Source organism: Papaver somniferum, unplaced genomic scaffold (assembly GCF_003573695.1).
Source record: "Papaver somniferum cultivar HN1 unplaced genomic scaffold, ASM357369v1 unplaced-scaffold_117, whole genome shotgun sequence".
Lineage (NCBI taxonomy): Eukaryota > Viridiplantae > Streptophyta > Magnoliopsida > Ranunculales > Papaveraceae > Papaver > Papaver somniferum.
Genome location: NW_020620714.1, coordinates 11,630,935 through 11,775,113, shown reverse-complemented (window position 1 = coordinate 11,775,113; position 144,179 = coordinate 11,630,935). Strand labels below are relative to the sequence as shown.

General features: G+C 38.5%; 7 protein-coding genes, 2 long non-coding RNA genes, 1 other non-coding gene and 1 pseudogene across 11 annotated transcripts; 7 read left to right on the top strand and 4 right to left on the bottom strand.

Annotated features, from left to right (window-relative positions):
* The first annotated feature begins 36,276 nt into the window (after positions 1-36,276).
* LOC113330195 lies at positions 36,277-38,023 on the top strand. The gene is made up of 2 exons (XM_026577040.1): positions 36,277-36,489; positions 37,313-38,023. Exons 1-2 carry the CDS (start codon positions 36,482-36,484, stop codon positions 37,890-37,892), a joined length of 588 nt encoding a protein of 195 aa, XP_026432825.1. The 5' UTR covers positions 36,277-36,481; the 3' UTR covers positions 37,893-38,023.
* A 13,088-nt stretch (positions 38,024-51,111) lies between these two features.
* Positions 51,112-52,321, bottom strand: LOC113329520. The gene is made up of 4 exons (XR_003349924.1): positions 52,237-52,321; positions 51,889-51,924; positions 51,365-51,618; positions 51,112-51,220 (listed from the first exon to the last, which is right to left on the bottom strand). It is a non-coding gene; the product is annotated as an uncharacterized LOC113329520 (long non-coding RNA).
* A 5,917-nt stretch (positions 52,322-58,238) lies between these two features.
* On the bottom strand, positions 58,239-59,779 carry LOC113329871 (pectinesterase QRT1-like). The gene is made up of 3 exons (XM_026576694.1): positions 59,598-59,779; positions 58,791-58,980; positions 58,239-58,688 (listed from the first exon to the last, which is right to left on the bottom strand). The coding sequence occupies exons 1-3, from the start codon at positions 59,777-59,779 to the stop codon at positions 58,239-58,241; spliced, it is 822 nt and encodes a 273-aa protein (XP_026432479.1).
* A 557-nt stretch (positions 59,780-60,336) lies between these two features.
* LOC113330057 lies at positions 60,337-62,076 on the top strand. The gene is made up of 2 exons (XM_026576922.1): positions 60,337-60,543; positions 61,351-62,076. Exons 1-2 carry the CDS (start codon positions 60,533-60,535, stop codon positions 61,928-61,930), a joined length of 591 nt encoding a protein of 196 aa, XP_026432707.1. The 5' UTR covers positions 60,337-60,532; the 3' UTR covers positions 61,931-62,076.
* A 579-nt stretch (positions 62,077-62,655) lies between these two features.
* On the top strand, positions 62,656-66,266 carry LOC113329870 (putative disease resistance protein RGA1). Its single transcript, XM_026576693.1, has 3 exons — positions 62,656-62,961; positions 63,079-63,869; positions 64,112-66,266. Exons 1-3 carry the CDS (start codon positions 62,656-62,658, stop codon positions 66,240-66,242), a joined length of 3,228 nt encoding a protein of 1,075 aa, XP_026432478.1. The 3' UTR covers positions 66,243-66,266.
* Positions 66,267-66,373: 107 nt separating this feature from the next.
* LOC113329613 lies at positions 66,374-68,543 on the bottom strand (annotated as a pseudogene).
* Positions 68,544-78,586: 10,043 nt separating this feature from the next.
* LOC113330282 lies at positions 78,587-78,691 on the top strand. The gene has a single exon (XR_003350151.1). It is a non-coding gene; the product is annotated as a U6 spliceosomal RNA (small nuclear RNA).
* Positions 78,692-79,674: 983 nt separating this feature from the next.
* On the bottom strand, positions 79,675-83,088 carry LOC113329589. Of its 2 annotated transcripts, none has more exons than XR_003349948.1 (4): positions 82,959-83,088; positions 81,648-82,855; positions 80,057-81,554; positions 79,675-79,951 (listed from the first exon to the last, which is right to left on the bottom strand). It is a non-coding gene; the product is annotated as an uncharacterized LOC113329589 (long non-coding RNA). The 2 variants fall into 2 exon arrangements; XR_003349949.1 differs by having other exon boundaries at positions 79,675-80,743; positions 81,188-81,554.
* A 1,570-nt stretch (positions 83,089-84,658) lies between these two features.
* Positions 84,659-86,668, top strand: LOC113330188 (photosystem II D1 precursor processing protein PSB27-H2, chloroplastic-like). The gene is made up of 4 exons (XM_026577032.1): positions 84,659-84,699; positions 84,856-84,994; positions 85,230-85,657; positions 86,235-86,668. The coding sequence occupies exons 2-4, from the start codon at positions 84,922-84,924 to the stop codon at positions 86,400-86,402; spliced, it is 669 nt and encodes a 222-aa protein (XP_026432817.1). The 5' UTR covers positions 84,659-84,699; positions 84,856-84,921; the 3' UTR covers positions 86,403-86,668.
* A 28,672-nt stretch (positions 86,669-115,340) lies between these two features.
* Positions 115,341-115,823, top strand: LOC113329868. Its single transcript, XM_026576692.1, has one exon. It carries the CDS (start codon positions 115,341-115,343, stop codon positions 115,821-115,823), a length of 483 nt encoding a protein of 160 aa, XP_026432477.1.
* Positions 115,824-119,249: 3,426 nt separating this feature from the next.
* LOC113329867 (very-long-chain 3-oxoacyl-CoA reductase-like) lies at positions 119,250-130,247 on the top strand. Its single transcript, XM_026576691.1, has 5 exons — positions 119,250-119,502; positions 119,587-119,915; positions 120,120-120,213; positions 129,852-129,963; positions 130,073-130,247. The coding sequence occupies exons 1-5, from the start codon at positions 119,361-119,363 to the stop codon at positions 130,245-130,247; spliced, it is 852 nt and encodes a 283-aa protein (XP_026432476.1). The 5' UTR covers positions 119,250-119,360.
* Positions 130,248-144,179: the final 13,932 nt, after the last annotated feature.

Here is a 144,179-nt window from a genome sequence, read left to right as displayed (position 1 = left end):
GGCGGTTTTCTCTAGCCTCCCTGTAAGGATCGAACACAACATCTTTGGTATTCATCGCATCCAGAGCCAATCTCATATCTGTCAGTCGACGATTGTTACCGGGTTTCGGATGGCTATTGAACTGGTATCTCTTGGCTCTAGGCTCCTCGGGGTTTCCCTTTAACAATGTTGGGAAATTTTCATAAGCCCACACCTATACAAATGTGAAATGATACATATAAAAATCAGTAAATTTTGTTTCTAAGTTCATGATAAGGGTACATGTGAACAATATAAATAAGAACATAAGTTTAAAAACAAAATTACCTGGTGTAGAGTGAAATTCCCCACAAATTGGTTTGTAACCGCCTTAGAGGCCCTTCTCATCTTCGTCATCAAATGTGCCATTACCACGGTGCTTCAAGAATAGCTAAAGACCTCTTCCAACGGATCCAAGTATTGAAGGTAGTTTGCACTAACCCTGTTTCCACTAGTGTCAGGGAATACCCTAGTTCCCAAGATGAATAATAGGTACGCAGTGGATGTATAACGAATCTGTGCGGGGTTCCATCCATCCTCGTCTTTTCTTTGCGCCGTATTTTCAAATGCCTTCTTAAGCAGCGTCAGCTTGATGGTCTTTGTCCTACTATTCTTAGATACATAGAAGCTTTCCACAGAAGTTTTGTAGTCCCAACCCAACAGGTTGTTAGTAAGAGAGTGCAACTTCGACCATTCGAGGTCCGGGAAGTTATCTCCTTCTACAACTGATTTTCCTGTAACGCTCAAGCCTAGAATGTTCTGAGCATCATCAGGGATCAAGGTCATCTCGCAAAATGGGAAGTGCATGGTATATGTTTCATCATGATACCTTTCGAAGAAGCAATTGACTGTCACAATATCTGGATTCACATAATTTTGAACCAAATAATATAGATCAGAATCCTTTACTAATGTTTGGACCTCTTCACATTCCTTAGACACATCCCAATGAGACGCGGCTTGGTTTCGATAAACACACACTTCCTTCTTATGATCCTACAATTAAGAGATAATACGATCAAGATATTTTATATAAATACAAAACAATACATATGCACGAGATAGAAATTCTTACATAGGTTTGATAAATAGTACGAGCCCAAGAGTCATTGTAGCCAAATAGATTCCCCTGATCAAAAGAAGTTGCACCCCAAATTCTACCACAATCAAGGTCAGGTATCATGTCATCAATATGAGGAAGGTGTGAACCTTTAACTTTTACTTTGCCTGAGTCCTTTCCTTGTGTCGGTTGTTGACTTGGCCCACCTTGTTCCACTACTACTTGGCTTTGGGTTGCTAATTGACTTGGATCAATCTCATTATCTTCCTCATCACTTTCCTCTTCATCTTGATCATCTTCCTCCTCAACTGCTCCGGTAGGTTCACGGATTGCGAGTTTACTACGGTCACGACCACTCTCCCAAACTTCACCTCTTGTCGATGCCCCCAAACGCTTGTTGCGACCTTGTTTTTTCCCTCTAGGAGGCAGAGATTGAGGAGTACCAAGACCGTCCTTCCTTCTTTTCTTAATTCCATCATCTTTAGTTTTTCGTTTGTTAGCTTCCTTTGCTTTAGCCCTATTTCAAAAGAAGCACGAAATAAATATAAGACAACTAACTTTCATTTCTAATACCGACATAGATACACCACATAAAGGCATAGAATCATAACTACCGGAATACCTTAACAAAGTTTCTACCATGCCGTGACCAAAAAACGACATAGCAAATTCAAACCATTACATGCCGGGAACCATTACCGCCATTCCCAAATAATTGTCGTGGATGCCGGTAATTTCTAGGAAGTTCCTGGATACCAAAACACCTTTACCGGCACATACGTAAAATTGAAACACATGGCGTAACAAGGTACCGGCATGGAATCTTACCTAATACCTATGCCGGTACCCATTAGAAAATCCTAGGGTTCTTTCTTTATTAGAAGCTTAATACCGGCATGGTATTCAACCTAATTTTAACAGCATAACAGGGTTCCAGTGTGGCCTTCATCCTAAATCGAATGTCGTAACTAAGTTCCGGTGTGGTCTTTAACCTAAATCGAATGTCGTAACTAAGTTACGGTGTGGTATTCATCCTAAATCGAATGTTGTTGTACTGTTCCGGTGTGGTATTCATACTAAATTGAATGCCGGAAGCTACTGAAACTCAACTGTTTCAGTTAGGGTTTGCGATTTTGACCTAAACCCATAGCTACAAATCGATTGAAACACTAATTAAATAGTTCTAAATCACTTACCTTCTCACAGAAGCCATGTTTACGAGAGGTTGATCGTCCGAGTTCTCTTCTTCTTCCTCTTGCTCTTGAGCAATCAAAGCAATCCTCTTTTCTTGTTTTTGTTGAACAATCGATTTTGATTTCGATTGGGCATCTGATTTCTTTCGTGGAGGCATTCTTATGGGTTGGTTTTAATCGACGAAGAAATTTTTGATACAACGATTAATCGTAGAGTATATGAAGAACGATGAAGAAGAGGAGAAGAAGATGGAAGAATTTTTTTTTTTTTTCAAAACCTAACCCTAACATACGAGTATGCCGGCACACAAATGCGGGATAACTGATTTTCGTTTTTGATTTTAGTTTTAGATTTTTATTTTGTGGTAAGGGTATAACAGTCTTTTCATAAAGTTTTTTAATTAATCAAAGGGTGTTTTAGTATTTTTGCCCCAAAAAACACCCCTTAGCAGACACCTTTGGTTGGGGGAAGTAATTTATATTCCCCAATTAGTTTTAATATCCCCCAATCGCGCGTTCCAAAAAAACCTACTTTATGTGAAGTAATTTTTTTTTACTTTTAATTTCTGAGATTGGGTTCAGTTTCTGAAATATCAAAAACACTTGGGCTTCTAGTATCCAGATATCCATGTAAGCTCAATAATCTCAAGAAGAAATTCTTTTCGCTTTTGAATCGGGTTATAATCGTCATACAAGAATATAAACATAACTTTAAGTAGTTGGTTTTGCAATTTGCTCTGTCCTAAGGACTGCTATATCAAAGTATTTTCTAAGGACTGCCAAATAATGCTCACGAGTCAATGAAAAGATCATGCGAACATATTCATATACACTTTCTTAAGAAAATAGAGCAAGATAAGATCGAACCAAGCTCCTTGTTTCTTAATGTCAAAGAAGAACATATTTGGCATATATAATCCAGGCAGAAATTGGTTTTTTAACAAATATACAAGTGTTGATGGTGGTTTTTAGCTTAGGGTCAAAATCGTAAAACTGCACATCTGACATGACGTCACTATGACCATTAGCACATTAATTGAATCAATCAGCATGCCTCCAAACTAGGATTTTGGCGTTGGGACAAAGGTTACCATGCGTTGGTTGGTGACCTTGGAAGGCTGAAATTTGCATCTAAGATGGAAGGGTGGTCGTTGATTGTCGCACGCCTTCGTTTTGGAAGCCGTGAAGGGAAGGCCGACATGGCATGGCTTAGGCGCGACAAGGTGGATGGCGCGGTATGCCATTGGCACATGTGGCATGGTCGGCATGCCTAAGCGTGGTTTAGGCGCGGCCAAACTAGGATTTTGGCGTTGGGCCAAAGGTTACCATGCGTTGGTTGGTGACCTTGGACGGCTGAGATTTGCATCTAAGATGGAAGGGTGGTCGTTCATTGTCGCACGCCTTCGTTTTGGAAGCCGTGAAGGGAAGGTCGGCATGGAATGGCTTAGGCGCGACAAGGTGGATGGCGCGGTATGACATTGGCACATGTGGCATGGTCTGCATGCCTTGGCGTGGTTTAGGCGCGGCCAAACTAGGGTTTTGGTGTTGGGGCAAAGGTTACCATGCGTTGTTTGGCGACCTTGGACGGCTAAAATTTGCATCTAAGATGGAAGGGTGGCCGTTGATCATCGCATGCCTTCGTTTTGGTAACCGCATAGGGAAGGCGGGCATGGTATGGCGCAGCAAGGTCGTTGGCATGCCATTGGCACATGTGGTGCGGCTGGCATAGTTGGAATGCCTTGGCGCGGAGGTGCGGCTGGCATGGTTTGCATGCCTTGGCGCGGAGGTGCGGCTGTCATGGCATGCCTTGGCGCGGAGGTGTGGCTGTCATGGCATGCCATTAGCTCAGTGGTGCAGCTGGCATGGTTGGCATACCTTGTCGCGCCTAAGCCATGCCATGCCGACCTTCCCTTCACGACTTCCAAAACGAAGGCGTACGACAATCAACGACCACCCTTCCATCTTAGATGAAAATCTCAGCCGTCCAAGGTAACCAAGCAACGCATGGTAACCTTTGTCCCAACGCCAAAATCCTAGTTTGGCCGCGCCTAAACCACGCCTAGGCATGCCGACCATGCCACATGTGCCAATGGCATGCCGCGCCATCAACCTTGCCACGCCTAAGCCATGCCATGCCGGCCTTCCCTTCACGGCTGCCAAAACGAAGGCGTGCGAGAATTAACGACCACCTTTCCATCTTAGATGCAAATCTCAGCCGTCCAAGGTCACCAACCAGCACATGGTAATCTTTGGCCAACTCCAAAACCTTAGTTTTGGTCACGCCCAAACCGCGTCAAGGCATGCCGTCCATGCCACATATGCCAATGGGATGCAAGCCACCTTGTCGCGCCATACCATGCCGGCCTTCCCTTCACAGCTGCCAAAACGAAGGTGTGGAACAATCAACGGGCACCTTTCCATCTTAGATGCAAATCTCAGCCGTCCAAGGTCACCAACCAACGCATGGTAACCTTTGGTCCAACGCCATAACCCTAGTTTGGCCGCGCCTAAACCACGCTAGGGCATGCCGACCATGCCACATGTGCCAATGGCATGCCAGCCACCTTGTCGCGCCATACCATGCCGACCTTCCCTATGCGGATACCAAAACAAAGGCTTGTGAAGATCAACGACCATCCTTCCATCTAAGATGCATATCTTAGCCGTCCAAGGTTACCAGCTAACGCATGGAAACTTTTGGCCCGACGCCAAGCCCTAGTTTGGTCGCGCCCAAACAAAGACGAAACCCTAACTTTTGGCCGCGCCTAAACTGGGCCATATTAAAGCCGTACCAGCCATGCTTTCAATGCCACTGGCTACCAAACGAAAGGTTGCAATAATAAATGGCTACCTTATCTCTCAAGATGCAAAATCTCGACCGTCGAAGGTCACCACCGAGCCGACAAGTCTCCCAAGCTCAAGTTGCCGAACAACAACATGCTACATGTTTTCCACGAAAACACTCGAGACATCAACACGTGTCACAAACTGGGGGATGCTCATTGGTTATTGGTTTGGCGGTTTACAGCGTGCGGCGTACACTACGCCCGTTATAAGACAGTGTCATAAGGATGAGGCAGTTAGTAAATACAGGGAGTAATGGTGAAACACTTTCTTTTATGGAACATCAATTCCAGACATTACCGGTTACCACCTCCTCCCATTTACTCATCCGTTTTCCATTTCTTACGAGACCAGAGTACGTTTCACTTCGACTTGTATAAATAGTTCTTACCTATTTTCACCGAACAACAAGTTCAGGTCAGAAGGATACAACACTCAGAAAATATTTGCTAGATTTCCATCTGTTAGCTTCCCACTTTCTGATACAAGTCGTGAAACAACTACTCTTCCAGAATCACCTATTCTGGTCTCAACACTCTCTTCGCTTCCATCTCCAAAACTAACCCTTCTCCTTCACTTTGTGACCGAATCAAGTCTGGAACGGCCATTTCTTGGTTTAGGCCGGATTTGCACAGATTGATCTCTCGAATCTAAAGTACTCCCTTGCAGTACATTGTTTAGGGTTTAAACTCGTTTCTCACCCACACACCCGAAATTACTAAAATCAGCAGAAATCGTTTTCACCCTCAAACAATTGGTGACCACAGTGAGAGGTTGATCTTTCGGTCACGATGTCAATTTTCAATCCTCGATCTCATACCTCGACCCAGACGTCGGGACAGTAAAATCAAACGATCCGTTCAGGAATCTGGTAGGTTCGGAAACCTACAATAATAATACTGCAAGTGCACAATGTCTAACTAGTATATAATGGCAAATACAGGTCATTCCCACGAGGAGTGTGAAATACTCTACCAACTAATACCAAAACTAAATAATCAACAATATGATGTTTTTCAGAGTTTCAGAAATTCAGACAAAATGAAATAATAAATAACAAAGACATAACCAAGAATGCTAGAGTCGGTAACCAGGGTTATGTGATATTCACTACTACTTCCAATTAATTACTGAAATGAAACATAATTATGAATATATGTTTATCCTTTGTTCTATTGACATCACCTATTATAAGCATAGATCGCAAATATCGCTAGTATACTAAAAGCAAAGCGCATCAAAAAAATAAACCTAAGCATGCATGATAGACGCATTTATGTGTCTAATTTGTCCCAATTGTTTATATTGTTAGTGCTCGATTTTGTACTTATTTGGTTATTTTATGTCTTTGTAGGTGTTTTTGGAGAAATAAGCTTTTGCGGCGAAATTGGCTAAAAAGTGATTTTTGCGCTCGTGGGAGAAAATTACTATACGGACTCTCACTTTGGATAAGGGGTAACCTAATTACAAAGGGACACCGGTACTGGATAGGGGGAGGTCATCTTCAAAGTTTCAAAACTGGATTTTGGCGGGAGAAAAGGCAGCAGCGTCAACAGTTTTAGATCAAGGATTTGAGCGACCTAGGAGGCGATTCAATGGGCAAATTTGGTACCCACGGACTCTACAAGACATAAGGGACCTGTTAGAAGCGATTAGACCCATCTAATTGGGCTGGATAAGTCAGAAAATCCACACAAAGTCAAGACAGTGCACACGGTTTCTGTTTAGGGTTTGAGATTAGTTTGAGAGATTTATGGGATATCTTGCGTGGGATATACATCAAAACAGTTGGGTAAAAGTCCTAGAAGATATTTGAGACAAGAGAATAGCTAGAAACAGCCTGTAACGCAACAAGAAGAAGATTATTCTTCAAACAACCCGTAAAGAATAATGGAGATTTCCAAGGGGTTTGATCGATTTTCAAGGGGATTTAAAGCCTATAAATAGTTGGTTTTATGTCAGAGAAGGGGGATGAAGAGTTTGGGGTCGAGCCAGAGCCAGGAGGAGCGAAGAAGAAGGAAAAACAGCAATGTTCACCTGCTGCTGCTGCTGCCATTAAAAAGCTTCAAGAACACGAAGAACAGACTCTCCAGGGCAGACTTATTTTCAGCAGCTTCAACAGCATCAGCGAAGTGTCGCAGTTAGCTGCAGTTATATTCTATCGTTTCTGTTGGACGTGTTTTGTGAGTCTCAGAACCACTATTTTATAACTTTTGACTCTTTTAATCACACTTTGAACTTTGAATTAATATTTTGAGTGTGTGATTGATATGAATAGCTAAACCCCAATACTGGGATGATGGAGGAAGCCATATTTTACACATATAAAAATTATATTTAATTCTTTTATGACTTCTTGCATTTTTATTAAATGTTTTATGATTTTTTCTTAATTGATTGTCATTTCTTTTGATGGTTTATGCTTGGTCTTAGTACTTTTGATATGCCATTCTTTCGATTTACAGTTAATCTTCTAAAAATATACCTTGGCAAGAATTAGAGTCCCTATTTTTATGTGAGCTATAATTGTTTTGGAAATAAATATATTAATTATTTGAATGATTATGGTGGAATCCTGAGTCCTAGTGTCTCTTGATCCTGTGACAATTTTGTATATATTTTTGCTTTAAAAATCTTTTCAAGTCCGAGCATCGAATCCTTATTTACCGCAATCGAATTACTACAACAAAATGGAGCCGCCGACGCGGACTTGTATATAGATTTGTTTTTAGGTTTATTATTTTATTTTATTTTTTTACTATTATTTGTTCCTTTTTACGTTTCTTTTTGTGTCTTTGATTTACAGGTTCGAAGTGGAATACTAAGGACTTGGGAACAAAAAGCTTAAAGCTAAAAGCTAAAAGATAAAAGAGAAGAGAAAAAAGACATAATTCTTTTTAGGATTTAATTTTTTTTTTTATTATTATTTTTATTTCTTTTTTTGTATATAGTTTTTTTTATATTTTTTTAGAATTTGTAAATAGGCTTTATTTTTCATAATTTTTGTAATTTTTGGACTTTTTATTTGGACTTTATTCTGGACTTTTGGACATTATTTTTAAAAACCCTACGGAAGGGTTATAAATTAAAAAAAAAATTAAATACAAACTGTTTGCAGGGAAGGACGACGATTACTATATCGTCTCGGCCCCTCGGGTTCGCACACGGCATAGGAGTCGTGGCCCGAGTCGACTTCAACGGTTCATCCCCCGTCTGGTACGGGAGGTAAGTCCATCGAAACACTCGCGAATCTCCTGTAAGCGAGTTACTGTATTCCTTAAGGTGATTCATTGATTGAGGACGAATTTGGACTGTTTTTAATTTCCTAGTAAAGGGCAAGGCCTGGCCAAATCAAGATAAGGACTCGGATTTCATCACCGTTTCCTTCTTGCCCGCCTTAGGAAAACGAAACCAAACACGAACCTAAGCCTAAAATTTTGAATAGAACGAGACCAATAGGGTAACGAGCTTAATAGGAAACTCGGTCGAAAAATATTGGTTGCTCTTTAAGCACATTTCAAAGTTCATGATGGTTTCTGTGAGTTGAATGCGTGACTGCGCCGCCTTGTGATAGCGGTGAGGCCTTGGGTATCAAAGCTCCACTGAGCTTCCCTCGCCTCGATTCAACTTACATTAGCTCGGATTGATTCCAGAGGGGTGTGCTCAAATTGTAACGAATTCCTTTTCGAAGGAATAGAAGCTGGTCTAGAAAACAATCTAAGTGGAGCCATCATGCTTTTTGTTTGCTAGATTCTATAGGTTTGATTTGGTCGAGTCGGACTTGTTTGTGATTGCGTAGAATTCCCCTGCAATTAAGAATGTCGAACTGGTATGATAGAAGCCAATACAATGAATATCGACCTGAATTTGAATATGGACATCATCAGTATTATGACCATAGTGAGAATAGTGACTGGGGACGCCAACCTTTTCAAGGTTATGGTTCATACCATGGTGAGCCCAATTACTATCCGCACGTGCATCAGTCATACGAGCAAGAAGATTATAATACTAGTTCTTCGTCTTTAGAGGATACAATCAAACTTTTGAAAAGTAGTCCTTATTATGATCCTTCAGTTCCTATTCCTTCTCTAGAAGAGACTCTCAGGAATTTAGCTAAGTCATCACGTCAGTTAGCTGAATCGACGTATAAATTAGATGAGGTGAATAATGTAGTTATGGACGAAAGAACTGCAACAACAACTGCATCTGTAGAAGATATCCTCAATAGATTAACTCAAAACTTAGATCCTACTCTAAGGGAACTTTCTTTGGAAGAGACCCTTGAGAGGATAGCTGAGTCGACACGTAGACTTGAGTTAGAGACGAATGAAAGTATTGCTCGAAATAACTTGAATTGCCAATATAGTGTATCCAATAATACCCTTGAGAATGAAGATACTTTTTCACATAATCAAGATAACGAGGTTATAATTGGCAACACTACTTATTTAGATAAGGTTCAATCATCTTCGTACTATTATGATGATGAGGATAGTAGTGATGAAGAATCTGAAATATGTAGGCATAGTAATCAGGAATCTAGTAATCCAATTGAGCTTTATAGTGATTATATTATTTCTACTTCAAATCCAAATAATTTTTATGATTATTCACCTATTCAAAAGGACGAGGATTTGATTAGGGATACCACCGTTTTAGACGATGTAGTTTTTCTTTTTGATTACGAAGCAGATAGTGGTTTAGAGGAACGGGTTCATTTCGAAAATACTGTTTTAGAGTCTAGCGACTTAGAAACAATAGTCTTGGAAGAAGAAGATAGACCCGTAGAGATGAGTAAAGATGCACTACCTGATAATAACTTAGAAGAATGTCTTGAATATTTTAAGGACTCTGAAGATACGGAAATTCAAGAAATAATTAGAGGTCTATCTAGAGAAACTGAAAACTCTAAGTTTGGGGGTGATTATCACTTCCCTAGTGCCTTACCTTTAACTCTCAGAAAGTCCCCACACTTAGGACTTGACATCAATGCCTCAACCATTTTACAAGATTACTTTCATACTCGTTTTCCTGAACCTAGTGATGTCCATAAGGAAGTTCAGTTGTTAGAAACCCATCCTCTGGTTGATGAGGTTAGACCAGGCTATGATACTAAGATCGACTTTGTTTTCCCACCAAATATTTTTCAAACAATTGTGGGAACGTATAAATTTCAAATGTGTCAATTATTAAGTTCTGAGACTAAACCTAATTACTTTAGGATATTAGAATCGACACATTTTCTTAAGAATGACCACTACTCTCACTGTGGTCAATTATGTAAGTCAAACCTGATTGACTTAGAGGATCCTCAATTATTTAGGTTATATTTTGTGCTTCTAAGTTCTTATTTAAGTACTTACAGACTCTAGGACCTAATAATTCGGATCTCAATTTTGAGGAGTTGCAGCCTAAAGAAATATATTTAGACCCTTTTATAGAACCTGAACCTGAACCACAATTAGATATAGATATCTTAATCAGGAAACTAGGTAAGGGCATGCTAGTCTTGTACATTTTCTTGGTTCACTGCAGTTTCCTTTTGTCAGCTCTTTTTGGTGTTAAAGACCCACAGTTATTCCGGCTACTGTTATACGGTTCGAGTTGACTAATCCTTTTCTTAGTCTGGCTGAAGACTTTAAACTTAGCACTTCTTGGGAGGTAACCCAATCTCATGCAACCAGGTAATATCCTTCCGTAACTCTTTCATTTCAAATGGTAACAGTTTCTCCTTGTTCATGCTTTTAATTTCATCTTTAGAACATTGAGGACAATGTTAGGTTTAAGTTTGGGGGTATGGGAGAAACTTTTTAGTATGAATAAATAAACTCCAGAGCTTAGAAATTTATGCCTATTGAGGATTGCACTAACTAATCTAAGTGGATGGAAGCATTTTGATTGTAGGAGTTTGAGGAACCAATCTGATTAGATGGAAACATCTAAAGAGTCTATTCATAAAAGCACAGAGCTCAGGTGTTAGAAATAACATGATAGTTTCACCATATCTCGTTGAGTCCTTTTCACTTCTATTTTTATTTTATTTTGTTTTTAAACTATGTTTCTCTAAGTGATAGGTGGGGCCCACGATTCAAGTTGTTACCAATGCTAGGGTGAATTAGAGTGATTGAGATACCATGAAAAAAAAAAAAGTTGAAAAAGAAAAAGAGATGAAAAAAAAAAAAAAAGATGAAAAAAAAAATGGTAGTTACCAAAAAGTAAAAAAAAAAAAAAAAAAAAAAAAAAAAAAAAATTGAGACCAGACCATTTGACCAAAAGGAATAAATTCAATAAAGTCGACCACTGGTACCCTTGTATATGCCAGTTGTGTTGACCTACTAGAGTTAGGTTATCGACCACTGGTACCCTTGTATATGCCAGTGTGTTGATATTAGTCAGACTAGTATCTCAATCCATTAGGATAGGTTCATTTTGGCGGAGGCCTTCAGACAGATATGGGAAACGTCGTTCACTTAGTAAACATCAAAACCATCTATGTTTTCTATATCCATCTTCTTGATCTATCCATGTGATTAGTTTAGACTCCGAATATGATGTCCATAGTGCAACTATCTGAGTAGAGCTCTGTCACTTTATATGAATTTTAGTATGCTTGAGTGCAAACTCGTGTACACAATTGGAATTTCGCATCAGGGTACTTCTTCCTGTAGTCAATAAGTATGCCAACCAAGGAGATTCTTTAGTGCCTTCCAAGGTTCTGCGTAGATAGCTAAGCTCTGGAGTATTAAGGTTTTGTGGGTACACCTCTGGTAAACCCCCCGGAGACAACACTCCGCCACTAGGGCCACCTAGTGGTTTAACGGCTTACTGCACGTGCTAAGTGTAGTCATTTTATTTTAGATTAGATTTGCTCGAGGACTAGCAAATAATAAGTTTGGGGGTATTTGATAGACGCATTTATGTGTCTAATTTGTCCCAATTGTTTATATTGTTAGTGCTCGATTTTGTACTTATTTGGTTATTTTATGTCTTTGTAGGTGTTTTTGGAGAAATAAGCTTTTGCGGCGAAATTGGCTAAAAAGTGGTTTTTGCGCTCGTGGGAGAAAATTACTATACGGACTCTCACTTTGGATAAGGGGTAACCTAATTACAAAGGGACACCGGAACTGGATAGGGGGAGGTCATCTTCAAAGTTTCAAAACTGGATTTTGGCGGAAAAAAGGCAGCAGCGTCAACAGTTTTGGATCAAGGATTTGAGCGACCTAGGAGGCGATTCAATGGGCAAATTTGGTACCCACGGACTCTACAAGACATAAGGGACCTGTTAGAAGCGATTAGACCCATCTAATTGGGCTGGATAAGTCAGAAAATCCACACAAAGTCAAGACAGTGCACACGGTTTCTGTTTAGGGTTTGAGATTAGTTTGAGAGATTTATGGGATATCTTGCGTGGGATATACATCAAAACAGTTGGGTAAAAGTCCTAGAAGATATTTGAGACGAGAGAATAGCTAGAAACAGCCTGTAACGCAACAAGAAGAAGATTATTCTTCAAACAACCCGTAAAGAATAATGGAGATTTCCAAGGGGTTTGATCGATTTTCAAGGGGATTTAAAGCCTATAAATAGTTGGTTTTATGTCAGAGAAGGGGGATGAAGAGTTTGGGGTCGAGCCAGAGCCAGGAGGAGCGAAGAAGAAGGAAAAACAGCAATGTTCACCTGCTGCTGCTGCTGCCATTAAAAAGCTTCAAGAACACGAAGAACAGACTCTCCAGGGCAGACTTATTTTCAGCAGCGTCAACAGCATCAGCGAAGTGTCGCAGTTAGCTGCAGTTAATTCTATCGTTTCTGTTGGACGTGTTTTGTGAGTCTCAGAACCACTATTTTATAACTTTTGACTCTTTTAATCACACTTTGAACTTTGAATTAATATTTGAGTGTGTGATTGATATGAATAGCTAAACCCCAATACTGGGATGATGGAGGAAGCCATATTTTACACATATAAAAATTATATTTAATTCTTTTATGACTTCTTGCATTTTTATTAAATGTTTTATGATTTTTTCTTAATTGATTGTCATTTCTTTTGATGGTTTATGCTTGGTCTTAGTACTTTTGATATGCCATTCTTTCGATTTACAGTTAATCTTCTAAAAATCTACCTTGGCAAGAATTAGAGTCCCTATTTTTATGTGAGCTATAATTGTTTTGGAAATAAATATATTAATTATTTGAATGATTATGGTGGAATCCTGAGTCCTAGTGTCTCTTGATCCTGTGAAAATTTTGTATATATTTTTGCTTTAAAAATCTTTTCAAGTCCGAGCATCGAATCCTTATTTACCGCAATCGAATTACTACAACAATGCACTATCAAATTGTATTAGCGAGAAAATTATACGAAGCTAATTACTAGTTCACAAATATTACTCGGCTATTCTAAGCATAACCCATCAAAAAATTTAACCAAAGAATGGACTATCAAATAATGAGACAAGCATATTTGTAAAACTATCGATTAGGCATAAAGGTTCTTAAACCGGCAATGCAACAACTCGTTTTTCAATCTATCAATAAACAATATTCAAGAATTAATTTATTCAAATCATAACGGTCTATTGCTTCATACTTCAATTCAATCAAAAATGGCCTAATACCCATGTAGTTTCAATCATAAAAAAAATCGTAGTTACAAAATAATTAGCAAAATATGGGTTTCTCAAAAACTATAAATAAGTATACGTATAAAAAACACAAGCTAATCAAAAATGACAAATCCCAACGAAAACTTCAAACCTTAGTCTATAAAACGGCAGCGTAGCTGCGCCTCCAGCCAGCCTCCCCCTTCATTCTGTCTCCCTTGGTAACTAAATAGTGTTGCAAAGGAACTCTGCCAAGGCCCGGTCCACTACTATCACGACTTTCCAAATCCAAGTTATCCGATTCTTTCCAAAGTTTGCCACAGCACCAACCTTCTCTGTCTATTCAGTTTTCGGCACCCACCGGCTAAACCGTTCAGTCCGTACGTAGAACTGAGACCCAGAACAAGCCATTCTTATTAGGGAAAATTAGTCGCAGATCCAAAAAAAATAATATTTTCATTGTCAGACACACAATTAATTTTAGGTACCGTGACACTCATAATTATTATCGTGACACTCATCATTATATGAAATTATTAAAAATGTTTGCATGACGGGTTATGCATCAGGGGTATAATTGGCAACGCAACTTGGATATAACATATCTAAAAATCCGCGCCTTAGAATTTTACAAATTTTATATCGTTGGAAATATTTTTAAGAGAGCTACCAACAAGTACAAACAACAACATCAAATTTTTGTTTTTCACAAAAATATCGGAGGTGATCTTCATTTTTAGGCAAAATTTCGAAAACTGACTACATAACCATTATGCAGACACCAAAAACGATGCATAACACATTATGCAACCATTTTATCGACTGCATAACAAATTATGCATCTGCATAACAAAGTTATGCATCTATAACAAGTTATGTAGCCATTGTATTAGTGCGTACATAAAAAATAGATGCATGATGCATTTTTCACAAAAGACGCATAACCAATTATGCGATAATTTTCTCGACTACAAAACAAGTTATGCATCCATTGTTTTGGTTAATTTCAGTGCTTACAAAAAAAAAAGTTGATGCATGCAACCATATTTTTTTGATGCATATCAAGTTATGCATCAATTTTTTTATTTCAGTGCTTACAAAAAGGTAATTGCATAACGCTTTATGCATCCAATTTCACGACTGCATAACATGTTATGCAGGTATTATTGTTGGTGCATGACAAGTTATACATTCTTTATTTTTGTTGGTTTCAATAGTAATAAATATGTTGCTGCATAACGTGTTATGCAACCGTTTTCTGGACTGCATAACAGGTTATGCAACAACTTTTCTAGATGCATAACAGGTTATGCATCCATTTTCATAGCTGCATAACAGGTTATGCAACACTTTTCTGGACTTTCACTACAAAAACCTAAGAAATGAGCGATAAGGAAAGAGTCAAACCCAACATAAGAAGGCAAAGAAATGAAAATATCCATTGTATCAATAATATCCACCAACAATTTCACAAGTTCTGCACCAAATACATATCGGGATTTAATCCTTACCCACCGTTGTTCTTTAGGATATTACTATGTCTCTAGTAGTTTTGCAGGAAAAGATCTGATGTACTCAACAATTTTCATTTAACCCATCCTGTCTCGTTTTCTTCTTCAAATTGTAGAAACAACTTCAGCTGTTAACCGCAAGAAATTAACTGAATACATAAACAATCCATTTTCGTGCGTTGAACGCTCTAACACCTGAAAACTGAAAACAAAGCAGCATAATTCTACCACAGCTGTATCCTGTTCTATATGATGCTCAAATGAAATCAGCCGCTCGATAATAATATGAAAGAAATAACCCATTAAAATACGAAAAAAAAATTGTGAAGGGAGTGATTGTGAATGCCAATTATTTGCTCCTGAACTGTATGCTCTGTCTAGATGTGATAGCTAGGTAGACTTTCATCCAAACAAACTGCAAATAAACACCAATAGGTAGAATTTCATGGTTGAACACAAGCTTGGGAGTCAAAATTTTTAATGAAATCAAACAAGAGAAATGAATTAATCACAGCAATAGACACTGAACTACACGTACGTACGCTGAAAAAGACTAAAACATTTGCAAAGTTAACATGTTTTCATCTTTTATGGTTGGATTATATGGATTGTTCCTACGTATATCATCATTACCAACCAGGATATAGTTGCTGGTTAATAATCAAACGATTGCTTCCAGGCACAAATATACATAAATGATAAATGCACAAATTTTTCACCAAATATACAAAATTCACCCTGCTATAGTTTGAAGTTAGATCATAATAACCTGGTATAGACCTAAAAATTAAGAGGAAATTCGCACCAAATATCCGTTAACTTCACATGCCGAAAAAAGAAGCTTACGGGAATACGAAAATGACAAATTAAATTTGACATCAGTTTGAGTTTCAAAAAATTACCTTGGAAGTGGTAGCCAAGAAACACTGGAAGTTGAGGACCTTTTGAACTAACCATAAACCATTCCGTGCCAACAATCTGCACCTGCTATCAACATCACTCTCAGTCTAAAAATTCTTTTGCCTCACACTGCACATATTTTTCAGCTGCAGTCCATAACTAAAGTACAGTAAGTATTAATGTGACAGAGTAATCCATTCCAAAAAGTTAATTTTCTAAGTTATTGTTAAGAATCACATAAGTTCTTTCTACTCCTGAATTTTTTCTAACTGATATTTCATATTCAAATGTCAAGAAGTAAAAACCAACAGTAAAGAGATTCATATTTGAAAAATATTGGCATACTTCTGAGGTTCATTTCCTGAATGAAATTATTTATTGTGGACTCACCGAAATACTCTTTACTGTTTTCATTACTATCTCAAAATGTTGAGTCACTGCATCATGTAATTGAGGTAGCAAAACAACTTGGAAGAATGAATCATGAAAGCGCAAGAGAAAACAAAGATCATTACCTGAAATCAGAAGGGGGATATTGTTAGATTATCAAGTTAGGCATACAAATCGTTTCATACCACAAGAAAATACAATGATACAGTGGTGATCATCAATAACATCAGCGTTTGAAGTAAAAACGTGGCAAAAAACTTCGTTGCGACATTTTTACACACATAAAACCAAAATTAAACCTCTCACATCCATTTCTACTCCAATTAACAACAAACCCGTCGACAATTGATATATTTAAATCGATTTCACATAAAATATCAATCGTTTACGAAACCCTAAATTAGCTTACCCTTTTTTTTTCTTCCAGAGCTCAATCGACTTCAGCACCATCACCTTCTCCCTAGATTCATCAAGCTACTAAACTTCCTAGAGATTATTCACACAAAATCAAGCTCAATTCCTTTGAATTGAGGTCGACAGAGAGACGAGAAGAACAGTAGAAAATGAGAGAAAGAAAAAAGAAAGAGAAAAATAGACTGGAACATAATTTTATAAATTCTATTCTGGGTTTGTGAAAAAATTTCTCATAGAATATGGGTGCGCGCCTATGTTTTTCTGGGAGTGGGTTTCACGGTGGAAGAAATCTGTAAAATGGGTTTGGACGTAGTTTTCACTTCTTATTATCGGTTACTTACTCTTCTCACCAGGCTACAACACATAGCCCCCATCCGATACCACAGTAATCTTCTCGTTTCCATTTTCTCATTATCTCAGCTGATTCAAACCAACCTCGTACAGCTCATCATGTATTAACTCTGTAGAGAACTTGGTGCTGCCAATTTCTTTCTCCATCTCCGGCTACAGCAAGCCCTTTGCTTTCACATTCAATCCATCACACTATGACCCAACAGCGGAATACAAAACCCTTGAAATCCCACTGTTGCTTAGAAGAGTTTCCTGCAAATTCGAATTCTCCCATACTCCACTGTTGTTTTAGCAGGTGTAGAGACGATCCCATTCTTCTTTGCTCCATCGACTGCACAACTCAAATCAGTCTCCACCAGCACTTCTTCACTGCCAACTTCCTGAAAACTCACAACTGGACATGAAGTGACGCAAGCACCACCACCAACAATCTCCAGTACTCAGTCCAGCTCTCCTCGGGTCACAGCAACAACTCGATATTGACTGCTCCATTCTCACGACCACAGCCCCTTCTTGCTGTTGTTATCATCGGGCACTAGAAACATCACCACCACTGCTTGCAACTTCAGTTCGATGCCATCTCCATTCTCGTCTATGATGTCCCCCCAAATCCATTATCGTCACTGTCGTAGACCATCTTCATATCACTGACCAGCTTTGGCGATGGAATTCAAGCCACGAATCCAACCCAGAATCATCACCAACAACTGGTTCACCCAGAACTACCATTAAGTCCTTAGTACTCGAGCCAACACCGATTTCACCTTCCTTCCTTGAGTTCTCTCGATGGAGTTCCGGCCACAACTCGAGCTCAAAATCACAACAGACTGGTACCCCTTTGTTAGCAGCAACGTCGTCTTCAATTGATCCACCAACCAAAAACCTATCTGTATATTTCCATGAAATCTCCAGTTAATCTCGCACCAACGGATGTGAAAGACGACCAAAGAAAAGAAATATCAGCTGCTTGAATTCTTTTGTTTTGATACGAGAAAGGGGATGTGCTGTCCAGCTTGCCATGTAGTCCACTTATTTCTCAAATTAATGGACTAAGGTGCTTGGCAAACAAATGAGTTCTTAAGCCCACTATACTGACTTGTCCGTGAAATACTCATGCTGGTAATACCCAAAAGAAATGAAATGGAAGCCACGTTCAATTGAGTTCTTTCATTTGTTGCCGTGAGAAACAACACTGACCATTTTGTCGCAAACGACATTTTATGCTTCCTTTAGCCGTTTATCGTTTCATTGATTGGATTCGTTCATACTTTCTACAAAAGCACTAAAATAGTGTTGTTAGACAAAATATCGAGTCCTAACTAATATAAATAGGGATATAAAATATAACACCTACGTGTTTATCAGAATCGATGACTCAGTTACTAGGCGGCTCGATTACCAGTCATGACACGGCAAGGGACGACTGGGACTTCCGAGGGTTAGAGGAAAACGACCCGCTCAGGGATCGGAAACACGACAAGGAATGACTGGGGACTTTCCACAGTCACGACGATGTTTCCCACAAAACTCGGTCTTACATCCGGGAGATTCCTTTTTCACCAGAAGATCCAAAAACCGAGTAACTCTTGCCTAGACAAAATACGTGGTTTACTACTTCAGGTTTTCACGAGAATGATGAAACCAATAGCCATATTATGTTTCATCTCATGCTCTCTGTCGACAACCAGTGCTCACGATTCAGTGTCTTTCCTGGGATGTTTGCACCATTCGCAATCGTAACCAAAAAGCATCGTTATTCTAAAAACAATTCATTCCAAATAATAATCCAAAACCCTCAAGGTAACATTGTTCTGTCAAACCAAAAATCCAGGAAATCAAAGCCGTAAACTAGGCGTTTCATTTGCCTTCCAAAAAAAAAAAAAACCTAAAATAAAAAGTTTAGAAGACAGAAATGCGTTCAAGGAAATTTTTTCAACAATGGCTTGCTCTTCTTGGCAAAAGCCTCTTTCGTGCTTTGGAGAGCCTCCCTCTTCAACTTCAGCTTCCTGGAAAACTTTTCTCCTTCCGCTTCCTGCTTCTTCACCATATCCTCAGAAGGACCTTCGACTGTTTCGGCCAACAACTTTTCAACCTCAGAGAAACCTTCAATGAACCAACGAACATTGAACTCGAAGTTTACACACGTGTCACAATGGAACCTCCAGCTTGAGACTACATCCTCAGAAACAATATTAACAGTCACATTGCACATGTCATCAATCGAAGACAAATCTTTCTCCACACGCTTAACCAACGCAAATCGACTAGTAATTTTCTTAGTCGTGGCGATATGTCCATAGCTTTCCCATATCCTGGTGTATAGCGCCGCGTGTTTGGCTGGCACGCTAAATCCCCCGATCAACACATGATCCAGATGAGGAACCAGATATGGAGGGTTGAAAATGGCGTCCGCGACTGCATCAGCAACCGGCAAGGGATTCCTACCGACAATTGCACCTGCGGCCACTGGATTACTCTCCATTGTCTGAGTCACAACGACGTTTTCATCTCGATCAACATCCATTTCAAGGTCGCCCGGTGCGGCTGTCACTGTTGGAGACAAAGATGTATCTCCGCCAGTCTCCGTCTCAGCGCCATCTTCAGAAACGGCTTCCCCTTATGATATCACGGATTAGATATTTTCCAAAGAGAAAGGAAGAGAGGAAAGAAGAAAAAACATGCGGGAGACTCACTGATTCACTTTCAGACAAACTAGAGGAAGATTCAGCACTGCTGTCGGAAGAACTACTCTCGCCATCAATGGACTCTGAACTTTCATCCTTCTCGGGTTCCCCATCACCATGGGTAGGCTCAGCACCGCCACCCTCCGTCTCGAGAAACGATGTTTTCTGACTACTTGCAAGTTTGGTAATGGTGTTCACGCTGCTGAGACCCTAGGCAAGATACAAATACGGATACTCAGAAAAGAAACAAGGATATACACGATCCAATTAAAATCAAGAGGAAAAGCATGCGTACCCGTATATTAGACGAGCTGAAAGTCGGTAGGCTGTCGAATCTGACTGGGAACCGTCTGCACAGCTTTTAGACCTTCGCTCCTTCACTTGGGGATTATCTGCATTCGGGCTAACGGATTTTCGCTTGGTCGAAGAAGGATCCCTCAGCAGTGGGTGCTCTGCTAAAACTGCAGGAGAAGGCTTACCGCGACGGTTTTCTACCACATCATTCACGAATCCATGGATAGCGAGAAACTCATCCTTCCAAAATATGTTATATTTGGAGGTTGTTGATGGATTTCGTTCCGCGAGCGGAAAAGGGTGACTTTTACCCGACACAAGAACAGTTGGCAACGAGTCTTATAGAACAACCGGCTGACGAACGAGTGGGACCCCTTGGTCAAAACCCATATGCCGAGCCGCCCTATCTATATTGTAAGAAACTGCTTTGCAAGATCATCGAAAGAAAGACGGCACATGACCGGGCGTGCAGCTTCGCATGAACACCATCTCTCCAACACTCATATCCTCTTTATCAGAAGACAAAGATATGCTCGGAGCAGGAGTAAAGGTATTGATCTGAGTTATGGACGCATGCACCGGAGCCCATGGATGAAAATTGACCGTGTGCGAGTTTTCAAGGAATCCAACCAGGTTCGAACCAATCTTTGGGAGCCTATTCGACCAGCGCAGTATCCTAGAACCACCCCAAGACTCGGGAAGTACGTCCAATGGTTTTGAAGCATACCTTTCGAAGTGCTCCCACATCCACGCTTGGAGAAAGGCGGCATGAATGGAATCCACTTTCATGTAGCCATTTGAAGCGCACATGTCCGCGATCAGATGATCCAAGTGTGTGTACAGAGAACCAAGAAACAAGTCGCCAATAGGGAGAACGACACCTTTTGCCAATTTTATGCCAAACTTGATAAGTTCCAGTCTTATCTCCTTCTTACCAGAGCCGTCATCGAAAATATCTCTAGATAACCAAAGAGCCAAGAACGCTGCGACATGAAGTGTACTATTTTTCTGATTTGGCTCCAACTCATCATGAAACCATTGAGACAACCACCATCCATAGAAGCACCTCGTCTCGTTTTATTTCCGAACGAATCCTTTTGATTCCGCAACCAGAGCGGCGTGCATTTCTTATTCATCTGCAGACAACTTGATATCGAGGTTTCCTATTACGGGAATGTTCAGCAAGACGGCCACGATCCCAAAAGAGATAGTCATTTCACCCCACCTGCATATGGCCGTGTGAGTGTCCGGACACCATCTGGAAATAAAAGCAACCAAGCCTGGAATATCTTTCCTAATTTGAAGCACTGCGGAAGCCGCAACAGCATCAATAATCCGCGCCTTGGTCAAACTGGCTTTTACACATTCCTGGATCATCATGAATCGCATCTAGTTCTCAAGGGACGCAACGGACTCACACAGATTTTAAAGTCAATGGGAGAAGAAAAATACTCTTTCCTCTGAAGACAAAACCTTATTACACCTCCACGCTGAACTGACCGGGACTCTCCTTCACTTTCCATACCAGTCAGAAGAATCGACACATACTTGGGATGATTTTTCCTAATTGTGGTGGATGTTGTAAAGAACTCATCGTCTATGTTTGGCTTGGAATTGCCAACATCTTTCGGTACGGAAGAACTTTTCTCAAATGACATCCTAACGAAATACTCTCACGCTACTACAATGGAATAATACGAAGAGAAATTATTACGGAAAGTGCATGGAAATTATTACGGAAAGTGCATGGAAATTATTTTATCAGACACAAGACACTAGTGGAAAATGGGTTTTTTTCAACCCACATCCGCGACCCTGGTAAACGGTCAATCGACCTTGGACTGGTCAAGACCATCTAGGATATGGAAAAATAGGTTATGCGGTTAAAACATGTCGTATTATATTTACCATTTTACCCTTTATTCTCAACCGATTCAATGACGGATGAGCTTAGTTTTTTCAGTGGGACCTACTTTCTATGAGGTGTAGCCTTATCCTTATCATCGAACTAACCCAACTACTCAGCTCACCATTCCTCTTCCTCCTCTTCCTGCGCCTATCTTCTCCATCTTCTTCTCTCCACCGCACCGAAACTGAAAAGAAAAAAAACACAGAAGAAATCTCTTAAATCATTGCTCTTAATCCGAACCCTTTTTTCCATCATCCTCATCTCTCCACAAAATCAACGAGTTCTCTAATAAACCTTATTCTAAACATGTAACCACAAACTTAAGCAAAGAGGAATAAATCCATTCTTCATGAACCATTTCCTTCTTGTAATCTTTGCGGTTAAGGTTATTACCAACCGATCTTCTTTTATTTTGTTGAGAGAGTTTATTTTTATACAACTATTGTTCAGATTTGAATAAAATTAGGGTTTTGATTTGTTTTTTTTTTAGGAATTTAAATTGTGTTTGTAGAATTTTTAATTGATTTTTCTTTTTGTATTGGAAATCTTTGGGTTGGGTTATTCGTATTTCATTTTCTGATTTAATATTTTTCTAATTTGTTTTTTTAGGGATTTAAATTGTATTTGTAGAATTTTAATTGACTTTTCTTTTCATATTGGATATCTTTGGGTTGGGTTCTTCGTATTTCATTTTCATATGGATTATATGCAGAAGTAGGCCTGGTCTGGACCCTCACTTTCATTTCTAGGCCACTTTTTTATTTCTTGCAAAACTAGGCAAGTTAAACGGATTCCATCCACTTTAACCATCTCGGTCAATTTATCGCGTTGACTTGTCAATATCTCGCCAAAATATCATATAGGGAGATATCATACATGTGGTAAGATTACTGAAATGTCCTTCACACGTGTGTGTCAGTCACATGTTCGATCTCATTCATTCTTCTTCTTCTTATCTTCTTCTTCTTTGTTTTCTTCTCCTTCCGTTTTCTTTCTTCTGCTCAAATTAGTGAAGAGAGGATTTGGAATTAAATTAGGGTTTCACTGAAAAGATTTGTAGGAAGAAATTGATGATGGTTCTGAAATTGATTGAACATGGGAATTCGAGAAAAAGGGTTTGATAGAAATTGAGAAGCAAAGTAGATTAAGGTTCAGTTTGTGAAGAAAGTATTAATGGTGTTTGGATCTAATCTAAGGAGAATCAGAGACGGGTTTCTTCTATAATTGAGTATTAGATCGATGCGATTGAAGAGAGAAACCAACATGAACTGATGGAGATGCCATTGGTCGGAGATGTGATTTGCTGTTGTGCTCGAATTATCAAGAAGAAGAGGTTTTGAAGATGGGTACTGGTAGAGATTATGAGATGGTAATGGTGGTGAATTGAGCTAGGTTGAACGGTGAACAAGAGATGCAAACAGAAATAGAAGAAATGATTAAGCTGTGGTGATTCAGAGTTAGGGTTTCCATTGGTTTTGCTGCTGCTGGGTGAGAAATCGAAGTTTTGTAATGAAGCAATCAGCAGTTGTGTTGATGAATAGAGATGTATATGACTCATCTGGTGAATGGGTTTGAGCTCGATGGGAATTCAGGTGGGGTTCTTGTTGGATTAATTACAGCATCAGAAGAAGAAGATGGTGGTGCTAGTAATTCACAGTTCGTGATGGCCTGGATGGAGAGATGGGTGTTGTGTATAATTTCACAGAAGATTGAAACCGAAAATTGCAGGAATTAAGAAGATTGGGTTGCTCCTAGATTTGATTTTGGTTTGTGTGTGACTGAGTTCTGATGGTAATTGGTGCTGGTAGTTGCATTTGAGCAAGAACAACACAGGGTATGAGTTGCTGCTGTCGAGATATGCAGGGGTTGCACTGCAAGAATGGTTGCAGTCTCAGATGGTGCTGGTACTTAGAATTACAGGTGGTATTGGGCTATTGTTGGTGGTTGTAGCTCATGACAGTGAGGCATGAGGTGAGTAACAGAGCAAAATGTGCAATTGGTGTTGAATGAGCAGATGGGTTCTTGAGTTGGTAGGTGGTTTGCAGCGGAGTGATGCCGTGGTAAGATGAACTAACAAGAGCTGAGGGAAAGCTGTAATTGCAGGGTTGTAACTATATTTGAAGCTGCGGAAATGATGAGATTACAAGGCTGTAGAAGGTAGTGAAGGCTGTTGAAGGTAGTGAATTTGATGTGGTGATAGTTGGTTGAGGTGTTGCAGCTGGTAGAGATTGAAGATTGTATGTGTTTTCCATTCTAGGAGTTGCTTCTCATGAGCTTTGTTCGGGCGCAATACAAGGATGATATGTATCCCACTTTAATTGCCCAAGGTAAAGAAATACTAAAACTGTGTTGATACTTTTTTTTTTCAAAGTCCGTCTTCATGACCAGTCAACTAGTGAAAAACAACGATTATATTTTGTTGTAGTTGAAATTTTGTTGTTTAGACTGTATGGCTTATGCAAGAATAGCAATACTGTTTTAGAGGAGATTTCTAAGTAAATGAGATATAACATTTTAGACACTAAGTGTGAATTGTTGTAAATTCACATTAGACATTTGATGCCAAACTGACTAGAAAGGACACCTTTGTCTTGTGCTTGCTTAATTGGAATGTCTGGAGATCAGGCTGGTAGATTAATAAGATTTCGTTGGTGTCTTGGGCTTGCTAATGCTCGTCAGTGTTTGAGCGCATTTCTTTGTTTCATTGGGGACTGTTGATGGTTGGCTGTTGTTGAAGCTTAAAAGATGGTTGCAATGGAACTATGGGATTTGTATTTGGCAGAAAAGAGTGAAACTGGTGTTGATGAAGGAATATAGGCTTGCAGTGGCTTTGTTGCACAAGTATGGTTAGATTGCAGCTGTGGGCTGAGTTGTTGCCATGATTAGATGTATGTCTAGGATACAGGGCTGGTACAGAAGGTGTTTTTGTTGAAGCTGGTTTGCAGTGGAGATTATGTTATTGTTGAAGCTGGTTTGCAGGTGTTTTTGTGGCTGTGGCAGAGTGAAGTTGGCAATGGCTGTGAAAGAAGTACAGTTAAGAGCATGACAAGGAGTTGTTGCTGTTATAGTTGGCATCTTTGTGCGATTAACTGGTGGTAATTAGAGGGCTCTCAACTGTAGAATCAGGTGGAGAGCAGGAGCATTTGGTGGCAGATGAGCTGCAAATGGTTTATGGAAATCTAAAATGGCAGCTCAGCTTAGTTGAATTTCTGGTGCAAATCTGAAATTGGGTTTTACATGGATTGATTTTGAATTGAAGGAGATTGGGCCAACTAATGGAACTGTGAATGGTGATATGTACAAATTTTTCCCGTGACATGATTCCCACGTAATCAGTCCACATGGCATATCCGAGCCCACGTGAGCAATCCACATGGCATATCCGAGCCCACGTGTACAGTTTTCATGTTGATTTAACTGAGTTAAATAAATGATATAACATTAAATCAGTGATACAAAGGACTTTTAGGTCTTTTTAGTTACACCTAACGGTGCTAACTTTCCATCCATCACTTTTGGTCAAAACTTGCCTAGTCTAGCAATAAATAAAAAAGTGGCCTAGATTTGAAAAGCACCAAAAAAACAGGCCTATTTTTGTAAAAAGCCCTTTTCATATTTAGTATTTTTCTGAATCATTCTTGAGCCTCGTTGAGCTTATTTTTGAAAACATTGGAATTATGCTAATTTCTTTGTATTTAATTTCTGATTTAGTTTTCTCTTTGTATGTACTTACATCAGAGAAACACTAACTTGCTAATTTTCCCCAGTTTTGATGTTTGTAGATTATCAGTTAACCAAGCTTTTGGGATTTCAAATAAGTTTTAGGAAATTTACTTTTGATGGTTAGTTCTTACTAGCATGGATGATTTCGCAAAACCCATTAATTTCATAAGGGTTTGATTTATAGAGTTATTGAGAAATCTGTTTTGAACAAGATGTTATTTGAATGTTGTTCTTTTCTTGATGATGAGTCTATTAGACGGCCAGATGAATGACTGACTAATATAATCTGTTGTAGGCATCTAGTTTGAGTATTTGAAGGAAGTTACCATACCCATCACTTATTTACTATTAACTTATCTTATCTATTTTCTTTGAAAATACCTTTCTTTCTTCTTCTAATGTTGTTTTCTTTTTTGATTTTCAGAATTGGAGATGGAAGATCAGGACATCCTATATCATCTATATACTTTCTGTTAAGTTATACAACTCATTCTTAAAATTTTACTGAGTTCTATTTGAATTGTTAATGTTGTCATTTGTAGGTAAGAGACTTCAGTGTCATCCAAAAGGGATAAAGATATTGGATAATATGAATGCGTACAACTAATTTTACTTATTGCTTTGATTTTTTTTTTAAGGATCTGTTTATATGCTTGGAAGAATCTTAACTGATTGTTGTGGGGAGCTTTAGCTTACCGATACAGTCAAAAACCAATTATAATCTTCTTTTGTACAAAAACGTTAGTATTGCTGTGGGAAACTTTCTGTATCAGGATTGTATTCACCACATATTTGGTCTCAGTACAAATTTATGGATGGAAGTTTCTATGAGATTTCTTCATGGAGCCATCAGTGGTATATTTGATCAAGTTCAGGTGTGTGTTTGTGTTTTCGTTTCTTCTTTTTATTGTATTTGTGTTGTCTATTCTGTGTTTTTGAATGCGTAATTTAATGCTATGTAGGCTTATGCTACCGAATTTTACCGAAAAGAATGTCAAACATGGGCACTATGTAATTTTTTCCATAATTTCGTGTTATCTCGGCTTTTAACTGTTAAATTAGATGGTTTTATAATTTCGATATTTTGATAACAGTCTCAGCGCCAAACATGAGCTGCAAAGGGGATTTCATCAACTGCAATGTCTCTGTTCAAAGTATTTAGTCCATCTGATGGTTGGTGCCATGTAAGTACTTAATATAATGTTGTTCGTATTCCCAATTTGGTGCAAGAACTAGTTTATACTTGTTAGCCTTTTACTGAAGTTATTTTCTTGTGGCTCAAAGGTCTTGTAGCTGATTTATTACTACTTTCAAGACAAGCAGGGAGGTAATACTATTACCTTAACATCTCAAATTTGTCCTTATGTCAACTCTGCAAACATTTCTCTGTTCTCAGTTCAGCATTGTGATTAGTTTCATCTCAAATCTTGCAGATATGTCCAGTTGGAATCCCGCACTGTGCCCAGGGCTATGTTATACTTGACATAGTCGTGGTTTGCAGCAAGGACAGTGAGTGTTTATTTTTAAAACTCCTTTAGCTACTAATCAATCCTTATTGCACTATGTTGAATACTTTCTACTTGAAAGCAGTCATGCTTTGTAGAATACTTAAGTAATGTATTCATGCCTTGCAAAATACTTTCGTGGGTATGTTTGGTAAATATTTATCACTTGTGTATGAAAATCATTGGCCTTTTCTTGAGGTTGAGGATAAATTTGATGGAGATTTATTGTATTGAATGTGTTGTGGTTAGGTTTTCTAAATGCTTACAGAAAGGTTAGGCATTTGGACTATATTGCAGAAAGGTTAGGCATTTGGACAAAACGAAAAAAAATGGAATTTGAATTACGATGTATAAATTTGCTTCTTCTCTTTGTCTAACTGCAACATAACTATTGACCACTCCATGATAGTAGTGTTTCTCTGATTTTAGTAAGTTACCTTTAGATTTGTGCTTGGCTGCTTGCATTACTAGTAAAATGTTGTTACTTTTGCGTGCAAGATAACTTGATAGACACTTTCATATTAGCATGGTAGTACAACTTTGTGAAAATTTTCAGGAAAGATGTTGATGTAGATTCAGTTGCTCTTTCGATGGTCCACAATGTCTTTTTGTTACCGTTGATTGAATGGCACTACTATTTAAAATTAATCTTCTATTATTTAGAATTCCTGTTATCTCGGGTCCTGACAGATAATTTTTAATGATTCTATAAATTTGATTTATGATGTTGTGTGTTTTTGGAGTTCGACGTTGATCTAGTTGTTGTGTATTCAGGCGTAATTATGAAGGTGGTGACAGATCATCAAGATTTGGTGGTCCAATAGGTCGAGCACCAAGAGAGTTTGGAGGAGATGAGGGCGGTGCTCCAGCAGAGTGTCAACCACAATTTAAGGTTTAAACCTAGTCCGTTGGTTATCAATGAACTACTCATGGATTTATTTTCTCTAAATACAAGATGAATTGTTCATGTATAATCTTGTTTATCCATGATATGTAATGCCTAATTTTGTGCATTTGTTATGCAATAGCCTCTCAATGAATGATGAACAACCTACTGTGGGTACACACTGATGCATCCCAAAGAGTGAAATAAACCTCTCCATTTGAGGCAGTGGGTACCAACAATTCCTCATTTTGGTCCTATTTTTATCATAAGCTATCTTCGAGTGCATGTATTACAAACAGATTCATCTGTAATTTCTTAAGATGAATATTTTCTACTACATAGTATGTCAAAATTATTGCTTCTTATGACTGCAAAATTGTTGAAGGTGTGTTCAGCCATCATCTCAAGCAGTTTGTGATAGATGGAAACAAGGTTGTACTCGGTGTTCCTGAAACCAGAGTTGATGATCCAGAATTTTAGGAGAATGAATTTTGTGCAATTGATATGGTTTCCAGCACATGGGAAGGGAGTAAATCATTTTGCTGGTTAACTGCACTTGTATTGCAACTTATTGTTAGTTAGGACTTCGAGTTATATTGGTATGAACTCATGATTTATATCATCTTTTTTTGTAATTTGAACTTAATTAATCAATGAACAATAAATGGAAAATTATTTGAATTTATGAGTAAAAATTTGATTTGAGTTTGGTTTTCATTTGAGTTTCATTTGATTCTCATTTGAATTCTAATTTGAGGTTCATTTGATTCTCATTTGAGTTTCATTTGTGTTTGATTTCAGATTTAGTCAGGCCAGACAGCCAATCTGAATCTATTTTTTTTTATATTCAGATTTATATCTATGACTGATGGAAGTCAGTCATAAGATATTGACTGTTAACACCGGTCGTTGATATAATATTTTCAACAACCCGCAGGGACACGTCATAGATGAAAAAGACGCTCAAACATCGACCCTTTCCGAGACCGCCAAAGCTAGTCATTTAACTCGTATCTATGACTTGCTTTGGCGGTCGCGAAACTCCCATTTTCCACTCATGAGAGATTCATCCTGGACACAAACCAATTCGTTGCAAACTCATAATGCGCATGAGCAAAGAAATGGGGACTGACAGACCCTGCATCACCACCTCATGCCAAGGCCGTACCCTGCAGAAGGAAATGTGGGCCCGGACGAGGAGGCGCGCCCCACCATGGCAAAAATACACACGGACACACCAGGAAAAGGGAGGAAACCGTAGGAGCTAGGTTTTCACGGGAAGGGAATGACAATTACTAGATCATGCATGCCTACTTTGCAAAGTAATTCAGGTGGCCAACATTACTACGGTATTCACGTGTAAATGTTACTACAAGTTCACGCAAAGCATATATACGGCTAGGATTCATACCAACACAAAAGAAAAATATTCTTACAAGTTTATGAAAATGTACGCCTACAGCTAGAGTTTGCACTAACACAAGAAAACAAGAAAAACAAGTTAAAGAGGAAGTGCTGGAAGACATACCTGGGATTCGCTCGTCCGCTTTACTGTTACCACACATCCAGAATAAAAAAAATATATATATAAAGGTGTGAAATAAAAGGAGAAGCAGGCCCCCTTTTATAGGCGTGGTACTTGGGAGTTTGAATAAGGAAATGACTTCCTAGTTGAGTCAAGTAAGGAAAAAAGGCAACCGGGCCCGCGAAGACAAATCACCATGCCAAGCCGTCCGCGCATGCTTTGCCTCACCAAACCGCGCCATTGCCTTGGACCCACCATGCCAAGCCGTCCGCGCCATGACTTGCCGCGCCAACACAAACAATTCGCCAAGCCAGCGTCATGATGTTCCATAACCCAGCCAAGGTGATACATGGCCAGACTAAGCCGACGATCTTCATCTCACCACTTCACAGTCTACAACACAAATAGAATTTATGCAAGGACGGAAAACATGAGGATCGTGAACTCTCCTTACCTCTCGAAAAAGGTTAGTCAGACTATATTTTCACGACCTGTCGTTTTCGATTTTTGTCCTCGCCTGTCACCATCTTATGCTTACCTCGCAACGATGCTCCTGTTCCGAGCTAAGCAGGGAACTTAATGTTGATGGTGGTTTTTAGATTAGGGTCAAAATCGTAAAACAGCACGTCTAACATGACGTCAGTATGACCATTAGCACATTTATTGAATCAATCAGCATGCCTACGTAAGAATTACTGGGGTACCCTTTTTTTTTACATGGGTCATGTTCCACGGCAGAACCCTTAACACTGACTGACATCATCTATGTCAAACCCTAATTCTCATGCTACCGCGCCAAGGCATGCCAACCATGCCAGCCGCACCACTGTGCCAATGGCAGACCATCCCAGCCACGTCACCGCGCCAAGGCATGCCAACCATGCCAGCCACACCACTGTGCCAATGGCATACCATGCCATCCACATATCCGCGCCAAGGCATGCCAGCCATGCCAGCCGCACCTCCGCGCCAAGGCATGCCAACCATTCCAGCCGCACCTCCGCGCCAAGGCATGCAATCGTGCCAGCCGCACCTCCGCGCCAAGGCATGCCAACCATGCCAGCCGCACCACATGTGCCAATGGCATGCCAACCACCTTGCTGCGTCATACCATGCCGTCCTTCCTTATGCGGCTACCAAAACGAAGGCGTGCGATGATCAACGACCACCCTTCCATCTTAGATGCAAATCTTAGCCGTCCAAGGTCGCCAAACAACGCATGGTAACCTTTGGCCCAACGCCAAAACCCTAGTTTGGCCGCGCCTAAACCACGCCAAGGAATGCCGACCATGCCACATGTGCCAATGGCATGCCGTGCTATCCACCTTGTCGCGCCTAAGCCATGCCACGCCGGCCTTTCCTTCACGACTGCCAAAATAAAGGCGTGCGACAATCAACGACCACCTTTCCATCTTAGATACAAATCTCAGCCGTCCAAGACATGCCGACCATGCCACATGTTTTGCATTGTGGGCTTTCAGTTGGACAATCTGAAGCAATGACAACCATGTGCCAAGGCATGCCGACTATGCCACATGTTTTGCATTGTGGGCTTTCAGTTGGACAATCTGAAGCAATGACAACCATTTACCATAGATTTTATTGTATCATTTTGTAGCTTCATTTATTATAAAGATACCAGTATCGTCTGAATATTATTATCTTCAGTATACAAGAAATTTTGGGCTTCAACCTTGTGATTAGGGCGACTTCGTGGGCGCAATTCTTCTTCGTAATGATTGCAGGGGAAAAGCTTGGGGATATAATCTTAATGGTAACATCTTCTAACTATTTTTTCTAAATATATTGTTCTTGGTTAGTGGGTGTACTATTGAGCAAGACTGTAGGTGTGATTCATTTATAAGTGTACGATACATTTGCAAGTTGGGTATGTTCCAGTTACTTGCACAAGCCCTTACGCTAAGCCTGGATGACTAAAGGTTCAAATTATCTAGTTGTATCAGAATTGATGTTTGATAATATTAGAGCCAAAAAATATTCATTATTCAGGATTGGAGGCGTATGCAAGCCACTGAAGTGCCCGTTAATGGGAGCTTATAAATTTCGCTGTATTCCCTGTCAATTGTCTTTTTATTCATCTTTACAGTGTAGATAGTAGATAGATTAGGTATTACAGTACTTTGTTAAGTAGATCTTTTCTATCTTTCTCTTTCTTACCTTGGTGTTATAGTGGAATATTTGTATATATAAACAATTGTTTAAGTTAATATGAGTTTGATTTATGAAAATTTCCTACTATGTGGATTTATTTTCTACTGATAATTTATCTTCGGCTACGTGTTTATGATTGACGATAACAACACTCAGTCGCCGAATGAAGTCTATTCCGGCAAAACCAGATTAGGTCGCAAAAAAAAAAAGAATTTTTAAGCGGCAAGAATTTCTTGTCGCCGAAGAATATATATCGGTGATAATACAATTTTTTATCGGTGAATTTTATTTTTCAGCCACGACACACTATTTTGTCGCTGATAAACATTTGGCGACGAATACAAAATTGGCGTTGCTGTAACTTTTCAGCGACGCACTGTTTCCGACTACTGTGTGACAATGAATTTTCGTCGCCAAACGTAAATAGCGACGAAATGTGTATTTTTTGCGACATCCAGTTTAGTCGTTGATGGCCAATTTTCTTGTCCTAGAAAAGGATAATGCAGCCGAATTCATGAAAGCTTTGGATAATTTACTTGATGCTGATTGCATCATTATGGATGGGTATTTGAGAATAAGTCTAAAAGTTTCCGAGATGCCTGGTTTGCAGAAATTGTTTGTCAGTTTGAAAAGAGATGAGCGTCGTGTTGCCTTTGCACACAAACTTTTAGAAGAAATAAGTTAGGAAATAGTCAGAGATGTTAAGAGTTGGAAAACAGTAGAGAAAAAAACCATTTGTGTTTGCTAATTTCTTACTCGAGTTTGAATTTGGGTTGAATGTTGAATGATTGAATTAGTATTTGTTGAAGTGAATGAATCAGTATTGAAGTTATTTGTCCATTTCCTACAAAATATTTTCTTATTAGTTATACTATATTCCTTGCTGGTTATATTATTGCTTGTTGTTATGTTCAATATGTCAGTGTGTTGTAACATTTTTCTTTCATTTCGTTGCGGATTGGGAAGGCTGCAAGGAAGTGGGTTTTATGTAGAGAAGGGAAACACTTAAATACAGGAAAGTACTTATAGATATGTCTCCCATTCATCTGGTAGTGGTTTCTTATGTGGTTGTGTAATGCCATTATTTTTCAGAGGCTTACTACTTCATAATGCTTTCATCTACTTGTTGTTTTCAGAAAAGTGAAGACCTTGCTATCTCAATTAGTAGATTTATGTTTGTTAATGAAGCAACTTAAAATGGCTAAGCGGTGTGTACGCCCGAAGTACAAGAAGTCAATTTTAATGGGAAAGGCTTTCACCCAAGATCTGTTAGAAGCAAATCCGAGGAATATGTACAACCTATTGAGAATCAGTAAGGCTTATTTTACTCAATTATGCAATGAATTCCAAGCCAAAGGACTTTTAGGGGATATCAAGTATATAGAAGTAGAGGAGAAGATTGCAATGTTTTTATACACAATCGGGCACAATTGTAGGAATCATGTAATTTTATATCACTTTCAACATTCATGTGAAACAGTTAGGAAGTATTTTCATGAAATGCTGTCTGCTATGAAGATTTAGTCTGCTGAATTCTTAGTTCCTCCACCTAATGTATTTGATAAGCCAGCTATAACTAAAGGGATAAACGTCTTAAAGAAGGTGCTTTCAAAGGTGCCGTTAGTGCATTAGATGGCACTCTAATAAGTACGAGTATTCCTGTTGAGAAACATGTTTGCGCTATGTGATTGGGATATGTATTTTTTACATGTAGTGGTTTGATGGGAAGGCACTGCTCATGAATCGAGAGAATTGATCGAGGCAGTGCCTGATCCATCATTCAATTTTCCTATGCCTCCACCAAGTAATATCATTATTGAGTCTCATTTTTTTGCACTGGATTTATTTTCTATAGACAAATTTATTTAGACTCTTGTGGGTTTGTCAACTGCATTGCATTTTTATATATTTGATTGAGTTGTAGCTTAGAATTCTGGAGTATTGTAGACAAACTTTTTTAGATTCAGGATTTGGGTGAGAAACAAGTTATTCATTGAAATACAATACTGTATAAGAATAATGTTAATTAAACCAAACTGGGGTGATTTAGTTTTGTTCAAGAAATCAATGTGGCAGTGAGTTTCTTACACTTTCTGTGTAGTTATATTTATTAGCTCGGAACTGATTGCGCATATAAGGAAAATGTCATTGGTTAGATTCAGTTTCGACCTTTGTAGTTCAATGACCTTGCCTTTCGTTCTTCCATTTATTTCCATGTGATGTTATATTATGTTCTTCTTGGGATTGGTTGGGTAGGATGGGGACCTAATTCAGCTAGGGGATTCCCCGTTCAATGTATTTGACAAGGATTCTTGTTTAGTGCTTTGGTTATTTTGTTTCCTTGTCTTGGATTAGTATATCTGCAATTTCATTATATTGTGCTATCTAATAATATACTGTACTTGGAAGGATTTGAAACATGCATGGTGCCCATGAGTGTATCTGCTTTATGGATATTTTCTTGTTGAATTTTAGCATGACTTCATAATATATTTGTTGAACATTAACAGATAAATACTATCTATGTGATGCTGCGTACTCCCACACAAAGGGGTTTATGTGTCCATATCGCAACATAAGGTATTGGTTAGGTGAATACCGAAGATTATCTGCAGCAACAAAAGAAGAGAAGTTTAATCAATCCCATGCTCGACTGAGGAATGTAATCGAGAGAGCACTCGGGGTATTGAAAGTAAGATTTCTAGTCTTAAGTAAAATGCCTTCTTACTCATTTGAGACACAAAGATATGTCGTCATTGCTTGCATGTCAATACATAACTTTCTACACCGCAATGCATTGGGTGATTGGTTGTTTAAACAATATGAGAACGAGGCATTTGAGATGAATGAAATACATGTAGATGAGGAAGCAAAAACGGAAGAAAATGCACCTCATCTCTTTGGACGACAAGAGAAAATATATATGAACAATTTATGCGATGAGATAGCTAGTCTCCTTTAGATTTTATTGTTTCTTTTATGTTTTTAGGACTTCAATCTTTATATTTTATTGTTTTTTGATGCATACAATGTTTAATTGCATCAAAAGAAGGTTGCTGAGTACAATGGAACAACTTGTGATGTTTTTCTAGTAGTAAACGTTAATGGTTAAAAATGTGCAGAAGGGCATTTTCTGTCCAAAAAAGTTGAGTCAGCTGAGTCAGGTCTGACTCACAAAACAAATATATTTTTTTTGAGTCAGACCTTACTGAGTCAGATCCTGATGACTCAGGTGATTTCAGCCAGGTCTAGATGAATCAGATGAGTCAGCTGCAAACAAACAAGATGTAATTATGATAAGAATTTCTAAAACCTAGCCGTAATTGAAGAAGATTCCGTCTATCTTTTAGTATTTTCTCACGTTAGTGAGTTGTGATCGGTTCATTCACTTAAATAGTGAGGATTACAAATACGTTTATATCTAATGTGACAAATAATAAGAAGCTTGATTTTGAGATAACAGAAGAATTGAGTTACCTTTTGTATTTTTTTTCCTTTTTTTTTGGTTATATATTAGTAATTCCAGCGTGCCATCTCCTTAGCTTCTTCTGCAAAGGATTTCGAATAAAAAAAGAAAATTACGAACCGTAACTTAATTTATTTTATTTTTTTGCCGAATCATATAATTTTATTGAGAAAAAATGGGGAATTACAAAATTGTTTCAACAATAACCGCAGATTAATTACGGTTGATATAAAACCCAACCATGATGCATATTCAAAATTCAAATTTTCACTCGGGAAAATTTGTGGTTGGTCGTGGTATATTCGAAACCAATAGTAAACTAATTTACGTTTGGTTCTAACCAGACACATAAATAATATATTTGTTTTGGTCGGTTTGTAGTTCTTTGTTAGGCAACCGTAACACATTCAGAAATCTAAATTACAAAGAAGAAGTGATTTTGTTTCAGGTTTTTTATGTATTGATGATTTAAATAGAGAAATTGGGTCAATTGCCCAAATATTCTTAAAACATGGTTCTAATGGACGAGTAAAAATTAGTATGGGTGAAATGGACACCAAAAAAATAGCAAGAATGAATCTGGATTCATCCTGGCTAAAATTTAAAAAATAGTAAGGGTGAAACTGGATATCTTCTGATATAAATTAAAAATAAGAAAAAATATTTGAAAATGGGTAAGAATGTTTACTATACTCTAGTTGAAATCTGAAAGCAGCAGCAAATAGAGGACACGATAGACATATTCCAGCTAAAAAACACGTTACCCTGTGACATTAAAGAGGTGATTTAATAGTAATTTAGTACGACCGACCTGTTTCCACTACTCTATCTGCTACCCTCGTTAAAAGAATCTCCTTCTAGTTCTCCTACACCTTTTCCTAGACATATTCCCATTCCCCTCCCCAAATCCCCCCACAAACCCTAACAAGCAAACAAGCTAGTGATTCTGATTTAGCTCAGTTCAGCTCATACATTGAAGGTTTGGGATTCATACAACGTCAATCAAAGAAGAAACTTTGTAGATTCAGCAATGGGGGAGTAAGTGTTCATGTATCTCTTTACTTATTTCTCTTTTTTTTCCTTGCTAGATCTATGTCATTTATCATTCTCATCATTTTTAAGCTCTAGATGCAACGAAAATGGAACACGGAAGAAGAATAAGATGCTGTTGTTGTTGTTCTTACATAACTGATTTGGGATTTATGAAATTGTTAAATCGGTTAAGAACTGAGTCAACTCAATCTCAGAATATACCTGTGAATTTGCGGATTCTGATTTTTAAATTAATTTATTTGCTATATTTTAGGATTCATTTGGTAGAGCATACTAGATTGTGTTGATATGAAGTTCTGAATTCATCCAAATACCAAAGTTATCAGTTTCACTGAGTTAAATCGGTTTTGACTAGCTCTGACCTTGTCAGTAGACTCACTATGTTGTGTGGGGATTATATCCTATTACAGATTGCCTGGTTGGAATTCGTAAGGGTGAAATGAAATTACATACGGGATAAGTGATTTGCACACTCTGCAGATGAGGTGCATTGCATTACTCACAAATATTGTGGTTATTTGTAGACCCATTTGGTAACCTGGGTGAACCAGTTCGGTGAGCTAATTGGTTGGTTTAATTGGTTTGACCCTTTAGAAGTGAGACAACAGAGCTGGACTAGTAACAATTAAATTTGTTTGATATAGATTTTCAACCAAATTAATTAGTTTACTGACGTTGAACAAGAATTTGGAATCTACCAAGTTTATTTGGCAATTAGCATTGAATTTTTTGGGTTTTCGTCACTCAAGAGATAGAAGAACAATTTTTATCTCACTGTCTAAAGCTGTTTTATTGTTGTTATATGCAGTAATGAATATTATCCAAGAGACCATTACGCAGAGAGACAGCCAACAAGAACGACATCAGATTCAGCCTCATATTCAACAACTAGTGTTCATGTAACAGCATTAGATGGTTTAGTCAACGTAAATTCGCTATTCACAATTGCAGTTTTCGTAGGTTTGTCGTTAACAACACCAGGTCAACATAGTTTAGAGAACAAAGATATTTGTGACGCTGGTATTGATGTTGCTAAACGGCTCTTAGTTTACGAAGTTGTTTCGTTTAGCTTTTTTCTCTTTTCTAGCTTAATTGCTCAAGGATTAAAACTTGCTATTAATCTTCTTAATAGTAAAGATGTCGATGAAGGTTTACGTGCACACATTAACATTAAGGTCCTAAGGTTTGGAATGTTGGGGTCGGCGATCGGGTCAGTTATGGGATGTATTTTTCTGATGTTGTCGATGGTGAATGTTATTGAGATTAGATTAGGGTTATTGTCTTGTGGTAGTAAAGCTGCTGTTCGTGCTGTTGCAACCTTGACTACATTGGTATCATCTGCACTTGTTGTCTATATTACCACAGCTTTCTATGCTTTTACTCATTAGATCATAGTGTATTTGTATACAGTTTAATTTTATGAATCCCTGCATTTTCTGTAGTGTTTATATGTACATTTGATGGATTTAATTTTGTATTTTGTGATAAGTATAACAGCTATCTGGTAGATAATTTTGTATTTCCATCGGGATTTTGTGGGAACTGACGAAGATGGAGCCTACATCTTGCCCCAAACCACAATGTGGCTTGATATGGTTTGCATTAGTTTAGATGATTTAATCTCTAGTGCTTAGTCTGTGTATTATTCTTTTTAACATTAAAATTATAATCTGGTTTATCAGAGACTCTGAAACACTCTTTATCCGGAAAGCAGCACGGAGAGTGAGTTTTTTGATCCAGTGTCCATCACTTGTTGCTCTAATTTGGAAAAGTTAAAAATTTCAAATTGTAATCAATTCAAAGAGTTTATACCATAGAATTAGGCTGCTTTATTTCTTTGCTAACATCTAAACTTTTCAACTATAAAAAGAGACCTTGTGAGAAAGTAGAAACTTGCACCGGGAGATAGAACATTCTCTCTACCTTTCTTAAAAGCCAAGTCTTGGAGCAACAGAACCTGTATTCTACCTGGAAGACTCGAGTCGTTCTGACTTAGCATTGTAAGGACCATATCCTGATTCATCAAAGAACCTGTACGAAAGTAAGCTTGAACTGCTGAATGACCAAACGGATCGATTTGCCAACCGATTCTAGGAGTCTGATTAAACACTTGTTTGATAAATCGGTGTCCAATTGTTGTTTGGTCGATCATGTCAATGTAATGTGGTTCCGCCTCAACCTCATCGTGCATATATATTCCCCCATTTCTTTGATTACAAAACAAATACACAATCTACAATCAAAATCCAAAAATTGGTACAACAACAAATATGATGGCGTCGAATTCTCCATTGAATCGCTGAAAATTTGAAGATGATAGAGTAACAACTTTTTGAAGGAAGACAACAGAATAAATTCTTTTATTACTTTAACTAGGAATTACTGTATAGTAACTTTAAACAAAAAAAAAATACTCTAAAATTCTAGTAAATACTTGTCAAAAATATAAAATTTGTAATAACTGCGAATGAAAGATGTTCTCCATTCGAATGCATGCATCACGATTTATTTGTGCTCCTCATTTTTCTTCATCAGATGGTTGCATGACGATAAGTTTGTGCTCCTTATTCTACTTCATTAGATGGTTGTGTTTTCTTAGACACCCACCCGTCCCACTGATGTCACTCCAAAATCTTTCAGAGAAACTAGGCTGTTCATGTGTAGAATTCCTCTAAACGTATTAAAGAAAGGATGCCCCTTAATAATGACATTCAAAGATTTAGTTATTGGATCATAACATTTGAGAGAAGATAAACACCACATTAGAACTTCATTGTTCTTTGTGAGGGCCAAGGGTTTATAGAACGAATAATCTTGTTCCCATTCTATGCTAAAATCCTTGCACCAACTCCAATCATGGTAATAGTAATCTTGCTCTACCACGTCGTAACTATTGTTGCCACCCTGGTTTTTATTCTTCCTAAACGACCAAATGTCTATACAGTCATCGTCTGGATGATCTACAATACACAGATGCCCTCCCAACATTGTAAGACGAAATACTGTGTTCTCATGTCTCGGAAATTGGATACACGGTGGTGGTGGGAGCACTCGAAAACTTTCATCCGCCAGATCAAACCCTACAATCTTGTTGTTGAGATGGTCTTTCCAATAAAACGACCCATCTGCAAAAATACCCTCGTGAAACAATGAATCGGCAGGCGGGATTGCTTTTATATTCCTCCAACCACCACAATTGCTATGTTTGCGGAGAGTGTACACTTGGACCAGGGTCTTGCGGTCGTCGGTACAAGAATCTGGATTTCTATAGCCGAGATGTGCAGGATACATGATCCTTACAACTTTGTACTCGTTAGTTGAAGGAAGGTAACCGAATCCGCTCGCTACATCCCAAGATTTGTTTTCTTTTTTTTGAAGCATATCCCAAGATTTGTTGGTGGTGCTTATCCTTGGGAGAATTGTGTATTCACTTGTCAAAGGATTGCAGATGTAGACAGGATCGTAAAAACATCCTCCTGTAAGACGTCCTCCTTTATACGGTATTGCCAAGCAAACCAAACCATTGCAATAACCAACTAAGACCTCATGTTGTTCGCCGTACTCTTCTTTTATTGGAGGGAGGTTGATCTGAGTTATTCTTGTCCTGTAATTATAATCATCCTTTTCCTCTTCGTCTTCGTCTTCCTCCAGTTTGTTACTTTTAATAACGTCATAATTTGTATAGAAAAGGTGAATGAAAGGCTCTAGGGAACACGAGATGGAGAAAAAAACACCTAGATTAACTTTTGTATTAGAAAAAAGTTGTCGCCATGTTTTGCAAACTAGTTTGCAGTTTAGGACAGATTCATCAGGAACTCGAGAAAGAATTTTTGATTGAATATCTTCAGAACTACGAATCAAAGGATGGTGAAGAAGGAATCTGGTATTTAGATAATGGAGCCAACAATCACATGACTGGTAAGAGACACTACTTTTCTGAACTCAATGAGAAAATCAAAGGACAAGTGAAGTTTGGGGATGGATCTTCTGTATAAATTGAAGGGAAAGGATCAATTCTATTTCAGAGAAAGACCGGAGAACAGAAGCTTGTCACAAACATCTACTTCATCCCAAACTTACAAAGCAACATTCTAAGTTAAGGACAAGCTACATAAGTTGGATGTGATGTTAGAATGCAACAAGATTATCTAACAGTTCATGACCCAAGTGGAAGACTTTTAGTTAGAGTCTCACGCTCACAGAATAGACTCTACAAGATAATTCTCATGATTGGAAGGCCATTGTGTCTGAATATGAGACTGGAAGATCAGACATGGAACTGGCACGCAAGGTTAGGACACATAAGTTTCAGAACCTTAAAAACTATGTCTCAGAAAAAGATGGTTCGAGGGCTACCACAGATAAACGATGAATCAAGGATCTGTGAATCATGCTTAGTTGGGAAACAAACGCGTCAAGGTTTTCCAAAAGAAACAACATTCAGAGCCTCAAAACCATTAGAGCTTCTTTATGCTGCTTTATGTGGTCCTATTACACCATATACACCACAACAAAACGGAGTGGTGGAGAGGAGAAACAGGACTCTAATGGAGATGACAAGAAGTTCTTTAAAGGCTATGCAGGTACCTAATTATCTTTGGGGAGAAGCTGTACGACACTCCAAATACCTAATAAACAGGATACCTACGAAAGCTCTGAAAGACATGACTCCATATGAAAGTTTGCGAAAGAGAAAACCAAACATAGATCTTTTAAGAGTGTTTGGTTGCAAAGCATACGCAAAAGTTGATTCTGCAACTCTTAAGAAACTGGATGATCGATCTCAGACTCTTTTGCATCTAGGAATTGAGCCTGGATCCAAAGCTTACATATTATTCAATCCAACAACGAAAAGAGTAATAGTGAGTCGAGATGTGGTATTCGATGAAAAAGCAAACTGGAACTGGAAAGAAACTAATGATGGACCAAGTAGGGATCCAGGAATGTTTCACATGAGATGGGGTCAAGTAATTGATGAAGGCGAAGGACCCATAATCATCAATACCAATGGAAACAATGATGTTAATCAAGAAGAAGAAGAGAATAATGAAAACACTGAGAATAACGAAGAAGAAGAAGAAGAAGAAATCTATGAAATAACTCAACCCATTCCACTGCGAAAATCAACAAGACAGATACAAAATCCACAGTATCTGGAGGATTATGTTCTCCAAGCTGCAGAAGAATGTGAGATTATGCTACTTTCTGTTAATGATGAACCAAGGAATTTTCAGGAAGCAAAGGTCTCGACTAAATGAACACAAGCATGTAGAGAAGAAATTATTTCAATCAACAGAAACAAGACTTGGTTTCTAGTTGATAATCCAGGTGGGGTAAAAGTGATTGGTCTGAAGTGGATCTTCAAAATAAAACGGAATGTTGATGGTACTGTCAACAAATACAAAGCAAGACTTGTAGCTAAGGTATATGTTCAAGAATCAGGCATAAATTTTGATGAAGTTTTTGCACCAGTTGCTAGAATTGAAACAATACGCTTATTAATTGCAGAGGCAGCATCAAACTCATGGGAAATTCACCACTTAGACGTTAAGACAGCATTCTTACATGGTGAATTGCGAGAAGATGTGTATGTTGAACAACCAGAAGGTTTTGAAGTAAAAGGACAAGAGCATAAGGTTTATAAATTATCAAAAGATCTATATGGTCTAAGACAATCTCCTCGAGCCTGGAATACAAAGTTAGATCAAATCTTAAGAGAAATCAGATTTGTTAAGTTCTCTAAAGAAACATCAGTATACAGAAGAGAAGAAAAGGGAACGCTTCTTGTGATTGCAGTCTATGTAGATGATCTATTTTTGACTGGCAACTCCCTTAAGGTCATCAATGAGTTCAAGAGAGAAATGTCATCAAAGTTTGAGATGTCAGACCTCGGAAAAACTCACTTATTACCTTGGCATAGAAGTCCATCAAGGAGTAGATGGGATTCAGATTAAACAAGAAGCTTATGCAAGGAGAATTCTGAAAGAAGCAAGACTTGAAACTGGTAATCCAACTAAGATACCAATGGAGTTTGGACTTAAAGTTTCAAAGGCACAAGAAGAAGCAGAGATTGATTCAACGAGTTATAGAAGAAATGTTGGATGCCTAAGATACTTATTACACACAAGACCAGATTTGGTTTTCTCTATGGGAGTAGCAAGCCGTTATATGCAGAGTCCATGCAAGTCTCATGGTGATGTAATAAAGCAGATATTGAGATATCTAAGAGGAACAATCAGCTGTGGATTGAAGTATGGTCGAGGACGATCAAGAGGAATTGTTGGGTATAGTGACAGCAGTCATAATATTGACCAAGATGATGGAAAAAGTACAACTGGTCATATATTTTATCTAGGTGAAGCACCTATTACATGGTGTTCACAGAAGCAAGACACTGTAGCCCTCTCATCCTGTGAAGCTGAGTTTATGGCTGCAACAGAAGCAGCTAAACAATCAATATGGCTTCAAGAACTGTTGGGTGAAATCAAAGGAAGAGAACCTGAAAATTTTCTCATCAAGATTGATAATAAGTCTGCAATTGCACTAACTAAAAATCCAGTGTTTCATGGGAAGACGAAACACATTCACAAAAGGTATCATTTCATACGAGAATGTATCGAGAAGGAGATCATCAACGTTGAACACATACCAGGAATTGAGCAGAAAGCAGATATATTGACAAAGGCATTAGCTCGGATCAAGTTTGAAGAAATGAGACAATTGATTGGAGTACAAGATATGTCACGGGTAAGGTTGAAGCTTAACGGGGAGAATGTTGGTTAATCTTCAATATAGAAATCACTAACAAGTTGGTTAGGATAAGAATAGGAAATACATGAAATAAGGTAATATGACTAGGAAAAGGAATTCATAGTTCTATATATATATATGATCACCAAAGTTGTGGTTGATCATATGAGCAAGATTAGAGCTTGTGTTTAGTTTTGAGAGATTTTCTAAACATCAATAAAGAGAGTTGTCTTTATATAAGCTAAGTTTCATCTTGCAGTTGCCGTTAAGTCTTCCATCTTTCTTCCAAATAAGATTGAATTGGAAAAATAAAAGAAATCTCTCTGCTTGCTTTTGATTTGATAGACAGATAAGCTAGTCATAATTCTGATGACCTATTGATTCACCGTAACCCTATATGTTTAAGAAAGCTATGTAGTTACTTGAAAATAAAAACAAAAGGAATTAATATATGGTACGTAATGGTAATCTAAAGCTGTTAGGAATAATCTAATCATGCTAATATTTCACCGAATTGTTACACTTTCCTATCTTAACGTGCACTTATTATTATTTATTTATTTATTTTTGAACTAAAGAGTTTCAAATATCCTCAGTCAGGTTGAGGTTTGAGATAATACAATGGTGAAACTCTTTCTCGCCCATTAGTTACATTATTGAAAGATCACCGGTTAGTTACATTATTGCTTAAAGCAAATCTGCACATATTACTAGAGAACATGGTGGTTGAAACTCCTTCTCTCTTATCGAATGGTGTTCAACCTGTTTTATGTGCTTTTAAGGGGTGAAATTCTAAACCAAAACAAGGAATTTACTTAAAAACTTCTGAAATGATTTTTTGGTTGAAAAGCTGTGGATGAGCTTATTGATGTAATTTTACACTTATTTGCATGTTTTTACTTTTATTTTTCTGCTTTTTTTTTCTTTGGAAGTCTTGGCTTTATGACTGATGTCCCCATATTTCTATTGTTCCTTTTCTTTTATAAATATAAATATTTTGCTTAAAAGAATCCTTTTCTTTTATTAATAAAAAAGCATCTTGCACCGGATATTTTGCAAATTAAATTTAAGAAAAACTTCAGATGAAATGATTCGCAAAGACCTATTGTTTCTCTTCATTGAACCTTATACGCTTGAAACCTGGCAAATGCCGAACCATGGTTCAACACCCAGTTAAGCGTCCCTGCCTATAAAATAAATGTGTTCCCAAGTGGTTTACTGCAGCATAATGAATCAGCTACGTGTTTAAATATTGCAGTCAACTCTCCCTGCCAATAAGTTCCAATTTCCACAAAATTCCAATTAAAAAAAAATCAGCTATGTATTTAAATATTGGCCATATGTATCCCATCTCCTAAACATCATCTATTCATTCATGACCGGTCATTGAAATCCAAAAGTTCTCCAATTTCGAAGTTTGAATGAAAAATACATTCCCTTCTTCTTTTTTTGGCCCATGATCAGGTTATGAAGACCGAAGACTATTCATGTTATACGTGATTAACAAAAATGGAAGTAGATGAATATACCGTTAACGTTTCGTGGACGAATATTAGATCTAGTCCATGTTGATTTGTTATTTGAGAAATTAGTTTCTTCCTCTATTCCATTGATGCATTCTATTCGAATAACAACTCTACTCGCATGTATATGCCTGATTTTCTCTAGGTTCTTTTAATACTTCTGTTACTTTTACACCCTTATGTATCTCCCTTACATTGAGTTTCTATAGGCATTAATCCACTATGTGTGTATCCATGAAATTTTCAATCTGAAAGCATCAGCCTATCATTGCATGATAATTAAAAGATAATAGCCGCGGGTTTGTCGTAGGAAAGTTTTTAGTAACTCTTCACTTCATCTACCTGGAATATACAACTTTTTTCTGATTGTCTATATCTCTTGTTTGACATTTCTTCAACTACCATAGATATTTCCCCACTCGAATTTTGTTATAGATTTCGAATTATGCAAGTCGGGTGTTTTCTTTTCCCTGTAAAGTAGATATATTACAGCTCGTCTATTTTGTATGTAATTCGTGACCATAATATGCAGGTGATGTATAGAGAGAATATTGAGCGTGCCTACTGTAAACGAACCCGACCCACAAATTACTCCAGCTTCTTCTGCTTTTAACTTAAAACTGGACGCGTTAACTCCTTTCTCTTTTGTGTTTACCAAATCCTCCCTTGATCGCGTCTCACATTACAAACAGATCCAACACCACAAAAGATAATGCAATTCTCCTTCGTACATTTGTTTTGAGATTCCGTCTCTTGTGAACTTCTTTTCGATATTAGTGTTATTTATTACTTTCCCTATATTTCTTTTCCCTGTTGCTACTTTCCCTTTCTTGTGTTGTGGGTATTGCCGTGCTGGTCTTTGATCTTTGAGTCCCCAGGGCTCGTTTCAGGTTTTCCTTTCCTCTAGAAGGTACCCTGGTGCTGCTTGGGGAGGCATCGTCTCCTGTATTTCATTTTCAAAGTGAATTGACACGTATCTCCACGTGTAAAGGAAGGAGGGTATGGATGATAACTGCATCATGAGTCACGCCCTTCACCTTTATATACAGTTTTTCCCCCTAGTATGCTTACTAGTTTAATTTCATTCTCCTTCTTTTGGTCAATCGCATTGCCTGAATGGCCAAACTCTCTTCACGGATATGTGTTATCCTTGGCGCCCATTCCCATGTTGGTTTCGGCGAGGTTTAAACGTTGTGAACTGAAGCGCCTTCTGCTTGCGAAGTCTGAAATCGAGGTGCTTGAGAAACAAAGGGAGGAAAATAGAGATGACAAGCGTGAGGACTTCGGGCTTCAACATGAGGTATACCAGATCGGTTGACAAGCTGAACCATCGGGACCCGCGCCATTAGAGATCCAGCGAGCGATGAACGAAGCTACTAGTGCCCGTGACGCGGCTAATCAATTATTCGCAGATTCCGTGATGTTGATGGCTACCATAGATCGCTCCATTTCCGATTGCCATCTCTGGATTTCCGATCACATAGCCTTACCGCTTCTTATGCACACACTGACCTTAGCGGCTGCATCAACGCTCGTACCTCACCCCTATCTCGAGGACGAATTGGCGCGTTTATTAGTCTTAAAAAAAGAAGCATGTTTGTTGTGGACGCTTCGGTTAATTCGTTAGGATAAAGTTCGTAAAGAGTACGATGATCATGAGGACACTCTTTCGCTTGCTCGTGAAGCTAAGTCTGAGGGTAAAGTTATTCAGGACATCCATCATTTAGTGCATGAACCTGATCAGGATATTCTCTTGGATACTGCTCAGTGTGATGGCGGAAGCTTTGGATGCGCATATTGCTCGTTGTCGGGCATTAATGGACGATTAGGTTGCGTGTCCTTTTGTAGGGTTGTCTTTTTATTGACGCTTGGTTATCCTTTTATGTTTGTTCTGAATCAGTATGAATAGTTTTGAATCAGTATGAGTAGTTTTTGCTTTTTGAGTTGGAGTGTTGTTTTCTTCCCTCTTTCTTCTCTCTATCTCTCTTTTTGTGTGAGGAGATTATGCGTAGTCCCTCCCTCTTTTGTGAGGGGGTTACCACTGATAAAAGAGGGTTGACGCCCTAATAATACGCGCTTTCTCCCTCGTCTCTTTATCGAGAGAGTATTGATTGAGGCGAGCATTAGTAAAGCGCGCCTACTTCCCCCCTCTTTTGTAAGGATGTTGGGCGTTAGTAAAACGCGCCTACGTCCTTATCTTTTTTTTTTGAAAGGATGTTGGTGGGGTGGGTGTTAGTAAAACGTGCCTACCCCCCTATTTGGTGAACGAGTTTTGGGTGGGGTGGGTGTTAGTAAAACACGCCAACTCCCCCCTCTTTAGTGAGTGGGTTTTGGGTGGGGTGGGTGTTAGTAAAACGTGCCTACTCCCCCCTCTTTAGTTAATGAGTCTTGGGTGGGGGCGGGCATTAGTAATACGCGCCTACTCCCCCCTCTTTAGTGAATGGGTTTTGGGTGGGGTGGGTGTTAGTAAAACGCGCCTACTCCCCCCTCTTTAGTGAATGGGTTTTGGATGGGGTGGGTCTTAGTAAAACGCGCCTACTCCTCCCTCTTTAGTGAATGGGTCTTGGGTGGTGTGGGCCTTAGTAAAACGCGCCACCCCCCCCCCTTGTTTTTTTTGTTGAAAGGTCCAGTCTGTCAGTCAATCGGGCGCTTTTGGCTTCCTGAGACCTTTTGTGAATTTGTTAGTCGATCGGGCGCCTTTGGATGTCCGAGACCTGTTGTGAATTCGTCAGTAAATCAGGTGCCTTTGGATGCCGGATACCTTTTGTGAATTTGTCAGTCAATCAGGCGCCTTTGGATGCCTGAGACCTTTTGTGAATTTGTCAGCCAATCGGGTGCCTTTGGCTATCCGAGACCTTTTGGAATTCGTCAGTCAATCAGGCGCCTTTGGCTGCCTGAGACCTCTTGTGAATTTGTCAGTTAATCGGGCGTCTTTGTCTATCCGAGACCTTTTGTGAATTTGTCAGTCAATCGGGTGCTTTTGGCTTCCTGAGACCTTTTGTCAGTCAATCGGGCGCCTTTGGCTGCCTGAGACCTTTTGTGAATTCGTCAGTCAATCGGGCGCCTTTGGATGCCTGAGAACTTTTGTGAATTTGTCAGTCAATCAGGTTCCTTTGACTGTCTGAGACCTTTTCTGAATTTGTCAGTCAATCGGGTGCCCTTGGCTGCCCGAGACATTTTGTGAATTTGTCAGTCAATCAGGCGCCTTTGGCTTCCCTGAGACCTTTTGTAGATGCACCATTTTCACAAACTTACTTTTATTGATCTGGATGGATGTTTACATGATGTGACTTATGCATAAATTTTTTTCAGCCACTTGCAATTGATAGGCGTTTTGACTTTGGTTCCGTTCTTACGTCTGAGCTTGTAGTATCCGCTTTCTGCCACTTTCCTTATCATGAAGGGACCTTCCAAATTCGCATCGAACTTCCCAGCGCTGGCGTTTCTTTGGACATGAGGGGCGATTTTCAAGACCAACTCATCCACCTTGAATGTCCTTTCCTTTACGCTCTAGTTGCAGTAATTAGCTGCACGCTTTCTATAAGCTTCTGCGAATCTCTCTGCTCGTGTTCTCCTCTCTTCTAATGTATCTAAATGAGTGAAGAGACTTATTTCATCGGGTGTACTGTAGCTAGCCATTGCTATTCTTGGAGACGGGACCGCTATTTCTACAGGTAGTATTGCATCTTCTCCATAGACTAGTGAATAAGGTGATGCTCCTGTGGAGATGCGCTTTGAGATTCTATATGCCCAGAGTGCCAATGACAGCTGCTCGTGCCATTTTCTATGATGATCATGCATTGTTCTGCTAAGGATGCAGATGAGCGTTTTATTTGTTGCTTCCACTTGCCCATTCCCTTTGGGATAATAAGGAGTTGACGTGTGCATCCTTGTGTTGTATTGACAGAGCAATTCGATCACGTCCTTGTTTACAAACGACTTTGCATTATCTTCTCTAATTATCATGGGGCCGCCGAAACTGCATATGATGTACTCCTTGATAAACGCGGCTATTGTATCTCCTGCGTAATCTTTTAGGGGTATTGCTTCAACCCACTTGGACGCGTACTCCGTGGCTGTTATTATGTATTTGTGACGCTTTGAGGACATTGGGATGATCGGTCCTACGAGATCAAGTCCCCAACTATGGAATGGCCAGGGTGTTACGATGCTTCGTAGCAGGGTATGAGGTGCTTGGATCAGGTTTCCAAGAGTCTGGAAGTGTAAGCATTTGCGGACATGTTCCGCAGTATCACTCTCCATAGTTGGCCAGTAGAATCCTCCTTCGTATAGCTGTAGGAAAATTTTCCGTATTCCTTGATGTTCTGCATTGTGGGACCGGGTCATGACTTCTACCGCTTCTTGATTGACAGACACCGTAGTGCGGCGTTACCATAGCTTTTGCGATAAAGGACGCCTTCGTGTATGAAGAAACGCGCCGCTTTCCTTTGGACTTTAAGGTCCGCCTGTCTGTCTCTCAGTAATCTCCCGTGCTGGATGAAATCGAAGTAGGGTTGCCTCCAATCTATTTCTTCGATGGTGCAGACTTCCGCTGGTTGTGGTGGTGCTTGGAAATCGGCGCAGTTGTCTTGGACCGCTGATGATTGAGTCGAGATGCTTGGAAAGTACACGCCCTTCGTATGAAGTTTTCTGTAGAGGTGAACAACGCCAGTTTGTCCACACGTTTTCGCGTGCAGTTCCTGGAGAAACTTCTCAGCTTCCCTTTTATTCACACACCTCGCGAGAGATCCTCCGGCTTTCATGTAATACAAGGTTCCCTGGATCACGAAGAATTGTTTCAAGTCTTGGGTGGGTATCACTCGTCCCTCGTCCACCCGGGTCAGATCGTCGATATACACTCGTCTCCAATCATCTGCTTCTTCAAAGGACAAGTCTTCTTTCCAAGTGTTGGGTAACTCCTTTCTCTTTATTGTGACGGTTCGCTCTTCCTCGCCGTTCAATTGCACTTTGCTTTCCAGGTTCGCTAGAGCGTCTGCGCGCTTGTTTCCACCCCTGCCGGTATGATCCAGGGTCGACCCTGTTTGGTTCATCAATCTTTGGGCCTCTGCCCGGTAGGGCGCTAAATGCGGCTCTTTGACATGAAAGTCACCATTCACTTGGTTTGTCACGAGTCTTGAATCACCTTTGACTTCCACACTTCCCATATTGATCTCCTTAGCCATTCGCAGTCCCAAAATCAAAGTTTCATATTCCGCAACATTTTTACTGCATGGGAAGTCCAATTTAAACGAGTACGAAAGCAATTCTCCTTGCGGAGTTTCGAATACCACCCAGGCTCCCCCGACAGTACCATATGATGACCCGTCGAAAAACATGGTCCAAGGCTTGTCAATGTCGGCGGTCGCCACTTCTCCAGGTATATATTCTTGTACCGCGTCATCACCTTCTGCCGGGAACATCTCCATGAGATCAACTATTGCTTGTCCTCTCACCACATTCGGGCATTGATATTTGAGCTCGAATTCCGATAGCTGTAGCAGCTATCGGTCGGTCCTTCCTGTTAGGACAGGTTTTGAGGCTAGATAGGCTATAGGGTTCGCTGCCGCCACCACGATAGTCTCATGTGTCAAGAGGTAGGGCCTCAACTTCTGTTTTGCATACATGAACGCTAAACACGCATGCTCTATGCGCGGGTACCTTAATTTCGCGTCTCGTAGAACCGGCTAACGTAATAGATAGGTGACAGTTCGTCTCCTCCAATGTCTTGCGCGAGGACCGCGCCTATTGCCGAATTGGTGAAAGCCGTATAGAGGTAGAGTGGGATTCCTCGTATTGGGGGCTTAAGGATTCTTGGGCTAACAAGGCATTGCTTTAGCTTCTCAAACGCGACGCATTGTGCTTCCCCCACATGAAGGGTGTGTCTTTTTTCAGGAGAGGAAGGAACACGGTCATCATCCTTGCCAAACTGTGAAGGAAACGCCATATGTACGATATCCGCCCTATGAAAGCTTGTAGTTCTTTAGTACTAGATGGCGGTGCCATCGTTGTGACTAGAGATGGCAAACGGGCGGGCCGGGGCAGGCTTGTTACGGGTTACACGGGTTCGGGTTAATACGGGCCAAAACCCGCGGGTTGATATTCTTCACGGGTAGTCATTTCTTCAACCCGTGCCCGTAACGGGTAAAACTTGCGGGTTCACGGGTTACCCGGCTTGTTAGATTAAAAATCAAATCAAATTTTAATTAAGTTAATTTAGGACAAATTACAAAGATCAAACACAAGTATTACAATAAGCAAACACAAATCCTTCCAAATCCTTCCCTATAACACCTAACATACATCTAATCAGTCAATTTTCAGCTCAACCCATTGTTGCTTCAATCGCAGCAAGAATTCTATACATTTGAAGGTGAAGTTTTTCTCTTGCTGAGAATCATCCAAATCCAAATGATGGACACCAACTCTTCCCTCAGTTGAGCCAACTTATATACAAAATAAAAAAAAATTAGTTAGTCGGGAAACATAAAAGAATCAGTCACCAACCCCTTTTAGAATTAGTAGATAACTTTACAAGAAATGACACCATTTAGTTACAAAACTAGATAATAAAATTCAGAGTGCAATACCATTTTAGATGTTCAACCCCCGTGATGGCTAGAACTGAGTACTGCCAGTTAAAACATACTACAAAAATGTTGCAGAAGAATCTGTGCATTAGCTCCTTCAAATCACAAGGGATTTTGTTGAGACAATTTTTCAACCACCCTCCAAGCACGAACCTTGCCATTTTAGTCACCAACTCTTACTGCCATCAATAGCTCTCTATTTCTCTCCTTTTTCCAAACAAGAACAATCCCATTTAACCAAATCATCTTCCACTCTTTAAAGAAATAAAAACAGAGATGAAAATCAATTTCAATTAGAATATATACTTCAATTAGAATTATCATCAACAACTGCAATTACATCCACAGGACCATATATACTTCAATTAGAATTATCAACAAACAAAGGCATACCTCATTCAACAATACTACTAGTAATTCGATCACACCAGTAACTCATATTTTTGCAATTTGTCGTAGGTCATAATTAAGGCGGAAAAAATTAAATAAAAAAGGAATGCAAACGGGAAGGATGATCTACTGACCATTGAAAGTGTTGTGGATCCATCACCTTCTTTGGCCTGCAGAAGTATGTAAAGAATTTCAACTCAATCTCAATGCATAAGAAACTATTAATAAACCAAACAAATGAAGAATGCCAATTAACCATCTCATAAAATTGTGAGGAATTTTCTAGTTACGTCTTTTATTTATAATTCTTCGTAAACTAATGATGTCAATAAAGTTCATCAAACTCGTACCTTTTCAGCCTCTTCTCGTGCTTAGATGCTAAGATGATCAATAATCAAAGATTGCAGAATCGGTGGCTAATTTACTATGTTTTCAGAAAGAGAAATCAGATAAGCAAACATAATTTGGATTTGAGGGTTTACCGTCTTCCTTGAGGATAAACAAGAGCATCAATTTCTTTGTCTGGCCACCACCAATCCATATTGTCTTACATTTACTTCTGTTAATGGTCCGTCTAACCAATGAGTAAAACAGAAACTGTGCAATAATGCATAAAACAATCAATCAATCTAATGATTTACTAAAATTGCAAAAATATGAGTTACTAAGGCATACCTCATTCAACAATATACACTTCAATTAGAATTATCATCAACAACTGCAATTACATCCACGGGACCATATATACTTCAATTAGAATTATCAACAAACAAAGGCATACCTCATTCAACAATACTACTAGTAATTCGATCACACCAGGCATATTACTAATACTAACTCACTTCAGTTCTGCGCTAATAACTGCAGTTCAACCTAACAACATGCACATCCAAGTATCAGTTCAACATATATACAATATCTTAAATACTCATCTCAAATCCTGGTTCATCAACAACCACATAGTCTCGACAACATACATAAATAACTTTACTAATTCGATTGAGAAGAATAATTACCTCAAACCAATCCAACTCAAGCAATTGAATTAGATTCTTCTTACTCTGACCTGACTCAGAATTCATCTCAAGATCACCACCATCTACCAAAACCAACTCTACCCTTCTTCTGTCTCGATCTGAGTCTCATAATCAGCAACCCTCAGAAACTCTAATTTATAAATTGGGGAAGAACATGAGGAACCCTAAATCTGCAATTTCTTAATCAATTTTTCAGGATAACTCCACCATTTACATCAAATACCAATCAAAAACAAACTCATCTTCTAACTTCTTCTTATTCACCTTTAATTGAATTCTCGATCAATTACAGAAAACCCTAACTATTGATTCTTCAATGATTCGTCACTGAATCAACTTCAAGGCTTAAATTAAAAAACTACTCATGAATCTTCAACAACAATAACTTCATAATTTATCTTCTAAATCTTCATAACATCATCCAACTCTATAAACTCTAATTCATATCTTCATTGATTTAATATTTCCTCTTCTCTCCTTGTTCAGCCAAGAACAAGACCACCTCCAGCAACAACCCATGACTCTTGTCTAATTATCCCAACCTCACCACCTCAGAGCCCTCACAAGAATTCACCAGAGGTGAAAAACAGAAAGAAGAGAAGAAGAAAGAAACGAGAAGAAGAAGAAAATATAAATGAGAGTTTATCCTCTCGGTCGATTAATCCAGTGAAGGAGAGGCGACACGTATGAAGTGCGGGTTCACGGGTTAAACCGTGGTTTCACGGTACGGGTTAACCTGTTTCTCGACGGGTCACCATTTCTCCAACCCTAACCCGGCTTGTTTAGAAACCAGCCAGTCCGGGTTCGGGTTTTCACGGTCCGGGCACGGGTTAACCCGCGGGTTTCGGCTTGTTTGCCAGCTCTAGTTGTGATCGCCTCTTACTTTTCTCGGATCCACTCGGATTCCTTAGTTGGTTACTATGAAGCCTAGGAACTTCCCCGATGTCACTCCGAAGGCGCACTTGAGGGGGATCATTTTGAGTTTGAATTATCTGCACCTCTCAAAGGCTGTTTTCAGGATTGGGATATGGTCTTCGGATTCTTGCATCTTGACCACGATGTCGTCGACATACACCTCCACCGTATGGTGCAATAAGTCGTGGAAAATGGAAAGTCATGGCCCGTTGGTATGTGGCACCGGTATTTTTCAAGCCAAATGGCATTACCACATAATAGAAATTGCCGTACGGGTTTGGAAGGCGGTTTACTTGGCGTCTGAGGGATCCAAATTTACTTGTTTGTATCCTCTGAATCCATCCATAAAGGAATACCTTCATTTTCTCCCTGTCGCGTCCAACGTCATATCAATGTTTGGCAGCGGGAAGTCGTCCTTCGGGAAAGCTCGATTCAGGTCTCTATAATCCACACAACACCTGACCTTCTCATTCTTCTTGGTTACAGGTACAATGTTTGCTAGCCAGGTAGGGTAATGGATGGGCTTGATGAACTTGGCTTTAAGTAGTCGTTTCACTTCTTCCTTTATCGCGAGAGCAGTGGCTCTTGGGAATTCCCTGATCCTCTGTTTCACAGGTTTGAATTCAGGTGATACTCCGAGATTATGTACCACGAGGTCACTGTCCAGACCCGGCATTTCGTCATAATCGTAGGCGAACACATCCTTGTAATCTTTAAGTAGCGCAATCAAGGTTTCCCTCTTTTCTCTGTCAAAACTCTTGCTTATCATTATAAGGCGCTTGTATCCTTGTGTCCCTGTGTCAACTTCCTCCATTTCATCCGTAGTGAGGTCTCCTGACGTTCGTTCTTTCGGCACCCTTGGTGATAGTATCTACTGATTGGTTTCGTAGATCCTCATAATCGATCGTGCTGTAAGGAAGCTCTGAAAGTCTCTGTTCGGCACTTTCATCGGGATTTTTCGCTCCGTTCATTGGTATGTCAGCGCAATCTTGTGTGCTCGCGGATGCTCCCTTGGTTAATTGCTATAAGCGGTACACATGTCCCCCATTCGGCTTGGAGAAACGTTAAAAACCGAGCTGCTCACCTTTCTTCCTCTTTTTCTCTGTTGGAAACACCAGCCTTGACGGGCTGAATACAGAATTGGTTGGCTTTGATCTCTCTTCTTCCCCCCACTTTGGTAATGGGATGAGTTGCACTTCTGGTATCTCGTCTTCGTTTTTGGGTTCAACATAGAAGATTGTGTCTACCATGTATGCTTCTTCTGGCTCGAAGGGGTTACTCGTAGCGGGGATCCGGTATTTCTTTCCACCTATATTAGTCTTCACGCACTGGTAGTATGTCGACGCGACCACCTTGTGATTAAGTGACTATCCTCGCCCTAGTAACACGTGGAACGTAGTGTCATCCTCCAGTACGTAAAATGTTGTTGGCCCTCGAATGGGACCAACCTTCATGACCAAGCTGACGATTCCAATAGCTGTCTGAACGTGGCCTCCGAACCCTTTCACTGTTGCAGATCGCATTCTGATGGCAGACCGTTGCACGCCTAGGACTTCTAGTGTGTGTAGTGAGATTAGGTTTAAGGACGCGCCCCCGTCGATGAAATCCCTTTTTAGCGATTTCCTGTTGATGTGCACTATGAGATACAAAGGCCTGAGGTGTTCTCCCGGATATCAGATATCTTCGTTTTTGAATACAATCGCTTCCTTGAGGAGAAGACCACATGGCCTTCCTGCCTCTATGGTGGCTATAGCCTTGGATGCTTCTTTAATTTGGTCTTCGCTGAAGCCAAGGGAGTAGAAGAATTGTTGAGATAACACCGTTTTAGCGAACTGGCCAGCCACACTGTCTGTGTTTGGGAAAGCTGGGTTTTCCATCTCGGCTTCGCACACTTCTTCCTCCTCGTCATCCCACGGCTTCCAAACATCCCTGCTCGGATCGTGGGAGAGCATCATGATTTGGTGTCGGGTCGTTTTCTACCTTCAGGATTGTTCATCTCAATCTCACCTATGTTCAACTTTTTCTGGAACATCCTCCGAAGGTTGAAGAAATCAATCGTAGGATGTTGTAATCTACGGTGGTAATGACAATACCTGGCGTCATTTGTGTCAACAATACTGGGGTCCGTCTTCGTCGGTGGAAGTTGGATTTCCTTGTTTGTATCCATTGTTCTAATGATCCCATAATTTGTTCTTTGATGCAGGACAAGGGCGGTGGCAGTGTCTGTGTTCCCCAACCCTCTCGGCCGTTATTTGCATGGATATTTCTGGGCGCGGTTGATACGGTGTTCACCGAATTTCGCTAAATGTAATCTGAGTTTGGCTCCTCGATACAGTCAGCGATTCTTGCGGATGCCTCCTCTAAGTTGACAAATGTGGGGAAGCGGAAGTTGACCAAGCTTTTCTTAAAGGATGGGGTCATTCCTCGTACGCAAATTTCCACTAGTTCTTTTTCCCTGACATCCTCATGGCAATCGAGGGTGAGCAGGCGGAACCTGGCGATGTATTTTCCTATCTCCTCGCCTGAGCATTGGTTGCACTTACTCAAGTCTATTGTTGTGACTTTCCTCTTTGCGGAGTAGAATTTTCTGAGGAAGAGAGTGGACATGGTCGACCACGAACTGATGCTTCCCGACTTCAGGTTATCGTACCAAGTGAATGCAGTATCAATTAGCGACTTTGAGAACTCTCTCAGACATAGTTTCCCATCAGTTGCGCGATCATTCATAGCGGATAGGAACCGACTGAGGTGATCCCTTTCGTTGCCTTGACCATTATAGACCTTGAATTTAGGCGAGGTGTTGTCCTCTGGGTACTGATATTATGTTATTTCAGAGGAATAAGGACTCGCCATGAAGTTGTAATTGTCTTGCTTTACGACTCTATAATTCGCCTCTAAGTATGTTGCCATCGCCTCTTGCGTCATAGCCACAAGTTCTTCCTCTTTTTCCTCTGCCTTCTCCGCTGTTTCTTTGGCACTCTTTTCGGCATTGGCTGCCTTCATGAGTTTTCTTATTTCTTGTTCCCTGCGTACGTGGTCTTCCAGTTCCTTCTGCAGCTCCTTGAGGGAAGGCTGGGTGGGCGGCGCTTCCTCAGTTTCCTGTTGTTCGTCTTCTTCACGCGTGGTACCTGGTTTTCTTACTTGTGTGATCGGGTCTTTCACTATCCCCACCCTCTCGCTTTATTGATTGAGTTGAGGGATGTTTGGGCTCTCTATCGCGCCTGAGTTAGCGCCTTCTGTGTGTGTCATGGTGAGCTAGGCACGAGCGTCCGGGTGTGGTCGCCAAATGTTAATACCCAAATTCTCGTTAGGTCTTACCCGTCCTAGCTAACTAAATGACCTTACTTTTGCTAAGCATAGTAAGAGAGAGAGTTGCATTTCCATTGTACCTTGTCCTTCTTTATATAGACTTTCCAAAAAACCCTTCCTTTTATGAGATCATGCCATGTGTCCTAAAATTCTATAATTATTGCTAATGTCATTCCTTCTCTAATAAAACCCCGTCTTTCCTATTAATTCTTCCCTTGTACTTTCCATCTAATGAATACTTTCTTAGTGGACTTGGGCTTTAATCCCCATGTCTTCATGTTGGGCTTGCCTCCCTTTTAGGGACATACTATCCCGGCTAAGAGGTAATATTTTCCATGTACGAATAGATGGCATCCAAGGGTACAAAATAGTCACCCTACCGAGCTGGAAAATCAATGGGGTAGATGCAATAAATTCTCAGCGAACAAGGGAACTATAGTATTCTGCATGAATTAGATGGTAAGGAAATTTGATATTGACGGAAAGAAAAAAAACCGCCTATAATTATTCACTCCCATGGGCCATCTGAGACATGAATTAGATAAACTATCAATGCAAGATCAAATGTACAGAATGAACGCAAAAGGATGGAGTTTATAATAAGAGTTCGATTTCCATATTAAGATCTAGTCATTCCATGAACTTATTGCCCCTTGGGCTGTGTTTCTCATAGCAAGGCTCTGCTGGCTGGCTAACAAGATGGCTTACCAGTGAGAGGTACTGAAAGCATGATTTTGGATTATAACATACGCCATGATAAAGACAGCAAGCTAAATAGATTAATTTGCACTTACAGTTTTGACTTATAATAAAAGGAAAAAAAAAAAACATAATCTGATTTCAAATTTTCACCGGAGAACGTTAACTAAATATAAATATGTGTCTATATTCATTCATACGAAGAAAACATGCAATTAGCCTAATTCATATTAATTCTGGTGCCAAAGGATTATTTGTTGAGAATGGAGGCTCACTATATTCCCAGCCATTCTTGTCCATCTATATAATGCTTATCTTGAAATGGCTGTATTTCTTCTTGGGTGAATATTTTCGACCACTGCACTCGATTTTGTGTATTTGATCCTTGACCGCTGCATTGAAACTCTCCCAATGTAACCGTACTGCATAAAAAATAATTTTGTTGTTAATTAAGAAATAATCAATGCACTAATATAATTTTAAAAGAATTGTTTTCTTTTTCAATTTGGTGCATGTTGCAATACTCACCTTCTTTTCGACGGATCCTTCCAGTCATTCCATCCTTCAGGACTTATAATGTTGTCCATATCGGTTTTGACATAGATTGCACGCGAGTACTTGCCCCATGGTCTTCCCAAGAAGTTTTTTCCCCTGCCACGAATTCTCGAGTTCAAGAAAGAAAACCCTGTATTTTCATCAGGCGAGTTCCTATGAGAGGCTGCAATGAATCCATATCCGTGTCTTCTTGCTACTGAGTTGATAGTGCAATCCTCATAAAGCGACCTTGCATTCCCAAATACGAAATCAATGGCTCCTTGGATGAAACACTTGTAGAAGTAGTGTCTTCCATGATGGTCATAAAGTGTATCTTGGTATCCAAGAAACATCACATTATAAAATACGGCCTTATCCCCGCTTATTTTCAGTGCAACTGCTTGCATGTTTTTCGTTTTTGGCTTTGCAACTATAGTATTCTGCAAAACAAGCATTACAATTTTGAGTTTCAATTTCGGATATAAACAAATGAAAACTTTCTTCTTTATATATATATATATATACACACACGATGTGCATACCTGAAAAGTTACCCCATTGGCACAGAAGTAATCAGATTCGACACTGACAGTAGCTGTTTTGAAAGTCCTTATTTCTTTACCATGCTCATCCTTGTCTGAAGCTTTTGCATTCCATGTTATCACTGTCGTGTTAGGTTCAATTCCAATCAATGAAATATACGGCTTGTTTTCTGGAATTAATACCTTTTCTCTGTATAATAAAAAAAACAAGTACATAAATACAGTTAGAGGTGTAAAACGTGTCGGCTCAGCATATCTCATCCCACGAAATCACGTGCTTAGCGTGTTATTTGTTGTATTGTGCTGTGCCGGAGATTAAGGCGTGCCATGTTGTGTTGTGCCTAAAAAATAAACGTGATGTGTCGTGCTGTGCTTGGTCGGGCCCGTTTATTTTTCAAAGTAAATATTTTAGGTATAATATCATTGATATAAAAATAAGTCAATCTAACGATGACCAAATGTCAAAAACTAGCTCGAATAAAGACTTTGTTGTGAAATATAAAAAAATGTGATGTACTTTGTAGCGTTTCATGCATATTATGATGTACTTTCTTAGCATGTTGCATCGTGTTGTGTCACATGTTTTTTCGTGCCGCGTGGTGTGATGTGCCACTGTGTTGATTAAGCTAGCCCAACAAAAACGTGTTGGGCCATCCTAAGCTAAATCACGTGCTGCGCTGGGCTCAAATTTTAACGTGTTGGACTGGACTGTGTTGGTGTTGGTGTTGGCACGGCCCAATTTACACCTCTACTTACGGTTCTCCTAATTAATGTGCAAACGAACTTTGACTGGTATACAATTGTTACCTATAAATTCCAGGACGTATAAAGATCTTGACTCGACGTGTATTATCCACCTGAACCATGTTGATTGCGCCTTGTAAAGTTTCAGAATCTCCAGTACCATCCTTTGCAACAACAATAACATCCAAACCCATTCTATTCTTTCTAGTTCCATTGTTATTATTCAAGAAAGACCTCCTCTCCATTAAATTTAATCTACAATCATTCCACGTTATGAAATTCTTCTGGCCATGCGGATTTTGATCATCAACACCACTCACGCCACTCAATAGACAAGTAACGAAAAAAACAAAGAAAACCATTCCAAGCACACCTAAATCACTCGAAAAAAATCTCTTGAGTTTTGCCATTATATTTTCCCTAACAACCTTTTGTTATGAATTGCATGAAAAAATAATTCGAGAAGAGACTATTTTTATAAGCATCAATCAAATTTCAGAGTTATGATCCAACTCTAAATCCCAGTTACACTGAGTGTAGGAAGTAGGAAACAACATGGAATGATTTGAATGAACTGTTATGGTTGGACTAAGATTTGACCATGGACCACTCTTGACCTATCAAAACAAAGTTTGAACTCCCATAGTCTTTCGTGTTGTTTTTTTTTTTTTTTTACCGTACCCTGGTTGCAATCTGAAAGCAGCACCAGCAAATGGAGGTGGAAAGTTAGTTAGGAATATTAAAGAGGTGATTTAATAGTAATTTAGTACAACCGACCTGTTTCCACTACTCTATCTAACTTTCCACTTTTAAACTTAGAATCTCTTCTACGTAAACAATTCCTCTCTTTCTCTCTTTCTCCTGGGCACTTTCCTTTCTCTGCACCTTCTTATTACAAACCCTAACAATCAAACAGAGTATTCAGCTCACGTCATCTCACACATTGAAGATTTGGACTTCATACATCAATTCTAAGAATAAACTTCACAGATTCATCAATGGGAGATCAGTAAGTGTTTTCTTTACTTATCTCTCTCCAGATCTATCTCATATTTCATTTATCATCACTTTTAAGTTTTGTTTTAAATGTAACCAACAAATGGAAACAGAGCTTCAGAAGAAGAATTAGCCTCACTGTTGTTCTTATTCAACTGATCTAGAATTGTGAGAGTGAATAAATCGGTCAAATACTGAGTCAACTCAGTCACAGAACATAGCTGTAAATTTGCTGACTCTGGTTATTACATTCTGTGATTTTGCTGGAGTTTAGGATTAAAAAGGTGGAGTAAACTAGATTGTGTGGATGATGTGAAGTTCCGAGTTCACCTAAATATTGCAGCTATCAATTTGACTGAGTCAAATCGTTTTTTACTAGCTCTTACCTAGTCTAGTAGACTCACTGTGTTGTGTGGGGATTATATCCTATCACAGCTTGCCTGGTTGGAATTTGGAAGAGTGAAATGAAATTACATGGTGAATGATGAGTGATTTGCACTCTCTTCAGATGAGGGTTCAGGATATTACTTCGTCAGGTAACCTGGGTGAACCAGTTCTGTGAGCTAATTGTTTGGTTTAGTTGGTTTGACCCTTCAGAAGTGAGACAACAAAGTTGGATTAGTAATAGTTCAATTGGTTTGATACAGATTTTCAACCACATAACTTGATTTGTGAATATTGAACAAGAATTTTGAAAGTAGCAAGCATATTTAGTGAAAATTTAGCATTGAATAGAAGCTTTAAGTTTTCGGTCACTTGAGAAATCGAAGAACAATTTTTGTTTCACTGTCTAAAGCTGTTTTATTGTTGTTATTTACAGTTCTGAATCTTATCCAAGGGACAATTATGCAGATAGACAACCGACAAGAACGACATCAGATTCGGCCTCATATTCAACAACAAGTGTTCATGTAACAGCATTAGATGGTTTAGTAAATGTAAATTCGCTATTCACAATTGCAGTTTTTGTAGGTTTATCATTAACAACACCAGGTCAGCATAGTTTAGAGAACAAAGATATTTGTGACGCTGGTATTGACGTTGCTAAACGGCTCTTAGTTTTTGAAGTGGTTTCGTTTAGTTTCTTTCTCTTTTCTAGCTTAATTGCTCAAGGATTAAAACTTGCTATCAATCTTCTGAATAGTAAAGATGTCGATGAAGCTTTACGTGCACACATCAACATAAAGGTCCTCAGGTTTGGAATGTTGGGGTCAGCGGTTGGATCCGTTATGGGATGTATTTTTCTGATGTTGTCAATGGTGCATGTTATCGAGATTAGGTTAGGATTGTTGTCTTGTGGTAGTAAAGCTGCTGTTCGTGCTGTTGCAACATTGACTACGTTGGTATCATCTGCACTTCTTGTCTACATTACCACAGCTGTCTACGCTTTTACTCACTAAACCTTAATGTATTTGCATACAGTTTAATTTTATGAATCCCTGAATTCCTTGTAGTGCTTTTATGTATATTGATCGATGAGCTCAATTGCCTGTATTCTGCTAGATAATCTGTATATCAGTGGGATTTTTCATGGAACTAACGAGGATGAGTTCAATTGCCTGTATTCTGCTAGATAATTTTATGTTTTGTTGCATTGTTGGTTTGGCTTCTGCATCACTTCCAGAGTTTTGACTCAGTTAATGCTGATGCAAAACCCTGAGAACGTCTATGGGAGTTCATATTGCTATCCTTTGCCATGGATCCGATTCCAAACCACTATGTACGTCGATATGGTTTGCATCAGAGGATTTGATTTCTTGGGCTTGTTCTGTAATTTTCTTCTTAATACTAGATTTACAAATTACCTGGTTTATCAGAGAATCTGGAACACTTCTTTTGTTGCAAGCAGCACTGAGTGACCATGCGAGTGACAGAGCTGTAATTAAGTGTGAAAACAAGCAGCCTGGTAGGGACTTTGTGGCTGCAACTTGCAAAACTTTCTTAGAAGTTAGAAGTCATTTATGATGGGCAGACTATGCCAGTCAAGGTCTTTTCCATTTTTATTCATCTTATTTTTTGTGGATGGAAATCCACGGGGGAGTGTAACTAGTCAACTCCTAAATTGATCCACAGAACACTCAAATTCACATTCTAGAGCATCTTATTCTTCCTGAATCCTGTTCTAATGGCAATAATTGAAGGGATTCTGGTTAACAGTGTTACTGAAATCTTGAAGAAGTTGATTCCATTTATAATCAAAAACATTCGTTTAGCAAAAGGTTTCAAAACTGAGCTGAAAAATCTTCAAGAAACTTTGGAGTTGATACTCACAGTGATTGTGGATGCAGAAGCCAAGCAAGTTCATGAAAATGCTGTGAGTTTTTGGTTGATAAGGCTGAAAGATGTTGCTTATGAAGCTGATGACGTGCTCGATGATTTTGCATATGAACTCATGCGCCGGCAGAATGAAACAATAGGAAAGCTAGACAAGGTATGTGACTTTGTTTCAAAATCCTCCAACCCACTTATATTTGGATGGAAGATGGGTCGTTGAATCAAAAAGATAAACCAGAAGTTAAGTAAAATTGTTAATGATGCGGATATCAAGTCTAAGTTGCTGCCGGCTGGTACTTTTAGTACTGCTCACAGACAAAACTCTGAGCGACGGAAGCGAGAAACATCTTCTTATGTGAATGATTTAGAGGTTATAAGAAGAAAAAATGATCAATCAAGAATAATAGACTTGCTAATCAATTCGTCGTCATGGTCTAATGAAAATCTTTCCACTGTATCTATCGTGGGTACGGGAGGTCTTGGCAAGACCACACTGGCACAACAAGTTTTCGACGACCCATTAATTAAGGCACAATTTGAACCAAGAATATGGGTCTATGTCTCTGACAGTGATGCTGATACCTTTGATGCCAATAAGCTTCTGCGAGTAATCCTCGAGTCGATCATTAAACACACATGTGATGATGTACCGAATTTTAATGAATTGGTTTGTCAAGTTCATCTGTTTTTGAGCGGAAAGAAATATTTGTTGGTTCTTGATGACCTCTGGAGCGAGAATGTCCATCAATGGGGGAGACTGAAAAGTTTACTTTCTGTTGGTGCTCACGAGAGCAAAATTCTAGTCACTACACGGAAAAGCCAAGTTGCATCAATTGTTCGAGGTGCGATTTCCCCGTACACTTTACAACATTTGTCGAATGAAGATTGTTGGTGTATTATTAAGCAAAAAGCATTTGCTCCTGGTGGTGCACTGGAGTCCGATCCGGATATGTCAGATATAGGAAGAACGATTGCGAAACAATGCTGTGGTTTACCCCTGGTGGCAAAAACTCTAGGAGGTCTTATGCACCTTAAAAACACGGAAAGCGACTGGGTCTCAATCACGCAAAATAAGAATTTCGCGGGCATATCAAAAGATCAAAACAACATTAATTTGATACTGAAACAATGTTTTTCTTTTTGTTCCATATTTCCGAAATATTGGAGAATTAAGAAACAATTTTTAATTCATTTGTGGATGGCCGAAGGATTCTTGCAACCATGTGAAGAAAACACAAAATTGATGGAAGACGTCGGGGATGAATTTTTCAATGATTTGTTGTCTAACTCATTTTATCATGATGCAGAGAAGATGCTCGCGGAAACCTCAAATCATGCAAGACACATGATCTTCTGTATGATCTTGCAATAAGTGTTGGGAAGCATGAATGCTCACTTTCGCTTGTCAAAGACATCCAGATGAAAGATGTTTCTGAAGTTCGCCGTTTGGGTTTGGTATATGAAGAGGAACACTTATCAACGTTTCGAGAACTCTTGTACGCTGCAAAAAAGGTCCGCACTTTTATTCTCTTTGAGCAAAGCCATAAGGATATTAAGCTTATTTGTATGAATAGCCACCTGCGTGTACTAGATATGACTGGCTTGACCATAAGTAAAAGCTTAATAACTTCTATTGCCAGATTGAGACATCTCCGGTATCTTAACCTCTCATTTCCTAAGGATTGCCATATCAAAGTAATACATTGTAGATCCATTGGTGCACTTCCAAGTGATATCGGGTTTTTGAAAAACTTAAGGCACCTCTATCTTAAGAATTCAAAAATTCAAGAACTGCCGAAATCTATCTCTAGCTTATCTAATTTGCAGACATTAAATCTCTCGTGCTGTTTCAATTTGCAAGAGATGCATGAACATGTTGGAGCATTGACAGATCTAAGGTTCCTCAATCTCTCCAGAACATTGGTCAAGTGTTTACCTGAGTCGATTACCTTTTGCTCTAATTTGGAAAAGTTAAAGCTTCATAATTGTAATCATTTTGAGGAGCTACCCAGGGATTTAGGTGCTTTGCGAAGGTTAGTGTTGCTAGACGTCTCGTTTACACGAATCAAAGAGTTACCCGAGTCTATAACTGTTTGTACCAATTTGAGGTCACTAGATTTTCGATCTTGCATGGAACTTGATGCATTGCCCAGAAATATTGGAGTTGCTTTGAAGCATGAAAGGATCTTGGACTTCTCTGATACTATGATCAAGGAATTGCCAGAGTTAAGAGACCTCAACAATTTGGAGTACTTGGATCTTAAGGACTGCGTGCTTCCAGAAGACATTGGGAATTGGATCAATTTGGAACATGTCAAGTATAGGGGTCACCGAGAAGAAACACCAAGAGGTTTAGGACGGATGGCTAAATTGAGAACGTTACCTGAGTACATAATCAGAGAGGGAGCGGAGATCGGCGTGTTAAAAGGTCTCAACTTGCTTGAAGGAACATTTCAGATATATAATCTTAAGAATGTGAGGGGTGGCACTGAAGAAGTACTAAGTGCAAATCTAATGGAGAAGCGAAATGTTCGCCACTTGGGGCTGAATTGGAGTTGTAGAGGTTTTGGTGATACTGATGACAAAGAGGAGCAAGAGCAGGAAGAGGAGTACAATTATCATAGTCCTGAACTAGTATTGGAAGGGCTCCAGCCTCACCGTAATCTGAAAAGTCTGACAATTGATGGTTTCAAATGTGCAAAGCTTCCGTCATGGATGGAGATGACTAATATTTCTGCGTCTTTACCAAATTTGACAGAGATCCAACTGCGAAACTGCAACAGGAATGAGCAGATTGTGGGGTTCATGCAGATTCCTCACTTGAAGAAGCTGATCCTATGTAAACTTCCCGAGCTGAAAGAATGGGCGGAGTCGTTGTCAGCAGCAACATCGTCTTCGAACAACAGCAATTCTCATCTTTTCCCATGCCTCGAGGAGTTATTCATCAAACTTTGTCCTAAACTGTGCAGGTTGCCCACTTTGTCATTTCCATCTCTCAAGAATTTCGAGGTTAAGCTCAGCAATGCCATGGTATTGAGTTCAATTCTACCGAACTTAACATCTCCGTATGTCCTCAAAATGAATGGAATTTTAGATCTTGAGTATCTACCACGACAAACATTGCAACCTGCACTTAAGTATCTGGAAATTTGGGGTTGCCCAAAATTTGGAGGTTTTCATCCGGCGGAGGAGAACAACATATATGCTGCACCTAACTGTTCAGTAATAGAAGAATCAGTCTCTCTGAGGGAACTTCATATTCAATGCCCTGAAGAATGGAATTCTTTGTCAGTGGATTTGGAACGTGTTACGGACCTCGAGATGATAAGAATTGGTTGGTTTTCTAAGGCTCCAGGATTATTTCCTTTTTCGGCAGAGCAATTCTCCTCCTTCCCTTCCCTCTGGATTTTTGAGATAGATGGGTGCTCACAATGCTAGAAAATTTAAGGATATCCAACATGCATTCTAAATTATTGGAGATTCTAAATTGCAATGGTTTAAAGTGCCTTCTTTCTGAGAATGAAATGCTACAATTCACTTCCCTCTGGTCTTTGAGAATTCAAGGAATTTCAGAAGCAGAGGGGATGCAACACCTCATCGAACTTCGGAACTTAGAGATCCGTGGATGGTTGAAACTGAATTCTCTTCCCCATCAAATCCAACACCTCACAAGTCTAACAAGGTTAAAAATAGATAACTTTGATGAATTAGCGATACTACCTGAGTGGCTGGCAAATCTTTCATCACTTGAGGAGTTGGAGATTTGGGAGTGCAAGAATCTGATGCAGTTGCCTTCTAAGATAACCATGCAAAGCCTTACCAAACTGAATTTCTTATCCATTAAAGCATGTCCACTATTGGAGGAAAGATGTTGCTCTAAACTGGGGAAGAGTGGGAAAAGATTTCTCATATTGAAGACATCTCCATTGAATGAAAGAATAAAGATCAGGTACGCCTCTTTGTTTCTGTATTCATCCTTGCAGGCATGTTTCCATTGCATTCTATCAGGTGTATGTCTCGTTAACAGGATCAAATACTGACACCTTCGATCTAATGTCTGACAGATTGAGGTTTAATGAAAAGCTGGTTCAACGTGGATTAGAAGAGTTGAAGCTGATACCTGGTCATGTTATTTGTCAGCTTGATTGCATTGTCACTGGTCTGGTTTGAGGTTGGCAGCAAAGTGCAACAGAAAGACATTGACGTTCCTGGAATGGCTCAATTTTGAGTTTTAGTACAGAGCAATCAGCAGGCACAGAAAACGGTGCAGTAGCATCAACATTTGGTGTTCTATCGATTCAACTCAAAAATAATTTAAGGCTCCTCACTTTATTAGACCCGGCTATATTTTTATCATTTATTTTAGTTATCAGAATTCATCAGCATTTTCAGTGAATTAAGTAGTAGAAATGAAGACAATAATTACAAGCAGAAACTTGAAACTTCAAAGCAAATTGACAAAGATAATGAGCCATCCGTTTTGGAAACAAGAAAAAGTAAATGTTAGTACAATTAATAATCAGAAAAAAAAAAACCATATAATCAACTGGATACCACTTAACCCAGGTGTCTACCCAAAAAAAAGAACCAAAAAAACAACAAGCAGTTTCCACCACTTTTAAGTCCCAAGAACAAGAAAACACCCGACAGCTCAAACAGGGACGCCTCCAAATTTCCTGAAACCCCAGTAAGGGTTTGCAGGAGTCCGCTTTAGAGCCTTTACGGGATAAGAGGCTAGCATTGCAATACCACACTTTCCTTCGTTAGTGTCCGCCAAATTATGCTCCATTCGGATGTAACCTTCTTCTCCCCATTCAGGTCCCCAAGAATTTCTCACAATCCAGTAGTCTGTACCATTTTCCGTACCATTTCCAACAGCATTCACAGCATGGTCCAATGCTGTTCCACATCTTCCAGTGTAAACACCCTATTCGTAGAGTTGGAAATCTCGGCCACCAGCTTCAATGGCAACACTAACAACCTGGTTTGACACAGCTTTCTGCAAAGCCTTCTTATCATTTTCTGGCACATGTTCAAACCCGTCAATAGTCACTGCATGGGAGTTTTTCTTCTTCACATCACATTCATTATCTTTAGCATTGTAAGGGTAATCTTCTTCGGTTTCAACTCCAGCATTCTCAATGATAAACTGAAACGCATAATATCCGGAAGACCTCCATTACATCCATGATTGTAGGATGTATCACAGTCTACCAACTCTTGTTCAGATAGTGAAATCAGATCTCCAGTAACAATCTTGTTTACACATTCCACCGAAGCAATAGTCGAGAACGCCCAACAACTTCCTTGGTTTTTGACATCAACAACAGCACCTTGTTCTCTCCAATCAACATGTTAAGGAAGCTTCTTATCCCCAAGATTAACAGCATACCTATCTGATTTAGGGTTACCGAGTCTCTGATCGATGTTAGTACCCAAATACGTTTTCTTATACTCATCATTACTCAAATCAGCAAAACTATTCAAACCAAGTTGATAAGAATGATTTTCAGAATTATGTTGATCAATAAACTTAAGATTATCTTTAAATATCTCAAACCTCCTTTCCTTTTCACCTAAAGCATTATAATTCTTGCCGTGTCGTACAAGCCATGATTCGTATAGATTTAATAACTCTTTCTCTGTTCTTTCATCACTGGACACAACACCATGTTTTTCATTGTAACTGATAATGGACATATCTAAGGCTGTAGACACAGCCATGAAAGCAAACAAAAGAGCAACGAAAATCGCAGCAGAAGAAGAAGGTTTTGAGAAAGCCATGTTTTTGGGTTCTTGGATTGAATAACGAATAAGACTGATGCTTTGGGTTTTTATAGGAAAGACAGCGAGAGTAATTTTCTTTTGAGATATCTAGAAGAAGTTTAGTAAACCGCCAACCCAAAGATTTTCTTGTTAAATTTGTTTCCTTTTAGGATATCGTTTTGTAGTTCAGCTTTGTTTCCTAGTTTAATATGATTTCTTTTCTTAGTCTCGGTGTTGCTTTAGGAAACATTGAAGGCTACTATGTAATAACAAGCTGGTCTAGCAATGTAGAAAAGTTCATTCACCAAAGTTTTTTTCTTTAAACTTGCTAGATTTTCTTCATCAATCAAGCACTGGAGTTGGCAATTTAATTCATTGAACTTTTTGGTTTTTGATTTGTGTCATTAGTTTGACGATCTATGGAGGAGTCTCTTCCCCTGGATATGGTACTAGATATCTTTTCTCGGGTTCCAGTTGAATCTATTCTAGATTGCAAATTAGTTTGTAAAACGTGGGCTACTCTCATTCTAGCTGCTAAGGTGGAGTCAAGTCTCTTTTTTGCTTGTTGCATTAACGATTGTAGTGTGCACAGAGCTATACTTTTCCATGGAAGACAACTAAGTGAGGATTAGCATTGATGAGAAATACATCTACAGTGAAAATCTGACAAGGATCTATCATACTCCTATGCTCCATAAACCTTTTTCTAAACACTTAGTTGGCTCCTGCAATGGTTTGGTTTGTGCCTTTCAACGCCACAATTTCATTATAGATCCCATCTATATTTGTAATCCCCTTACCAGAAAATATCTTCATCTTCCTCAACTAGTTGTGAAGAAAAATGACATCGATCCAGATTATATTGGTATAACTAAAAGAAAGGTTAACATGTATGACCGTACAGCATGTGGATTTGGGTATGTTGGGTCAACCAATGAGTACAAGGTTGTCAGAATCCATTACGTCAAATACGTGCAAGGAAATGTCGAAGTGTAAACACTTGGCAGTGGTTGTGGGTGGAGGGCGATAGGTACAGTTTCGTATCGAGTGGAGACGACGTTCGGGGGTGTGGGTACCTATGTGAATGGTGTTATTTATTGGATTTCATGCAAAAATATTGTGGCATTTGACTTGGCTAAAGAGGAGTTTCGATTGGTAACTTCCCCTCCTTGTATGCAAAACGTTCTGCAAAAACATAGATATGGACTTGTTGCACTGGGAAGGGATTTGTGTCTTTATATGGATAGACCCAAGTCAAGTGTGGAAATCTGGTCCTTGACGATAAGTAGCGATTCCAAGAAGGAGACGTGTGTCAGGATTTTCTTATGGAATCACTGATAACCGCGGAATAACGGATCTTGAGATATTATGATGAATAATAAGTAAACCAAGCATAAGCAACTATAATAATACGAGAAAGATGAATCAACTCACAAGACACAAGATTTATAGTGGTTCGACCAATACATACAACTTGTATATATTGTCTACGTCCACTTTGAGCCGCACCAACTCAAATCCACTATGAAGAAAAACGATTACAACGTCGTGTGAATCCCAAGAAACCCTTGGTTACACCGCAACAATTACCCGAGACATATCCTTGTCTCTTGTTCCTCACCAATATGCTATCACAAAGAAACCCTAGCTTTATCCCTAAATGCTATACAAGAAATCTCTCACCGATCTCTTAATCGTTTTCTACACAATACAATTCTACAAGGCCTAATTACCTATTTATATAGGTTACAAACTTGGCCACCAAAAATCCTAGCCGGTTTAGGAAACCTCTTCCCTAAATAACCACGGCTAACTTTAGGAAATAATAATTAGTCTTCAATAACTAACAATCTCCCACTTTGAAGACTCATTTATTGTCTTCAATTCTCCTTTTCTTCAACTTTGGATTGACGGTGCTAAAAACATCTTCTTTGTCAGTGCGACTCCCCTCCCAGATCCTCATTCTGAGAGACCAACTAAAGCCTTGCAGAGCTTTAGCTTGTCTGATGTAACTCCCTTGGTAAACATATCCACCGGAATCTTCAAACCAAGAATCTTCTCGAGCTTCAACTCTCCTTCTTATAAGAGATCCCGAATGAAATGATAACGAATATCTATATGCTTCGTCCTAGCATGATAGGCTGAGTTCTTGGCTAAATGTATAGCGTTTTGACTGTCGCTAAACAGAACACTATCTCGTTGTTCCTTTCCCAACTCATTTACAAACCTCGTAACCAAATCATCTCCTTGCTCGCTTCTGTTACTCCTACGTACTCCGCTTCCATAGTAGACAATGTCACCAACTTCTGTAAACGTGAGTTCCAACTCACTTCAGTTAACCCCATAGTATAAACATAACCAGTCGTACTTCGCCTTTTATCTACGTCGTCTGCGAAGTCTGCATCCACATATTCCCTCAAGATAGAACCACCTTTTCCATAGAACAATGGTACGTTTGTGTTACCTCTCAAATACCTGAGAATCCACTTCACAGCTTCACAATGTTGTTTTCCTGGGTTGTTTGCATATCTACTCACTACTCCCACTGCATGTGCAATATCCGGTCTCGTGCACACCATAGCATACATTAGAGTCCCAATCACCGAAGAATATGGTACGTTAGCCATGTACTCCTTTTCTTCATTTGTCTTCCCACATTGCATACTTGAAAGACGAATTTGACTTCCAAGTGGAGAACTATCTGGTTTAGCATTCTCCATATTGAACCTTTTCAACACTCGTTCAATATACTCAGCCTGACTAAACATAAGTACACCCTTAGCTCTGTCTCTTATGATCCTCATACCAAGAATCTGCTTTTCTTCACCAAGATATTTCATATAAAACTCTCTTGCTAATTGTTTCTTCAAATTCTCAACTTCTTGTAGAGATGTTCCGGCAACCAACATATCATCCACATACAGTAATAATATGATGTAGTCAGAACCGCACCTTTTGAAGTAACAACAATGATCTGCATTACACCGTGAGTAACCACCTCTATGCATGAAGTTATCAAACTTCTTGTACCACTGTCTCGGGGTTTGTTTTAAACCATACAAACTCTTCTTTAGCGTGCACACCATATATTCCTTTCCTTTTACTATGAATCCTTCTGGCTGCTTCATGTAAATTTCTTAATCTAGGTCACCGTGAAGAAAAACTGTCTTTACATCCAACTGTTCAAGGTAGAGATCTTCAGAAGCCACTAGACTTAACACTACTCGAATAGTAGTCATCTTCACAACTGGAGAAAATATCTCGTTGTAATCAACACCAGGTTTTTGCTGGAAACCTTTCACAACCAACCTCGCCTTGTAGCGAATTTCTTCATTTGCTTCAGATTTCATCCGATAAACCCACTTGTTATGCAAGACCTTCTTACCTCTTGGTAATTTTACTAACACCCAAGTGTCATTCTCCTTAAGTGATTTCATCTCATCTTCCATAGCAAGTTGCCACTTGCCTGAATCATCAGCCGCTAGTGCTTCTTTAATATCTTCAGGTTCACCTATATCTGTAAGTAATAGATAATTCAGAGCATACCCTGGGTTCGGTTTCGGAGTGCTTGAAGATCTTCGGGAGTAACTCCCACTGCAGCAGAAGTCCCTTCTTGTACTTCTATGCCATCAGCAACATCGTGCTCTTCTTGTACCACACTTTTTCCAGAAACATCATCAATATCGATATACAACTCGTTATCGACATTGCTTGATCCAACATCTTAAACATGTGTTTTATTCTTGTCCTTGTACAGCTCATTCTCATTAAAAGTGACGTCTTTACTTCTAATAAATTTGTGACCCTCGTAGTCCCAAAGTTTATACCCAAAAGCGTCATTTCCGTAACCAAGAAATATACATTTATTTGCTTGAGCACCTATCTTAGACCTCTCACTGGGACTAAGATGAACATAACCAATACAACCAAAAACTTTCATATATGAAAGATTTACATTTTTGCCGGTCCAAACCTCCTTTTATATCTTCATATATAATGGAATACTAGGTGTCCTATTGATTAGATAAGTAGCCGTCTCTGTTGCATGTGCCCAGAAGGTCTCGGGAAAACCAGACTGCAACCTCATGCACCTAGCACGTGCATTCAACGTACAATTCATACATTCTGCTACTCCATTCTCCTGTGGCGTCCTTGGAACTGTTCTCTCCAAACAAATTCCTTTTGCAGCACATAAATGTAAGAATTATGTTTTGTCATACTCACCGCAGTTGTCTGACCTTAGACACTTCAACTTCAAACCAGTTTATGTTTCAACCAAAGCTTTCCACTTCTTAAATACTTCATACACCTCGAACTTATTCTTCATGAAGTAAATCCACACCTTCCTTGAGTGATCGTCAATAAAGGTGACATAATATTGGAACCCGTTGTAAGATGCAACATCAATTGGTCCCCATACATCAGTATGAACCAAATCAAGTTTCTCACTTTTCAAGGCTCTACCTCCTATGCTGAAACTAACCCGTTTCTGTTTTCCAAGAACACAGTCTTCACAAAAATTCATATCAAAAGACTTCACCTTAGGCAGATATCCTCCTGAACATAGAATCTTCATGTTCTTCTCACTCATGTGACCTAATCTTCTATGCCATAAGTTAGTGTCTTCACCACTACTAGCCACTGATAAAGTAGTTTCATCTGAAGTTCGGTATAGAGTACCGACTCTAACTCCACGATCTAATACCATAGCTCCTTTTTTCACTTTCCAATTATATTTCGTAAGCACAACTTCACAGTCATCATCACAAAATTGTCCCATAGACACCAAGTTCTTCTTCAAATTTGGAACGTGTCGTACATCCTTCAATTTCCATGTCGAACCATTGACTTTCAAGATCACATCACCCAAACCAATGATGTCGCATGCTTTACCGTCACCTAAGAATACTTGGAGATAGTATCCTTCTTTATAAGAGATAATAATACTCTTATCACCCGTTGCATGGACAGAAGCTCATGAGTCTATAATCCAAGACTCATCTTGCTTGTCCTCAGAGAGTAGTAGAAAACCTTCCGTAATCACCTTCTTATTATCAACAAGGATCTTCACCGGTTCCGAAGCTGAAACTACGTTGACCTCTTCTTGATTACCTTTGTTTCCACCATTATTAGCACCTTTGTTTTCCGGACAATCGCGCTTGAAGTGTCCTACTTTCTTACACGCCCAACACTCAACAACACCTCTAGTACGGGATTGAGATCTCCCAATAGACTTTCCTCTATACTTCCGTCTAGATTTGTTGTTGTTGTTCCGATTTGAACTCCTGCCTCTATCTTCTTCCTGCAAACTTAAGGCCGAGTTTGAAGTCCTAGAACCATAACCTTGTTCTATTCTTATTTCCTCTTCAGCGATCAACCTTTGTTGCACATCATCAAGCTTCAACTTCTCGCTCCCTGCGGAATTGCTAATGGTTGTCCTTGCAGTCTCCCAACTCTTTGGTAATGACGACAACAACCGTAAAGTTTGAACTTCATTATCAAAAGTAATACTAACTTTTGAAAGCTGAGAAATAATCGATTTAAACTTCCAAAAATGTACTGAAATCGCTTCGCCTTCTTGCATCTTCATATTAAATAATTTTTCACACAACATGATCTTCCCAGAGGCTGATGACTTTTGATACAAATTTTCAAGTTTATCCATAAGATTCTTCTGATGAGTGCTAAAAAGTGCATATTTCTATATATTTTTCTTGGCATTTAACTCATCTTTTGTGCATTAATTCTACATTTTATCCCATATTCTGTATTTTCATTGTTTTCAAGAATAAATATTTTTATTAATTAATTTTGTATTTTTAGGTACCAAATAAAGCTTGGATGAATTGCAGAGCGAAAAGAGCAGAAAAGTAGTGAAAAGCCGGGAGGAATTACACAAGGAAACCGCGAAGGATGTTGTGCACAAGACCAGAAGGATGAAAATGGGCTCACAAAGGAAGAAATTGTTCTTAAAGAAGAAGTGGGATCAAGATTGTTTAAGCCCAAACACATTTCCTAAACCCAAACCCATTTTTTAAGCCTAAAATCAATACCCAAACCCGTTTCGCCTCTTAACCGTCAGATTGGATCCATTCCATCATCCAACGGTCGCTTCATCACGGTGCATCAAACTCTGAAGCTCCTGTCTAACACTACAGCACCTAACTCCATCTGGAGCCATCAGTTTTGTTGTGTCTCACAATCCTACGGTCGCTGCAAGCATTGCCATCTCAGCCGATAGATTCGATCCAGATGTGTCGATCCAACGCTTTAACTCACTGGACATCGAATTCTGATACATCCGCTCAACACCCTAATACCTAACCCTATTCCTACCCAACCAAACACCTCCCTCACTCTTTTTCATCGACTCCATCTTCTCTTTCTCCCCTCACCTCCTCTGTAACCTCCATGTCCGCCACCATCTCCTCCACCTGCTATCCCAACTGCTCCGCCATCACCACCATAATTACCACAGCGTCGAACAATGATAACCCATCATTGTTCCCCTCTCCCTAGTCCGTCTACTTTAATTATTCCACACATTTTCAACCGAAACCCTAAAGTGTGAAATAGGTAAATTAGGTCGATCTAGAGGCAAATTGAAGGTATGGGAAGCAAGAGAAGACTAATTCTAAGCATGGGTCGAAGTTTGATTGGAGTCAGAGATTAGGTAAATTTCTAATTTTAATTTCTAAAACCCTAATTTTTCTGATTTGGGAAATTTTTGGGGGAAATCAATTGAATGTTAAATTGAAGTATGGGATAGTCTATTAGGGTTGTTATCAGAGTTAGGTAGGATTTTTTTTTGATTTAATTTGTATTTTCACCAAACCCTAATTGGACTGATGTGGTCCTGTTTTGGGGAAAGTTGGTTTGTGTATAAATAGAGATGATGGGTGTGTGTTAGAAGGCATGCCTGGACTAGCCAGAGCACCACCAAGAGGCCTGGAATAGCCAGGACCTCAGCTGTTAATTTTGTTTTCAATATCAGTTCATTTTAAATTTCAGTTGTTCAATTCATCATGTTCTAGTTTAATTGCTAAGGGGGAGATGAAATCATGATGCTTCTGCTAATTCAATCCAAGCTAGATATTGTGCTTGTTGTGCTGAAATGTTTAGGATAGTCTTAATCAAAGAACATCCTTTAGGTTGTTAAAACACCTAAGTGGCTTCTCTGCGGGTAGTTGCAGTGTGAGAGCCCCAACTATCACAAGGTTTAGAATTATCTTAGTGCCTTTAGCCTCCTTTCTAACCCAACCCTTTGATGAGCAGCAGGCATAGAACCTCCACTGCCATCTAGTTAGTCAGAAAGCCTAGAAGCTGACTGATAACTAACAAGGGACAAGAGCAGTATTGAACTGAGATTGCCTTAGCATAGGTAAAATGGTGGATTTGAAGCCTTAGTACCCTGTTACCTTGCTTTACTTTCTGTCACTAATTCAGTTACACCAAAACAGCTCAGTTGTGTTTTAACACAACACAAAAATCTCTAGGAAAACAACAATAGCTCCCTCCAAGTCCTTGTGGACAAACCCCTGCTTATTCACTTTCTACTTTAGATCCAGTGCACTTGCAGGTGTAAATATAACCATAGTTTTAGGTTTAATTCCTTAGCTACCATCTTCGTACTAGTTTCCTCTTGTACGTTATTGTAGACTTCCTCCGTTAGACATCTACGGACCACGGCTACACACTTGCGATCAAGAGTTGTCCATTCATCGTCTTTGCGTGCTCCTTTTTTCGCAACTCCACCCAATGGATCAGCAAGGTCTTTCTCATATAGGTAGTCTTCCATCTGAGACTTCCAAAACCCAAAGTTCTTCCCATTAAAAACATTAACCCTAGCTACCGTACTTTTGTTATTATCACCCATAACTCCCACTCCAATCGTACGATGATAAACCCTAAATCTCTAACCTGGCTCTGATACCAGTTGTCAGGATTTTCTTATGGAATCACTGACAACCGCGGAATAACGGATCTTGAGATATTATGATGAATAATAAGTAAACCAAGCATAAGCAACTATAATAATACGAGAAAGATGAATCAACTCACAAGACACAAGATTTATAGTGGTTCGACCAATACATACAACTTGTATATATTGTCTACGTCCACTTTGAGCCGCACCAACTCAAATCCACTATGAAGAAAAACGATTACAACGTTGTGTGAATCCCAGCAAACCCTTGGTTACACCGAAACAATTACCCGATACGATAACCTTGTCTCTTGTTCCTCACCAATATGCTATCACAACGAAACCCTAGCTTTAGCTCTAAAAGCTATACAAGAAATCTCTCACCGATATCTTAATCGTTTTCTACACAATACAATTTTACAAGGCCTAATTATCTATTTTTATAGGTTACAAACTTGGCCACCAAGAATCCTAACCGGTTTAGGAAACCCCTTCCCTGAATAACCAGGGCTAAGTTTAGGAAATAATAATTAGCCTTCAATAACTAACAACCTGGTGGTGTATGCAGTTTGATATAGATTACAAAGCTTTAGTATGTTCTCGTAAACAGATGTTGCAGCCGATTTTACTTACAAAAGGTGGACATATCATATTCTTATATGATAAATCCGTGCTTCATTGTTATGACAGGAAAACTACACTTTTGCGGATGATTTCCAACGAAGGCTCGACCTGTTATTTCAGAAATGTCGAAGTAATTGGTCATGTAAGTACCTTCGTATCATTGGAAGTTATGCGAGAAAATTCAAAGAGATACACGGTTTTCTCATCTCAGGTTCTTACTCCATTTGTGGATGAGCAAATTGATACGACGTATTTCAGATTCAAAATATAAGCATAATGAAAATTAATTGTCTGTAATTTTTTCAGTAACGCTAAAATTTGTATCTATTCTCTGGTTTATCAGAGAATCTACTATTATGAATGTCAACTTTATGGTAAGCAATGAGTTGAAAAATTTTCAGACAACTTACTGAGCAAAAAATAAAGCAAAAAAAAGAAAATTCAAATAGCTTTATTACAGACTGCAACTGCCCACTCCGTTTAAGTGAAAACTCGTCTAGTTAGATATGCACAACCACTTAGCACTAATGCATTGTAAGTAGGAGTCGTGCTGTGACGAGATCACTCTCGTGAGAGCTTCTGTAAGGGTGCATATTATAACCCTTAGATATTACATCTTAGATGTAATCACATCTCGAGACATTATTTAGTAATTAAAGTATTTTTAGTTTATTTTTTTTATTATTTTTTTTTATTATTTTTTTTTAGACGTTATTACATGAAACTAGTTGGAAGCCTAACAAGCTAAACTCCAACGACATACTATTACATTAATTGAACAGGTTGTTGTGCTAGCCTACCAGCGAGCCTCATGGATAACCTAGTCATGGATAATTTTATTGGTGACTATTTTTATATTCACTTTTCTTTTTTCTTCCGAGTCCTTCTAACAAATTCAATTCAATCCCATCTCGATCTCAATCTCAATCTCACCCGTCAGAGCAAGTCTCTATTTTCTTAAACCTAGAAATGATTACATTTGATGATGAGTGGTATCCATTATTAACAGAAAACTCTGATAGCATTGTCAATTTTCTTGATGTGATGCGTCATCATATAGTTAGTAACTCTATGATCAGAACTAACACGAGCGCATTAACAAATCACAACTTAATCTTTAACTTAAGGTCTGATTTTAATGCAACCAATCCTATTAGAGTTAGAACCCCATTACACCTGGACCTTCAAAACTTAATCATTTTAATTCTCTTAGCTACCCCTTCTCTGAGTAACCTCGTGATGCCATACCCAAGGTCGTTAATCTCGGCAAATTGTCCATCTTTGTATGTTATATCAATATAGTTGTTTAATTTCTCATGAGAATTGGAAAATGATTTCTCTTTATTCGTTTACTAATCATGATTAGTTTTTCCAACCAAAATCAATAATTCTATGTTACAGAGAAAAAGACAACCGACGTTTAGGTTGAGATCAAGAATTAAAATAAAAATTTAGGTTAAAATAAATATGCAAAACAATAATATATCTAGAAATGGAACGATACAGAAAAGATTAGCATGGCCCTTGCGCAAGAATGACACGCACAAATCGAGAAATGGTCCAATTGTTTTTTCAAGCGTCTGAAGAATTATATAGTTAGCAAAGACATTAGTAGGGGTTTTGGTAGTTTTATTTTTCATACACTAGGCGTTGCTATCCAAAAAGGTGTTGGAGCCCAGCTTGTTGCTAGGTTACCTGCCAAAACCTTTATTTAAAAATGATATTAATTTTTATCTAAATAATATATATATTTTTAATTTAGTTTGATTTTTTTTAAATAAATTTATATTATATATTATCTAGAAATGTGTGTACATCTAAGATGTAATATCCAAAAATTATAAAGTGACCCTTATGGATGCTGTCACGAGACTGATCTCGTCACAGCATGACTCTTGTAAGCAGTAAACAGAGCAGAGTGAACTCGCATACATATCAAACTTAAAAAGCTGGTCAAATGGGGAAGTAAACAATGACCCCTCACCTCAAATGCAACACACTAATAATGTACATGTCTCAACTACAAATATAAGAAGTGGTTTAATAAATTGAAAGTGTAAAGAGAGTATAATGGAGTTATATGATGAACCAATTCTCCATGTTTATCCATATTCCAGTATTATTGAAAATTTGCATACTAACTCGCATTCATCTAATTCCAGATGCGCCCAATGGCATACTACAAAGAGGAAGAAGATAGATCTCGCTGGAAGCCACTGTCAGCATCAACATCCCCTCTATATGGACACCCTCAACTGATGAATATATATGGATTGCTATCAGCTTATACAAATCCTAAACAAAGAAATAAGCCCCACTCTATGGATAAGTCGTATGGTTAAGAAATATATAAAAGATTATGAGCGATTTTTAAGTTAATAAATGTCAAACGAGAAGCCAACACAGCGGCTTGAGCTGAATCTCGCAACGCATTGCATATCAGACATATTGATCTGCTAATTTCTTTTCTTGATCTGCTAATTTCTTTCCGTTTGTGCCTTTTATTTTCTTTTGCTTTGATTTTTTTTCACAATATCATAAAATTAGAAATAATAAAACATAAATATTTCTTATAATTCTTATTCCTTGGACAACAACAACAACAAAAAAGAAAAACATCTCCCATGTAATGGATTTTCCTAACAAGCATAGTTGAAGACGCACAAATCACCGCCTGTGGGTCCTTCTTGGACAAGGCATCCAGTTTTAGCTTTTCTTCCATGATCGTGGAAACATTTTTCGTTGCAATCATCTTCTATCACGCATGTGGTTTCCCATGTTTCTTTGCAAGTTTTGTGCTTTTTATTAATATGTTTCTTCGCATCGCCACCTGCATTAATTCCAAAATAGAAAAGAAAAAGAACCAAAATAAGAACACAAATTAGATTTATAATAGAGATGGTAAAATCGCATAAAGATTGATAAATATACATACCCGTAACGAAAACGAAAAGAACCAAGAAAAAGCATAAGATGATAGCTTCTCTTCTTAGCCATTTCTCCTCCTTATCTTCCAAACAAAATTAACTTTTCTCTTGTTATTTTGGGATTATGCGAACTTTATATTACACACACCCGAGAATCTATATATATTGCAGGACTTCAAGATACCACAGATATTATGCAGCTTTAAAACCAAAATATACCATAATTATCATGGAGATATCATGGGTATAATGCATATTTAAGACAAATTAGTATCATTGTGATTGATTGTCTAGATACTACGAGCAGCGGACACTGAAAATCTGTCTGAGTGGCTAAAATAGTAATATGAGTTAAAATGATTAGATTTTCAGGGCCTAAAAATCCAAATGAAAAATCAGCAAAGAACTTATCGATGTTGGTGGTATTTATATGTTATCATTTTTTTTAAGATAAGATTTTACCTGTATCAAAAATCTTGTTTGAATCACTCATTTCCAAAAAAAAATCTCAAACTTTTTCTCGCTCCTACATCATCCAGTTCTACTCAAATATAGCTCCGAAAATGGATGCATACCAGAAGATGAAATGGAACTCGTTAAATAACTCATTCTCGTCTTCCATGAACATCCTAATGAAATTTACTTTATGTTTCAGAAGAGAGTTAAAGAATTCGTTGAAGACCTCATCGAGAATCCTGAGTGCCACAATTGGAGAGAATCAGCTCTTAGATTCGACAACATCAAAAGAGATATGCGAGAGTAACGATTAGGGAGTAACGAACATCATTTACATGCTTATTGGAGTGAAAAGTGAGTTATTCGACATGTTTATCCATAATCCAGTATTACTGAAAATTTACATATTATCTTGTGTTCATTTAATTTCAGATTGGGATATTGCGAGCCTATGACATACTACAAAGAGGGAGAGGAGATCTCGTTGGAAACCGTTGTGGCAAAAATGTTCCTACAATAATACTCGAGATTTATATATGAAGATGAAATTATATCAGTTAAATGACTCAATAGTGTTCCTCGTGATACGTTCTTGGTAAATGAGAAAATTCCAGCTATTTCGGGAATTCACTCCATATCAACTTCGACTCTTCAATAATTATTGGTATATGAGGATGGGGTACCTGTAAATACACTATGATGCCAACACAGCGGCTCACAATCACGCACCGCTTGTATTTCCTTTTTTTTGTTTCGCAATATCATAAAATTAGGAAAGAAAAAAAAACATAATATTAATATTTCTTATCTTATTCCTTGGGCAACATAAAAAAATAATCTGCGATGTAATGTAATTTTCCTAACAAGCATAATTGCAGACGCACAAATCACCGCCCGTGGGTCCTTCTTGGACAAGGCATCCAGTTTTAGCTTGTTTGCCATGATCGTGGAAACATTTTGCGTCGCAATCTTCTGGAATCACGCATACCGTTTCCCATGTTTCTTTGCAAGTTTTGTGCATTTTATTAATATGTTTCTTTGCTTCGCCACCTCCATTAATTCCAAAGTAGAAAAGAAAAAGAACCACAATAAGAACACGAAGTAGAATGATAAAATCGTTGAAAGATTGATAAGCATACGTACCTGCAACGAAAATGAAAAGAACCAAAAAAACGCATAAGATGATAGCGTTCTTCTTAGCCATTTCTCCTCCTTTTCTTCCGAACAAAATTAACTTTTCTCTTGTTGTTGTTTTGGGATTATGCGAACTTTATATCCCACACACCCGAGAATCTATATATTGCAGGACTTCAAGATACCACAAATATTATGTAGCTTTAAAACCAAAATATACTATCATTATCATGGAGATATAATGGATATAATGCATATTTAAGACAAAATCATATCATAGTGATTGATTGTCTGGATACTACCAGCCGCGGAGACTGAAAATATGTCTGGGGCGGGCAAAAATAATAATATGAGTTACAATGACCAAAAATTCAAGGGACTTAAAAAATCCAAATGAAAAATCAGCAAGAATTGATCGTTTTTCGTAGCTATTGATAGGTAAGGATTCACCTATATTAGAATTTTTGTTTGAATCACTCATTTCCAAAAAAAAAAATCCCAATTTTTTTTTGTCTCTTGTTCTTCATTTCCCTATGATTTTTTTTTGTTGTTTTGATTTTCATCTTCATCACTTAAAAAATGACTTTTAATTGATTATATATGTAATTATGATTAGTGAGGTTATTCAAATTTATTATCTCAAATTAAATGGGAAGCATATTAGTCATTATGTAAGATATTTGCATACGGAGTATTCACAATTATTATTTCATGACCCTGCGTAGCCTCCAAAAAAACCTAAGTCTTTTCAAGCCTTAATAATAGGGTTTTAAAATGAAATCCATGATGAGTGGAACTTCTCACCCGCTCGTCGCATCTCAGACACATTGAGATGTTTTTGTTTGAGATTTTTCTTTTCTTGTTCTTCTTTGTCTTGCAATATCGTAAAATCAGAAGAAAATAAAATACTAAAACATAATATTGTTCTTTTTTTAATAATAATTGCTTATTTCTTGGATAACATAAAAAGAATTGTGATGTAATGTGGTTTTCCTAACAAGCATAGTTGCATACGCACAAATCACCGCCTGTGGGTCCTTCCTGGACAAGGCATTGAGTTGTAGCTTGTTTGCCATGATCGTGGAAACATTTTTTGTTGCAATCATCTTCTAACACGCATGTGGTTTCCCATGTTTCTTTGCAAGTTTCGTGCGTTTTATGGAGATGCACCACCTTATTATGATGCATTTTAATATGTTTCTTCGCTTCGCCACCAGCTTTGATTGCAAAATAGAAAAGAAAATGAACCAAGATAAGAACACGAAACAGATTTGTAATAGGCAATGGTAAAATCGTTGAAAGATTGATAAGCATGCATACCTGCAACGAAAACGAAAAGAACCAAGAAAAGGCATAAGATGATAGCGTTCTTCTTAGCCATTTCTCCTCCTTTTCTTCCAAACAAATTTTTTTTTTTCTCTTGTTGTTGCTTTGGGATTATGCGAACTTTATATTCTACATACATGAGAATCTATATATAGCACGTCTTCCAGGTACCACAGATATTATGCAGCTTTAAAACCAAAATTTACCAAAATTATCACGAAGACATAATGCATAGTTAAGACAAAACTCGTATCATTGTGATTGATTGTCGGGATGCTAGCGGACACTGAAAATCTGTCACGGTGGGCTAAAATAGTAGATTTTTGTTAAAGGGAGAGCAAAATATGATATGAGGAGTGCGAAAATCATAGTCAACTCTCTGACTAGAGACAACTCGGTATATTTTTCTACCTTGGCCTAAAATATCGTTACTAAACCCACGTCCCCTTCGCACATGATAAAAACACGGTAAGAATCAGATTTTTATTGCCATCTTCTTGTTTCGTGAAAAGAACAAACCCTAACTAATCAAGGTGTCTGTAAGTCTGTTGATTTGTTATGCAAGTGTGGAGGACTTTTCATGTGTTTATTACGACACGGTAAGATTACTTTGGAACCAGAATAATCTCGGCAAAAGGATGTGTTAATTGGAAATGTGAGAATAATCACATGATTAAGAGTTTTGATTTAGGTGTACCTGTATACATATAATTGATCATTATTAAAAAAATAAAAAAGATCTACCATTTAGAACATGTGAAAGCTTCGTTGAACTTGTTCCTTCCCATTATGGGACGATATCCGGATTTCAAACTCACGTACGCTTCCATATACTACTATATTACGATATGAATATGTATCTGGAATGCGCAAAAATCTGGAATGTGGGCTAATTTCATGTACAATAACATAGATCACATTTTTCCTCTTCTTATTAATTAACCTGTTTGGCAAAGCCTTGAGATTTTTAGTTAAAATTTCCTAGGGTTCATGACTGTCACGGAAGAAGATGGTGACATATTTTATTTTTCTGAACATGTGCGAGAAACCTGTGTGCCCAAGGGTATTAAAGACCGAGTTAAAAATAAACATATGATTGAGTCTAGTTAGTGAGCCAACTACGATTTTTGTGCTCCTCGGATCACTTTTTGTTCTCTCTTTAACAAAAATCAAATAGTAAGATGAGTTAAATATGGGGGAGCGAGAGCCATTCATTAGTTCCATCACCAGATAGTGTTTAATTGGACTTTGTATATCTATCTTCAAAAGTTATTTTTTGACTTCTAAAAAATTAAAAAATAAGAAGTTATAACATGTTTGGATGTAATTTTGTTTTCGATTTATGCCTCTCCAAAAATAAAAGTGGGAAGTAAAATTATTTTGCTGCATACAAAATTACTTTTCCGTTTATAAAAGTCGGTCTAAAATACTATTACTAAATTGATTTCTGATTTTTTGACTTCTAGAAGTCGTAAAACAACTTCCGAGTACCGCATACAAACGCGTTATCAATCTAGCGACACAAAATCAAAATGATTTATACTTTTGGATTCTAGGATTGACTCTGCTATGATATCCAAATATTTTGAAAGGACATACTTGTAAATTCAATCTAGGTTGTCGAAGTCAAAATCTGTAAGACCAACAATTGACCGGTCTGGTCTTTTATTGGCTTCAAAACCTTCTGGATGACATGACTGTGTGAAGAAGAGGAGAGGAGAACCTGAAAACTAAGGTAACCCCCCGAACCCAAAATCATTAACCTAATTCTTTCTTGTAATTGCTTATAATTTGATAGCTTGAATTCAACTTGGAGATTCCCCTTTTATTGGATTGCCATTTTAAATAAAATCATTGTCATTTTGAATGGCATCTGTTTGTGTTTTTGCAGCAATCAAACTACTGACATTAGATTTCAAGAGTCCTCACTGGATATTGAAGTTGAAATCTATTGAGTATGAATTCTTCTTGTTTGATTGTGGATAAGTGTCTCCACTCATCTTCCAATCTTACGAAACCATTATCACAGCGTAAGTCTCCAATGCTCTTAGTTCACAGTTGTGTTTCCTAGAAGGATTGTGTGTTAATGTCTAAGATATTTCACTCAGCATTATCCATGCCATATAGGGATTAGCATAGTGGAGTTTGTGAAATCAGTCTTTATTCTCATAATCTCATTGCTAATGGGCAGAAAAGGATAAAATTTTGGATATGCTTTTTTCATCGTTGTTCTTGACAGTCTTTATCTTTGTTGAAACAGAGCAGATAAACAGCAATCAAGGAAAACTGTTGTATTGGCGTCAAATGAGGAGTTGTACTGGACAAGGCGTGTTATTTTGAGGAGTGTTGGAGCATTGTTGCTTCCATTTTTAACCCTTGATTGTGGATTAACACCATTACAAGTTAGAGCAGAAGAGAAGACAAGCCCCAAAGACCAAAATGAGGATGATGGGGATAAAGGAATTTTGGAGGGGATGAAGTCCTTGTTTGATCCAAATGAAAAAACCAAGTCGGGGAAAGTGTTGTCAAAGGCGTACTTGAAGACTGCGAGGGAAGTTGTGAAGACTCTGCGTGAATTGGTGGAGGAAGACCCGAAAGATAATGCCAGGTTTAGACGGACTGCAGATGCTGCAAAAGAGTCTATTCGTGAGTATTTGAGCAACTGGAGAGGCCAGAAATCAGTGGCGTCTGAGGTAAGTGTATCTTTTCTGTTGGTGTCACTTTACCTGTTCCAAGTCGTAATTAGTGTTACCGTCATCAATGATTTTTAACTTTTGTTTGACCGGTTAAGTTGTACAACCACCAAATTGGAGGAGAGAAATCGGACAAAAACATTAGATATCCTTGCCTCCTTGGTACGGACTTCTGAATCCTAGAGCACATTCTTGTAAACTAGCAAGTCAGTCTAGTCTTTTTGGTTTAGGTGTGCTTATAAGATTCATGTTTAAAGTTAAAGGATTTGGTGGAAGAGCAGAAAGACTTTTTTAGTTAACTAGGTGTGTTGGGAATTCAGTTTTCCTTACTTTTGTTGCGAGTAAATTTGAACTGTTGTTCACCTGAACAAATTCCAATAGCCTTTTGGGTTCGAGCAGGTCTTTTCATATTCATCCTGATACTTAAACCTTGATCAGGATATGCTAACCTCATGTCCGGAAAATCTGATATGAATAAGCTCTATCTTTGTGTCTATGGTATTACGGTACCTTTCTGTAATTTTGTTGGAAAGATTGGTGAACAATCAATGATGTTGGTATTCACTTCTCTTTGCAGGAATCTTATATGGCACTCGAGAAAGCAATTAGGGCATTGGCTGGCTTCTATTCAAAGGCAGGTCCTTCGGCCCAGCTTCCTGAAGATGTGAAACTGCAAATTCTGGATGATTTGAACATTGCAGACTCTATAGTATTTCCTCATCTGTATCCAGTTCATTTCTTGTGAACAACCATTACTCCAACCCTATTAAAGCCTGGTACTAACAAACAGACTGGCAATGTAACTTTAGGCAATTTTTGTGATATCACCAGTATAAGAGCATCTCCAATGGTGGGTCAAGATCCACGCAGTATACCGATTAGTCTGCATTGACATACCTAGTCCAGTTTGAGCCAAAATTCCTGGTATTATAGAAAGGCCGAAATTTGGCTTCAAATTGGTACAGTGAAGCCTTGTTCATTTTTTGGAATGTTTTGTTGGTAGAAAATTTAATCATGTGAACCAAAATTGACAAATTAACAAAATCTTTGTTCATTAAGAAAACCAATTGAATTACATTCATGACAGAAAGAAAAACTTTTGGAAGGCTTGCATCACCCATTTTATTACACAAAAAACAAAGAGCAAAGAAGGCAAAATCACAATGTGAATCAATGCGGCGGGCTTCACATAGTAGTCCCGCAGTGCCATAGCTTAGCTTTCTTGTCAAGTACATATTTGGTGATTGCTCTCGCCATACCATACATAGAATCAACAGTAATCATAGGAGCATTGGATTCGGATTGGCTGTCGATGTCAACCGTAACTGTTGATCTAATGATGCAAGAATCCTTGTCCTTTGGTAGTATTTCAAAGATGATCTCGTGCAATCATCAATTGTGGTGAACTTTTCTTTCCATCAGTAATGTAGAACTAATCAAAATGAGAATAAAATGAACATATTCCTAGAAAATTTATATAACTAATTGTACATACCTTGAGATAAAATGATATGCAAGACTGTACCAACACCACCATTGTGAACACATAAATCACGAAGCCATCCACGTGTTCACAAACAATATTCGCATACATTCTAATTCTAAAATTGTGCGTCGTATGTGTAAAGAGGATGATTATATCGATTCATCGACTCAAAGCTTTCGAGCTTGTCATTGTCTAGTCGAATATTATCATAAATAATGTTCGTATAAAGGAATAAACAGAGAATCGAGTATAAATGTAAAACACATGAAGTTCAACGCTGAATATAAAGTGCTGAAATGTAAATAAGCCAAAGATTTACGTGGTTCGGCACTAAGGCCTACATCCACGGGGCTGGTGTTTCACTATGTATTGAATGATTATAAAGATAGTCGAATGACTTTAAAGTATACATAGATCTACGAAAGTAGGGGGATTACTTACTCTTCCTATTTCTCTCTCCTATATTCTCCTATAATTTCTCTGGATTGGTCGACCCCTTCTCTCTTAGTGGAGAGGGGTATTTATAGGGTTGGAACGTGGGTCCTACTTTTGAGATGCCGTTTTAATCTTATCTTCTTGTGCTTTGTGCCCATTACGCAGAGGTCTTCGGCATATGCTGCGGCCTGAGCTTGAATACGAAGGGTTATCCTCGCCTCTTCCACGAGCTGGTTGACACGTGTATATCTCTTTGGTATTTAATGCGGGTAGATAGATGTCTGCTCGTGTCAGACAAGTGTCTCTTTGTCTGGTCACATCTGTGTCAGTCAAACTTCCTCTCAGCCGTTGATCTGGGATCTTCCTCGGGATTGGGTGTATTAACACCCAAGGGGTATTATCTGGTGCTCCTCTAAGCCATCATACCTCTGTGATCCTCTGTCCCTGACCGTCAGATCTGCTGACCGGTGGCATCTTCTGATGAGATGCATGTTGTCATGTTTTGATATCTCATTTTGCATGTCTTCCACGTGTCTCTTTCTGTACACGTGGTGTATGATGAAAGGTGTACATACAATTTGTCCCTCTTCTTCTGACTTGGGCGCATTTTGCAATTTAGAAGAAGAAAGGTCATCCTACACGTTTTATCTCTCCTGAAATAACTTCCCCTATAAATATGGGCACGTTTTCCCACTTTGCATTAACTTTCCCCATAACTGCTCCTTGGTACGAGGGACAGTTATCGTCTTCTCTAGCTTCATAAATAGGAAAGAGAATGTGAAAAAAAACTTTTATCCTCTTCTTGTCAGTGTTCATCCTCTTCTTGTCAGTGTTCATCCTCTTCTTGTTTTCTATTCTTGTTCTTTAGTCATTTATTATCGTCATTCTTGTGAGGAAGATAACAGCATTCAATTTTCTGTCTCTTTCGCTCTCGATTGTTGTTGCCCCTGTATCGCAGACAACTAGCTTTTGATATCTCCGATCCTCCTTTCTTCGACTGCGGTTGGTGCTTGTCGTCCTCTTCTATACAGGTATGGGGTTTTTCATTAGCTTCTCATCATTGATTTATATATGTATCTACCTGTTTGTTTCCTGCTGCTGTATTCTTGGCTTTGTGATGAAGAACACACATGTCGAAGCATATATGCTTGCCCCTGTTCTTTGTTACAAAGTCTGTGAGCCGGTATCTAAGTATTATTCCTGGAGTTTGATGGAGTATTTCTGGTTATTTTTAGTTCTTAGGGTTTTTAATGTTTATCCGTATGAACCATCAATTATGGGTTTTTTGATCTTTAGTGATCTCCTCGTATTCTTCTCTAAACTGTTTTTGTGTTTCCTTGTAGATATGTCTGATCGTCCGCGGGCTCCTTACCAAACCCCGCCGTCTAGTCCACCAAGATCCCCTCCGCGTCGATATTCTGACAGATCTCCACTTGGGGAAGGTCCTTACAAGTCTTCGCAATCGGATCCTCGGGGTCATAGGGTTTCATCTTCCTCTGGTGCGAAGGTTGTGCCTACTAAGAAAGGGGATGTGCCGAAGGGTCCTTCTGGGTCTAGGTATGCTGTCAACCGTGCCCCTTCTCGTCCTCGTGAAGATTCTAGGAGTGCGCAGGCTCCCCCTCGTGATGACTCTAGGAGTACGCGGGCTCCTCCTCCTCGTAATGAAGCATTGGATGTTCCGGCCCTTCGTTCTATGGCTCCTCCTTCAGTGCCTCCACAGAAATCTTTTCCGTCTCCTCCCACGGTTTCTTTCAAAGGGAAGTACTCCAAGGGTACTATGTCGAGGGATGATCCGTTTAAAAATCTTCCTTCTAAAAGGAAAGCTTCGGAATTGAGCCCTACTTCTGATTCCGCAGACGAAGAAGAAACTATCCCCGTGATACGCAGCATTTCAATTGGTAAGAAGAAGGTTACTTTCAAGCATATTGATCTTGAGATGTTCAAGGAAAAAAATGAGCTTCAAGCTTTTGAGGTTCGCTTCAATGCCCCTGACGATGATATCACTTACGATCTCCTTGCTAAATATCAGTTTGACGAGTTTCATCTATTGACTACGGTTGGAGCCTTCGAAGCGGGTCTCATGTTGCCCCTATATAAGTGGGGTGACTCCTTTTATTATGACGTGTTGGCTAGTCGCGAAGGCTCTTCCACAAACACTCATAATCGTTCTGTGTCACAACTATCTGGGAATTATCTTCGTTCACTGAAGGAATGTTACCTGCGAAGCAAGGGAGAGACTATGATGACCTGCTATGTTCCAAATCCTGCTGAGAGAGAGTGGTACACTCCTCAGAATTGTAACAGTTCCTTTGGGGATTACATCAACAGTAGAAACCGTAAGCCGTGGAGTGTTAGTCTTCGTAATATTGTTGCTCCTCGTGGTGAAATTCGTTTTTTGAGTGAGGTGAGTGATGCCAAGCTGACGTATGTTCCTGGTACTGAGGGATCTGCTAAACGGAAACTCTTTCCTGCTCGTGAAAGGATTAAGCGTGACCATGATTATGAATGGCATGCTACTGTTATTGAGGTAGTTGGTCCTTGGGCTTATGGTTGGATTCCTGGTCCGCGCGGTTGGCGTCCTTCTGAAAACAGCAAGCCTCGTGAAACTCCTCCTGCTCGTTATGGAGATTTCTGTCCTTGGCGTCCGAATTTCCCGGGCATGAATTTTCCTTACGCACTTGATGTCGTTGATGGAGATGAGGAGGAGGGTTCTGGTGCTACCCATCCACCGAAGAGTGCTGCTGCTGCCAAGGTATAGTTTCTTCATATATTCTCTATTCTATTTGCCCTTTTTTCCTTGCTAGAATAATTTTCATTTTTGAAGTGAGGGAAAAAAGTGAGCCTTTGTGGGGATCTGTACTGGTTTGTAGGTGTCGAAGAAGAAGAAACTTGGACCCAAACAATCTTCTATTGTGGTTACCGGTGAAGCTGAGGTTTATGAGGAGGTTACGAGTCCTGTAAACGAAGGGTATGCTGAGGATGAAGAAATGTCCGATGGAGAAGAGCGTACCGACACTTCTCACCCTGATGACGAAGGTGGTAATGGTGAAGAAGAAGTTGCCGCTGGTGGTGATGGTGAAGAAGGAATTTCCTCGGGTGGTGATGGTGAGTCTGAAGGTAATATTACCGTTGGTGGTACTGGAGGGGGTGGATCTTTCCCTGTTGGCGATAATATTATTGGTGTGGGTACTCTGCCCGTTATTTCCCCTGAATTTTCTTTTGGTAGGATATATTCCACGGGGGAATCCTTTGATGTGAATGCTGCCATGGGTCTTGCCGAAGACTTCTCATTGGTTTCACCAAATGATGATTGGTATGTGCTTGGGGATATTGGTAAAGAAGATGCCACCGGTCAGCAGGCTGAAAACGCCGGTGGTCATACTGAGGCTGGTGATGTCGGGACTTGCGCTTAGGCCTGTCAATGGAAGAATATCCGTCGGATATTTAGAAATCCGATATCCGACATGTTAAGCACTACCGGATATCCGATATCCGATAATATCCTATAGGATATCAAAATCAGATATCGATTCCGATAGGCTAAGCTGTCGGATATCCGATAAATATCCGATAGTATCCGGTTATAACAAAAAAGCTTAAAAACTCTTGTAAAACATTTTCATAATTGACACTTATAGGATATTTATCCGATACTAGACTCGAAATTAGGATAAATTACAAATAAGTTCCTATACTATCGGATATCGGATATTAACATTTCGGAAGGGGTCTAATCCGTTTCCGATATGTTAAGGAAGAAATATCCGATAAAATATCCGATCCGATATCCGATATCCGATATCCGATAAAACGGATAAAATCCTATAGAATCTCGAATACTCGGAAACGGATACCGGATATCGGACAAATATTGACAGGTCTACTTGCGCTAGTGAGGGGAGAACAGCCAAAGGGAAGTCTGCGGTTGAATCTCCTTCAAATTATTTCCCGTACCCGCTAATGCCTGAAGGCAAAGATGCCATTTTGGCTTGGCTTAAGAAGAATAATTTGATGTTCGTCCCCAACCCTGCCCCAGTGGTCCCCGGTGAGAAGATTTCTGACGCTTATACTCGTCAGATGATGCAAGTGTCTTCTGAATTCCGCGTTGCTGAGATGTGGGAGAATAATATGAGATCTTCAGAAGCTAACTTAGTGGTTGACCCTCCCTCCTCTGTTGCTGATATGATGGCCATAGTTGATGGGTACCAATACAGTTTTCCCCAGCAGCATGTCTTAGAGGTAAATCCTTGTACTGATTCCCTCATGATATACGAACATTGTATTCTTCGCGATATCCGATCCCTTGGGTATAATAATGTTTTTCGTTTGTGACATAGATGATGAGGAGCGAACACTGTAACCATGTTCTATACCAATTCTTTAAAGCAAAGTCTTTAAAGTTGGAGGCTAAGCTTCGTCATAGAGAAGAAGAACTATCTGCGGCCGAGATGGAAATAAGTGAACTGAAGGGTCGCCTGAAAGAAAAGGAGTGGCTGGGTAATGCCGAGGAGAGTCTCCGTTCGGAAGTTGCTATAGTCCGCAACGAATTGGAGCAAGCTCGCAGAAATATATCGTCCCTCACAGGTTCGTATTTTTTATTGGTCTTTTACTCCTCGTGATTCCCTATTTGTACTTTGGTGTTCTGTCTCAGTCTCCCCACCCTATCTTCAGTGGGTGGAGTCCCCGAGCTCATATGGCTTCGGAAAGAAAGGGAACGACAGAAATCCCGCATTGCAGAGTTGGTGGGTAAGTTGAAAAGCGAAGCCGTAAAGTGGAATGCTCGTGCTGATGAGCACAACGCCTTAGCAGATGAGTGGCGTGAAAAGTGAACACTGATGGTTGATATGCAAAATAAGTAAAATCATGACCGTTGTCTGTTTAATGGTACGCTGCTATGGACGCGTGACAACCTGCGTGAAGCTCGAGGACATGCTTCGGATTTAGAGGCTAGAGTGCGCTTTTTGGAAGGAGAGTTACAACAGGCTCGTTCTTTCTCAGGCCCCGGGGTTAGGGATAGTATGCTGCATCTTTCCGAGGAAAGAGATAATGCTAGGGCTGAGGTTGATGCTCTTAGTAAAGCCCTAGAAGCGTCTCGATCTGATGTTGCTCGCCAAGTGGAATCTGAAAGAGATCTTGAAGTGAATGTGTATCGACTCCATAAAAGGATGGTGGAGAAGAATGACGAAGTCAACCATCTTCGTCACTTGGATTCAATGAAGCAGGTAGACTTAGACGCGAGTCAATTTGCTCTTACGAACCTTCAAACGGATTATAAGAAACTATCCGACGAATATGACTTTCTTGATGAGGCTCGGGACGCAGTTGTTAATGAGTATGAAGAGGCTTCGGCTAATGTCAAAGGTATAACCTCGTTTTATCGAGTGTGATTCTGTTATTTCTTCGTTTTAGCCCCTTGGTATTTCTTGTTTTCAGCACTCAAGGGACAGCTTCACGCAGCAAATGATGAGCTTAAAAAAACTTAATCTGCCTTAGTGCAGCAGGAAGGACAAGCCAATTATTTCAAAGGGTTGGCCGCGTCTCGTGAGGAAGCAGGGGAGATTGCCTCCAAAGAGGCGGAACGCCTATCTGCATTGTTGTCTCAGGCCAACCAGCGGACCGCTGTTATCACTTATAAAGCTCGATGTCAGTTGGCTGAAGAGACCAACAAAGTCCTAGATAAGATTGAACTTGATCTTAAAGTCGAACATGGTCTTGTCAAGAATTATCCGCGTCGTCCCCTTCTCGCGCCCTTGCCTGGTTCTTCTGGGCCTTCTTCAGGTGGTAGCGTACCTTCATCTCGCAGAGACAACTCTGTTGATGGAGCTGTATCTCCCAAGTAGATTTCTTTTATTAGTCATGGAAAGTTGATCCTTGTTGATTATATAATTTCGGATCATTTTTTGATGTGTTTCCTGCTTTATCTTATTTGTTGAACTTGTAATCAACTCTTTATGAAATGGATCATCCTTTTGGCATACCTGCGTCATCAATTCATCTTTATTTTAAGTATTATGAAGTGTTAAACTAGAAATAACTTGTGTTGTAAAAATTTGAGAGTGTTTGGGTGCGACACCGAAGGTAAATACCTTCGTGATCGTCTTGAGACCTGTCACCCCGCTGGCGAATCCTGGGCCAGAGGATTCCCAAACGGTGGGGGACGAGGCAGCGTTCTAGGATATGGGATGCTTATTTGAAGTATTTACATGCACCCATTCCATCGACCCGCTGCCTTAAAATTGGTTGGGTATCTCTTTCTGCTTGGTGCCTTCCCCCTGGTCTTACACTCATAGACACTGATAGGGGAGCCCTGAGAGATTGTAGATTAACTACTTTCCCCAATATTGTTAATTTATTATGTAATGTACATGCGTTCACCCAGCGGGCCTTTTGACCATTTCGTTTGCTTGAAGATTTCCCAAAAAGTTTGTTTGATTGATAGGTTGAGGCCTGCTACTCCTCATCCAGAGATAGAAATATGTAAAGCGGTTACGTTGCCTTCTTATTCTGGTATTCTTCACGCAGATGCAAATATGCGCTTCTCCTATGGGTAGTATGGTTTGAGCCATTTAGCATTCCAAGGGTGCCGGAGGACCTCTCCTTTCAGATTGCGAAGATAGTAGGAACCGTTTCCCGCAATGTCGTGTATTATAAAAGGTCCTCCCCATGTAGGTGCTAACTTTCCCCATTTATTCTCTCGTTGATACTGCGGGGTTGTTCTTAGCACATACTGCCCTTCTACAAAATTTCGAAACTTAACCTTTTTGTTGTACTCTCTCGCTAATCTCCGTTGATAATTTTCCATCTTTTGCAATGCTGCTTCCCTCCTTTCTTCCAGGTCGTGCAGTCTCTCTAACATCATGTCTGTTGTGAGATTTTTCTCCCATGCTTCGGTCTTTGTGGTTGGCATGAGGATCTCTGTTGGGATGACTGCTTCAGCTCCATAAGTGAGGAGAAATGGGGACTCCCCAGTGACAGATCTTCGTGTTGTCATGTATGCCCATAATACATTGTGTAGCTGTTCACACCATCGCCCCTTGTGTTCGTCTAATTGCTTTTTGAGGATAAGGGAGAGGGTCTTGTTAGTATCTTCCGCTTGTCCGTTGCTTTGAGGGTATATGGGGGTGGACTTGTTTTTCCTTATTTTGAAAGTGTCGAAGAGCATGTCTATGTTTTTCCATTGTAATTGTTTACCATTATCGGACACGATTTCTGCTGGTATGCCGAACCTGCAAATAATGTTTTGGAATATGAAAGTAAACACGTCCACGTCTCTGATCCTGGATAAGGCTTTGGCTTCCACCCATTTACTGAAGTAGTATGTGGCTATTATCAAAAATCGTCTTTTCCCTGATCCTTCGATGAAAGGCCCAACGATATCTATGCCCCATTTTTCAAATGGCCACGGACTATCCACAGAATTCAACGTTGCTGCTGGTGCGTGTATCTTTTTGGCGAAACGCTGACATTCTTCACATCGTCGGGACATTCTTGCATCTTGTATCATTGTGGGCCAGTAATATCCTTGCATTTTTGCTTTGTTGGCTAGTGATCTCATGCCGCTATGATTCCCTGCGTCACCATAATGGATGTCGTTTAGAATTCGATGCCCCTCTTTCCTGGATAAGCAATGATGAGTGCTAAATAGTGCATATTTATATATATTTTTGTTGGCATTTAACTCATCTTTTGCGCATTAATTCTACATTTTATCCCATATTCTGTATTTTCATTGTTTTCAAGAATAAATATTTTTTCTTACTTAATTTTGCATTTTTAGGTAATAAATAAAGTCTGGATGAATTGCGGAGCAAAAAGAGCAGAAAAGTAGTGAAAAGCCGGGAGGAATTACGCAAGGAAGCCGCGAAGAATGTTGCGCACAAGACCAAAAAACTAGGAATGGGCTCAAGAAGGAAGAATTGTTCTTAAAGAAGATATGGGCTTGGCATACCCAAGGCTCAAAACCCTTACCCAAATACATTTCCTTTATCCATACCCATTTCCATGAGAGCCGTCAGATTGGATCCATCTTGTCATCCAACGGTCACCTCATCACTGTGCATCAAATCCCGATGATTCCGCCCAACACTACAGCACCTAACCTAATCTAGCACCGTTGACTTCGTTGTGTTCCACATCCAACGGTCGCTACAAACTTCTTCTCTCTTAGCCGTCCGATCTACCTACCATCTCCATATCCAGCGTCTCAGCTCGCCAAACATCGAACCAGATGCTCCCGCTTCACACCCTAGCACCGAATCCTATTATCCACCCAAACAACCCATCGCCCCAAAACTTCATCTCCTTCACCCGACAGTTGCAGAGCTCTGCAACTCCACCACCTCCCCTCTCTGCCGCTGTCACTTCCGTCACCACCACCAGTTCCATCACTGCCACTACTATCTCCATACCGACAACACCCCCATATCCCTAGCCTAGTTATTTTCTTCATCTCACAACCTCTGAAACCCTAGGTTTTGGGGTGAGTAAAATAACTCGAAATTAGGGGACAATAGGAGCAGAGGAAGAGCATCAAGGACTAGAGGAGGCATGGGTCGAGCAGATTTTGGGAGTTTGTAAGTTAAATTTTGTTTAATTTAAGAAAACCCTAATTTGTAATTTGGGGGAAACCCTAATTTTATTGTCTGGGTATAAATTGAGGGTTGGGTATCACTGTTAAAACTTGTTATTGGACTAGCCAAGTTTCCACCCAATTTGGGTTAGGTTAATTCCAATTTTAAATTGCACTGTTAATTTTTAATGTGTGATGCTCCTGTTTATTTTAATTGTTCCTGTTAGTTGCACTTTTGCTTTTAATTGCATTTGTTCTTGTTCTTGGTTTTAATTCTCTGTTTATATGAATGCTCACTGTTAGTTCACCATATTGTTCACTGTGTTGTCATGTTAGTTCACCATGTTGTTCACTGTTATGCTCACTGCCATGTAATGTTAGTGTAATGTTTGTCATGTTCTAAACCATCATGCTAGGGACTTGATGAATCCCTAATTTCTTATTGTGTAGTACATTGATCATATTGCTTTAGAAGGCTAAACAAGTTTAGGAAAAACTTGAACTTAGTTCATCATCACCTCACTTTCACAATGTATGCCAAGTATACTTTGTAGTTAGGTCCATGAGCTGTTGATAAGCTGCAACTCGAGCTGAATTCATAATCTTTTGACTAATTGTGCCGTAGAAAGACAGTTAGTACTTTGGAAAGAATACCATAGTTGTGTTTAACTTTCTATAGGAGAATACATAGTAGAAGTTAGAGTGAATTCAAACCCTAGTTCCCATCCATAATCTACTTCATTCTCATCCACAATTCCATCTTCAACTGTTTAGCTTTGTTTTCTTGTTTTGTATTGCTTTTGCCTTGTTGTTTCTTCCCTGCCCTGCAACTCTGTTGCTTTTCTGTTTTGCATTTTCTTCACTGCTTGAGCAGCTGCAGTACTGCTGCTGTAACCCTTGCTGCATTGCTGCCTTTTTCTTCTACTGCTGCAATTGCTGCTGCAGCACTTGTGCTGCTTTGCTTTCCCCTGCTGCTGCCTCCTGCATCTGAGCCTCTGCAGCTGCTGCTGCCAAGCCACTCCTTGCCTTGTGCTGCTGCCTTTCTGCAGCTGCTGCTGCCACTCCTTGCCTTGTGCTGCTGCTGCAGTACTGCTTCCTTTTTCTGCGCCTGCTGCTTCTCCAAGGCTCACTTCACTCCTGAGCCCAAGACCAATTCAGTGAAACCAAAGGCTAAAGGCCCAACCAACTGAGCCCAAAGCTCAGTTCACTCCCAAAAGCCTCTGAAGCCCAGTTAAGGCCAAAGCCTAGTTCACTACTAAGCCCAACTCACAAGTGAATTGTTAAGCCCAACGCTCAAACCAGTTTCTAGAACCAAAGCCCATTTGCACTTCAAAGATAACTGAGCCCAAGCTCAGTTCATTTTATTTTTAACAAACCCACTAAGCCCAATTCATTCAAAGGGCATTCAAACCCATTAGTACTCAAGCCCAATTTAAGCCAAAAGGCTTCTAAGCCCAAAGCAAATCTAGGAACCCAATTAGCTAAACACTCCAAAACACACCCGATCTCTGTGGATCGACCCGTACTTGCACGAGCTACAACCGACGACCGTGCACTTGCGGTATTACTGTAGGCCCGCGTTTTTATTGCGCTTAATTTTATACACATCTCCTGGCCTACCAAGTTTTTGGCGCCGTTGCCGGGGATTGGTGCTGTGTTTTATCTGTGTTTTTCTTAGCTATTTTTTGCATTTCACTGCATAGCATTTGCATCTGCATCTGCTTCACTTCATTTGCTGTTGGACCTGCTGTTCTGAACCTGTTTTTCCTCTGCTGGGACGCCACCAAGGAAAAGAACCAAAGCCCAACTGGGTTTTTGCAACAATATCAGAGCAGCTGGGCTGTGCTAAAAAGGTAAGCCTAAACCCATTCCATTGAGAGAACCCAACCTGTGGGCTTCCAAATTTCTTTAATTGTGGGCTTGTAATAATTAAAGCCAATTTTTGGGCTTCTCTTATTTTCTGTTGGGTTTGTAATAATTTATTTGTGGGCTTGTTTGTTTAATTTGTGGGCTTGTATTTAATTTTTGTGAGCTTGTTTAATTTGGACTTGTATTTTGTATTCTGGGTTTTTAAACCCAGCTGAGCTTGTAACCGATCACGCTAGTTGAACTCGTTAGTGGGCCGAGTACCCAAATTCTAGGCCGAGATTTTGGACTCAGTTCCACCAAAAGTTTCAACCAAGCGGAGCCAAAGCAAACACAAAAGGCTTGCACAGGGGGCGGCCCATCAAAAAAAAAAAAACCAAATAGCAAAAAAAAAAATAAAAAAACAAAATTTTTACCGCCCATCCAAAAACCAAATTTTACGGCGCCCATAAACCAAAAGTATTTTACTCCCATTTCAAAACCAAATTTCAAATATCCCATCAAAAACCAAAATTTCCCAAAAATCCAAACCCATTAAAACCAAATAGTGGGCTTTGTGTCTTTTCAAAATGGACCAACCTCATGCTCTCCATGAATACATGTATCCGTCAATAAAAATTCCATTATCATGTATTGTATTACCTCAAACCAATAACCCTTTTAAAATAAATGCAAGCATGATACAAATACTTCCTATATTTCGAGGGTTCGACTCTGAGAACCCCTATACTCAGGTAAGGGAGTTTGAACAAATTTGTCGGACTATGCAACCTGATCATATGTCCGAAGACTCTCTGAATTGCGTTTGTTTACATTTTCTCTAAAGGAAAGGGGCCAAAACATGGTTTTACGGTTTGAGACCACAATCAATCACACTTGGGACAACTCACATCAATTTTTCAAAAATTTTTTCCACACCATAGGACCATCGCTATTCGTCAAAGTATCAATTGTTTTGTCCAATTGGATGAGGAAACTGTTTTTCACTATTTTGAACGTTTTAATGATTTGTTGAGTGAATGTCCGCACCATGGAATTGAGAAGTGGAGACTTGTCGTCATCCTCTATGAGGGACTAGACTTTAAATCTCGAACCATGGTTGAGTCTATGTGTAATGGTGAGTTTATTGATAAATCTTGGATGATGCATGGAATTTTTTAGCCGAGATTGCAGAGAAAACCCATCAATGGGAATCCGTTAGGGAAACAGGAACAACACCACATGATATGAGTCACCCCATGAATTAGAGTTTTATTCTTGTAATAGCTCCGACCTTAGGATTGAAAATTATCCTAGATTGCAAAATCCTATCATGATGATGATGATGATTATGATGTTATGTTAGAAGAACATGTCTATACTGAAAATGTTATGGAACCTTTGGGTTCAAATACATTAGGCTTCTCTGCCCCGACCTTAATGCATGATATTTCTTCTAGTATTCCATGTGATGTTTCCCCTGATTTGCCGATGCATGAAATCAATCTGTTGATGATGTTGATAATCTGATTGTGATCTTGCCAATTTGATTGATGATTGTGAGCATGATGTGACATGTGTAGATGAGTTAGAAGATTTTGATTTGATTGATAATGATATGCCTATTCTTCTACCTAAGTCACAATCTGATGGCCTTCCACCCAACCTAGATTTGGTTTGTACCCATATTGTCAAACCGATTTTTCTGAAAATTCCTAATCTAGGATTGGAACTGTGTGCTTCCCAAGTCCTCTTGGACTATTTTGCTTCAAAATATAAACATTTGAGGACCACAGTTGGAAATTGCATGTTTGCCCATCCCGCACAGTCCATTTGAGTTAGACCTTTGAATCCTGAACCCTAAAATTGCGATTTTGTTTAAAAGTAAACTTTGAAAATAGGTTTAGGGGTGATTCATTCGGTTTTTCACTCTCACTCCCATTTAAGTCCAATTTTAGTGTTTTGAAACTTTCTATGTCTCTACACTTTTTCTTTTGGGTTGATCCTCAACTCTTTAGACTTTTGGTGTATGGTGAATTTTTTGTATATAATCCAGTAGCTAAAATTTTTTAAAAACCCTTTTGTTCCTTTTGTATATATTTTGCTAATCCAATATGATCTCGGCTGAAATATGTTGGATTTTTGCCTTGAATAACGGAGTTTTAATTCTGCTTTCGCCGAAATCGGGTATTCTCTCTCCTTTTACTCTACTCAGCATGTCCCTTTCCATATGTTGTTTTATAATTCTTTCCATATTTTGAAACATTGAGGACAATGTTTAGTTTAGGTTTGGGGGTATAGAGTAGATACGATAATATGCTATAATTGAAAACGAACTCCTTCTTCTTTTTGAAAAAATTGAAAAATTCCAAAAAAATTGAAAAATCAAAATTCAAAAAAATTAAAAAATTAAAAAAAAAAAAAAAATGAAAAATCATAAAAATGGAGCTCATTTACCTTGAAATGTTGACTCTTGTGCAAATATGTATTTTTATTAGGAGTCTTAGTCTAGATATTTAGGCACCCTGATTCTAGCACAATTCACATAGTGATAAGAAATTTGCACGCGCACGATCTACCAATACATGTATGGCCTCGATCTTCAAGGTGTTGGATAGGAAGTTACGATTGCCAATCACTTTAGAATACTGAACGAAACTTGACTAGCTTGTTCTTTGGTTGGTTGGGATAGAAGGTGGAGGTTACATTAAGAAAGACAACCATCGAATTTAACTGGGTGCATCAAAAAGGGCTACCTCTTGCAAAGTGTCATGTAATTTTTGTTTCCTTTTGTATTGTATCAAAAGTGTTTCCTTGTATTAAAAAAAAAAAAAAAAAAAAAAAAAAAAAAAAAAAACGATGTATATATTCAGAAAAAAAAAAAGAAAAAAATCAGAAAAATACAAAAAAAAAAAAATCAAGTATTTATCAATTCCATCATCTCTTGTTCCAAAAATAAAAGAGAATAGTCAATGTAAATAAGAGTCATGTAAATAGTCATTTTGTTGTTTCATTGTAATAAGCAAGGAGGGTGTATGCCATTGATGTACAACGCGAGTAATTGTGAAATACCTCCAACTCATTCACAATTCTCGTAAAGTCCGGACAGCTAGCTAGATTTCGACCTCAGTTCTTAGCCTGAGAAACTATCTCTTGGTGATTAGTAGTCATAACTTCAGATCTTTCTTTACACATGTGTAGATACACTTTACACTCTTATCACATGTCTTTTTTGTTATCAGTGCTAGGATTGTGCCTTCGATAGCTAGATTGACATCTCCATTTTGCTGTGAGCTTAAACTGTTTTGCACATGTCACATTTGATGGAATCTGAGCTCATATTTTGTCCTTAGGTTTTGTAGGCACACCTCTGGTAAACCTTCACGAGACTTCAACTCGTCCACTAGGGACACTTAGTGGTTTAAAAGGCTTAGTGCATACGCTAAATGCATTCGAGAGACCAGCGACAGTGGTATAGTTAGGATTTCCTTAGTTTTGTTTTACTTGAGGACAAGTAAAATTCAGGTTTGGGGGTATTTGATGAGTGCTAAATAGTGCATATTTATATATATTTTTGTTGGCATTTAACTCATCTTTTGTGCATTAATTCTACATTTTATCCCATATTCTGTATTTTCATTGTTTTCAAGAATAAATATTTTTCTTACTTAATTTTGCATTTTTAGGTAATAAATAAAGTCTGGATGAATTGCGGAGCAAAAAGAGCAGAAAAGTAGTGAAAAGCCGGGAGGAATTACGCAAGGAAGCCGCGAAGAATGTTGCGCACAAGACCAAAAAGCTAGGAATGGGCTCAAGAAGGAAGAATTGTTCTTAAAGAAGATATGGGCTTGGCATACCCAAGGCCCAAAACCCTTACCCAAATCCATTTCCTTTATCCATACCCATTTCCATGAGAGCCGTCAGATTGGATCCATCTTGTCATCCAACGGTCACCTCATCACTGTGCATCAAATCCCGATGATTCCGCCCAACACTACAGCACCTAACCTAATCTAGCACCGTTGACTTCGTTGTGTTCCACATCCAACGGTCGCTACAAACTCTTCTCTCTTAGCCGTCCGATCTACCTACCATCTCCATATCCAGCGTCTCAGCTCGCCAAACATCGAACCAGATGCTCCCGCTTCACACCCTAGCACCGAATCCTATTATCCACCCAAACAACCCATCGCCCCAAAACTTCATCTCCTTCACCCGACAGTTGCAGAGCTCTGCAACTCCACCACCTCCCCTCTCTGCCGCTGTCACTTCCGTCACCACCACCAGTTCCATCACTGCCACTACTATCTCCATACCGACAACACCCCCATATCCCTAGCCTAGTTATTTTCTTCATCTCACAACCTCTGAAACCCTAGGTTTTGGGGTGAGTAAAATAACTCGAAATTAGGGGACAATAGGAGCAGAGGAAGAGCATCAAGGACTAGAGGAGGCATGGGTCGAGCAGATTTTGGGAGTTTGTAAGTTAAATTTTGTTTAATTTAAGAAAACCCTAATTTGTAATTTGGGGGAAACCCTAATTTTATTGTCTGGGTATAAATTGAGGGTTGGGTATCACTGTTAAAACTTGTTCTTGGACTAGCCAAGTTTCCACCCAATTTGGGTTAGGTTAATTCCAATTTTAAATTGCACTGTTAATTTTTAATGTGTGATGCTCCTGTTATTTTAATTGTTCCTGTTAGTTGCACTTTTGCTTTTAATTGCATTTGTTCTTGTTCTTGGTTTTAATTCTCTGTTTATATGAATGCTCACTGTTAGTTCACCATATTGTTCACTGTGTTGTCATGTTAGTTCACCATGTTGTTCACTGTTATGCTCACTGCCATGTAATGTTAGTGTAATGTTTGTCATGTTCTAAACCATCATGCTAGGGACTTGATGAATCCCTAATTTCTTATTGTGTAGTACATTGATCATATTGCTTTAGAAGGCTAAACAAGTTTAGGAAAAACTTGAACTTAGTTCATCATCACCTCACTTTCACAATGTATGCCAAGTATACTTTGTAGTTAGGTCCATGAGCTGTTGATAAGCTGCAACTCAAGCTGAATTCATAATCTTTGACTAATTGTGCCGTAGAAAGACAGTTAGTACTTTGGAAAGAATACCATAGTTGTGTTTAACTTTCTATAGGAGAATACATAGTAGAAGTTAGAGTGAATTCAAACCCTAGTTCCCATCCATAATCTACTTCATTCTCATCCACAATTCCATCTTCAACTGTTTAGCTTTGTTTTCTTGCTTTCACTGCTCACTTGTTTTACCTTCACTGCTCACTGTGGTGTCTTAACATCACAATATTTACTTGTTTCACACACTGCTACCACTGTTTTGTAAATTCTCCTGCTGTGCATTTTCTTCACTGCTTGAGCAGCTGCAGTACTGCTGCTGTAACCCTTGCTGCATTGCTGCCTTTTTCTTCTACTGCTGCAATTGCTGCTGCTGCAATTGCTGCTGCATCACTTGTGCTGCTTTGCTTTCCCCTGCTGCTGCCTCCTGCATCTGAGCCTCTGCAGCTGCTGCTGCCAAGCCACTTCTGCCTTCTGCTGCTGCCTTTCTGCAGCTGCTGCTGCCACTCCTTGCCTTGTGCTGCTGCTGCAGTACTGCTTCCTTTTTCTGCCTGCTGCTGCTGCTGCTCCAAGGCTCACTTCACTCCTGAGCCCAAGACCAATTCAGTGAAACCAAAGGCTAAAGGCCCAACCAACTGAGCCCAAAGCTCAGTTCACTCCCAAAAGCCTCTGAAGCCCAGTTAAGGCCAAAGCCTAGTTCACTACTAAGCCCAACTCACAAGTGAATTGTTAAGCCCAACGCTCAAACCAGTTTCTAGAACCAAAGCCCATTTGCACTTCAAAGATAACTGAGCCCAAGCTCAGTTCATTTTATTTTTAACAAACCCACTAAGCCCAATTCATTCAAAGGGCATTCAAACCCATTAGTACTCAAGCCCAATTTAAGCCAAAAGGCTTCTAAGCCCAAAGCAAATCTAGGAACCCAATTAGCTAAACACTCCAAAACACACCCGATCTCTGTGGATCGACCCGTACTTGCACGAGCTACAACCGACGACCGTGCACTTGCGGTATTACTGTAGGCCCGCGTTTTTATTGCGCTTAATTTTATACACATCTCCGGGCCCACCAAGTTTTTGGCCGGGGATAATTTTTATACCCTCTTTGAGGCCTACCAAGCAACGTAATAACGGTCCGAGGAAAGATTTCTTGTACAGGACCCCATCCCGAAGATCATATCTTCCTACTTTGGAGAGTATTTTCCTGGATTGTTTATGATCCGCGGGTAAGTTTCCATCCTTGAGAAATGCATGGATCATCATTCTCCAATCATCTTCGTTGTTGAAATCTTTGTCTTGATTTGCTCTTGACAGGATATCTTCTTCGTCAAAATCGTCACGGATGTCTTCTCCCACCTGATCTTCGATATTTTCTTCCACTGTATCTTGATTTGTAGCAAAGGAAAATTGTGATGCAATCGAAGGCTCGTATACCCTTGTTATTTTGATAGCTTCGATACTCTTGTCCTTCAGCATGGATGATATATATGCTAGGGCATCCGCGTGCCTGAGATCCCTTCTGCATAAGTGCCGGAACTTGATGTTCGGAATTTGTGATGCCAATGTTTGGACCAAGGCCATGTAAGCTGAGAGGGTGTCGTCGTACACATTGTATTCGAGCCCTATTTGCCGTATGACAAGCTGCGAATCACTTGTCAGTCTTACATCAGTTACCCCCATCTCTATTATCAAGCGGAGGGCATGTACGACTGCCTCGTATTCGACGATGTTGTTAGTATGTCTTTGAATTCTAACCTGAGTGCCTGTACGATCCTTTCTCCAGTTGGGGTGGTGATGACAATGCCTATTCCTGCCCCTTCCTTATTTTTGGAACCATCAACGAAGACTTCCCATTGTCTTTGACTCGCGGGTTCGAGGACATCAACTGGATCCTTGCTTTCCTCGTCGGCTTCTGGTATTCCCCTAATCTCTTCATCGTTGTCCAGGGGGAGGTCTGCTAAGAAATCCGCCAATACTTGGGATTTTTGGGAATGTTGAATTTCATGAATGATGTTGAATTGGTCCAGGTGGGTGTTCCACTTGGCTATTCTACCTACTTTTCCCGCGCTTTTGAGGACTGCTTCCAGTGGTGCTTTGCATGGGACGCGGATGAAGTGAGTTAGGAAATAGGTTCTCAGCTTTTGAGTAGCCCATACTAATGCCAGGATGAGTTGTTCGATCTTCGTGTAATTCCTTTCCGCAGAATTGAGGGTCTTGCTGACATAATAGATAGGTGTTCTATCTTCGTATTGGTTTTGACCAACACTGCGCTAACTGCGTCTCGCTGCTATGTACAATGCCAAAACCTCATCAGGATCAGGCTTCTGCAGGATTGGAATTGAAGCCAGGTATTCCTTGATTCTTTGGAAGGCTTCTTCGCATTCTGCGGTCCATTCAAACTTACTCCCTTTTTTGAGAATATTGAAAAAATGTTTGCATTTGTCCGAGGATCGGGCAATAAATCTGCCCAAGGCTGCTAAGGACCCATTGAGCTTTTGCACTTCTTTTAAATTCTTCGGAGATGGCATTTCCACTATGGCCTGAATCTTCGCGGGGTCTACCTCAATACCCCTTTTTGTTACCAGATATCCGAGGAATTTCCCTGAGGTGACACCGAAGTGCATTTTTCTGGATTTACTTTCATGTGATGTTTCCTCATTGCTTCGAAAATATCTCTCAGGTCCTGGTGGTGATCTTTGCGCAGCCTACTTTTGACGAGCATGTCATCAACGTAGACTTCTAGGGTACTACCAATCCATGGCCTGAAGATAGCATCGACCATTCTCTGGTAGTTGCCCCTGCGTTTCGAAGTCCAAAGGGCATTCTAGTGTAGCAATAAAGGCCATGCGGGGTGTAGAATGTTGTGTGTAGTTGATCTTCTTCTGCCAGGGCTACTTGGTTGTAACCAGAATATCCGTCCATGAATGACAGCTCTTCGTACCCTTCCACTGCTTCAACCAGTTGATCTATGCTCGGTAGGGGATAGCTGTCTTTTGGACATGCCTTGTTGAGGTTAGTAAAGTCGATGCATATCCTAACCCCTCCATTTTTCTTAGGAACGACGACCATGTTGGAGATCCATGTAGGGTATTTGACTTCCTTGATGAAGCTTCTAGTAGTTTCCGAAGTTCTTTTTCTACTGCCTTATGATACTCTGGTGCAACTTTTCTTATTTTCTGCCTGAAAGGTGGCGTGCCTGGTTTGATGCGCAGCTCGTGTTGGATTATTTTTGGATCAATCCCCGGCATGTCTCCTAACTTCCAGGCGAATACATCCGCGTATTCTTTAAGTAATTTGGTTAAGGAATCTTCTCTTTTTTCGTCCATTATGGTCCCTACTTTGATCATCTTCGGGTTTTCTTCCGTTCCTATGTTGATTTCTTTTACGGGCTCCACTGGTGTGAACACCGGCTTCGGGTCCCCAAGGACTGGGACGTTCTTTAATTGCTATTTGGTATGTTTCTGTCCTTCGTTGGCTGCTGAAGTACTTGCCTCTGTGTTAAGGACATTATCATCTTTGTCAAGCCCTTCCCTGCGGTTTCCTTGAGGAACAGGTCTATGGCCTTTTCTTTCGCAGCTTCTTTATTTTTGATCCTTCGGGTTTTTCGCTGCTCTTCCTGTTCGTTGTTGATACGATCCTGAGTGGCCTGGCACTCTTTTGCAGAGACCCGATCTCCCTTGATTTCCATTACTCCCTCGGGTGTAGGGAACCTGAGATATTGGTAGTAAGTTGCTGCCACTCCCTTGAGTTTATGTACCCACTTTCGTCCAATAATGGCGTTATAGGGGGATGGGGCGTCTACCACGCTGAATCGTGTTTCTACTTTCATGGGCCCGCGTTCACCTGCAACACGATGTCTCCCAATGGCTTTGTGGGCGCTCCGTTGAACCCGTAGATGGTGTAATAAGAGGTCATCAGCTGTTCATCATGGAGCTTCATCCGTTTGAAGGCGTCGTAGAATAGAACGTTCACTGAGCTTCCCCCGTCGATGAGGATCTTTTTGAGGTTACATCCGGCCACTGGTAGTGTGAGGACCAAGGGATCGTTATGGTCTTCCATATCTTCGATATCTTCAGTATCGAAGATGATAGGTGCGTCCATCCACTCTTCGTGCTCGTCCACCTCTACGCCATCAATCTTATATAATTCGCAGTGGTCTTCGAATTGCTTTCGTAGCCTCTTTCCTATCTGCGCTGTAAGTGAGGGCCCTGCGGCTTCGGAACACGAGATGGTGTTGATTGTGCGGTTTCCCTCTGGAAGTTGGACTTGCTTGGTTCGTTTGGATCTGTCCTCGGTGACTCCTTTCGTATGTATTGCTTGAGTTCGCCAGCATCAATCAATTTTTGGATCATTATTTTGAGGTTTTTGCATTTCTCGGTCTGGTGTCCATTGAAGCAATGATACTCACAGTAATCTTTAGACTTCTCGGTTTGGGGGCTGTTTTCCCTTAGACCACGGCCACTCCAAATTTTCCCTTCCTTTGATCTCTCGCAAGATCCGAGCGTAGCTAGCATTGAGCTTCGTGTAAACCTGATCTTCGAATTTTCGATCGTCTTTTCGTCGTTCATCTCTTCGTTCCTTCCTATCTTCGCGGTCGTTCCACTGAGCTATTTCTTTTGGCCCCGCTGGTTTGTTCTGCGGAATTGGTACGGTGAGACCTCTGCGTTTGTGCCCTCGGGTTCTCACGCTGGATTTCTTCAAGACGAGCATACTTCTCAATAATTCGAAGATCTCCTTCTGTCTTAGGTACGTTCCGTGGATCTCAACAAATAGTGGACTCATTCGGTCTAATCCCCACTTGTAGCAGTTGATGCTTACTACGGGATCCACACTCCCTATGGCTTGGCAGATCTTGTGCCATCTGTTGGTATTCCCTCGTGTTCTCCTTGTAACCAATTGCCAGAGAAAAAGTTTTCCATTCCGGTGTTGACAGCTTTGTTGTACATGTAGGTTCTCAAGAATTTCTCTGCGAGTTGATCGTAGGAGTTGATGGAATCAGGTGGCAGGTTGTCAAACCAAGACAAAGCCGATCCCTTCAGACTTGATGGGAAATACCTACAGAGGACGGCGTCGTTTTGACTCCATCGGGCTAAGATACGATATAAACCGGATAGTGCCGCGGGATCACTGGATCCGTCATAGCATTCAAAAGTTGGGACAGCACTTTAACGGAATGGGGGTATTTGTCCAGGCGATGAGTTAGGGGCGTGGAGTTAGCTTCTTTCATCACCTCTTCAAGCCTTCCTCCGCCTTGTCTGGCTTTTAACTGCCTGATCTCAGCATCATCTCATCACGCAGCTCTTCCATTGCGCGGTAATGTCCCACGTTCTCATGCTCAGTTGAGCGTTTCTTTCTTCGAACTTCACTGTCATAATAGTCTAAGTCTTCGGCGGCATATTCCGGATCGGATGCACTGCTTCCCCTAGCGGCGTTTTCTAGGATGATTCTTCGGTCTTGATTAGGCTCTGGTGCCTTAGAATTTGATTTGTCCAGTTGTTGGCTAGTCTTCGTGCTTTGGGCAATCCTATCTTTCAAGTCTTGGTTCTCCCTGGACAGAAGAGCTACGGCATCTGCGTAGACCTGCTGGCTCTTTTTCAATTCTTCGAGCTCTACCATCAGTCAGTGGGACTGGTTTGATCCCTGATTGGGAGTTCCGACTTGTACCCCTACGGCCATAGTTCCCCCTTCATCTGCTGTGTATATTAAGGGTGGTAGAGGATCAGCTTCAATTGTTGGTATCTCCAAGTTTGGTACCGCCGGTTGAGCTTCCACCCGCGGTACTAAAACCACTGGTATTGTTTGATTCTGAGCATTCCGAAGACTGGTGGATGTGCGGGCTGATGTGTCATAGATTCTGCCACCCCTTCTCTTTGTTGATGGATTTGGTTTGAAACCAAAGTCTTGTTAGCTTCTGTAGCCTAGAGGGCCGCAACAGTTGCGTTGTTCTTTGTGGCTGCTGCTTTGAGAGCCGCGGCTGCAATGGAGTTAGTGTTCATAGGTGAGGTGATTTCCGCAGCATCCTGCCTCTGAGTAGCTATTTTAGCTTTGTCTCCTTTCTGCTTGCTTCGGGTCATGACCGGGGTAATCCTCGGTGTTTCCTTTGATGAGGCTTTGGTTTTTCCTGCCTCTAGTATCTTTTCCATTTTTAGTCCTTTTCTGCATAGGGGAATAAATAAATAGAACCAAAGATATCCACGAGGATCAGGTTAGTGCCATTCGTATCCGCAAAATTTGTGGAATAAAAGGAAATGAGCTTCCCAAGGGCCTTAATAAAAGAGAAACATAAAGACTCAATCGGTCTAGTTTTCGCAATACAAATCCTCTAATAAACAATCATGGACCTTGTTTTCAGACTACTTTTGAAAAGGAAAACTCTTGAAAAGGTAGATCCGTAGCGAGAACTCATGAATCTGGATTATTAAGTCTTAGTTTTAAAAGAAAAACGCCTCATGTGCAAATCTGTGATAGATAGCCGCGGATTTGTCTGCTTTGAAATGGTGTTTGTGAAAATGAAGACCATGAACCCAGAATAAAAAAGGTTTTGAAAGCACGCTGAACCCAGAATAGGGCACAACCATAATGCGCGTTTAAGGTGAAATCACAGGATAAGATAAATCTTTTACCGGGACAAAGTCCCTGTTTCTAGCGCCAAATTGTGAACACATAAATCACGAAGCCATCCACGTATTCACAAACAATATTCGCATACATTCTAATTCTAAAATTGTGCGTCGTATGTGTATAGAGGATGATTATATCGATTCATCGACTCAAAGCCTTCGAGCTTGTCATTGTCTAGTCGAATATTATCATAAATAATGTTCGTATAAAGGAATAAACAGAGAATCAAGTATAAATGTAAAGCACATGAAGTTCAACGCTGAATGTAAAGTGTTGAAATGTAAATAAGACAAAGATTTACGTGGTTCGGCACTAAGGCCTACATCCACGGGGCTGGTGTTTCACCATGTATTTGAATGATTACAAAGATAGTCGAATGACTTTAGAGTATACATAGGTCTGCGGAAGTAGGGGGTTACTTACTCTTCCTATTTCTCTCTCCTATATTCTCCTATAATTGCTCTGGATTGGTCGACCCCTTCTCTCTCAATGGAGAGGGGTATTTATAGGATTGGAACGTGGGTCCTACTTCTGAGGCGCCGTTGTAATCTTATCTTCTTGTGCTTTGTGCCCATTACGCAGAGGTCTTCGGCATATGCTGCGGCCTGAGCTTGAATACGAAGGGTTATCCTCGCCTCTTCCACGAGATGATTGACACGTGTATATCTCTTTGGTATTTAATGCGGGTAGATGGATGTCTGCTCGTGTCAGACAAGTGTCTTTTTGTCTGGTCACATCTGTGTCAGTCAAACTTCCTCTCAGCCGTTGATCTGGGATCTTCCTCGGGATTGGGTGTATTAACACCCAAGGGGTATTATCTGGTGCTCCTCTAAGCCATCATACCTCTGTGATCCTCTGTCCCTGACCGTCAGATCTGCTGACCGGTGGCATCTTCTGATGAGATGCTTGTTATCATGTTTTAATATCTCGTTTTGCATACGTTCCACGTGTCTCTTTCTGTACATGTGGTGGATGATGAAAGGTGTACATACAACCATCACCTTCGACTATTTCGAGTGTCTCGAATAGGCCAGGCTGGAGACTGCTAACGTAGTTAGGAAGATTTTTGTCACCATAGACAACCCTAATTTCATCGGCTGATGCTCCAATGACGTCAAACTCGTTTGTTACGTGCCCACGCATCTTTTTGGTTTGGTTAACTGAAAATTAGCAAAAAAAAACTTTTGAAATCGTCTCTTTAGTGATGAGTATGCAGTGAAAAGAAAGAGTTGGAAAGTATGGTGTTGTTTTTGAGTAATCCATTGTTTGTCTTATATAGTTTCAGCGTCGCAAAGGCCGCATTGTTTGAATTATTTAAAATAAATTTTCAAATATTTGAAACCTAGAAGGACTAAACTTGTTAGTATTGGCTTCTTAATTGATTAGTACTCCCTTCGTTCCACTTTAGATGATGTTTTTGAAGTTTTCACGCAGATTAAGAAATAGAGAGAGACGAAGGCTTTCCATCTATACCCTTGAAAAAAGTCTTCAAACATTAATTGCTATTAGTGCATCTAAAAAATACTTATGGTTCCAAGACAAAATGTAAGGGTGTAATTGATAATTTTGTGGAAAAATATGAAAACTTTCAAGTATTGTGGAACAAAAATATAACCTAAAACATCAACTAAAATGGAACGGAGGGAGTATATGATGGGCACCCATTGAACTTGTCACTATTAACATCTTATAATGTAGTTCAAGGAATCCGTCATTGTTAATTGACGAGCCAAAGATAAGGTTAAGTGCAGCAGCCAGACTGCGAGCCAGACGATTTATATTCCAATGGGCGCAAATTGCAGAGTTTGAAGTTTAGCTTAATTGAGGTCGACGGTGACGTGGGGTTCAGTGACTTTATCTTCTACGGATTTAAAGGCCTAGATAAATAAAGTTCACATGTTGAACGGTCAGGAAACTCTTGTCTCATATTGGCCGAAATAGGTCTTTTTTGAGTTTTTTGTGAAACAAGCGTTTTTGGTGAGATACTTGGCAACGTATGATTGGTTTAAAAAGAATAGGAAAAAGATCAAAAGAAAAAAGGAAACTAAATTAAATTTGGAATTCATGAAGTGACAATATTTAGGTAAGGATACTTAGCAACCGTATAATTGGTCTAAAAATTAAAAACCTAAAAGGAAAAAATAACTTATCGTGTTTGGAATTTTATGGAAGTTCAAATTCAATTTGGAAATCGAATAATTACTGCATTGGGACTGTTTTTTTCAAATTAATATATAAAGTGGAAAAAAATCCATATATTTTCGGCGAAAATATTAGGAAAAAATAAATAAAATTTGAACAGATCCTCCACCTATTTAATGTATTTTCCCCGCCACACCAATCATCGCCACGGGGCGGGCCGAAGCCCCGCACACACCGAGTTAAAAAAAATAAAAAAAATAAAATCTGCATATATTTTACACCTATTTAATTGTATTTTCCCAGACACACCAAATCAGAAATACATCTCAACGAGGTGGGGAGAAGCACCGCGCACCAAATCAAAAATGCATCGCTAGGGGCCGGACAAAACCCTGCACACACCAAATCATACATCGCCATGGAACGGGGCGAAACCCCCACGCACACCAAATCAAAAATACATCATCACAACCGGGGCCAAGGCCCGCACACAACAAACTAAAAATAAATATGCCCGGTGTGTAGCACGGGCACGAATCTGGTTAACATCTAAAAAATATATTCAATTCGAGTTTCCGGTTTTCCTCTTTGTTCGAAAAATTGATTGTTAGTTGTTTATTATGGCCTGCCTCGTACCTCAAAGTTCATTTTCTATGAATTTTTTGTTTAAATCTTCTAAAACAACAACATTGCAAGCTGTTCATGACCCTTACTTCAAATCTATCCGATTTGATTTGAGTCGAAAACATGCCATGTCATCGCCAGAAAACAGAAATGGTTAGCAAACAAGTCACGTATTACCTACGAGTATTATTCTTGCGGGAAAATACGTTTGAAAGGGATGGTTGTAGTTTCAGTTTAGTTACTTTGTTATCAAGATTATTACATTTTATCTTCTTTTATTTCATTTTTGTTGAGTCGATATATATGGACTGTGGAGAATCCAGAACAAAATTTTAGTGAGGGCACATTTTACTTCAGAACATAACATATTTCTGGTTAATTTTTCTTCACCACCAAGCAGTTTTGGTGGTAAAGTTTTCATACAGATGGTTCATTTGGTACATGAATTAAATGACTAAACATTCACCAAAAACCTATTATTTTTTCGGAAAATGGGTTATATGACCACACACCATAAAGTATGGAAGTAATGGATTTGTAAAATATGGGTTCGGTGAAAAATACGCAAAAAAAATTTAGCCATATATTATTTACCCTTTACTTTAAACTTTATTCTTTCTTATATCCTTTTCTCTCTCCAATTTAGAATTAATCGCGAGGAAGGTCTTAACTTCCCAAATATAAGTCGGATTTTAAAAATATTTATATTTTTGAAAAGGGCTCGAAAATCTCTACAAACAAGATCCATTGTTGATATGAAATTCGAAAAAAAAAAGAAAAAAAAATTTAACCCGGGCCGAGTATACATTATGCACCCCGGTGCAACCTGGCCAAAATTTGTTTCCTATAAAAATATGGATTATGCATCCAAGTGCATCTTGGCCAAAATTTATCTTCTATACGAATATGCGTTATGCACCCAGTTGCAACCTGACTAAAATATATTTTTTGTAAGAATATGCATTATGCACTCCGGTGCAATCTGGCCAAAATTTATTTCATATAAAAATGTGCATTATGCACCCAGGTACAACCTGACAAAAAAATATTTTTCCTATAAAAATAAAAAATATACATTATGCACTCGGATGCGACAAGGCCAAAACCTATTTCTCTTCAGCATACATACACATTATGCACTCAGGTGCATCATATGTATTTCACGGATAAATCCAAATTTATCCTAGTTATCACCTGCGATATTTTGTATACAACCAAAATGACTAATTCATGATCACGCGAGCTAAATCCACCACTATTGCAATAACATTGATCATCAAAACAATGTCCAAAAATAAGTATTAAGAAAAAAAATAAGAGGAACAAAAAATTGTGAAAAATACACATTATGCACTAGGGTGCAATATGTAGAAAAAAATATTTTTTGTCAAAATATCCATTGTGCACCCGGATGCATCTTGTACAACCACCTCTGTCAAAAAAAAACCATCCAATTTATGACTCAAATAACACACATCCCATTACCAAATTTCACCTTTAACAAGTACCTCTTTCATGATTCAATGAAACTTTATCGCTCCCACTCTGTTTTCTGACTTCCGTCTTCGGGAGTTAGTAGTACCAGCTTGCTATTTTCGATGCCTTTTCCAACTGTTTTTGCAAGACTGGTTCATGCATAAGTACAAACACTTGTGTGCATGTTGCTGGTGACAATGGAATGAGTTTAGCTGGATTCTGGAACCTGAACACAGCTCCTTACCTGCAAGATTCCATTCAATCATGGTGCCAAATGGACTGACAATAGCACAAGGTCCAACATCTAAGCATCAAAATCATCAGCAGCATCACCAAAAGTACTGTCATTAAAGAGAAAACTAAGCGAATGAGATAACATCTTGTATTACTTTTTGTCTACGTAGATATTAGAACTCTAAGATCAAGAATCGTCCATATAAGCTACTTCCTAGCCATAAGTTTTTTGTATAGGAAAAAAAAAAGACAAAGACAAGGAGTTTAGTAATCTTACCAATACGATGCAGTCATGAGATAACCAACCAAAGAGGCAAATAGCCATTACTCAAAATCTTAATATCAGTATCACTTCCAATAACTTCTTAGTTGAATATCAGCATCAGTTAAAGCCAAATCAGCCATAATCACGCAAAAAGACCTACTCTTCTCCACATAATTGAGCTAAATGTTTACTAGTGGCAACACCAATTCTAACTGATAATAACTGAATCAATAATTCATCATTGTTGTGCACATTAGTAGCACTAAGCAAAACAATAGGAAGCATAACAATCTTCTGTTCATCATTGCAACCCAAACAATTCCTGCAACATCCCTAAATGTATTGATTCACTACTTCCGCTTCCATAAAGAACATTTCTTGCACCAAAAGGAAAAAAAAAAACATTTTCGATCTCGGTGGTTCGAGACTTATTACTTGGTATTAAATTTATCAGTCCCTTGATAAATTTGTTCACGTATATATTCCCAATCACCGGCACCAATCACTGTTAACATATGGCAAGGAAGAGAACATCAATCACTACCATTACTCAATGATCTAAACATGGAAAGAAGATAAGTACATGCAATCTAAACATGGAAAGAAGATTAGTATCTGCAAGAATAATATGTGATTGATGTCATGCAAAGAAGAATATGGAAAAAAGATCAATACATGCAGAGAAGAATATGTGATTGAGAAATTGTTGTAATTAGTTTTAATTTCTTTGATATATTTATAGTATTAGGATCTTCATTCATGCAATGTAATTGCAATCAGTATAAATACAAAATGATAATATCAATCTCTACACAGTTGTGAGAGAAATCAAAACTCATATTCCTTTATGGTATATAAGAGCTAGGTCGGAAAAAAAATTTCTTCTTCTTTATCATCATGGATGGAGAAGGCGATCCTCCCCCTTCCGCATCTGTAGTTGCTGACAAAGATACTGCACTTTCTCCAACTAGTCCATACTACGTCCACCCTTCGGATAATCCTACATCCGTCATCTACACTCCTCTACTCACCAGTGATAACTTCTGCACATGGGGAAGAGGCATGTTCAAGGCACTCAGTGCAAAAGGGAAGACAGGGTATATTGATGGCACTATCAAAAAGCCAACTAATGCATCAGATCTTGCTCACTGGACGAGATGTGATGACTTAGTAGGTAGTTGGATATCCAATTCCGTTGATCCAGAAATTCGCTCAAGCACTCAGAACTTCCCATCGGCTCATGAACAATGGTTAGAAATCAAATCTCGATTTTCTCATCATAATGCTTCCAAATTATGTGCTTTGAAACAGTTTATTGCTCTGCTGAAGCAAGACAATCTTAGTGTTTCTATGTATTATACTCGGATCAAATCACTCTAGGATCAGTTAGATGCCTTTAGACCAATTGAACCTTGCATATGCGGAGCAGGTAAGAACTATCTGAGTCATCACAGTCAAGATCGTTCCATGGAATTTTTGCAGGGTTTACATGAAAGATTTTCTTCCCTGTGTAGTCAAAAACTAATCATGGAACCCATGCCATCCCCTGCCAAGATTTATAATCATGTCAGGCAAGAAGAAGAACAACAGGGCATACAATCTTTTTTCATCCCGTCTGTTGATTCTGCAGCTTTGAGTGTTGCACGTAATGATCCACGTCATTCTAGGGTTCCTTCAAACAAAGACACCAACAAAAGATCTCGCCCTTTCTGTGACCATTGCAATAGACACGGGTATACCAGGCAGACTTGATGGAAGCTAAATGGGTACCCGAAAGACTTCCCAAAGTCCAGAAATTTGGAACCCAACACCGTTGCTGCTGTTCACCAACCTGCCACTGCTGATCAGTATGCACGGCTTCTAACCCTACTCGAACCTGATCATGAGAACAACGACATAGCACCCTATGCGAACTTTGCAGGTATTACTCTTTCCTGTTCTACAAATGTTTGGATAGTTGATAGTGGAGCAACTCATCATATATGCTCATCTTTATCTTCTTTTTCTTCTCATTCTGTGGTCACCAAACCACTCATTGTTCAACTACCAGATGGTTCACATACATCTGTAACTCATGTTGGCACAGTCGATTTATCACCATTTATTAAACTGCTTGATGTATTTCATATTCCAAGCTTCAAATTCAACTTCATATCTGTTAGTAAGTTGACAAGCACAACAAATTGCTGCATCAAATTCTCACACGAGTCTTATATATTTCAGGACCGTCGAACATCCAAGGAGATTGGATGGAGTAGGCAGATTGCCGGACTTTATCACTTCTGTTTTCAACCTTTTGCTTTATCTTCAGTTGCAAATAAGCCAGTTGATACTTGGCACTGCCGTCTCGGCCATCCCGGTGTGGATTGTTTTAATTTTTTATCTCGCAATTTCCCTTTTATTCGTTAAAATGCTAGTCACGTCTGTGATGTATGCCCCAGGGCTAAACAAACTCGTTTAAAGTTTAATAATAGTACTTCTTTATCTCAACATCCATTTCAATTGATTCATGCTGACATATGGGGACTTTTTTCAGGGTTTATGGTTCAGGATTCAGGGTTCAGGGTTACCAAGTTTTAAGGTTCATGGTTTTCAGGGTTCAGGATTCACATGTTTTAGGGTTCATGGTTAGATTCATGGTTTTTAGTTGGTGGGAAATAAACCTTCCATAAACCAAATGTGGTTCCGGGATAAATAAGATTTCTTAATAGGTGAGATAAATGCCACCTTGCACTTAACTGGATGGAATCCGTTTTTTCAAAAAAAAAACTGTGGGACCAAGTCAAAACAGGTCTATATTAGAAAAGTTCGAATAAACAGGCATATATTCGAAAACGAAAAAAAAAACGAAAAATGGGTCATTTGTCCAAATATTTTTAAAACACGGTTTTAATGGACGAGTAAAAATTAGTATGGGTGAAATGGACACAAAAAAAATTGCAAGGATGAAACTGGATTCATCCTGGCTTAAACTTAAAATATGGCGAGGATGAAACTGGATGCATCCTGTGTAAATTAAAAATAAAAAAAAATATTTGAAAATGGGCAGGATGAAATTGTTTACATCCTGACTATTTTTACATTTTTGTCCATTTAAACAGTATCAAAATCTAAATTCTTTTGCACCTAGAAATTGTTGATTTTGATCTTTTTAACCAATTTTGTGGAAAAACGGCATATATTTCTAAATTGCCCAATAAAAAACAGAGAAGGCGTCAAATAATCACCGCCCCTGACAGGATGAAAATTTCTTGCTTCTCATTCTCGTCCACGATATTACCTGCTAATGTTTTAGCATTGCGAAGGACATTTGTTTGTACACAAAATTGGTTAAAAAGATCAAAATCAACAATTCCTGGGTGAAATGGACAGTTAGATTTTGATACTTTTTAAATGGACAAAAATGTAAAAATAAGCAAGATGCAACCAGTTTCATCGTGCCCATTTTCAAATATTTTTTCTTATTTTTAATTTACACGGGATGTATCCAGTTTCATCCTTACTATTTTTTAAATTTAAGCTAGGATGAAACCAGTTTCGGTTTCATCCTTACTATTTTTTTTTGAGCATTTCATCCAAATTATTTTTTACTCGTCCATTTGAAGCGTGATTTAAAAATATTTGGACAAATGACCAATTTTCCGTTATTTGTATCACTAAAAATTGTTTTCAGACAATAATAGTCAAGCGGCCATGATATCATAACCATAACCAACGCGAACACAACTTTAAACTTTTTTAGCTTTGCTGTCAAGTACAAATTTGGTGATTGCTCTTGCTATACCGTACATAGAATCAACAGTGATGGCAGATTCCTCTCCCCTCGTCCGTACAAACTTTTGTAAATGGCGAATTTTTCAAAGATTCGTGAATGATTCACATTTATAAATCGAATTATACACGTACGTATGCCGTTCCGAATTAATGACGAATCACGTCCCGTTGACCGAATTTTGGACCGAATCTGAATTTTACAAAACCGTATAATACTCGTACGTTTGCCGTTCCGTACGTTTGCCGAATCCCGAATTGCTAACTAGGATCTGGCCTTGAAATGATAGAGGTAGGACCATGCAATATTTTATCTGGATTCTGTAAACTTGATGAAGGTATATAATGCACATTACAGAATGAGACAGTGTCCACTTTCTGCATGTTATCTTCATTAATATGCTGATGTATGTCCTCCATACAAGACAATATATTACTTTTTACAAAGTTTGATGGAAATTAATGGTGCATTTTCCTGATTAGCTGCTGATGCCATGAAAATCAAAATGACCATACAATAACAACCCCTTTAGCATTTATCACCAACAAGATATGACATTTGAATGTACGTATTTGGCTATACATATATTATGAAAGGTCAGCAGCGAGCTGGAAAAGTGCACCACTGATTTTCTCAGGGAGTTGCCAGTTGCCACGTAAAGAGGTGGGTCGTTGATCTTTACCCTCCGTCTATTTTTTTTTTGCAGTCAACACAACAAAGAAATTACGCGTTCTAGAGAGCCTGGCTTTATCTCGAAATGACAAGTAATGAAGTCATGCAAATGGGTCCAGTATCTCTTTTTTTATGCAATAATGAATGCATAGAGATACGTTTAGCTGCTGGGTCTGTAATCTCTGAGCATTCACCATTCCACTCGCTTCATTTGAACTGCCACATCAATTGGTATAAACTAGCTGGCAAGTTGCAAACTTACATTGATTGGAAGTCGTGTCTTTATTTACTTTAAGAGACCCCTTCACTCAGTACCAAGGTAGGAGGAACTCCCAAGAGCCTTTCCTCACCAGATAGGAAATACGGAGAGAGGTAAAATCATAAAACCCTAACAACAGGGTTTTATATGGAGGAGAATAAGGCACCTTCTATACCCTCCCAGACTTGCTACAACAACTTCTAGCTCAAACAAGATGGTCAAAATGGAAAGCCGTGGTGGAGCCTCCCCAAAAGGCATTGCTGCAATTGTTGGTGTCGGACCCAGGCTTGGCCGTTCCATTGCCCGGAAATTTTCCCAGGAAGGCTACACCGTTGCCATCCTTGCCCGAGACTTAGGCAAATAATTTTCTTCTCTTATCCAGATTATATATAAATGTCAGTCCCATCTTGATGATGATTTAACAATTAACAATACTGCAGAGAGATTGTTTAGATTTGCGAAGGAGATAGCTAGAGAAGCGAAGGCTCCGGTTTTCGCCATTAGAATCGACTGCTCTGATTCACAAAGTATTCGGGAAGCATTTGAAAGTGTTCTTTCTCTTGGGTTCATTGAAGTTTTAGTCTATAATGCGTACCAACAACAGCAACCAGTCTCCTTTATCTCCTCATCATCATCTTCATCTTCTTCGGTAGCGAATACGATATCGAATAGTCAACTGTATCCAAATAGGTTCATAGATGCTCGCATTGATTCTTTTGAAAAATCTCTTGCTGTCTCTACAGTTGGTGCTTTCCATTGTGCTCAGCAGGTAATCTAATCTAATCTAATCTAATCTAATCTAATCTAATCTAATCTAATCTAATCTAATCTAATCTAATCTAATCTAATCTAATCTAATCTAATCTAATCTAATCTAATCTAATCTAATCTAATCTAATCTAATCTAATCTAATCTAATCAAATCAGTTATTAGCATGACATTGTTAAATACTTGAATTCTTTACTTAATTAGGTGTTGCCAGGGATGGTAGATAGAAAGAGAGGGACCATCCTCTTCACTGGCTCCTCTGCGTCTCTTAACGGCTTTCCTGGTTTCTCGGAATTGTGTATGTATCCCTCGCGAACATCAGTAATTACTCATTAGAATAATCTCATTATTTCTATCTACCACGTACATTTCAAAAAGATAGACCTGTTATATATTACTTCTATCTTCTACGTCCAGACTTGGTATACGTGTAATTTGTACATAAAACAAATCTTTCACTTTTATAAAACAGAAGGAGTATCAAATTATAACTAGTTAGGACAACTCCAGTTGGACTGGTATATTTTGCTTATTTATCTGTTCACGTGGACAAACAAACGTGATTTTTCATAGTAGTCAATGGGCAAACATAACTAGGTTACCCGCGTTAATGTATAAAAAAAATAAATTTAACTAGTAGGTCCCATTTTTATATAAACAAATGTTGGCATCTAAACTAGGACGGAGGGAGTATAAACAAGTGTGACCGGTTATATATAATACTCCCTCCGTCCTAATTTAGATGCCTAAATAAGATTTTGCACAAAGATTAAGAAAAACAAAGAGAATAATTTTTTCCACAAATACCCTAGGTTCCTAGTTTTTAGATGTCTATATTTTTATTGTTTACTTGGAAAAAAATCAAATTAAAGGAAGTATATAGAGAAAAGTATTTAAGAAGTGTCTAGAAAATGGAAATACGCAATTCTCTATGTTGTGGATTGATTCCAAGTTAGGGACAAATCAGGATAAAAGGTGGAAAAATATGAAGTATAGCAAGTATTTTAGGACCAAAAAGATCCCCTATTTTGACATCTAAACTAGGACGGAGGGAGTATATTAAAGTAATCAAAATAACTAATTTAACTAACATTTGGGAATTTTATAATTCTATTTACCTGGTGGTATTTGGGACGATCGGCCCAACTTGAGCTGTACGGCTCAATTTGAGACGATCGTCTCAACTTGAGACTCGATGGGTAAGCTCTCCTATTTGCGGGTTTGTTCATCCATTTCACTTATTTATCACTCCCATTATGGATGTTTAATGGGTAAATGTGTTAGTTTGTGAATCCCATTGGCCTTCTCTTATTAAGCTCAAATCAAAGAAAGTGACTGGTACGAAGGAGGGCACTGCCTCAAGTGATGAGATAGCTCATAGCTTGCATGCCTCAATTTTTTTGATCGGGTCTCACATTTAAACCAAAAGATGCTTGCGGTCTTTCTTGGCCTTTCTTTTGCCGTTCAATGAGCTTATCTTTAGAGAAATAGATACCACCAAGTTACCTTCTTGTCAGGTAACTCCTACGATAAGAATGTTAAAACATCCACATCTCAAGGAAAATCCATACAATTAAAGATGATCAGAATTTTATGGAGAATCATTCCATCATGAGGATCTAGATAAATATCCATTAATTGGGACCCACATATTTGTTTTTCTTAGTTTCAGTTAGATGAGGAGAAAAAAAAGATATACATCAGGTTATTTAGTGACGGGATGAGAACAACAAAAAAAAAAAGAAAAAAAAAACATCCGGATGGACTCTCCATAGCAACCATCACATATTTGAGGGGTCTCCTATGAGCTTCACAAACATATGGATGATAAAATCAGCTACAGTAACACTTTTTGGTCCACAAAACGTGGATCATTATAAAAATATGGATGATTTTTGGCACCATAAAAGTTGTTCTTAGATGTCGGAACTTTGATAACATCCGGAATTTTAGCTATGAGTCGTGAAGTGTAAATCTTACATTAATTCATTGTGTTTATGATCGCTAGAGTTTTACATGATTACCTAGTATACCGAATAGCGCATGCAGTATTTGTTGACAACCAAATAGATAAAAAAAACAAGGCTACACTGCTACGTACCTGTAGCTTCTCTCTTATCTTTACAGGGCCAGTCCTGATACGAAGCACCCGAAGCATAGCTTTGGGCATCAAAATACAAGGGGCATCAAAGTCAAGGCAAACCGTAGAAAAAACCGTACAAAAAAACCACTCCTCACATACTTTTAGAATTTGTGGTCCCTCGTAGACCCCATTCCTCGGGAGTCTAACAGGGACCAACCTGTTTTGTGTATGTCGGTTTAATTTATTGTTTTTTTGCTCGGTTCACCGAGACTTTTTAAATCAAAAATTTGTGCGATTTCTATTATAAAAAGTCAATAAAAGTTATAGTTGGTATTGGTAATACTAATCTATCGCGGCAAAACGTTCAAATTGTGGGCACGTGTCGATAGATCATGCTACTTAGCACCATTTTTATCCACGAAGACCCGCTTTAAAAGCAGAGAAACAAAACTGAAATGATATTTTATTTACTGTTTATAGTTTGTTTGTGTCAATAAAGTTTGGCTTAAAAGAAAACAAATACGATATTTTATTTTATGCGTCATTTAGTTTTTCTATCATTCTTCGTTTAACTACAAAAACAAACAGGAAAAAAAATTAGGACAATTGTTATTCCTTTAAAAAACAATGCAAAGTAGATCATTAATTCATGGATTATCCTATTCTGATTAATCAACTTATTTTTTTCTCCGCCAAAATTGAATTTAGGGTATAAATTGAAACGTCAATTCTAACGGTCTTGTAAGTAATTATATTATTTCATGTAAGTTATTATAAACATGTCTCTCGGTCTAAAAAGAAAGCAATCATGGAAAAACACGCGCTAGGAAAAAAAAAATCGGCAAAAGTTTTAGTGAATCGAATATATTGTTTCCTCGCGTTTTTAGGGGCCACTCGAAAGAATTTAGGGGCCAACAATAAAACAAAAAAGGTCACCCAAAGGGAAAATGTAGCCATCCCTTATCTCGCGTAATTCGTAATGGCGAAATTACCCTTATATATTCGGAGGATATGATAACATTGTTATCCTCCGATTTCAATCGGAAGCCAAAATATTTCCCAGACTTCCGATTGTGGTCAGTGCAGTATTAGAATGATTTTTGTTTCATTTTTTCATTTCTTTTGCATTTGTGAGTTATTAGAGTTATAGAGAAGAGGTTGAAGGAAAAAAGGGAAAAACCATTTTTTTTCACTACAAAAATGGATGGATATGAAGAAGAAGGTGAGAATCATGACGAAGAACAAAATGTTGAGGGTTCACGACCGTTTAGAGAAGACGATTTGGGGTATATGTTGAATGATCCAAACTTTTGTGGAGAGGAAAACCTAGACGACCCTTTCATGGAAGAAAATGGAGAATCGCATGATATTGAAGCTAACGATGCATATCATGAATATCTTAACAGGTATTGTGTTAAGAAACTAAAATACTCGATTTGCATGGTTTGTGTGCTTTTGTAAACAAGAAAAACCGATTATTGCATGCATTGAATGCCATGAACTACCCAGATTCGGTAGATAATTTCTAGATTAAACTTACGAATATAACACACTGAGTACCAAATATGTATATTCGGTAGTTCCAAGATACTAGTTTACTGCAGAATATGAGAAAAACCCCAAACTGGTTTTCCAAAAATATCTACATTCGGTAGTTATGTAGAGTTATTTACCTCCGAATGTCCCCAAAAACGAATTCCTCAGAAAATTTCAAAACTCAGTATTCTTATCCTTTACAATCGGTAATAGTTTAACATTATTTGACTGCTGAATATAACAGTGGCCTCAAAATAAAATTTCCGAAAACTTGAAAATCGGATGTTTATCGATTAAAGTTATCTCCCGGTTATTTATATTCGGCTGGTTTACTATATATTTTAGCTTCCGATTATATCATTTTTTGCACTCAGTAAACTGTGTACATTCATTTGCATAAATCGGGTGTTTTGGGTAACCGATAGGATTCCGAATATAAAGTATTCGGAAGTTTGAATTATTTAATGACCTCCGATTATATCATTTTTTTCACTCAGTAAACTGTGTACATTCATTTGCATAGATCGGGTGTTTTGGGTAACCGATAGGATTCCGAATATAGAATATTCGGAAGTTTGACTTATTTAATAACCTCCGATTATTGTATAATAATTTGTTGCTTTCATATGCAGGCCGTTGAAGAGTTTGTTGATGACTTCTATTTGAGGCCCGACACTTCCCTATACTATGCAAACGATTTGGTATACTCATTACTACTTTTTTCTTTTTTTCAAAATTTATATGTTAAATGATTATGCTTATTAGATTTGTTTTGTTTTATGCACGTTTAGACATTTGGAAGTAAGAAGGAGGCAAAGGAATGGCTTATGAACAAGGAAAAAGATAACATGTGCGTGGTAGTTCTAAATAATCATGTTAGTAACACTCGATTTGAAATGATTTGTGAGCGAGGTGGGACGCGAAAGAGTCACGAGGGAAAGAATAGTAAGTACATACGGAAGACGAATAGGAAATACCGAAGCAATACCAAGAAGATAGGATGCCCATTTAAGATTGTCTTCTATATGCCCGATGGTATTAAAGGTAAAGAGTATAAAATGTATAAAGTTGATAACGGTTGTCACAACCATGATGATCCGTTGGATTTAATTGGACATGTAATGGTTGCCAAGTTAAAACCACATCAAATGCAGACGGTGAGGTCTATGCGGATCCAAAAAGCGAGTGCGATCTTAAGTAAAATAAAGGCGGACGATCCCGACAACTTGTCTTCTTTGTCTACAATTAAGTCGGCCCTAGCTACGATCAAAAGGACTGATTGGGATGGTAGAACGGTCATGCAACAATCGGAGTGGTTACCGGAGTTACACGGCTACACCTTGAGAAGGGAAGAAAAGGATGGTATAGTGGTTCGTATTTTCTTGGCACATCCCGAAATGATCCAATTGGCTCAATGCTTTCATCAAATTTTGTTGATAGATGCTACTTATAAGACAAACAAGTATAACATGCCGTTGTTGAACATTGCTTGCCATACTTCGGACAAAAACACGTTTACGATTGCATGGGGTTTAATGGATCATGAGAACAATGTGAGTTTCATTTGGATGTTGGAGACGTTGAGGTCCATTTATAACGGTGATAATTTTCCAAGGGTTATTGTAACGGATAACGATCAAGCCTTAATGCATGCAATAGCGGTAGTGTTTCCGGAAGCCCAAAACTTGCAATGTACGTGGCACATTCAATGCAATCTCAAAACCAATTGCCATCATCATTTCCAAGCTAAAAGACCAAGGAAGGGTACCAAGAGGTCAAAGGAAGAGGATGAGCGCATTAGTAAATTAACCTTGGAAGAACGTAAGGAAGAGGATAGTCTATTTGAAGAAAAGTGGAAGGAGGATGGAATAATTTGGAAAATGTTCATGAAAGCGTGGGACAAAATCGTTTGGTCGATCACCGAGGAAATTTACGAATGTAACTTGAAGAAATTTGAGGATGAATACGGCACGGACTACCCAAAACCGGTTGAGTATTGTAAAACACAATGGTTAACGATTAAGGAGAGGTTTGTGTTTGCATGGACATATGAATATCGTAACTTCAAGAACGAGGCGACAAGCATTGCGGAGGGGTCTCATGGTCGACTAAAGAAAATACTAATTGGTAGTCAAAATGGAGTTGTGTCGATCCAAGAAGCAATCCATGAATTCACCAATCGTGATCTCGTAAAGATTATGAAATGTATGCAATTTAGTGTACAACAATTCCCAATGGAACATATTAAGGAAAATTTTCTTCTAAGGGGAGTTGTTCATAAAGTTTCAAGATGGGCAATAAATCGCATGATGAAACAATTGAAGTTATATAAAACTTATGATGACGAGAATACGGTTTGTGTTTGCAAGGATATGATAGGTATTGGACTCCCATGTCGTCATAAGTTGGGTAGGTATGTTGAAGTGATTGACATCGATGATATTCACCCATTTTGGAAGCAATTAAATTTCACTCCGAACACCCCGGTAGTTGATGGTCCGTCTTTCTTCGAGTCGGAATTGTATTCACGAATAGCCGAGCGTTACGCTACATCAAACGGCACAAAAAAGCAAATATTGATGCATAATTTGGAGGAAGCCCTTCACCCTTGTTTAAGGGAGGTTGATGAACCTATTAAGCAAAAGAACACCGGTAGGACGAACACCGAAGTGTCGAGGACCATCCAAAGAAAAGAGTTGAAGGAGTATTTGTCTAATAAAAGAATATTGTCTAGGCACGAGTGTTCGGAAGCCGAATTTGAAGATGAGCCGGAACCTAAGAAAAGAGGTCGTCCAAGAAATGATCAAAGTGGACCAACCACCCGACAAGTAAGGCCAAAGATCTCTACAGAGCCTTCTCAAGTAAGTCAACCCAATGTTGTCGAAGAAGTTGTTGAGCAAATGAACGCCTCGCAACAAACCCAACCAATGGAAATTCTTACTATAAAAGAGGACAAAGGTACTCTTCGTGGCCCTAGAGATCTTAATGGAAGACCAAATCGATCCACATATACAATATACAAAGAGTATTTGGAACAACTCCCTCCACTTATCATTCCATTTTTTTGTCGACCGACGAGGTTGATGGGGATGGAAATTGTGGGTTTCACGTTGCTACGGAACAAATGGGTTACTTTAGAGAGGCGGATATCGAAGATGTCACCCAATGCCAATATTTAAGAAATAAGATGGCGGTACAACTAGTGAAGGACAAGGGTTTTTATATGGAGATGATGAGGCGAGGAGATAGATACGACAAAGAACAAGAGTTCAAAGACTTAGTTGCGCGTGTGAAGTGTCGAAAGGGATTGAAGACAATCGGATCCAAGTATTGGATGACAATGCCTAAATTTGGATATCTCCTAGCGGACGTTTTGAATTGCGTGGTACATTTCTTCGTTCCTCCTATGTATGGACTTAGCATGACGTTTGCACCCACAAGAACGGCTTGCGACGAGTCGGTTAAAGATAGAAGAATCGTAATGGCATTTGTGAATGAAATGCATTTTATCGGTTTAAGAGTAAAGAAAGATTGTCCGTTACCTCCGTTGAGTAAGTGGCACGATTACTTCCCGATGAACCATTGCAAGGATTGGGTGAAACAATATGAGTCCAACATGGTTGATTGGGATCGTGTTATGGACAACAACTTTCCCGCTGAGTTACTCGAATTGATCCCCTCGGATGATGACGATGTTTGATCGTTTTTTTTCGAGGCACGATTATAATTTTTTTTGAAACTATGTAATCGGAACAACAGTATTATAACACTTCAATACGATTAATCATATTCGGGAATTCCATATTTTATCAAACCGCCGATTAATATTAAAAATTTGAATTTACAGCACTCAAACATCACATGTTATTCTTTTTTCCCAGTCCGAGATGCAACAATCAACGCGGCTTCGAAATGTAGAAACGACTCTCCTCTCCACTTGGAATAAGCATCTTGTGCCGCAAACCTGTCGTCTCTGTGCCTAGCAAGAATACGGTTGTACTCGGTGCACAATTTTATAACATGGTGCACCCTTGAAGAAACATGGGATGGTTCATAATTGTGGCGTGGCTTCTTGTACTTACCAACAAAAGGACCCAATGAAACGTTAATCCAAAATATACGATCGTCCTGCTGTTCTTTGGGTAGATCTTTCACAATGTAATAATTTTTTATCCATTCGGTCTCTTCCTCAACTTGTTTTAATCTTTCTCTATGATGGAATTGTTCTTGACCTCGCTTCTTAGCCTTGATTTCCTCTTCCTCCTCCTCCGTTGCCACTAACGATTTTAATTTTTTTGGGTTGTTTGTTCCTTTTTTGTATTTCTTCTTCCCTTGCTGCAATTGATGTAGTTGTTCGCTTGCATCTTCGAAGTATGTTGTCGATTGATGATGGACTTGCCATTGAAAAGGTTTTTCATTCAGATTTGTTACTCAATAATAACTGAGAGGGGTTACCCTCCTTATATAGATTAGAGTTCCAACGGATCTAATTTTTGAAAATATGGCCGTTGAGGTTTCTGAAAATATGGCCGTTGAGGTTTCGTATCATTGGTGCACTACAATCGGTTGTTAACGATACACGTATTACCTCCGAATAAGACATTCGGTGGCAAACTTAAATTCTTATCTACCGATTAAGTTGGTATTTCTAAACACGACTATATTATTCGGAGGATAATTTTTTGTAAAGTTCCGAATGTACGATGGCCCAAAAATCAGAATTTGGGAAAAACTTATACTTTTCAAATTTTGAAATTGAAATAATCGGAAGTATAATTAGTTACCCAAACTTCCGAATATGGGCTGTCTAACTCTATATTGGCCCTTGGAACCACCTAGAGCCAAGGCGTGGTTTGTTTTGAACTTGCTATATTCGGAGGATAATTTTTTGTAAAGTCCGAATGTACGATGGCCCAAAAATCAGAATTTGGGAAAAACTTATACTTTTCAAATTTTGAAATTGAAATAATCGGAAGTATAATTAGTTACCCAAACTTCCGAATATGGGCTGTCTAACATCTATATTGGCCCTTGGAACCACCTAGAGCCAAGGCGTGGTTTGTTTTGAACTTGCTATATTCGGAGGATAATTGTTTTGTAAAGTCCCGAATGTACGATGGCCCAAAAATCAGAATTTGGGAAAAACTTATACTTTTCAAATTTTGAAATTGAAATAATCGGAAGTATAATTAGTTACCCAAACTTCCGAATATGGGCTGTCTAACATTCTATATTGGCCCTTGGAACCACCTAGAGCCAAGGCGTGGTTTGTTTTGAACTTGCTATATTCGGAGGATAATTGTTTTGTAAAGTCCCGAATGTACGATGGCCCAAAAATCAGAATTTGGGAAAAACTTATACTTTTCAAATTTTGAAATTGAAATAATCGGAAGTATAAACATTATATTGTCTTCCGAATAAATACTGGCCCCAAAATGGGATTTTTCCTATATCAGAAATTTTGAGATTTTTCAATATATATATATATTATTCGGTAGTGAGTGTACTTCCGAATACTGTGTGTCTACTTAAATATATTCGAGACAAAAAATTCATTAAACTACCGATTATTACCAGTTTGTATCCAGGAAGATATGACCAACAATATTCGGCCGATAACCATCAAATATTTCTCCCGAATACTGTCGATGTTCTTGAGAAATGAAGAACACGACTACATTCGGAAGTAAAGGAGCATGAATATCGCCGAATCTGGATAAATAACCGAAAACCCTAGAATTATTTTTTCTCGATTCGTCGAATTAAAGCGAAATAAACCCAAAAATGATAGATTCTTACCTAATTGGGGCCATTTGACTTTGGAGTGGAAATTTTTTTTTTCTTCCACAATCGGAAGATAATATGAAACTGGAAGAAGAAGAGTTGAAATGAGTAGAATTGTTTTTGATTTGGTTTTTATACAGTTTTACCAGAAGGGCATTTATGTAACTTCAATATCATATAGGGTACCCCTTAGCTAGAGTCTTTGGCTGGGTATAAATTGATGGCCCCTAAATCCATTGGGATGACCCTTAAAAACGCCAGGTATTTTTTGAGCATTCTATTTCGTCAACAATCATGATCAATAAAATAATTAACCGCTTAGATTGTTTATGGTGCTAAAAATTTGACTTAATAATATTAATGCTATTACATATGGCCAAGGGGCATCATTTTGGAGTTGAACTGTGGGGCATTAACATCTCAGGGCCGGCCCTGTATCTTTAGGTTGAATTTGATTTATGATAGTTTTTGTTTCATATATATCACAACAAATCTTAAACAAACAACCGAAAAATGGCGACCACAATGTGCAGGTTGTGGGAAGTTCGCTCTAAGAGCATTGTCGCAGTGCCTGGCTAAAGAGGTTCAACCTCTTGGTGTTCACGTCGCACATGTTATCATCGACGGTATCATTGGTCCCCCAAGGTAATTAATTTATTTGTAATCACGAGTACATTAGCTGTACTGGTTTGCTAATGCTTCTTTCATTTCTGAAGATTAATAAGCTAAGTAGTGATAAATTCAATTGTTGTAGATCGTCATCACCTTCGAGATCAATGGTTGGGGCACAACAAGCAGCAGTGACGACCTTATTAATGGACCCAGACGCATTGGCTCAGACATATTGGTATTTACATGTTCAAGACCGGAATGCTTGGACTCATGAGATTCATCTTCGATCCTCCAACTCCAATGATTTTAACATATAGAAATTTATGTTGTCTTGCTGTTCTCGGGCTTATTTCGGTTTATGGAACAGAAAAAACATAATCAACTAGTTTAATGGTGGCGTTGCTGTTTGTTAATTTTCATTTCCGTTATATTCTCATGATAAGTTCATAACAACCCTTCGCGGTTTTAATAAGGTTTATTATGCCTAGAGTCGCTTACAACCCGACTTCATGAGATATATAGACCAAGACCTAAACGGTAGATTCATGAATGATGAATTTTTTTTGGGAACTGTGTATGTCTTTATGTCCCACACAAAAGCATGTCTAACTAATGGGTGATTGACACCCAATGCTTAAAAAGTCTTCGCGAGAAGGAACGGAAGGAACTGACTCTCTCTCCTCTCTTTTTTTTTTGTTTTTTTGATACTAAGAGAAAATTCAATTATCAAGTTGTTGTAAAGATTGCATGGTCTTCTTCCATCCATTTGATTAAATCAGCCGGATAATTAGATAATTATCTGTAAAACAAAAATTTAGAGCTTCTACTCTTGCTTTTTTTGCTAAGGCATGAGATACTTTGTTTCCTAATCTATTAACTAATTTACAAAACCATAAATTATTGCTTGAGAGTTTGTTTTTAACTACAGAAATCAAACCTTGGTTGAACCAGTGAACTTACATCTCTTGAGTGTTAATAGAGTTCGCAACTTTTTCACAATCCAGCTCAAAAACGACTTTATAATATCCCAATTCTTCGATCCATTCCACTGCTTTCTCCAGTGCTTTGCATTCAAAATATTCATCTCCAAATTCGGCATCCTCTTCTTCTTCCAAGTGGTGACCTTTAACTCCTAAGCATTGCCCTGCAAAATCACGAATAACTAGACTAATACTATCCTTTTTGGTGTCAGATATATATGAAGTATTTAAATTAATCTTCACAAATTCCTTATCAGGTGGTAGCCATTGCTTGATCAGCATAGCAGAGTTTCTTTTCAAATGACTAGTTGAAATAGAGAGATCACATTGTTGAATTAAGTTTTGTATTCGAATTATTGTGCCCCGTGGGTTAGGTTTAGTGTTCTAAAACACCAAGTTGCATCTGTCCTTCCAAATCTGCCAAACCACACACATTAATATGCAAACATTTCTCTCATGAGCCATAAAATTTCATTCAGTTGCATATCATTAGATGTAAACCAATTTATTACCCAATTATGAAAATTACTAAAATTATGTATAGTGGCAGAGATATTCACCTCCATACCCATCCAAATAGATCTAGCAGTACATTCCATAAACAAATGACTAACAGTTTCCAAACTATGGTTGCGAAAACTACAATGCAACTCAATATCCTGTTTATATCTGGCAATTTTTTCTCTAGTGGGCACTATATCTTTTAGACATTTCCAAACAAACAAATGAACTCTATGGGGAATTCTAACACTCCAAAGTTTTTTCCAGGCATCACTAAGAATAGGATCCCTATGAACATGTTCATTGACATATGAACTGCATATTGTGTTGTAGGCATTCTTAACAGAAAACTTTTCTTTTCTATCAGGTTTCCATAAAAGAGTATCATTGCCAGTAGGGGGAATTCTTATATTGAGAATAGCATTTGCAGTATCTAGAGAAAATAAGGAAGTAATGAGATCAATATTCCATCTTCTAGAGTCGGGCAGAAATAAATCACAGACAAAATTATAAGAAAAAAAGGCTAAAAATTCCAGTAACTGGAATAGGTGGGCTATTATAACCAATAACCCAGCAATCTAACCAAATGTTAATTTTTGTACCACACCTAACTACCCACATAGAATGGAGTTGGACCACTTCAAGTCCAGAATAAATACTTCTCCAAAGCCAAGAACACTCATCTTTAAGCTTGTCTAAATGAAGAATACTACCATTTCTGCCATATTTAGCTCTAACAATTTTCATCCATAGGCATCTTCATCACTGCAAACTTTCCATGCAAGTTTAGTGAGTAAAGCAGTGTTAAAATGTTCAAGATTTCTAAAACCTAACCCTCCTAAGGCTTTAGGAATACTAAGCTTACTCCAGCTAATAGGATTCATACCTCTTTTGTTTTTATGACCCCACCAGAATTGTCTCTACATTGTATTCATCTGAGCAATCATATTTTTTGGGATTCTAAAACTTCCCATTTGATGAGAAGGCAAAGAATTAAGAACATGTTTCACCTTAGTAGACCTAGCAGAATGATTCATAGTCTTTCTTTTCCAATTCTTAAGTCTATAATCAAAATAATGCATGATAGGTTTGAAGGCTTTAGTTTTATTTCTACCAAGAAGGAGAGTGACCCCTAAATATTTATCAGAATCCATCATCTCAGACATGTCAAGCTCTTTAGCAAGAACACCTCTGGCTCCAGGGCTAATGTTGTTACTGAAATATACACTAGACTTGGTTAGATTTAGCATTTGACCAGAAACCTTACCAAATTGATCTAAAACATTCATAATACCAGTAATGTTATGTATATCAACTTTAGAGAAGATGAGAATATCGACAGCAAACATAAGATGGGTGATACCTGGAGCATTTCTGGCAGCTTTAACACCTGAAATCAAATTATTAGATTCTGTATTCAAAAACAATCTCGAAAGATATTCTATTCCAAGAATAAATAGGTAAGGGGATAAAGGATCCCCTTGTCTTATACCTCTAGAAGGAGTGAAACTGTTACTAGGAGAACCGTTCAAAAGTATGGAAATCTGAGTGGTAGATATGCATTGATCAATGTATTCAGAATTTATCATCAAACCCAAAAAAAATTAGAACACCTAGAAAAAATGGTCATTCTAGTCTATCAAAAGCCTTAGAGAGGTCAATTTTTAAGGCCACGGTGCCACTACAACCTTGCTTATACTTCATGGTATAAATCATCTCATGAGCCACTATTATGTTATCATGTATTCCTCTCCCTGGTACAAAGGTTGCTTGATAGGGGGAGATCAAATGCTTAAGATGAGGTTTAATTCTATCGGCTAGAATTTTAGAAATCACCTTATAGACAGTGTTACACAGACCAATTGGTATAAAATCTATTGATCTCTTAGCATCATCATTTTTTAGGGATTAAAGAAAGGAAAGTTTTATTGAATTCAGTGGGCATATAACCATTCTCAAAAAAACTTTGAACAACTTCAATAACAGAGTTACCAACTATGTCCCAGTTGGATTGGTAAAAGCCATCTTGAAACCATATGGATCTGGAGAACTCCTAACAGACATGTGTTTCAAAGTAAGGTGTATTTCATCATTAGATGGAGTTCTAGTAAGACTGTTATTATCCTGGGAAGTAATTATGGTAGGGACAATATCAAAAGTATCATCGGAAATGCAAGGATTGGAAGTGTTACTCACAACACCAAAATGGGAAACAAGCATATTAGATATGTCATTTCTATCATTATACCAAACATCATTATCATCACATAGACTATCGATATGTTTCCTAAACATTCTTCTATTAGCTAGGGTGTGAAAATACCTAGTGTTGTTGTCCATTTCAGTAATGAAATTATCACCAGATTTTTTTTTATAAAATTCAAATTGTATACTAAACCAGTTATCCAAATTCTTAGTGATACTAACAATGTTATCATGTTGAGTGCTAGAGAAATCTTCTTTTTGAACCAAATCTAACTGATATTGCAAATTATTTATGTTTCTGTCAATATCACCAAACTCAAGCTTATTCCAATAAGAAAGTCTTTTTCTAGTACATTGTTGTTTAGAGGACAATTTAAAGGCAGGGGAGCCATTAACATCCAGATTCCATGTAATTTCCAGATGGTATCTAAAAGAAAAATGTTTCATCCACATGGCAAAAAAATTTAAAAGGTCTCCAACTTTTTCTAGATTCTTCTTCAGAATTAAGAAGTATGGGACAATGATCTGATCCAGCTTGAACTAAGTGAAAGAGTTTAGATTGGGGAAAAAACCTAGTCCTATCTTGGTTACCTAAATCCATATCGATTCTATATTTCCTCTTACCAGTGCCAAATTTATTGCTAGACCAAGTAAAGTTTCTACCCACATAACCTAGGTGCATAAGACAACAAGTATTAATTTTTTTCATGTACGTACTTATCCTCTGTAGTAGCACTATTAGAAAGGCCATGTAAATGAACATTAGGTCTCCTATTACTATCCAAGTTTGACTAATATTTTCACTAATTCTCGTCATGAATTCCCACTGTTCTTTTTTATTAACCAAATAAGTAGAACCATACATGAAGGTGATAAGCACCTCAGGCTTGGCAGGATGAATTTTTGTAACAACATGGATCATATTATTCGCAACCTCTTGTATCTCACATTTTATAGCATCTTTCCACATAAGAAGAAGACCTCCATCCAATACTATTCTATCAATACAAACATGATTGCAATAATTTAAAGAACTGGCAACAGCTAACATCCTATCTTTATCAACTTTTGTTTCAGAGAGAAACAGAAAATCAGGATCCTGGTTTTTAATTAAAACAACAAGATGATCTTTTGAAAACTTTTTTGCTAATCCTTGGATATTCCATGCAAGGATCTCCATGATTGTTATTAACCAAAAAAGTAATTTCAATAACGAAATAGTGCCTATTAGCAGAATAACAATTATTAATACATCTAATATCAATTTTATGGTAAAAGGCAAAGGCATGAGATGAATGACAGGGTAATGTAAACAATAATAAGCATTAGCAGAGAAAAGATGGAAAGATTTCAGAAATTTTGGACCTGGATTCAAAATGGCACCAACTAAGATCTAATCATGTATGCAAAAAATTATAAGGATTTTGTAAAACGAGACTCAAGATAAAGCAAATCTTGCGTAAAGGGTTATAAGTCAAAAGCTTGAGTGGAATACAAACCCTCAAGCTTTTGTTACATGTATTCCTGCTGTAAAGACTTGTTTGTTGAAATGAGAGAAAATGTTTTAGATTGAACCACCAGAAACATACACACAATATCTTGAATAGAAGAGAATATGACAAAATAAAAGAAGGTTAAGACGGGGGATAAAAGAAGGAAAGAAATGGATAGAAGAAGTCAGCTTACCTTTGGGTTTTATCGAATCAAAAGAGTAGAAGTTTAGATGTGAGTTCAGGACTTTCCAAAAAGTGCTGATGATATTATTCCAATTAATTAGTAAAGTTGCGGAAATAAGAATACTAAAATGTTACCACCTTATATTAATGGAAAAAAAATCAAGCAAAGGCGAAGACACGCATCGAAAGTTTTAGCAATACATAGAACAAAATGCAAAATAATCAAGCAAATGGGAAGACATGCCTCGAAGGTTAAACAATACACAGAACAAAATAGACCTGACATGGAAAATTGATTGGAGAAGGAAACACCTTATCACTAGCTAATTCTCATTAATCACTAGTAACTTAGTCTTTAATTCTCCAAGAAACTATATGAGAATACCCTTAAAAGACATCTTATAACTAGAAACAGACCGCTTGGTATGCAACGAGCCCCCAAAAATTAACCTATCGATTTTACTTTTAACAATTTACTTAGTAAAAACACTACTTCGATCCTACCAATATCAATTCCTTAGTTTCCCTGAAGATGTTTAAATCAACTTTGATTTTTAAAATTAATCCCAAAAAAATGAGTCAAAACCATTTTCTAAAAATTTCGTATAAAAGACATAATAGATTTGTCAATCATCTTAAAAATAAACCATAACTAATAGTGAAAGTGCATAAAATGAAGAAACATTTTCATAAAAAATTATTTTGCCTTTTCCAAAGCGCATAGCCTTATTCATCTAAGAATTATAAAGGCACTTTTCCGATCAGAAACTCCAAAAATAGAACATGATTCCATTAAAATCCAATGCACATACACTGAGACGACTTGAAAAATTAACACGAACAGATGCACATACACCCGAACCAGCGATAAGAGTTGTGAAATACTTACTTAGGATACCTACCACTCTTGGGATTAAATTGGCAACCCAAGTGTTCAACAACACCAAAGAAAATTTAACAGATAAATTTTAGGAAAAAAATCTGACCCAAATGATGTGACCAACCAAAATTTTTTGAAAGAATCATTCAAGATATGATGCATGAGAACCCATATACAGAAGGACTTTAGTTCAGGACTTTTAACAAACAACTTAGAGTCAACAAAAATAAACAGACCCAATCAACATTGGGATTTAAGGAAAAGGAAGCTAGAATACACAAATCAAATCCGCATACCCAATCTCAATTGGGATACCAGCAACTACTTAATTGGTCTTAGAACACAAAAATAAAAAATTGAATAATGTCATGCAGTATCTAATCTAATTAGAACACAAAAGATAAATGAAGGAGAAAACTTGGATCCCCAGTTGATGTTGTACCCAATACCGCAGTACCTTCAACAACCCAAAGAAATCAAGAACATAAAAAGGAGCCATAGTCCGCAGAAATACCTGTGTTGAATGGAACCACAGCTTGTATTTCACTTACCCGAACTCAGAAGAATCAATCATGTAGCGCCCCCTAAGCTAGCAGTTGACTAATCCAAGAGATTAACTAAAAAATAATCACTACGAATCTAAAACATTTACTTAAACATTCAATTAGAAAATCTACTATAAAACTTAACCCAAAACTAACCCCGCTCAGAAATATATACACAAGAACTTCTATCAAATGATGCATATACAATACTTATTTTGTTTGCGAATAGAATAAACAAACATAATAGACATAGCAGAAGTTAACTAATTAACGGAGTCAACTCCTCGAGCTTTCGCTGCGCAACTCTGATCTGTCTCTGAAACTGAAAGTGGGAATGGGTGAGCACATCATCCCTAAAAGGGGTGCCTAATAGGGATAACATTTAACTTTCAAGTAATTATTAAAATGATTTGGAAAACAATTCACGTTTTCTAGGTACACTAAAAACACAACCAATTCACAGAAATAATCATGTATATGGAACTAACTCCTTCTTAAAACAATGTACTATATTGAGTGTCGACCAATTCCCTACACACCCTATTAGTTTATACTGGTGTTGACCAATTCCTTACACACCTAATACGCATAAAAGCTCGAATTCATGTAGATATAAATGAAGGAGGAGTATCCTATACACCACGCATGGAAACTCTTATTTCCAGATAGGTGTCGATCAATGCCTTACACACCTATCATTTTCCTAACATGTGTCGACCAATTCCTTACACGCCTATTAAGCATACAAATGGAAATTCTTATTTCTCAAACATTTTATAAAGACATATAAAGCATTACAATTCCTTTCCAAGCGATGGAAAGATTAAAAGAAACAACAATACTTTCCGAATTCAAAATAAAACAATGCAAGGAATACACAAGAAGATAATGCATGAGTTTGTTAAACATAAACTTTTGTAAAAGAAAACAACAATAATTACCAAAACGAATTAAAAGTATTCCCACCTATTAAAACAACAATAATTACCAAAACGAGTTAAAAGTATTCCCACCTATTTTGATGACAAGCCACGCCTACCTCGAGATCCACGATCCACTGGTTCATCCTTTGAATCGATCGTTGTTAATATAGACCAATTGTTAATCATACAGGCACTCTAAGATTTTCGCCAAAAGGCTCATTCAAGTTTATCTAACGGTTCTAGGCCCATTAACATAAGGTCTAGCCCAACTGGACAACTAACAGTCTCTAACGGTCACAGGTTAACTAGCGGTCAACTTCCAGTCAATATTCAAAGTCTAGTCAAAGGTCAAATGTTAACTCGGTCAATGGTCCACTGAGTCAAATTGGGAATCACCGAGTCAAATTGGGAATTAATGAGTCAACTCAGGTTCAACAAGGTTCACTCAACTCAGTCAGACACTGAGTCAGATAAACTAAACTGAAACAGACCGAATAAATTCAGTCAGACAAACCAAAGGTTCTACCCAACTACAATTCTAACATCAGTTCAATTTCAATCTAATTCATTTTAATTTATAACTTTAAATTGATTTACAAAGACAAAACAGCTTACCTAGAAGAGCAGAAGCAAGCCTTTGTAGAGACTGCCATCAAGCATATCTACTACAACAACAACACTTCCTTGCAACTCACAAACAACTACAGAACCACCGCCTGAAAATGCAGTAGTCGTAAACTCTCAAAGAGAGACTATCCACTGATTCTACAATTATCACTATCAATTATACTTTTTTTAGAGATTCTTCCTTGCAATACATTCATCCATATCCAGTATCTAATATAAACAACTCATACATACTTAAACATAACTTCATCTCATGTAACACTTCTGCAATACCATTCAACACAAATTGAATCTGCTGCTCCACCAGAATCACAAATACACCACCTGAAGCTCAACTCCATTTTCCATTAAACCATACATTCACAATACCAACAGACCTCAATTCCAATACATCTCAGTCACAACCACCAATAACTCAACACCACATTTCTAGTAACAATCACATTCTCTGCAACTCCAACATCACAACCACCTAACTGTCACCCCAGACTCCATTTGAGAGTCAAAATCAAACTTCAATTATCAAAAAACTCAACATTAACATCCTCTTCATGTTCCCTATAATTCAATCTGAATCTTGTCAAAATAACATCCCAATTCCCAGAACCTTCATTCTCATTTAACAACCTTCCAACTGGACCAACAGCATCACTACCAAAACATTACGCAACCACAGTAACTGCATTCTCATTCTTATAACTTCAACAATTCAATAATTTATCCGTCAAATACCAAACTTAAAACAATTAAAAGCTTACCCAAGTACCGGCATCCACATACTCTCCAAACTTCACACTCTTCATCTACATTTCATTCCATTTACTCCTATAACTCAATTATGTTGAGTCCTAACTCAGTCAGTACTCTTCACTAGATTCTGCATTCCATACACCTCATTCTGATTTAAAACTCATATAAAACATACATTCTTCTTACTGAGAATTCACCATCTGCAAACTCCAGTTCTAACAACATCATCTTCATTACTAACGTCTGTAAATCTCAAATTCGCAATTAAACTTAAATAAACTCCATATAACTGATTCAACATCAATCTAAACAGACCGATCTAAGAATCATCAACTATTATCCAATTTCAAATAAGACTAAATCAAAACAACGAAACCCTAAATTACCTTTTCTTCACTGTAAATCGAGAATTGAATTCCAATTCTTCTTCTTAGTAACTGGATCTGTAAATTAGCATCATAATCTTCCTCTTCACTTCATATTCATAAAAACCCACCCATTAATTTCTTCTTAATCATCTCAATTCACATCTCCAATGAATTTCAGAAACCCTAATCGTTTTGCTTCATAATTGACAACCATATCATCTCCTTTATCATTCAAACATCTTTATCAATCGATTTCCTATCAACGAATCTACATGCATGCCTCACAAATTCTCCACAGAGAAGAATAGTGAAAGAAAGAAACAGAAGAAGAAGAAAGAAGATGAAGAATGAATACGAAAAGAAAGGAAATCGAGTTTATCTACTCGACTAGGATAAGACTAAAGAGATTTGCCAAACCACACACTCAGCTAGATAAGGGTATTCCAGGTCGGCTTAAGCTGCCAAATGACTATTTTTCTCTTCTCACAATTTCGATGATATCTTCTTCGTTTGATACCGATTGATACGTTCGAGTAGTCCATTCTACTTAACTTTTCGAGACTTATATAGTAGTACTAGATTCGTATCTACATCGTTATTAGATTAATTTATATTAATTAACCTCCGTGTTAAACTAATCGAATTATTATTGGCTAAAACGTCTCTTGACTTGTCTAATAGGGTTGACGAGTTTGAGGGTCCTTACAAATCCAAACCCAAAAAAAAAAACAATCCGAGGAAATACTTGTGTCAGTTGGAACCACAACTTGTATTTACTCAAACCCGAAGAGAAAAGAGGATTAAGAACAAAACAAGAAAAGGGAAAAAAAAGATAAAAGGACCTAACATTTCATCACCACTTTGTCAATCAATAAAACATTCGGATCCGCTCCATGTGGCTCTTGACCCCCTTAATCAACCGATGGTTTGCCTAGAGATTACTCTTCCATGGAGAATTACTGTGAAGAAAATCTTTTTCCTCTCTAGAGAAGCGATTTCCGGCATAGGGAAGAAAAAAAAAATCTGACAACTTAACTGCTCAGATCTAAGCAGTACCATCTTTTTTCGATCTGCAAGTTCTAGTTTGAATCACCTAAATACAAATTCTCCAGAGAATCACCTAAAAAAAGATCCCAAAACCAAACCATCAAAACCAAATCTTTCCCCATGAATTTAGCACATCTCACCGGCTAAATCCTTGATTCACCGTCCTTTAGGATTCAATTAGATCGTTGCTTGCTGTTTATGGTGATACCCTTCCTTTCCCATGGAGATTTTAACCTAATTTGATGTTGCTTGCTGTTTGAGGTATTTTCTAGATTGGTTTCTCAAAAGCCTCCTTTTAGAAGTAATACTAGGGAATTAGTTTTTATGTATTTCCTTTTTCAACTTTCTATCTTGGGTTTTGATCTGTTCTTTTAAACCTCTTTTAATGGCTTTATGCTCGGTGATTTTGACACCATGCTTTCATTAAAGAAACCCTAAGAACCCATTTGACCATAACTATATCTCCGAATCCGAAAAGTTTTCTTCATAATCTCCTTAATCCTTGATCTATTCACTTGATCTGTGGATTTGAATTTTTGGTTTAAATCCTAGCTTATACATAAATTTTTGGGTTGTGAAACCCCTGTTTTGATTCTGTTTTTTTGGTAATTGAAAGGCATTTTTAATCAAACCACCAGTTTAGTATCAATTCAAAGTTTGGCTTTTGATTTTTGGTGGTGTTTCTTGGGTGTTCTCATCTCCTGCCTTGTTTATACTTGGTTAGTGTTTGTAAACCCCCCGTGGTTGTTTTAAAAAGAGAAAAAAAAAGTTTTAGTTACCAAGAATCTTAATTTCCTTCCTTGGTGTGTGACGTTGATCGGGATTTAGTCCTTTAGAGCAACTGCAGTGGTGCGATCAAAACCAAAGATCAAAGATCAAAAAAAAGACCAAAATTTGGGTTTAGTCCGTGGTGTGACGCAACGGTAAATGATTAAAATTTCGTCAGGCGGACTTTAAAAGTCCGCCCCATTAAAATTCCATCAGGCGGACTTTAAAAGTCCGCCCCATCCTTTGTAAATTTTAACAGGCGGACTTTAAAAGTCCGCCTCATTAAATTTCCATCGGGCGGACTTGAAAAGTCCGCCCCATTCTTTGCAAATTTTAACAGGCGGACTTTAAAAGTCCGCCTCATTCTTTTTTTTTTATTATTTAATTAAAATTTCATCGGGCGTAATTTAAATCTCCGCCCGTTAACAAGCGTACTTTAAATTTACGCCCAGCATCAAGCGTACTTTAAATTTACGCCCGACTATATTAGAATTTGGGATTTGGTCGCGACCATATTTGGTCTGGAATTTGATCTTTGGTCCAAATTTGATCTTTACTCCGTCCCACTGTGTTAGGATCTCATCCCATAAATTTGGTTATACTCGCCCACTGTGGATGCTCTTAAAAGGATTCTAGAGATGGTTTTATCCAATTTAGTTTTTGGGGTAACAAATTTGAGTGTGCCTGCACATTCTCTATATAAAAATAGAGTTTTTTCGAACGATGTGGTTATCGGAGCTTGTGGTTGATTTTGGACCCACCATTTTTATTTTTATGGTAATTGTAGAAAATTTTGGAAAAAAAATCCAAGAAGATATATTTTTTCCCACAAAATATTTTATATACAATCACATCCCACAAAAATTATTTTCGAAAACAGCTAAATCTTGAAAAAGCCTTATAAAATTACCAAAAATATATTGAAAAGTTAATCATAATATATTTTATTTTAATTTAATCTAACATAGAATTTCACAAACAAATTAAAATAAAATCACATAGAAATATGCACTATTAATCATGATTTCATCACAAATTAAATCAATCATACAAAAAAAAAAGTCCAATGTCCATTGTTCAATTACATTTATTCCAATGAAACTAATTTTAATTATAGTTCCAAACTACTAACAATTAAATAAATTTTAATTCTAATTGCAATTTACAATTACAACTCCAAATGAAATTACAAAACGATTCAACAATGAAGCTAAATCATGCTTGAACCAAATATGAGTCAATAGCCCAAATTAAAAATAAAAATGTTTAGAGTCGTGGATACATACCAATAATTCGAATTTGCCTCTCCTTTGCTAGAACATTTAATTCTTGGTCATGTAGAATATTAAAGATACAAAATAATTAATATAAAATCGTGATGATCAATACATGATATCAAACAAAAAGTTTAGAATAGAAAAATAAAAGCTTTAGTAGAAAAACACAATAATAATAATGATTTTAAAATTAATTTTATTCATTCCGTAAATACAAACCAAAAAAAGATTCTATTATGAGATGTAGGATATGCCAAATATCTTTTAGACACAAAAATTGCAACAAGTACATGCAAGTATCCAAAAATAATGGCAATCCGAAATATAAACTACAAAAAAAAAAAAATTGCATAATATCTCTTTTCTTCCGAATATCCTAATTTTATTACTATACTTTTTAATATTGCTTATTCAGAAAAAATATTAAATTAAATGCACTAATAAAGATACATTCAATTACGATTGGCAAATAAATATACTTCAATAGGTAAATTTGTGATTTTCTTTGCTTGAAGTTGCCAAAAATATTACAATAGATGGATATAATTGGAAAAAATGTAGATATTGCTTAATATTATGTTCAAAATAAAAAGGAAATTCCAGATAATCTTAGATATTATTTAATATTATATCAAAAATAAAATCATTTTATTTTTGGGTTTGGTGTCTCTATATAAAGCATTCAAACAAACCCAAAACTCCATTTTTAGCCAAAACCCTTTTGTTTCCGCATTGCTTTTTAAGATTTTGTTGTTATTTCTTTTATTTTTCCTGCGATTTAGGATTTTTTGTGACATTTGTCGTTTTGTTTTGCAGGTATCCTCGATCATGCGCCTGTTGTAGTTGTTCCAAAAGAAGCAACATCAAGGTATACCCCTATTAATTCTTGCAAATATTTCTGCGATATCAAACCAAACAACGTATGTTTTGGGCGTAAAACATGTTTTGCAACTCTTTCCATTGTTTATTTAAGGTTGTTACTTCTTCACCTGTTGCTAAATCATCAGGAAATTAAGGTTTTTTGATCAATTTTATTATCGATCGTGTATATATGATTGTTCTTTGTTTATTTTCTGTTTTTATGTTATTACAGGTAACTAAATAGATCTTGATTGATGTAAGAAAGATAGAAGGATCTAGCAGTGAAGAAGACTCATCTATTATGGTTGCAAAATTTAGTTTTCCCGTTTATAGTTATATATCTAGCATATACATTATCTTCGTGCGATAATGGCTGGTAATATGTACATACGTGCATACTATTCTCATCTATTATTTTGTTATGTTTTAATGATTTTGCGGTAATAAAAATATGAAGTCATTCTTTTTTTTTGCAATTCTTGATGATATTTTCAGCGTGTGGAGGACCAAGGGTATAAATTTAAGTTGGATTCCATCTGGTGCTAAGTTTTTGTATGTTAATCGGATCATCTACGGCTATGGCGGTTAGTCGGGCTGTTTTTCCTTTCTCTGGTGTATGCTTAATTAGTTGTTTGTTCAATGTTTTGTATCATCGATTTTGTTGGAAATTTAATTAATTATGAAAAAAATGGAACTACAATATTGGTTAAGTTTGCATAGGGGCATGTATTTGGGTTCGTAGAGTGCCGCATTTGCATACTCGTGATTGACTTTTGGAGGGAGGCAGTGTGCGTGGTCTTTTTGTTCTTCCCTTCCACTCATAAAAAAATCCATCATTTTC

Bases quoted from the DNA above. Each gene is read 5' to 3' on its own strand.
- LOC113329871 (XM_026576694.1), bottom strand. From the start codon at position 59,779: ATGGAGAGGAGGTCTTTCTTGAATAATAACAATGGAACTAGAAAGAAT. The intron at 58,981-59,597 runs GTAACAATTGTA...TTTATTATACAG, and splicing joins ATACGTCCTGGAATTTATAG to AGAAAAGGTATTAATTCCAG. The intron at 58,689-58,790 runs GTATGCACATCG...CTTGTTTTGCAG, and splicing joins CCAATGGGGTAACTTTTCAG to AATACTATAGTTGCAAAGCC.
- LOC113329870 (XM_026576693.1), top strand. From the start codon at position 62,656: ATGGCAATAATTGAAGGGATTCTGGTTAACAGTGTTACTGAAATCTTG. The intron at 62,962-63,078 runs GTATGTGACTTT...GCGGATATCAAG, and splicing joins CAATAGGAAAGCTAGACAAG to TCTAAGTTGCTGCCGGCTGG. The intron at 63,870-64,111 runs GCAAAATAAGAA...ATCATGATGCAG, and splicing joins AGCGACTGGGTCTCAATCAC to AGAAGATGCTCGCGGAAACC.
- LOC113330188 (XM_026577032.1), top strand. From the start codon at position 84,922: ATGAATTCTTCTTGTTTGATTGTGGATAAGTGTCTCCACTCATCTTCC. The intron at 84,995-85,229 runs GTAAGTCTCCAA...GAAACAGAGCAG, and splicing joins TACGAAACCATTATCACAGC to ATAAACAGCAATCAAGGAAA. The intron at 85,658-86,234 runs GTAAGTGTATCT...TTCTCTTTGCAG, and splicing joins AGAAATCAGTGGCGTCTGAG to GAATCTTATATGGCACTCGA.
- LOC113329868 (XM_026576692.1), top strand. From the start codon at position 115,341: ATGGATGGAGAAGGCGATCCTCCCCCTTCCGCATCTGTAGTTGCTGAC.
- LOC113329867 (XM_026576691.1), top strand. From the start codon at position 119,361: ATGGTCAAAATGGAAAGCCGTGGTGGAGCCTCCCCAAAAGGCATTGCT. The intron at 119,503-119,586 runs GCAAATAATTTT...ACAATACTGCAG, and splicing joins CATCCTTGCCCGAGACTTAG to AGAGATTGTTTAGATTTGCG. The intron at 129,964-130,072 runs GTAATTAATTTA...CAATTGTTGTAG, and splicing joins GGTATCATTGGTCCCCCAAG to ATCGTCATCACCTTCGAGAT.